At 50.0% G+C, this 124,435-nt stretch overlaps 2 protein-coding genes and 1 pseudogene across 3 annotated transcripts; 2 read left to right on the forward strand and 1 right to left on the reverse strand.

Annotated features, from left to right (window-relative positions):
• The first annotated feature begins 12,619 nt into the window (after window positions 1-12,619).
• On the forward strand, window positions 12,620-13,629 carry NEUROG3 (neurogenin 3). Its single transcript, XM_058542664.1, has 2 exons — window positions 12,620-12,755; window positions 12,917-13,629. The coding sequence occupies exon 2, from the start codon at window positions 12,918-12,920 to the stop codon at window positions 13,542-13,544; it is 627 nt and encodes a 208-aa protein (XP_058398647.1). The 5' UTR covers window positions 12,620-12,755; window position 12,917; the 3' UTR covers window positions 13,545-13,629.
• Window positions 13,630-37,341: 23,712 nt separating this feature from the next.
• On the forward strand, window positions 37,342-38,208 carry LOC131406786 (small ribosomal subunit protein uS2-like; annotated as a pseudogene).
• A 26,664-nt stretch (window positions 38,209-64,872) lies between these two features.
• TSPAN15 (tetraspanin 15) lies at window positions 64,873-117,809 on the reverse strand. 2 transcript variants are annotated; one of them, XM_058543288.1, is made up of 8 exons: window positions 117,629-117,809; window positions 89,770-89,955; window positions 88,421-88,495; window positions 76,512-76,607; window positions 73,803-73,919; window positions 67,843-67,890; window positions 66,304-66,420; window positions 64,873-65,691 (listed from the first exon to the last, which is right to left on the reverse strand). In XM_058543288.1, the coding sequence occupies exons 1-8, from the start codon at window positions 117,722-117,724 to the stop codon at window positions 65,542-65,544; spliced, it is 885 nt and encodes a 294-aa protein (XP_058399271.1). In that variant the 5' UTR covers window positions 117,725-117,809; the 3' UTR covers window positions 64,873-65,541. The 2 variants fall into 2 exon arrangements, with proteins under 2 accessions (XP_058399271.1, XP_058399273.1); XM_058543290.1 differs by lacking the exons at window positions 88,421-88,495; window positions 89,770-89,955.
• Between the last annotated feature and the right edge of the window lie 6,626 nt (window positions 117,810-124,435).

Below are 124,435 nucleotides of genomic sequence, written 5' to 3' on the forward strand. Positions count from 1 at the left end.
TTGTGACTACTGAACTGTGACTGCTGTTGTAACACCCAAATGAATGAGCATGGTTGTTCCAGTAAAACTTTTTTTACAAAAACAGGTGGCAGGTCGTAGTTTGCTGGCCCCTGTGTTAAACCAAGAGTTCAAAGGAGTCATAATAAGTCAAAGCAGGAAGCCAACCCTCCGATAACCTGGGCCAAGCAGAAGGCTGGGAGTGATTAGATCCAGCCCTTAACCTTGGGGAAGTCACAGTCTTGTCTTGAACTTTGGGGTCTTCATTTATAAGATGAGGTGGTTGAGCTATTACTAGATAATCCTTGTGATCCCTTCCAGCTCTAAGATTTTAGTGGTTCTGTTATTATCTCCAAAACACTAAATCTGCACATCAATGTCTCAAGTCAGCTTCCCCAGAAAGCAGACTCTGAGGTGGAGATTACTATGCAGAAAGTTTACTAGAGAGTTCTCTTAGGACCAAACCTGTGGATGGAAAAGGAAAGGAAGGAACCAGGACTGGGAAGATGGGGAAGTTGGGCTGAGATTTGGTCTCAACAAAGGCCTCAGTCTATCCAGAGGGGCTTTGAAGCTGGATGGCCCTTGAGGTTATCCCAAGTTGGGGTGAGGGGGTGGACTTCTATACGCCACTTTGACCAGTCATCAGATGCAGGCTGTTCCAAGAAGGGGACATGACCTTGGGTAAGGCAACTGTATTAAGCTGAGGCAATTTCTGAAACGGCCTGACAGCTGAAGGCGCTCCTAGCACTAGGAGAGTAAGTCCTTCATTGCTGAAGAGCAGTCTGTATGGAGCCTCACAGCATCCGCTACAGTTCCCTACTTGTACTGCTCAGATCTCAGATTCGCTTCTTTGTATAAGTTCTGAGTGCCACTTCTTCAGAATTCTGGGAGGTTTTTATTTCTTGGGGGAAAACTCACAAAAAGAAGGCATCAGCTAGAAGGAAATAATACCTGCTGCTGCAACTAATCTTGGACCACAACTGATACACATAGTCTCCCTCCTTTTCTTTCTATCCGTTCTACATTTCCTTCCCCCATGAGAGCATCTCTGCTGGTCTCAGTGGTTTACCTGATGGCATGACCCCACCCTCATCCCTGAGAGATCTGAGCCCCTATCACCATGCACTACTCAGGCTGTGGCTGCTACACTAGCCCATTTACTGCCAAAGTTCCAAGATGCACCCAAATGGATCATCTGGGTAGCAAATCAATTACTCCCTGCCTCCACTGTGTAAAAACAGTCCTGCATCCTTCTAGGGATTGAGATCAACTGCTTCTGCCAAGATGGTGTCTCATCTTCCTGCTTCAAGGAGCTTCATGTGCCAAGGCTGTTCAATTGCACTCTTGCTCTATCTGCTGGCAAAGCCTTTTCCTTTGGGTTGGTAGGGTCTCCATGCCCAAAGTGGTGGGACAGAAAGCAAAATTCCCCCAGAAGGTCATTGAGAGGGAAAGAAAGTGGGGCTACTCCTGCTTCCGCCCTTGGTTCCTGGACTTATGTGTTCTGAGTCCAGGAATATTGAGTACACAGCACCCTATTGAGTACACAGCACCACATAGAGTGTTAACTTAGAACGTATTCTCTGTTCTGGAGGATGCGGTCCCATCATTGCTGACTCAGCAGTGCCTTCAGCAGGCCATTCCAAGGCTCTGCTAGGCCAGCAGCTTCTCAAAGGTACCACATGTGAAATGACCAGTGGATCCCATGGTCCTGTGTCTACTCCCTCACCTTCTTTGCTATAGCATGAGCCACTCGATTGTACACAGTGCAATGTGGGCATCCTCAGACAGGAGATTCATGTTGGAGTTGGAATGACAGAGACGCATCTGAAGAAATGAAAACAGCTTTTTCCCCTAAGACACAGCTTTGAAAAAAACTGCATATTTAAATATTTCAGGACCATCACCTCCTGCTTTCTCCAAGTCTTTCCCTGCTCCTCTGTTCCAGACTTTCTCTGATGTCCTTGTGGCATCGCCTGGGGTATAAAATTATGGACCAGCAAAGACTGGCTAAAAAAACAGGATCAGGGATGAATTCCATAACATCTCCCTGCCCTGCACTCTGAGTTCTCACTGCCCAACTCAGGTGGGTAGTAATCTGGTCTCATACATTTGCAGAGCCCGCTGCTGTCTGTAGAACACATTCACACACAGCACTACATTTGTAAAGACAATGCTTTCTTGTACCTATATGAAACATTCAACTCTCCCCCAAGCTAGTTCATACACGTGTCCTACTCCAGGCAGAACAATGTATACAACTTCTGGGTTGTGCACTTAAAGGGAAAGATGTGCCTCCCCTCTCCATTTCCATCATCCGCACAGACTTGGCTCTGCCACCTGCATCAGAGTTTACAGCAGCCATTTGATCTGATCAGCCCCTTCCACTCATTCCATGTCCTGCCAACCTCCTGCTGGCTGCCCAAATGCCCACATCTCCCATAACCTTCCCCTGCCCAGGCCCATCAAGCTGATCTCTATTGGAGACCCACCATTTACAACATCCTTGCTAAATTCTCAACATGACACAGCCCCTGTCCTCAAGGAGCTCATCCTCTATTGAGGGAGACACAGAACAAGGGACCTCCACATACCAGGCAGAGAATGACAGGTACCAAATGAGAGCAACACAGAGCAAGGGCTCTGGCACTTGATCATGGAATAGTGGAAAGAGACTTGGCTGCTGTGTGACCTTGGACAAGACACATTCATTCCCTTTCTGAGCCTCAGTTCCCAATCATTTGTCAACTTAGTGTTGGGGACCACATGCTAGCGAAGGTCTTCCTCAGTCCCAACCCTCCGGTTCTTGGTATTTCTCACGACACCCAGCACATCGTGGGTTTGTGCTGTTGTGCTGTGATTCTTCAGGAGACGGGTATTAATGCCAATTTACTCAGGTTAAGAACTGTAATAATGAATTCTACCCATGATCTGAAGAGCTCCTGTGACAGGTGACTCTCCAAGAGTGTTTTATACAACTGAATAGTCATCCTAACCATTCATGGTGATAAAGTCACAGGAAGGGACGAGGTATCCTGGGGTCATCCAGTCCATCCCCCTGCCTCTAAGCAGGCTGCATGATCATTCCGGGCCAGAGAATGGGAAGTCTTTACACCTTATCTGAAGAGGACTCTTACCATGTACATCCGTTAGGAGACACATGGTCATAAACAGTCTAAATCCCTGCTTTTCCAATTCCAACCACTTTCCCTGGGTCTACTCTCTGAGACTGTGGAGAATGGCTGGCCACTACCCTCCCATAATGACCCTTCATAAACATTTATGGGACAGAGGTAAGGTGTGCCCAATTGACCTAGGCCACATTGGGGTCTGGGCAAATGCATTGGCAGGAATTTGATTTGTAGTTTCCTGTGCAGACTTGAAGCTCTGCATAAAAGTACTCCCTTCTTCAGGGGGCCGGCCCTGTAGCTTAGCGGTTAAGTGCACACGCTCCACTACTGGCGGCCCGGGTTCGGATCCCGGGGGCGCACCAATGCACCACTTGTCCAGCCCTGCTGAGGCCGCATCCCACATATAGCAACTAGAAGGATGTGCAACTATGACAAACTATCTACTGGGGCTTTGGGGAGAAAAAAGGGGGAAAAAAAAGGAGGAGGATTGGCAACAGATGTTAGCTCAGAGCCAGTCTTCCTCACAAAAAAAAAAAAAAGTACTCCCTTGTACACTTGCATCTGCAAAGTGTACCTCACCCACAAAATAAGGTCACACGCCAGGAGCCTCCAAGCCCGCTATCGTTTCTGGTGGACAAGAGTGAAGGAGCCATATGCACACACCACCAGCTGGCCTCACTGACTAGCCTGCACCCGCTTCTTTGGTACTTGTGCAGCAAGAGCCTAACTGGCTTGGTTTTACAACCAGCTTACAAGTGGGACCCACAGTGTAACAGGGAGCCAGGGTGGATGAGGCACAGACTCGGGGTCAGAAGACCTAGATTCTTATTCCCATTCCATGATACAAATTGGGTGCCCCTGGATGAGTCACATCACCTCTCTGAAGCCTCAGTTTCTTCATATGTAAAATGGGATGCTGACTGCTGACCACGCTGCCTCACTGGTCTGATGAGAAATCATAATGGCTGAGAAAGTGCTGCTCAGTTAGAAACCTGTGTCCTAACTGTTGATGATCTGTTATAGTGGTGGTTTAAGACAGCGGTCTTCAAAGTGGGTTGCATGGAGGGAGGAGGACAAGAAGAGTCACACATTAGAACTTCTAGTTATATTTATTTTTATTTCCTGGTTGCAAATTTCTTTGGAGGTATGTTTTATAATGTATGTATCATATTGCATTCATAAATAATGAAGCATCTATTACATACTGATGCTGATCACTTTACACGAGTTAGAGCATTTAAGCCCCAGGACGTAGGTACTCAATTATTATCCCCATTTTATAGGTGAGAACATGGAGGTGCCTCAGACAGGTTGAGTCAATAGGCCAAGGTTATGCAGCTGCTAGATGTGGAAGTCCGAATTGGAACCCAGACTGACTGGCTGGCTCAAAACCTCCTTGCCTAGAGAAACAATAGAAAAAATAAACAAATGGGACTACATCAAACTAAAAAGCTTCTGCACAGCAAAGGAAACCATCAACAAAACGAAAAGACAACCTAACAATTGGGAGAAGATATTTGCAAACCATACATCTGATAAGGGCTTAATCTCCAAAATATATAAAGAACTCATGCATCTCAACAACAAAAAAACTACCAACCCAATTAAAAAATGGGCAAAAGACCTGAACAGACATTTCTCCAAAGAAGATATACAGATGACCAACAGACACATGAAAAGATGTTCAAAATCACTAACTAACAGGGAAATGCAAATCAAAACTACAATGAGATATCACCTCACGCCCATCAGAATGGCTATAATTAACAAGACAGGAAACAACATGTGTTGGAGAGGATGGGGAGAGAAGGGAACTCTCATACACTGCTAGTGGGAGTGCAAACTGGTGCAGCCACTATGGAAAATAGTATGGAGATTCCTCAAAAAATCAAGGATAGAACTACCATATGATCCAGCTATTCCACTGTTGGGTATTTATCCAAAGAACTTGAAAACACCAATTTGTAAAGGTACATGCTCCCCTGTGTTCATTGCAGCGTTATTTACAATAGCCAAGACTTGGAAGCAACCTAAGTGCCCATCGAGGGACGAATGGATAAAGAAGATGTGGTATATATGCACAATGGAATACTACTCAGCCATAAGAAACGATGAAATCCAGCCATTTGTGACAACGTGGATGGACATTGAGGGTATAATGCAAAGTGAAATAAGTCAGAGGGAGAAGGTCAAATACCGTATGATTTCCTTCATTAAGTAGTAGATAATAACAACAATAAACAAACATAGGGACAGAGATTGGATTGGTGGTCACCAGAGGGGAAGGGGGGAGGGGGGAGGGTGAAAGGGATAATTCAGTGCAGGTGTGTGGTGATGGGTTGTAATTAGTATTTTGGTGGTGAACATGATGTAATCTATGCATAAATAGAAGTATAATGATGTACACCTGAAATTTTTACAATGTTATAAACCAATGTTACTGCAATAAACAAAAAATTAAAAAAAAAAAAAACCTCCTTGCCTTTTCCACTACTTGTGCTGCTTGGTACAGAAATACATCTATGATTCATAATGAGTCATTTTTTGCATATGGTTTATATTCTACAAAATATGTGAAGAATAATGAATAGCTAACATATTTTGAAAGGTGTGCCTAAAATAGTTTTCTGATAGTACCACATAATCCAAAAAAATGGGACCACCTGCTTTATGGTCTAAGTAAGGGGAAATATGAAGCTTATTGCCCCCACAGCAGGGCTGGGGCTGGGGTCAGGCAGGTGAGTGCCTTGGACACAAAATTTAAGGAGACACTCACTCCCAAGGTCATGCGACCTGGCCCTGCCTCGGGATGACAGAGAAGAGCACGAGAAGGGAAAAGTCTCGATTATTTATTGCTCCAAAATCCTTCCATTCCTGTGCCCCCAAAGCACCAGCTGAGCCCTGCTCACCTCCAAAGGTGGTTCAGAGGGTGGCAGGATGAAGATCCTGGAGTGCGGACAGTGGGTAGGGGGCTGGGAAGATGACAGAATGAAGATTCCTTGCCCGCTGGCTGGAGTGAACACAAGGGAAGTGGAGCTCCAGTCTAGACTCTGTGACCTTGAGCCTCAGACTGCTCACGTGGAAAACGGGGATAAGAAAAATCACTTGCCAGCCCCACAGGTCGTGTGAGAGAGTGGTCTGCTGCCTTCCACGCTCTGTGTGGACGTTAGTGTCACCAAGTCCTGCGTGGAAACCCGCATTGCATTCCACTATTGCTTCTCCACTGAGTTCATCTAGAATTAGTTCTTGACTCACCTGACTTCCACCCCTGTCTCCTTCCCACTTTCCCAGTCTGATAGCTGGAGGGGGGGTGAGTACCTCATCCACCGTGACCCAAGGAGGTGAGGTGATCAGATTCCTCCTGCCCTCACTCCCAACTCAGAACAGTCCCAACACCCTTTGGTTCTTACTGCTGTTGCCTAGACAGAATCCCCATGGGGCTGGGGGTTGGTGGGAGGGGGCGTCAGGGCTGGGGAACAGAGGGGCCACCGAGCAGAGGGCTCACCTGGCAGCGCAAGCCCTGACTTCTGCAGAGGAGACTTCTCCCAAAGGAGAACGCCCCCTGTCCTGGGCCAGCTGATCTCAGAAACGTCAGAACCACATTCAGTCAATACCCCTCAGAAAATAAGGACAATCTGCGTAAGGCTGAGGGAGGATGCCCCCTTCTTTTGGAATAAGGAGAGTTCATCTGAGCTCTCAGTGAGGGTGGGAGGGGCACCTTTGTCTCCAGAAACAGCCCAGGAGAGAGGAAGGGGCTCAAGAGACGCATGCCCACCACCCAGTGTCCCAACTCCATCTCAGGACTGAAAGCCTGGTGTCAACAGGTATGCCTGACCTGTCACTGAGTGTCACAGTGGCCCAAAGGTTGCCTATGCCTCAAGAGTTGAAAGATGGAGGGGACAGAGGTGACTTCCTAAACCCCTCAGTGCCTGCCTTTCCCCACTATCATCACTCCCCCCCAGCCCCTCCACTGTTGGTGAAAGACCCACTGGCCAGAAACTCAGATCTGGGAATAGAGTGGGTGTATGTCGTGGGAAGGAGTTTCACTCTTTCTGGGTTTCCTCCACTCACAGCCTAAGGCCCTTTGATATCCTAGACTTCCAAATGTTGCAAAACTTGAAAAGAAAATTACAAAGTATTTCCTCCACAGCTTTTTCCTTTAATATATGGGAAACAGGCCCAGGTGAAATAATTTGCTCAGGGTGGCACAGGGATAGCTGCAGAGCCAGGCTGGTGTCCCCCATGCCCCATCCAGCGCTCTTCTCCGACACATTATGTTAGCAAAGCCCCGCTCCAGGAACTTGCATCCGACCCGCCTAGGAGATATGCGGGCAGAAGTGTGCCAAACGGACCTCTCCGGGTGTACCGGCCGGCCCCTAGTGCGCCCCAGGGGGATATCCACTCCTGGGAATCCCGGGATGGCCAGGGCGTCTTCACCATTCAGGAGTTTAGAAGCCCTGAGGTCAAGCGGGGGCCAGAAGTCAGGCAGCACTCAACCGTCACCTCCAGAACTTCCGACCGTCTCTGCTCCTCCCAGTGGCCCGTTTCCCGCCGCCCTTCAATCCGCGCTCTGAGTCCACAGCGGTGCGCTCTCCTGGCTCCCAGCGCCGCACCGCGCAGTGCGCCATCTCGCCAAAGGGCAAGCGCGAGGCTGGAGGCGACAGGAGGTGGCCTCCCCGTCTCGACAGTTTCCATTTATTCCTTTCTGGGGAGGGAAAATCACATAGCCCTGTTTGTTTCCCCAGCCGGGGCGGGCGCAAAGCCGGGCATATGGACGTCTCCCGCTCCGCATCTGTGTCATTGGTCGCGTTTTCTGTGGATGCCTGCGCGTGTGTAGTATGTATGTGTGTTTGAGACCGGGCGCTGGGAACAAACGTGCATCTGTTAAATTTGACAATAAAGTCCTGCAGCGAAGCTGCCAAGATTGGGGCCGCGGGTGGGGGTAAGGCAGAGGGGGTGGGAGAGAGCTGGAGTCTCAAAAGGCGAAGCCAAAGCGCCTGGCCCAGGTATTATGTAGGGAGAAGGTGAGGAGAGCAGCTGCTCCTTCTCGCGGGGTGTGTATGGGAGCGAGGGTGCGTGTGTCCCTGTGAAGAGTACACACCGATCTGCTCAACATATGTCGCCACAAATCACAGTATCTCTCCCCCTCCCACCCCCTACTCCCTCCTGACCGAAGGCAGAGCGGAGACAGGCGCTGAGAAGAGGCGCCTCTTCAACAGGTGTCTTGGTGCGCAATGCACCTTTTCACGCATTCACTGTCCCTGTCGGCGGCGGGGATAATGTGGACACTTTGTTTCCAGGCGCTGTGCGCAAGCTACGGACGCCCGGGGGGGGAGGCGGCCCTGGGCAGGGAGGAGGATCTGGAAATAAAGACTTCGGGCGCTCCCGAGGTCCCGAGCCCACTCCTCCCTTTGTTCGAGGACTCCCTGGGCCGGAGCTCCCTTGTGCGCCCAGGGGGGTGGCATATGGCGCCCTCTCACCTACCCAAGAAAAAGAACCAGACACCCATTCAAGAGCGCACAAGGTCCCTGAGCCCGGGGAGGGGGAGTCTCTGAGGGAATGGCCTCTCTCAAAAGCGAATGAGGAACCCGCCTTATCTCTCCCGACCCCACCTCCGCCATCCCCCTCAGCTGGCGCAGCAGCCGTTGGGTGGGGAGCAGCGCGCCGGGCAGCACCAGCCTGCGGAAGCGCCCCAGCTCCCGGCAGATGAAATATGGGGCTGGTGAGCCCCTGGAGACCATATGCTTTCAATAAAAGAAGACAAATAGGACCGAGATAGGCCTTGCAGCCAACCTGTTATAAATGGGTGGCAATTGGGCCAATGTACACGGCCCCCGGGGGGAGGCCTGCTCGGTGCCAAATCCATGTGTCAGCTTCTGGGACAGGTGTGCCCAGGGGCCAGGGGCCAGGTCTCCCCCCTCTGGGTTTATCACGGCAAAGGTAATATTGTGCTAACTATGAGTAAACAGTCATTGTGAAAACGAGGGAGAGTTTATCAGAGGCGAACTAGTTGGGGGGTGGCCTGACAATAAAGTTGCCTGCCTTGGGAGCAGGTGCCGGATGGCTGTGGGACTCCCGCAGTAGATGTTTTCCAAAGCACTCCACTTTACAATCTCTTGTAATTATTTATTAAACGAAATCTATTTATTATTATTTTAGCAAACACTGGAGACAGGTGGGGCTTTCTTTTCGTCGTCTCCTTTTGTTTGAAGGGCTGTTTGAAGTGGCCAGTCTCAGCCCCGGCAGCTCGCTAGCCAGATTTTTGTCTTCCCCTCTTTCAGAGCTGAGGCGAAGGCGAGAGAAAGAAGACCCCTCATCTGGCAAGCCATTAGCTATTCAGCCTCCTATGGCCCCCCTCCCTCCCGCTCCTGTCTCAAAGAGCCCCCCGGCACTGCTAAGATTCCCCCCGCCGACAGGAAGGCATCAAGGCAGACCGCTGCCTTCCTTCTTTTCCAATCCGCCCGCGTTTTCCAGGCGTCAGGCTGGCCTCTCCCCTGGGCCCCCTCAGTCTCCAGACAAGCCTAGGTCTCAGAGAGTCGAGGGGTGCAGGGGTCCCGGAGGCCTTAGAGGCGTTGGCTGGCCCGGAGCCTCAGGAACAGACTCTGCTCCCCGCCGGGAGAGCCGTTTCACAAATGCGGCCAGCGCGCACTGAGTTGTCACAGCCTGCGCCTCCGTCGGCAAAAGCACAGAAATTACTTTGGAGAGGGGTCTGTGCGTCCCCTACAGCAGAGAGAGAGGACATGGATCCTCGATCGCTACTCCCCCTGGAATCCTCGACCTCCGGCCCACATTCCTGGCCAGAAGTAGGGCTGCGGAGAATTCTTGCGTGCCGCAAGGAGACCGCTGCCCCCGCTGCTGCGCGCTCTTCGCCCTGTTTTTTGCGCAAAGCAGGAGTGGTGGTGGCCAGCCAGCGCTGGAGAGCTCTGAGCCGGAAGGGCTCTGGGGAAGCTGGATAAGAATTCCAAGCGGGTCTCAGAATTCTCTCTCAGTCAAGAAGGTTCACAAGAATCCCCAGAATCTTCCCTGGTGCAGGAAGCTCGCCCTGCGCCCCTCTCCAGCTCCCATTAGCTGCTGGAGGCAAGCCTGAGCCAAGGCGAGTCCTGTCCTCACTTGTCATCTGAGGGCCTCTGCCCGATGACAGTCCTGGTTGTGGGTTGCTCTTCAGGCTTCCCGGGGCCCATAGGGGTGCTTTGATCCCCTATGGCCAGGTTCTCTCCACAGAGCCAGGCTGGGTCCCAGAGCCTTAGGGAAACATATTTCCGATCTCCTCTCTCAGTCCCTAATTTGCAGGATAGAAATGAAGCAAGGCTGGGCTATGGGCAGGAAAGTAGAGAGATGGACCAGGAGTGGAGACTGGCTCCCCTTGGCACTGGGAGATGGGGCCGCTCCCTCTTTTCTACTCTGACCCTGTCATTCCTCACAGAACCAGGATTTCTCCTATTTTCTACATTTTGGGGTGTCTGTTTTTGCCTTGAAAAAATATTTTCTCCCAATCAAGGAGAAGCAGCTGGTGCAACAGAGACTCTAGGACTAGGAGTCTTCGGACCTGAGTTTTATGTGGTTCTGATAGAACTTGCTGTGTGACCTTGGGTGAGTCACTTCCCCTTTCTGAGACTGGAATTTTCCATCTGTAAAACGGGCCTCAGGTTCTCATTCTTATGACCAGAAGACGAGTTTGGAGCAAGTCATGGCCTAAGGGAAGAGCAGCAGCAAAATGTGGAACCCAAGAGCCTCGGCGGGGTCCCTTTGCTGGTCCTGTGCCTGACCCCAACTTCAATTTCCAGGAGGCAAGGGAAGGAGCCTCTGCTAACGGCCCACCAGCTGAAATCAGGAGGACAGCGCCCCAGTCCCACACAGTCCTAGAGCCCCCTCTCCCTGGCTCCCCAGCATATCCATCCTCTCCCTCTGCTTTTGAGGTAATTTCACCCTCCAAGCAGCCTGGGCGGTGTTGAGAGACCGTCATTAGGGCAGATATGCAGACTTACCTCGTCCCCTCACCCCATCCCCTCAGTTTCCTGGTCAGATCCTGCCCCCCTCCACAGCTTCTGGGAGGCTCAGGGTATCTGGATCTGCCAAAAAATGAAGCCTTTGCTGCCTGCAGAGGCTTAACCCGGGCCCCAGTCTTCCCCACCTCAGCTTCCTCCCCCAGGCATGTTGCAGTCAAGAGAGCAGAGCGGAAGCGAGACCCCTCACTCTGAGTGACCGGAAGCAGAAGACCACGGGGTGTCCGAGGCGGGGACAAAAGGGAGGGGCAGAGAAGAAAAGACAGATAGTGTGTTCAGACTAACTTTGGAAAGATTTCCAGACAGTGCTAACAAGGGCCTCGGAGAGTCCCTGCCCTGTTCTCACTACCTGATCTCTGCCTAATACCAGGTCCAGGAGGCTGGACCAGGTAACGCTGGCCGCTCCTGCCCGCCTGTAATTGGACAGGAGGACTAAAGAGAGAAAGAGTTGATCTTCCTCTCGTAGCACCAGCACACCACGGGCATTTAAAAGACACAAGGGCTCACCGTGAACTCCTGGCCCTCTCCTGACCCCTTCTCACCTGAGCTCTTCCCCCACAGGCCCTGACTTGAATGCTACGGTACTGTCCACGACTGGTAGGGGTGGAATGTCCCCTGGGAGTCCCACTACAGCCACCCTCCCTCTCTGGGGTTCGATGGACATGTCCTGGGTTTCAGATGGGGGGATTCAGGGAGAGGTTCTAAGCGCTTCCATCTGAGGAGTGTGGGGCGTCCTCTCAGGACACGGTGGGGGGCTCCTTACCCCCAGGCGAAGATCTCTAAGTGGCAAGGACACAGTAGGATCCTTCTCTGTGGTCGCCCCGTCTCCCTCCCAGAATGGAGAGCGTCAGTGAAACATCACCGTATGTGTGTTTCCTAACCTGACCCATAGTGCAGGAGAGCAGGTTGGCATCAAAAATTAGTCACTCCTGCAAGCTGGTGGTCAGGACACCTGGCTCCTTGTGCAGTCTCTTGCCTGTGATTTGGGACAAGCCGCCTCCCTCTCTGAGCCTGAATTTCCCCACTTGTAACACACGGAAATTAACCTACTCTACAGACTTTCCAAAGCCCCCTTCAGGGTACCAAGAGAGGGTCTGGACAGATGCCAAGGAAAGATAGACCATGAGCAAAGAGGTCTGGGGCGCCAGACGCGAGCCAGACGAGGCTCTTCTCACTGGGCGAGGCTCTTTGAAGAACCGAGAGTTGCTGGGACAGAGCCCGCGAGGAGAAAGCAAACAGAGCGACGCTCCCCTCCCCCGACCCCGGCCCTTTGTCCGGAATCCAGCTGTGCCCCGCGGGGGAGGAGCGGGCTCGCGTGGCGCGGGCCCCCGGCCCCGGCGCTGATTGGCCAGTGGCGCGGGCCGCTGCGGGGCAGGCACGCTCCTGGCCCGGGGCGAGCAGATAAAGCGTGCCAAGGGGCACACGACTTGCGGTTCAGGAAATCCGCGCCAGGGGAGAGCAACACAGGCCCGGGCTCCGCTTTGCGCTTCTCTTCTTCTTTGGAGCTGGGGCAACTCCCAGGCAGCGGCGCCTGCGTCTCAGCTCAACTTGCAGACGAAAAGGCCAGCTCAGCTCACCGCTGCTCTTGCTGCCCGCCGCTCTCTACCCTTTTGCGCCCGAGAACAAGGTAACACCTGGAGGCCGCAGAGTGGCGGGCGGAGGGGAAAAGGCGTCCTCTGATCCAGCGCGGGGTGGCTTTTTCTCGGTTTTTTCCTACCTGGCCCCGGGATCGGGAACTGAGCCTAGGTGACCGACCTATGCTTACCCGTACCTCTTACCCCGCCGCAGGATGGCGCCTCATCCCTCGGGAGCGCGAGCTGTCCAAGTGACCCACGAGACAGAACAGCCCTTCCCAGGCGCCTCGGACGACGAAGTGACCTGCGTCGCGTCCGCTCCGCCCAGCCCTACTCGCGTGCGGGGGTACTGCGCCGAGGCGGAAGGAGGCAACTGCCGAGGGGCCGCGAGGAAGCTCCGGGCTCGGCGCGGCGGGCGCAGCCGGCCCAAGAGCGAGTTGGCTCTCAGCAAGCAGCGACGGAGCCGGCGCAAGAAGGCCAACGACCGCGAGCGCAATCGGATGCACAACCTCAACTCGGCGCTGGACGCGCTGCGCGGCGTCCTGCCCACCTTCCCCGACGACGCGAAGCTCACCAAGATCGAGACGCTGCGCTTCGCCCACAACTACATCTGGGCGCTGACGCAGACGCTGCGCATAGCCGACCACAGTCTCTACGGGCTGGAGCCGCCCGCGCCGGCCTGCGAGGAGCTGGGCAGCCCGGACGGCTCGCTCTACTCCCCGGTCTCCCAGGCGGGCAGCCTGAGCCCCGCCACCTCCCTGGAGGAGTGCCCCGGGCTGCTGGCGCCTGCCTCCCCTGCCTGCCTGCGCCCTGGCGCCCTGGCTTTTTCAGACTTTCTGTGAAGGAGCCAGTCGGCCGCTAGGCGGTGGGTGCTGGGAGAGAGGGAAGGGATGGAGGCCGTCCCGGGTGCGCGGCGGCGGCCCTCACGCGAACTTGCTTCTCCTGCCTTTGGCTCGCTGACCCTCGGCGGGCCCAGGCGCCTGCAAAGGTGGCAGGCGGGTTCAATCCCCTGATTCTCTGCGCCGCGCCAACTGTAACCCTCTGCCGCGGCCGGCGCAAATGGGCATTGCAGGCTACGCGCCTTTTAGGCCCCCTCCCTGCGGCCACCCCAATATCTCGTGCAAAGAAGACGAGAATGATAGCACTACACAGCCAGAAATGCCCACCGTCTCCCACCACCCCACCCTCGCTCAAGTCTGTCTGTTGTTCTGTCCGTCTGTCTCTTACCTCTCCTCCCCCAATGAGATTTAATCCAATGTTTGGTCTCTCAGCGTTTGCTCCCCTCGCCCAGGGTCTCTTCTCCAGAAACGCCGCTGACCTTCTCCTCTGGTCCCTATCAAGTCCCGGGTTTCAGGCCGCTCCACTCTGCCTTAATCCACGAAGGCGATCCTCTGCCTTCTCCTCATGCACTTTCCTTCGGAGCCATTGCCCTCCTGGGGGCGGGAGACCAGGCTGTAAACTGAGAAAGCGCCAACCGGCTCCAGGTGCGCCTCCCCCGCCCCCCTGAGTCCCGGACAGCCCTTGTCTTAAAAAAAAAAAAAAATCACTTTGTAAATTATATGATATCTTTCAAAATGAATTTTGGTATGGTAAATTATATGATCCCCTTCCCTGTATTACACAGTCGTATTTATTGATGAGGTTTCACAGAGGGAAAAGTCTATATTTTGTACATAGATTATTTAGCGACTGGTGAATGAGATTTTGAGCGAATAAAAAAGGACCCTCAAGAAGACTGAGCAGGGTAACTCGATTGTGTGGAGAGGAGGAACAGCCTCTGAGGCAGCGGGGGTGGGGTGGGGAGGGTGGGTTATGTTGGGGGGGGAGTAGGGGGTGCTCTGTCCAAGTAGAGGGATGAGACTCTTTGTGCGGGTGTGGGGACCCTCCTTGGGCCTGGACTAAGAGACTGTAGCGCTAGGCTGGAGGCCGGGAAGATTGCGTTCCAAGGGCAAGTCAGCTATACACTCTTGGAAAGTAACAGCCGGAAGGCTCTTAAGAAATCGTTGATTCAGCCTCCCTTTTTTATTTATGGGGCAGCGACTTGTCTTATTCCAAACAGTGGTTTAGAAGAAAGATAAGTCTCCAAGTAGGACCGCTCACTGGCACTGCTGGCCCTAGCCTCTATGCCAATAGCCTGGATTTGGTTGCATTTGAGTAAGGAAAGGAGTAACATCCCGGCTGCAGGGTCAGGGCCCTCCGAAATACCACCGGCGGGCTGGGCATCCCAGGAATTTTCCCAAAGTGCTTAGAGACCTAATACATCTTCTGAGCGCACTTTAGGCACCGGCGCTGGGACCGCGGCGTCATGATTTGTGGGGCTGAGCAGCAGGGAGCAGAGAAGGTGGGGGGTCGGGCTGGAATCTGTGGCATCCCCAGACACCCGGCAGCCTTGATTGAAAGCTTATAAAGATACTGTTCAAGGTTTCCAGCCACGCGTTCTCTATTTCTCCCAAGGTAGAATAGGACTGGTGTGCGGCGGGGACTGAAACTTGTCCCAGGGATGCTGCTGGAGCGCCCTTCCACGGCTTCCGGGACCCCCAGGACCTCCGGGAAGCAGGTCCAAGCTGTAAGAATCCGCAGAGTCTGCCTGGCGCTGGGGAACAGGAAAACGGAGAGTGGGCCTACTCTGTGAATTGAATCCCAGAGGCCTCCTTGGTTAGCCCGGGGCACCAGGGGAAGAATGGAGCCAGCCCTAGTGGGGCAAGGCACGGTCAGGGGCCAGGACCCCCTTTCCAGCTCCTTAGAGCGCAAAGGCGGGGGCTTTGCAGGCATTAACGCCTCTGTGACTGTCTCTTATGCCCTCCCCTCTTCAGACTGAACTTTTCCTCTTTCCTCTACTCCCAGGTTCCTAAAAGTAGCTTGGAGGAGCTATATCTCAGTTATCAGGGGCTGGGTTTGGGGGCGGGAGGGGGCCTGCGGTAAACAAACGAATGAAGGAAGGTGTTGTTTCATTTCACTGCTTTAATCTGGGAGGAGGAGATTAATGCGTTATTGGTAACCTCTGCGGCAGCCAACTTTCCACCTGGGGCACCACCTGGGGGCAAGTGTCAGCAGCTAAGTGTTGCACAGACCAAGCCAGCGCCTGCTACTTGGTGGACATTGGGGGGAGGGGTGTGGACAGACAGAAAAAGTAGGAAAGTCCATCTCTGTTCTCCTGGTACAGTAGCAAGTATATAGACAAAATCTTTCAAGGTGAAAAAATTTGGTGCTGGGTGGAGGTACGAGCCACAGGATAGATGGTGGGACTGTTACCTGGGGCTGGATTGGGAAGCTTGTGGCAATTGGGCCAGGATTAAAGGTTTGGAGGGGAATTCCTTAAGCAGAAAGATCATTCTTCCTGTGAAAGGCTGTGGGAAGTACTGTTCAAATAGGCAAGGGGCTCCCTTGGTGCAAATGACCCCCTGAAGCTGGAAGAGTGTCTGTTGGCACTGCCTTGCAGGTGGAGGCACCCACTGCCCAGTCTGTCTCCTGCTTTCAAGGGTGTTTATTAAGGAGCCATTAGTCATCCAACACACACAGACTGGTCCTCCGCCCAACGAGTTAAAAAAAAAAAGTTTAACCAACTCAACTGCTGGGCTGCCACCTTGTGTTGGGGGGGATTTAACTCTGGAGCTTCTGTCAACTCTACTCTCCAAGTTAGGAGGAGGCAGAGGAAAACTTAGGGTTTGGTTCAATCATTGCAAAATTTAGGGTTCCTGTGCCCAGATGAGCTCCAGCAATGTGTGGAATCGCATTGAGGAGGGAAACCTCTTCCTTGCCTCTTTCCAAAGAGCCTCTCACCAGGAATGGCTGGGAAACATTTCTGTGAGTGGCGCACACAACTAGCCTAGCATCACCACCACCATGCCCCGCACCCCACATGGGCATTTTGCGTTCAGCGGCTTCTAAAATCAGCCAGCCTGCTGGCAATCTCCGCTGGAAGTCTGCCCCTGCCCACTGCACCCGGCCTTGTATGGCTACGGAGCCGCCTGCTGTCTGAGGTCGTTGCCTGCGCCCCAGCTCCCTGAAACTGAGACAGGGTCCCAAGTGGGAGCAGGAAAGACGCTCCAGTTGAACGTCTTTCTTCCCCCTCTTCTGCCTTTGTCTGAGCCCAAGCCTGGCTTCCAGAAAAACAGCACATGAATCTTGCGCCACCCCCTCACACCCCCATCCACACACACAAGCAGGTAGATTTATGGTGCCCTGCCCCCATCCCATTCCACCCCCAAGCCAGCCACAGTCGGAGGACAAAGCGTCCCAGGGCCATTGGAATGCTAATGTCTGGGAGCCAGGCCTCTGGGCTGGCACAAAGGAAGGCTGGGCCGTGGACGCACGCGACCCCACAGCCGCACTCTGCCCCTCCTCTCTTCCACGGGCCATTCTACCCGGCTGTGTGACCTTGGACAAGTCTGAGCCTCAGCTAATTCACATAAGAAGTTGGAGGGAGTCCCTACACCCTTTCATTGGATTTCTGAGCACCCAAGAGAAGGTCATGCTTACAGTGTTTGGAGTTACAGCCCCCCACGACCAGAAGCGGTGGAAAAGATCCTTCAGGCCCTGGCACTAGGGACAGTGTGGGGAGTGTGTGTGTGTGTGGGGGGGGTGCTGATTTTGCTGAGAATGTGGAGAAGAACAAATGCTGGGTAGATTATAATTACATTTTTACCATCATGTAATTAATATTCTCTCTTGTGTTCCTTTCCCCCTCCCCCCTTTTTAAAATACCTGCAGACGGCGCTCAAGAAAAGTAGTGAGAGGCCGCTAGCTAACCTTACCCACCTGCTGTGCCTTCAAAGGCAGAGAGCATAGACGGTGGGAACCTTGAGGCAGGACACTTCTTTTCTCAGGTACCCTCCTGTAGCTATTGAGGTGGGCAAGGCAGGATGGTCACACTCAGGGAAACAGAGACCCAGAGTCTTGGAAGTAGGTGACTTGCCCAAGGCCCTCAACCTTCGGTGAGTTATTGGAGCAAGCTCTGACTGTGACCCTGGCTCAATTTAGAGCTCTTTCCTCTGTGCCGGGGCAGTCGTTAGTTGTTTGCGCTTTGGTTCGAGCCGGGTCCTCCGGGTCTTGTAAGGCCAAGAGGCTCCCTTGCGCTTTGGCCGCTATCTGGACCCCTAGGTGAGGTTCCAAGCTCCTGTCTGTGCTCTCTGCTTCCAGGATGCCAGGGCCGATGTGGACGGAGATGCCGCCTGCCTGGCTAACCCGGTCGGGTCCTGAAAGGCTTTGGCGCGCCCCTGACCATGGTGCTGAAATGACCGCATTGGTTCAGAGAGCGAGGCTCCTGGGAACGTGGCGTTCTGAGTACAGAAAGCCACCCATCAACCTCGTCTGCCCACCTAGGGAGCCCGCTGTCAACATGTAGACCCAGAAGGCTGTCAGGTTTTCTTGATGTGGTGGGGAAAGCATGGACTCTGTTGCTACTCACTGTGTGACCCTAGCAAGGCCCTTTTGTCTCTAGGCGGTAAAACACCCCCTTGTTTTTGGAGCTAGAATTGAATGCCCAGGTTAGGAATTTCTGACAGCACCTGAGAGGTCTGAAGTGGAACAACATTGGAAGTTTAAGCTGCAGCAGCTCTAACTGGGAAAACTGGTTTGGAACTTTGCCCTCAGCAGGGGTCTCGTTCTTTGGGTTACAATGAAGTTTTAGTTATTCAAAGAACAAAGGCAAAAGGAAGTCCTCCGAATGCAGACACAGGATGGCAAGAGTGGCTAAGAACACCTATTTTAGAATCACACAGACATGGATTCAAAACCTGGTACAACCACTAACTGATGATTTTCAGTTAAACTCCTTTGCCTCTCTGACACTCATTTTTCTCACCAGTGAAGTTGGGACAATAAGTAGTAGCCACTTAATTGGGCTGACTAAATGTGCTTGCTTTTCTAGTGAAGGCTAAGCCACCATAAATGGTAATTATTATTATTAGCATCTTCATTTGTCTCAAATTCTCCCGGGTTTTTTTTTGGGGGGGGAGGGTGCTTTTGTATGAATTTGAGTTTCCTCGGCACCTCTGTGCAGTGCAAACTGGTACAAAGGCCCAGGGCCACCCACTGCTTCCTGGCAACCCTCCCCAGCTTAGATCTACCCTTCCTGAGCTCCAGGATTATCCCTCGGGCACCCCAAACAAGACATGTCCAAAATGGAATTCCTCTACCCTAACCCCAAACTAATGCTGCCTCCTGTTCCTGATCTCACTAAGTAGCATCACCCAGTTATCCATACTAAAAATCTAGGGTTCTTCTTCACTCTTCTCTCTCACTACCCAAATCCAATTAACCCTTAAGTCCTGCTGATTTGTCCTTCTCACTGTTTCTTGAATCTGGCCTCTCCTTTACCTCTTTATGACTGTTGCCCTAGTTCAGGCTTTCATCCCTCAAATGGAGAGACTGCCTAACTGATCTCCATACCTCTAATTTCAAAACTTTTCACTGTGCCTTCCATGCTGCAGCCAGAGTTCCCCTCTAACATGCAAGTATAACATTGTCATTGTCACTCTCCTGTTTAAAATCTTCAAGTGGTTTCCAATTATCCTTGGGATAAAGCCCATGTTCCAACAGGGAAGGATGGTGTAATGGGAGCTATAAAGTGATATGAATCTAGATTCAATCCTCAGCTGGTTCATTAACTGTCGGTATGACCATGAACAAGTTCCTTAACCTTTCTCTCAATTTCTTCATCTGTAAAGTTGGAATAATAATATTACCTTTTAGGGTTTAAGTTAGAGTAAAGCCAGGCTGCTATAATGAGCTCACCAATAATTCAATCTGAGGTGAGCATTCCAAGTGGCTGGGTAGCTCTGCTTCATGACATCATTCAGAGACCTAGGTTCTTCCATCTTCTTCCTCCACCAGCTCCTAGGTCCTTGTCGTTGCCATCCACGTGGTTGAGGCTGCATTGTCATGCGTCCCAGCTAGTGGGAAGGGGAAATAAGGCATGGAGGAGCCTTACCCACAGTCTTAAAGCTTAGACTCAGCAGCAGCACATTTCACTTCTGCTCACATTTCACACAGAGAACATGATCACATGGCCTCACCTAACTAGACAAGGGGCTGTGTGCATAGGAAGAAGTGAAGAATGGATTCTGGTGGGTAATGAGCAGTCTCCACCACAGGATTGTTGTCAGGATTAAACTACATTATACATGCTATTATTTTTTGTTTTTATCATCATCAATCACTTATGCCTATACCCAGAGTCCTGCTGCACCAGCCTCTTTTCCACAATGCCTTGCTTGTCTTGACATTAACCCTCTTGAAATACTGACTGCTTGAAGTCTTCCTCTCACACACACTCAGGTACCCCTCGCGTGCTTTTTTCCTACACTGCTCTCTCTGCCCAAACTCTCTTTCCCTCTTACCCTCCCCAAATTTCCAACACAGACATCTTCCCAGAAGCTTTCTCTGAACTGTTCCTCTCTCCTTACTCCTGCTCCCATAATATATTGAGCATATGAATATCTTTGCACTTTCCAGTAGCATTGTAATTATCTGTTTGTTCATCTGCACCCTCCACTGGTCTCTGAGATCTTCTCAAGGTCAGGAGCTGTGTCCATCTTCATGTCTCCAATGAGCACTCATTTTCAACCATATGCCACATGTTTTTGGAATGAACTGAGTAAGTGAATTGACTAAACGAATGAAAGAAAATTCAATTATTTGTTTAGAAATTTCTATCCTTCCCCAGACTGGCTACCACATAAAGGCCAATGAATATTTATAGAATAAATGAATAATTTACATAGAGACTCATTACCCTTCCTGCCTCATACCCTCTTCTGCACCAAAATAACCTTTCCTTGTCTCCTATGATCTGTTTAGAAGATGCCCCATCTGACTAGGCGAGACTGGGTTATCACAACAGTATCATTGTTTCTGAGAGCACTAGTAACAATGCCAATAGTCAGGTGTGGGTGATCCCCCCATGCGATGGTCCATTAGAGCATGGAGCTTGGCATCTACCTCAACTCCAGCACTTCCTAATTCTATCACCTTGTGAAAGTTACTTAGCCTCTCCAAGCCTCAGTGTGCCCACCTATAAAAATGGAGAAAACCACACCTACCTCATAGGGTTTTACGAGGATTCAAATGAGGTGACAGATATGTCCATACACTTCATGTGCTTGCCAGCAATTTGAAGCAGAACTCATTATTGTAGCCACCGCACCTCCATCTTATGCCTACAGATGGCTAGTGAAGGAGGCATGGGCCGAGACTGACTCACCCACATCAACCAGGGAAGGGTGATGTGACTTGCCCAAGCACCCAGCCTGTTAACTATGGAAATAAACTGAGGCTCCTGCTACCCTAACATCATCACCAGCTAAACTACCTCTGCTGTACTACTTATCTATTGCTGCTTAACAAATTACAAAAAAACTTAACTACTTAAAACTAGAAATATTTATTGTGTGGGTCTTCTGTGGGTCAGGAATCCAAGTATGGCTTAGCTGGGTGCCTCTGGCTCTACGTGTCTCATGGCTGCAGTCAGAGTGTCACTGGGGAATGTGGTCTCATCTGGTGGCTTGACTGGGGGAGGATCCACTCCCAAGCTTACTCACCTGACTGTTGGCAGGATTCAATTCCTTGAGCGCCATTGGACTGAGGGCCTCAGTTCCTCAGTGGCTTTGGGCCAGAAGCCTTCCTCAGTTCCTTGCCATGTGGGCCTCTCCATAGGGCAGCTCACAACATAGCAACTGGCTTCCTTCAATGCAAGCAAACAAGAAATAGAGGGACACCCAAGACAGAAGCCACGGTCTTTTTGTAATCTAATCTCGAAAGTGACATTCCATCACCTCTGCCACATTCTATACTCCAGAAAGAAGTTACTAAATCTATCCCACAGCAAAGGGGAGGGGATTACACAAGGGCACGTATACCAGGAGGCAGGGATCATTGGGGCCATCTTAGAGGCTGCCCATCACATTGGCAGTAGCAGAATCTTTGCTGCCTGCTTTCCACACTCCAGAGACAGAGAGATAGACATACCAGGGTTCAAAAGGAAAAAGCCCAGGTGATTTGACTCCTGGGGCTAAAGCAGATGTACCCCAGTACTGGGTTGCCTTCCAAGAAGGGCCCAGGAGGGGGGAACCACTCAGTGAGCATTTAAGCCACCTCCGCTGATCTCTGACATCCATTTACTGCTTTCACAGGCCTCCCCACCCCCACTCTCAGAGGCAGAGATTTAGGATGTCTGGGGCCTGGACACCGCACCCACTGAAGGGAAATTTACTGCCTCTAGAGAACCAGGGCTTGACTTGGGGTCTTGAATGCATCTTTTTCCCCTTTGCCTCTGCTTTATTAGGTTAATCATTGCTTGAATCGGTTGCCATGGTTTGGGCAAACCCATGGCGACTCTATAATGAAGCCTGAAAGACTCGGACCCCATTTATCATCCTCAGTGTTTGGGAGGCCCAGAGCCTCATTTGCCTCCCCCAGTGTCTGGGCACCACCCTTCTGCCTGGGGCCCCAAGGCCCCTTTTGAACCAGGAATGAACAGGTGGTGACTTGAAAGAGAAGAGGAGACCCACACAGGTGGAGTGAGCAGTGCAATGCACATTCCCTACCACACACACACACATACACACACACTTATATTTTCCACTCCAGGAGTCCAGACACAGACCAAACACACAGGCAGCTCTGCCAGACTCTTTCTGGAAAGTGGGAAGCAAAGAGTGATCTTCAGTTAGAAGGGGTCCATGGCTGCCCTTAGAAATAGGAGACTTATGTCTTGGCAGATCCAAATGTGACAACCTTTATTCCCTGGACATAGATTGAGCAGCATTGCAATCCTGCAATGAGTTGGAACTGATGGGGCAAGGCCTAGTAGGGAAATGAAGGCATACAGAGGGTCAGCAACATGTTCAAGGTCACCCAGTGATGGTATAGCCAGGGTAGGACCCAGAGCCAGTAAAATTTATTATGTAAAATTTCAAAAATAAAGAGAAGAGCATAATGAATTCTCATGTATCCATCACCCAGATTCAACAATTATCAACTCAGAGCCAATTATATTTCACCCACACAACTTCCCACTTCGCCCTGCACTACCTCCATGGATTATTGTGAAGCAAATCCTAGACATCATCCAATTTCAACCATAAATCCTTCCCCAGTATCCTTTTTTGCTCAGCATAAACTGCATAATAGAGTGTAGCAGCTGACAGCATTGACTCTGAAGATTGACACTCTGGGTTCAAACCTGAGCTCTGCCCTTCCCAGCTGTGTGACCTTCAACTAGTGACCTAGAGTCTCTGAGCCTCAGTTTCCTCAACTATAGAAGGGTGCAATGTTACCTCTCTCATAGGGTAATTGTCAGGATTAAATGAAATAACACAAGACAGGTGCTCAGCACCTGTGCCAGGCACAGAGTAAATAGTGGCTTTTATTGTTTCCATCCTTGTTGCCGCTGCACCACCAATAGTGGCCGTGGTCTGGCAGGACTCTTGGTCTCTTGGTCTCCAACATCCAGGTCTCTTGGTACAGTCCCCTGGCATGGAGGCAAGTGCCTCATCACTTCTCTCTCCCAGGAGAGAGAAAACAGACCTCAGCAGTGGACCTGGCCCCAGGTGCTGATGGCCCCCGGCCTCTGCTGCTCACAGCCCTGCTCAGCTCTGCACCATGAAGCCCTGGACCAGCAAGACCAGGCCCCCTTGTCCTCTTCTCCTTGTGTCTTTAGGCCTTCTGACCTCTTTGCTGCTGATCCCATTCCTGAGCAGGTGCCAACATACCTGCCTGAAAGTTGCATGTGTGTGTGCACATGCCTCTGTGTGTGTGCGTGCATGTGTGCCTGAGTGTGTGTGCTGTCCCTACATGCAAACTAGCATATTCTCATGCTTTCTTGTGCTTAGCCTGTGAGGGAGACCCCAGAAGGAGACGAAGGCCTGCCCTCTTGCAATTCATGGTTGACTGACACAGCCCAGAGGAAAACTGGTCAGACGAAGGCGTGAAGACACAAGCACAGCACTGAGACCTCCTGGAGGAGGTGGGGAGAACACCAAGCTCTGCCAAACACAGAAGGTTGAGAGAAGAGAGGGGCAGGCAGGGTGCTCCAGGGAGGCCAAGGGCATGGGAAGGGAGGCGGTCCATCTGGGTTCGTTGTTTAGGTTAGGCCTAGCCCCAGTAGCTAACCTCTCCAGGAAAGACTTATTCCAGGAAATCACCCACACCCCCAGGATCAAAGCTCTGCAGGGTTCCCTGGGCTGAAAGGGCATCCTCCCCTCCCCCACTAAATCTCCCTTTTCTGACAGCAACTGACTTTTACTGAGGGTTTGCTATGTCTAAGCACAGTCCTGGTGCTTTCTGTTAATCAGTCTATGAGATCAGAATTATTATTCCCATTTTAGAAATGATGAAACTGAGGCTGAGAGCAAAGAAGGAACACGTTAAAGTTACCCATTAAAAGGTGCAGTGGATTGAACCCAGGCCCCCTTGACCTAGAGCTGCTTCTCTTAACCCCTGCTACATGGCACCACTGACTTTTCCTTTCACAAGTTTTGATTTGGGACATTTTCTTTTTTTTTTTTTTTTTTATAATTTTATTTATTTATTTATTTTTCCCCCAAAGCCCCAGTAGATAGTTGTATGTCATAGCTGCACATCCTTCTAGTTGCTGTATGTGGGACGCGGCCTCAGCATGGCCGGAGAAGCGGTGCGTCGGTGCACGCCCAGGATCCGAACCTGGGCCGCCAGCAGCAGAGCGCGCGCACTTAACTGCTAAGCCACGGGGCCGGCCCTTGGACATTTTCAAACATGCACAAAGTAGGGAGAATAGAATGACGTGTCCTCATGCACCGTCACTCAGCTTCCGCAGCCATCAATTCATGGCCAACCTTGTTTCATCTATTTGCCCCAACCCCCATCCTGCACACACACTTTTATTTTGGTGTGTGGAATATTTTAAAACACATTCCAGATATCTATAATCCCACTTGTAAATACTTCAGTGTTCATTTCTAAATGATGGGACGTTTTAAAAAAAAATGACCACCAAGCCATTTTTTATACCTAATGCAATTAACAATTCTGTAGCATAATCTAATATCCAGTCATATTCAAATACTTCCAGTCATCTTTTACAAAAATGTACAAACAAACAGAAAACCTCCCATCTTGGAATCTTCTCTCTCCCAGATCTGCTGGAGGCCAGGGCCAAGGCCAAGACCAAGGCCAGGCCAGCCTTGACTCCACGGCTTGGTGGGACTGGCCTTGGGCAAGTCAATCTCCTCCCTTCCCTCCCCACCAGCCCTGCCCTAAAGTCTGGTGACCAACCATCCTGGTTTGTCCAAGACTTTCCCAGCTTTCTCTCTGAGAGTCCTCTGTCCCCGGCAAAGCCAGATGGTTGGTCACCCTACAAGGAGCTAGAAACCTGGTCCCACCCCAGCCCTCCCTCCTCCTCCTAGCTCCAGTGTGGTGTCACCCACTGAGAGCAGGGAGAGCCCGCCACTGAATTTCAAGGGCCTTGAAATAACAAATAATTTACGGAAACCTTGGAGGAGAGGGCCCGAAGCCCCCCAGCCGAAGCCCCCCAGCCGCCAGCAGAGAATCAGGAGCTTTTCACACCCAGGGGACCAAATTCAGCAGTCTCCTCCCTCCGTCTTTTTCCCCTCCCCAGATCTAATGATAATCCAAAGAGTTCCTGATAGGGTTTTAAAATATGCTCTTCATTCACCATCCACCAAGCATGAAAATCCAGCTTGTTTGTCTCCATTCTTCCCCCTAAAGGCCTGGCCGGCCTCGGGCCTGCAGCCGCAGACCTGTCACTCACTTCTCACTTCCTTTTGTTGGATTGCCTTTATTTCATTCTTCTGTCTCCTCCGTGCACCCTCCGCTCTCCTCCTCATCCATCCCTGTCCTTCCCCTCCGCCCTCCCCCAGCACTCCCCAGTTCCTCCGTCCACACAAAAAAAGCAACAGACCAGTCTGGGAATTTCTTTACAGTCCCTGACCCTCGCCCCCAGCCAGCATCTTCTCACTCATTGCTTTTAAAAAGTGGGAGCAAAAAGACAGCAGCAGCTAAAAAGGACTTGGGATGGAAGAACAGAATTGCCTCATGCCCTGGCTGGAAATGGCCTCAGGGACCCCTGAGTCTTGTCCTTTGGCTTCACAGCCATGGAAACTGAAGCCCAGAGAGGGGAAGAGATTGGCCCAAGGTCACACAGAGTTAGTGGCGGAGCAGGGTCCAGAGCCGAGTGTCCCAGCTTCTCAGGCTAGACCCCCCACGCAGGGTTGATGGCTACTCCTCTGTCCCCGTGGCACTGAATTTATTCCCCTTTTATGACTCTTAACTGTCTGGGCCGAGGGTCATAGCCTGAAGGCAAGGCCATGTCCAGTTCACCGCTGTGACGCTCGAATGCTTAACTCATCGTAGGCATTCAGTGGTGGTGGTGATGTTTTTAATGAAATTGAACTGCAGAAATGTGGGCTCAAGGCTGCCCCCTACTCTTTGGACCTCTTTTCAGCTACCTTCTGGGCCATGGCTTTGTTGCCAGGCGCAGGGTATTACCAGGGGACATCCGGGGGAGGGTAGGTAAGAAAGGAGTGTGTGTTTAGCAGTCAGACCCCTTAACAGCAATTTCCCCTTGTAAGACAATCAATGCTGGGGGGAAAGGAGAGACATTTCCCCCCCTCCCCACCATCCTCCAGGGGCAGGGCAAATAGAGCAGGGAGGGAGCTGGCAATGGGCATCTCATCTGGCACAACATGGGAGTTAGAGGAGCAGGAGGGTTTACAGGGGATCTTGTGGTGGTCTAGTGGTTAAGATTCAGTGCTCTCACCACCGTGGCCAGGGTTCATTTCCCAATCAGGGAACCACGCTACCCATCTGTCGGTTGTCCTACCGTGGCTTGTCATACTGTAGTGGTTGTGTGTTGCTGTGATGCTGAAAGCTATGCCACTGGCATTTCAAATACCAGCAGGGTCACCGTGGGAGACAGGTTTCAGCAGAGTGTACTGCTAGGAGTCAGAATCAACTCCACGGCACTAACAACAACTGGTTCCTTCAGTCCTCAGTGAGTGTCGCCTATGTCCCAGGCCCTGAGTAAGTGACAGGAAAAAAGGGGTAGGCTCTGGTCATGGAGCTACATGGGCCTGAGAAGGGGGGGCGGGTCAGATTCACAAGCACACCCTCAGTCCTCTGTGACCTGGCCCAGGCCACCAACTTGAGGCTCCACTGCTATGAATGGCACCACTAGCCACTAGCCACCCACCTGCCTAAGCTAGAAACCTGGGTGCCAGCCTCACTTCGGCCCTGTGGATTCTGCGGATTCTACTCTGCGATGTCTGTGGAACCCATTCAGCCTCTCCCACCCTGCTGTCTCCTTCACTCTTGACTGCACTGGTGCCCCAGCCACACAGAGGTCCCTGCCTGGAGCCTCCCTGTCACCTCTCCCTCTGGTCCAGCCCACACACCATAGCCTAATCTCACTGCAGCTCATGTCTCTCCTCCAAGCTTTCCATGGAGAGGAGAGAGCCGCCTACCTCTTTAGTAGGTCGTAGCAGTCACGTGGTCAAGAGCACAGCTTTGGGGTCAGGCTCCCCGGGTTTAGATTACCGATCTGCCACCTACCAGCTTGGTGACCTTAGGCAACCTCTCTAAGCCTCAACGTCATTTGTGAAATAGGGATAATTATAGCACTTCTCTCATAGGATAGTTATGAAGATTAAATATAGGATCTACAGTGTAATACAGTATACAGTAAGTATAACCACATACAATATAATAACATATAAAAGCAGGAGACTGCATGAGACCATCAGTGAATGCCAGCTGTTGTCACTGTTGTCACGATTGTTGTCTTTCTCTACTTTAAAATTCTTTCTCATGTCCAGATATTACTGTAACTATTTTTCAAATTGACCCATCCTTTCTTGTCAGCGGTATTATCAAATGTCTTAAAATAGTCAAACTTGTTGGCCCAGAAATTCCTCCCAAGGAAATTATCAGAAATTGCCTAAGAATGTTTCGACAAAGATATCCATAACATCATTGTTATAATGGTAAAAAATTAGACACAAAGGAAATGTTCAACCACAGAGGACAGATCAGATTATTTATATATTCACTCAATGGGCTACTATGCCCCACTGAAAATTGTGTTGTAAAATAATGCTTGTTAACATGGGGAAATGTTCACAATATATAGCTAAGCAGATAAAAACCCTGGATTTTCAGCAAGATGGTGGACAGGGAAACTTGCAGATCATTCCACCACAAAATATCTATAAAACCTGGATAATAAGATGACAAACATTTTTTAGAGGTACAGTATGAAACTATTTGCACAAAAAATATATGTATGTTTATGCTCTGGAAAAAATCTGGGACGATATCCACCAATTTATTGACTAGATAATGCGATTGCAGAATTTTCTTTCATTTCTAAATCTTGTTACATTTTGCACTGAGCTTGTACTAGTTTCTAACTACAGGGAAATGTTATCATTTGAAAGTTTTAATTAATGAATACAGTGGTATTTCAATTTTAAAATATGCCTTTGAAAGGATGGCAGGAGTGGCTTCCTTCACAGGGAACATCTGAGCAGAGAGCGTGGCCAGGCCAGCTTGGATCAGAAGGGCGTGGTACAGGCAGTGTCAGGCTGAGATGTCAGGGAGCAAGGAGCAGGGGGGTCTTGAACTCCCACCTCTCAACTCAAAGGCTGATGACCTGTCCTCTTCCCTTTCCAGTTTCCCACTGTACCACTCAGGGTTTGGGGAAGGGATATAAAGGAAGTGGAACCAGTCCATCGCACTCGGCTTGGTCGGGCTCCTCCCATGTGCCCTGAGCTCTGTGGTGGCTTCTCTGGGAATTCAAGGTAGATCCAGGCCTTAAGCACCTGACCTGCTCAAGAAATAAGCTTTTCTGTATAAAAACATTTACCAGAAACTGGGGTTTATTTGGTTAAACATTAAGGTGGTACTTTTAAAAAATTTGTAAATATTTTAGATAAGAATCTCTCCATAGTAAGTTGAACAATGACCCCATCCCCCCAAAAAAAGATATGCCCGCCAGGAACCTGTAAATGTGACCTAATTTGGAAGAAGGGCCTTTGCAGATGTAATTAAGTTATGAGTCTGAAGATGAGATCATCCAGAATTAGGTGGACTCTAAATTCAGTGACAAGTCCTTATAAGAGACAAGAAGAAGAAACAGACACTGAGACACAGAGAAGCCCACGTGAAGACAGAGGCAGAGACTGGAGTTATGTAACCCCGAGCCGAGGAATGCCAGGAGCCACCAGAAGCTGGGAGAGGCAAGGAAGGATTCTCCTCTAGAGCCTTAGGAGAGAGCAGGGCCCTGCCAACACCTGGATTTCAGACTTCTTGCCTCCAGAATTGTGAGAGAATAAATTTGTGTTTTAAGCCACCCAGTTTGTGATAATTTGTTATGACAACTCCAGGAAATTAATATACTTTGTAAAAAATATTGCATCTTCTGCGCCTCCTTACACAGAGCACGTGCCGTCCGTCAAGCGTGTGGCAGACGTCAAAGCTCAGCAAATGTCAGCTCCCACGCCCACCTGTCCTGAGGATCAGGGAGCCATGACAAATGTCATTTGTGGCCCAGTTCCATGCACTCCCGGAGCCCCAGAGATGTTCTCACCTCTCCGTCACATGACTCTGGACTGCTGCGGGGACTGAGCTCTTCTCTCTGCTGTCCTGGTCCTTAGCTACTCTAGATTGCCTGGCTCTGGCAGCTGACCATCCACTTTCTAGTTTGCTGCCCCCATCATGTATGGCCTGGGGAGCCAGTTGTCCAAGCTCAGTGGGATTGCATGCAAAAGAAGAATAAACGGAATTTAAGCGAGGAGCTGTGGGCCTTTCTTTTGAATGGCATGTGCGAGCTTTGAGTCTTCCACTTGGCGCCATCAGGATGATGCCAGAGGACGGGAAGGAGGGAGGCCTTATCTAGTAGGGTGGCAGATGAGGCGAGACCTCTTGGTACCAGCTGGGGGACTCTCAGAATACAGATATCAGGGTGGATGCAAACGCGCTGCAGGGGGCATGGCACCCAGCCTCGAGGCTTGTCAGAGGAGAGAGTTTCTAGAAGGATGGAGGTGGCCCAAGCCAGGTTGGGGGAGGATTCCCAGGAGGCCACCTGGAGGAGGTGGAGCTTTGAAGGAGGGAAGAACCTCAGGACAAAGAGGCAATGACAGGCAGTGAAATGAGCATGGGATTTGAGCCCAACGATCTGGTTCAATCCCAGCCCTGTCACTGTTAACAATTGGTGACTATCCTTTCAGACTTTTATATATGAAGAAAAAGTTATACTCTACTTTTGTCATACTACGCTTATTTCACTTAATATATTACAAACGCTTTTCAATCTTAATGAAATATAGATCTACCTTGTCATTTGAATTGCTAATTGTTTCCATTTTCTCATCTATAAAAACGTTAGTATCTGATTTGCCATGTTCCTGGGCTTAGGGAAGGTTTGAATGAGGAAACGTGTAGTCTGTGTGTGGCTCGTGGACATGTGCAGATTGGATTTTATTAGCCGTCCTGCCTAGGGGACTATAGCTCAAAGGAGCAGTGTGGACCAGGGGAGGTGGGGCGATGGTGGCAGGACAGAGAGCAGCCTTCCTGCAGCTCATCCATCAGCTCTGACAAACCTGGCCCCCTGCGAGGGATCTGGACCCAGCTGCTGAGCAACGGCAGGTATGGAGCAGGAGCCCCTCCCTGGGCCCTTGGCACCCTCCTCTTAGGTCAACAGACAGAGTGGGCTCTGTTGGCCAGGTCAGGACAGGGAAGATTAATGGAGCAGGTGCAGGCTGGGGTGGGACCATCACCTGGCCCGACAAGGTCCCTCCTGGAGATTGAGTGCCCGACTCAGGCCAAGGACCAAACCCGATGTCATTCAGCCTGGCTCGGACCAGACTGGAGGTGAGCTGGAGCCAGTTTCTCTGCCCCTGCTGCCCCCCCTTCCCCAGTCTCACTCGGCCTCACCTGGCCTCATTCAGTCTCCCCAACGGGGGTGGCCCATAGAGAGGCCCCAGGAGCCCAACCTGTGGAGCTCAGCTTTAAAATAAATGTTTTTCTTGTTTCTTCAATCTCCCACGTAACTCACTGCAAAAAAGCACAGATTAGCAAAATATTATAAATCACCTATTAACCTCACCACCCAGAGATAACACTGTTAACATTTGATAGATATTATATCTCTATCTATCACTCTCTATCTATCCACACACACACACACACACACACACACACACACACACACGTATGTGAAGAGAGAGAGAGAGAAATCACTCTATACATTTTGTCTTATAATCTCCTTGTTACACTTAATATGTTATGAACATCTTTTGGTGCCAATAAAATCTAGACCTACTTCATCATTTTAATTGCTACGTATATTCTGAGTATTCAGGCACAACATCATATTATATTTAACCAAAAATCCCCTTTTCGATATTTGAGTTGTGTCCAATTTTTGCCCTTTGTAAATAACACTGGGATGAACATTTTTATATGTATATCTTTTTATTATTTCTTTAGGAAAATGTCCTAGAAGTGGAACTGTTAGGTCAGAGGTATGTGCTTGTTAAGGCTTTTGATACATATTGCTAAAGGGTTACACCCGTGTTTATTGGAGCCTGTAGATTGTCCATCCTGCTCTGGGGTGAGGGGGAGAGGGTGGCCTGAGGACAGAGGTTGGAATTGAGGCCAATTTAGCATGGATGGCACTATCCAGGGGTTTGTCATCCAGCCTTCTGCCCAGGAAGAGAAGTTACTGAACAGGCAGGTAAGGAACCCACGAGCTCGGGAGGTGAGTCCCTGGGAGTGGCATGGAAATCAGGGCGGAGGAGGAGAAAACTTCTGGGGAGATAAGTCAGAGAAGACTTCCCAGAGGAGGTGAAATTTCTGTTGGCCTTGAAAGGTGAGAGGGACGTGGCTATTCAGCATGAGTATTCCAGGTGGAGCAAAGGGCTGGGTAACAAGTGCCCCACATTTTTGGGGGGATGAGAGATGGAGGCAGCCAGAGCCTGCCCTCAGCCATGGCAACCCTCCCCCACTACGTTAGTTGAGTTTTCAGGAGAGTACAGCCTTGCCCCATGACCAAACCTAAGCTGACAACAGAGACCACCTCCCACACAGCTTTGTGACCTTGAGCAACTCACTGAACCACTCTGCCCTTCAGTTTTCCCAACTGTAAATGGGGATGATAGTTATATCACTCTCACACGATTACTGTGGGGACTGAGAGAGGTGCACAAGGTCAGCCTTTGTAAATTGTGTTTAGTCTAAGAAATTAATCATTATAAAGTAGAAGCTCCTTTCTAGTTTTCTGTCCTAAAAGCTAAAGTGTATCGTATCTAGACAATTGTGTCCGCCTATAGGACACTGAGACTTAGCCGCTTAGTGGAGAACTCCCAAGACCAACTGCCTGGGGCCCAGGGGAGGGAGAGAAAATGGACAATTATCAAGAGCCTACCAAGTGTTGCCATTCCACGCTCCTTCTGTCATTGCATCCTTGCAGCATCCCTCAGAGGTAGGGGTTATTATTTGCCCCAACTGACAGGTGAAGAAACTGAGGCTCAGAGCATCAGTAATTTACCTTGGTGGACATAGCTGGTGGGCAGCCAGGATTCAAGTCCAGATCAGTCTGACCCCATAGCCCTTGAGCCTTCCCTGGGCCTGGGTGTTAGCAGGGCTGAGATTAAGGATTTCGGATTCTCAGCATCCCTTGGAGCCTTTTGGAGTATAACAGGGGTTCCCAGGGCTGGAGAGTGCAGGACCTGGGGCTGTGGTGATGGAAGGCGGGGACCCCCACCAGCTCCCCCACCCCAACACCACCACTGGCCTCCTCTGCGTGGGGCAGCCAGCTGGTGACCTGACCTTGTGCCTCTGACAATGATTGAACCACACTGTTGGGGGGAAGGGGAAGATCTGTAAATCTGTCAGTGGGGGAGGGACTTTAACTCCAGCCTCTTGGCTCAGCCACTAGTGGGGGCAGGAGGAAGAGGACCCAGGAAGAGGCCAGGGGACCTCCTGATTCTGCTTGTGTTTCCTGCACTGGGGTCCACAGTGGAACACAAGGGACCCACTGAGCCCATGAAGTTCTGCGTCTCTCCCCCCTCACTGTCTAAGTCCAACTTCCCTTAATGTAACTCAGGCAGCTCTGAAATATTGTCACTCCCCTCTCTTGTCCCATCTGGGCAGAGCCTGACTGGCCACAGAGTATAGCAGAAATCATACTGGCCTGGGAGTCCAGAGACCTGGGTTCACACAGCAGCTTCCCTACTGTCTGTGCGGAGGCCCCAGAGCAAGTGCTGCAGGGGCCAGCAGGCAACATGCATGCCTGGTAGTGGCTGAGGGTGGACTGTGGTCACCTGGAGAGGCCACATACACCTAAAGGGGCCAGCCACCACTTAAGTCCAGATATTCTTTCTACGGAGCAATGAAGACTTCGAATTTTTCAAGAGAAGCTAGAAATTCAGATTTGTATGTGAAATCTTCCCAATGTTAGCAACTAAGTGGAAAATAAAATTCAAATACAGTGTAGGCAAAACAAAATAAGCCTGACTGTAGCCTTAGGCTGGAGTCTCTGGTCTAGACACAGAAACCATAGAGGCCAGAAGAGCCACGACTAGATATTGTCTAGCATAACCCTTTGGTTTTAGACGGGGAAACTAAGGCCAGACGGGGGTGAGAAGCATAAATTGGTTAAGGTCACTAGTGAGTTAGTGGCCCAGCTGGGCAAGAACTCCAGGCCTCCTGCCCCCAGCCTGTGCCTTTGCCATAACTTGCCTGGCTGAGGGGCCCTGGGAGCCATTGGAGATTCTGAGCAAGGGAGAGGGGAGGAGAGCCGAGGCCCTCCCTCTCTGCCAGGCTCACCTGAGGCACCTTCAGTCCTTTGTGAGCCCAGGGTTCCAGTCCCCACGCTGTCTTCTCCTTGTCCACCAGTGCTTCCTCTCTGTTCCAAGAGTCTGTGTTCAAGCTCCTGTGGTCAACTGCACAAGGCAGGTAGGGGAGGGGTCTAGCGTCCTTGCTCTGCCAGGGAGATGACTGGCAAGCCACCACTGTGGTATGTGGTAGGGGGAGTATCTCAATAAATACCGATTTCTAAACCAATTAAGAAATTAGACAAAGAAGCAAGGCAGACAGAGACCAAATACCACAATTACCGTGGATGAAGTGGATTTTGAAGAACACAGCTCATGGCTGTGGGCAAGTGAGCTCCCTAACATGGAAACCTAGAAGGAGTCAGACTTATCGACAAAGTCACAGGCAACACTGCACCATCACCAGCCTCCCCTACTCACAAGGGCACAGCAGAGATGCGTGCTCTCTGCAGGTAGCTTGCACCCAGAGAAAAAGGCTGGGCTACCTGAGCCTGATTCACCAGTCAGGGAAGGCACTCACTATTCCCTGGAGCAGAATGAGGGAGAGAGAGCAGAGAGGCCAGGTGCGTTAGGCTGCTGGGGATCCCCACACACAGAAGGAAACATCAAGATTCCATTGTACCTCTGCTATTGGCTTAGTAACCATATTTGTTATTCTCTTAGTGATTGCTCTAGGATTTACAATATGCTTGCTTCTATCACATATCACAGTCTGCCGTCAAATAATATTACACCATTTCGTGTATAATATAAGAAACTTACAACAGTGTACTTCCATTCTGACCTTCCATCCTTCGTACCATTGTTGTCACACATTTTCTACACGTATTATAAATCTCTAAATATAGCATTCTTTGGCTTTATACAATTATCTTTTAAAAATATTTTCTATTTACCCATATATTTATCAATTCTTGATCTCTTCATTCCTTTGGGCAGATCCTAGTTTCTACTTGATATCATTTTCCTTATCCTGAGGAATTTCCTATGACATTTCTTATAGAGCAGATCTGCTGGCAACAAATTCTATCGTCTTTAATTTGCATGAAAAAAAAATCTTCATTTCACCTTCTTTTTTGAAAGATATTTTCCCTGGGAAGAGAATTCTAGTTTAACAGTTGTTGTTTTTTTCAGTACTTTGAAGAAGTAGTTCCATTGTCTTCCGGCTTGAACAGTTTCTGATGAGAAGTCTGTGTGATCGTTATCTTTGTTCCTGGGTGCATATGTCTTTACGTCTCTGACTGCTTTCAAGATTTTTTCTTTATCGCTGGTTTTCAGCAATTTGATTGTAATGTTCCTTGGTGTGATCTTACTTGTGTTTATCTTGCTTGGGGTTCATTGAGCTACTTGGGCTGTGGGTTTATAGTTTTCATGAAATTTGGAAAGTTTTTGCCCATTATTTCTTCAAATATTTTATTCTATCTCCACTCTCTCCTTCTGGGACTACAGTTTCATGTATGTCAGAGTACCAGATATTGGCCCACAGGTCACTGAGACTCTGTTGACTTTTTTCACAATCTTTTTTCTCTCTTAGCTTCACTTCGGCATATGAAGACATATGGCTATGTCTTCAAGTTCACTGATCTTTTCTTCTGAAGTGTCTAATTAGCTGTTCATCCTATCCAGTGACATTTTCATTTCAAATATTGTATTTTTCATCTCTAGGAGTTCCATTTGGGTCTTTTTATCATCCATTTCTTTCCTTATCATGTTCATCTTTTCCTCTAAATCATTGAACATAATAAGTACATTTGTAAGTTTAGTGTACATTTTAGTATACTTGATTACTAATTCTATCATCTCTGTCATTTCTGAATATATTTCCATTGATTTATTTTTCTCCTAGTTATGGGTAACATTTTTCTGCTTCTTTGCATTTCTATTCATTCTTGATTGAATGCTGCACAATGTATATTTATGCTGCTGAGTAATGGATTTTGTTGTAGTCCTTTAAAGAGGGTTGGACTTGGCTCCAGCATGCCATTAAAAGAGCGGGATGATATTTTAGAGGCTTATTTTTAAGCTTTTTAAATGTAGGACTAGAGTAGCCTTTATTCTAGAGATAGTTTAGTCCTACTAAGAAATATGACCCTTCTGGTATCTCTCATCAAATATACAGATGTCTCATATATTCAACAATGTCTTTCCACCCTGACTAGTAGGGACTCAAATGATTCACCATCCTGTGTGAGCTCTGAGAACTTTTTGTCTTACAATTTCCCATAATTGTCTTTTCCCTGCACATTGTTTTTCGATTAGTCTTGAGGAGTTTCACTCACCACATGCACAAATTTGTATTCAGCCCAAGACTCAAGTGAATACTATGCAGATTTCTGAGATGCTCTCTGCAAAGATTTCTTCTCTTCATTACTCTGCCCTGCAAATCCTAGCCACCTCAACTTCCTGAACTCTGTTCTATGTCTCCTCAACTCCACAAGATCATCAGGCTCTGTTTGGGTTCCCCATCCCTGCACCACAGATCAGAAATCACCTCCGGGCAGAAAGCCAGGATGCTTTTGGACTCACCTCATTTGTCTTTCTTCTCTCCAGGATCACAATCCTGTGCTGCCTGTTGTCTATCGTCTAAAAACTGTTATATCATACGTTTTGTCCAGTTTTCTAGGTAAGTCTTCCCCTGTTACTCCCTTATGACTGGAAGAAGTCTAGAGAGAAATATCAGGAGTGAGGAAATGTTCTACCATTAACAATTCTTGTACAAGGATGAGCAAGAACGAGGAGAACTATTTTAGGATCATACCTGTGCTCTGAGGGATGTTCTGTTTGACCATCTAGCTACAAGGCTGTGTGGTGCAATGGAAAGGACCTGGATCAGGAATCTAGTTCTGTCCCCTCACTCTCTGTCATGGCATTTTTAATTTTTGTCTGCCCTACATCCTTTTCCTCCTTCTCCTGGTCACAGCACTGCGTTTCCTTTGGAGAACTGTTCCTCCCCAATTCCATGTGGTTCTGCCTGGGCTGCCAATCACAGTGCTCTGCCCTCTAGTTCACAGGGATGAGTGTGTGATCCATGCCCAGCCAGTCATAGCTCTTTATCCCTCTGCCTCTGTTATTGGTTCAGGGATGAGTACATGATCCAAGTTGGGCCAATCATAACACTTCCCTAATATTTTTACATGGATGCTAGAACATAAAAGCTTTTTTCCTGGGGTATCACTAGTCTGGATAGAGGTAAGCCTACTGATTTCTGCAGCCACATCCTACTCCTCTTCCCGTCTCTGCAGTAAAAGAGATCAGGACAGAAGGCTTGAGCAGAAGAGCAGAGGGAGTTCTGGCAACACGAATGATGTCCCTTCAGTCCCAGAGGCCAGCTCCGCCTCTGCACTTCCTGGTTATATGAGCCAATAAATTCCCTTTTTTTCTGGTTTGAGTTGATTTTCTGTCACTTTCAACAACAACCAAAAAATCTGACTATTTAACTCCTGTTCCTGGGTCTTGATCCAGGTGTCTTCAAAGTGCACTGTGTGTACTCCAAGGGCTGCACAAGATGATCCACTGGTGTGTGGGAAGAAAACATAAGATCTCCTATTTATGAGTAGGTATTTTCCAGATGGAAAAGGATATATCTGCATGGCAGAATTGCATATGCGACAGCATGAAGACTAGACTCCATCTTCCCTGGAGGCAGTGCCAGGCTCTGTCTCATTTTTATCTCCCCCAGCACTGAGCACATGGCCTGACTCATAGCTGACATCAAATAAATATTTTTTGGCCTTTCTGCACTACTCATAGAAGGGTCCATACAGCATTGTTCTGGGTTCCCACCATAACTTAAAGGGAAAGTTTCACAATGTCTGGAGCCCTTGATGTCCTGCAAATGAAGAAGGAGGATGTCCTCATATTCTTTTCAGGAGGAGCCCGCTTAGTTGGCACCAGCCTTGACTTCCAAATAGAACAGTACATCTACAAAAGGAAAAGTGATGGCATCTACGTTATAAATCTGAAGAGGACCTGAGAGAAGCTTCTGCTGGCAGCTCATGCATTGTTGCCATTGAAATGGCACGTCAGTGTCCTATCATCCAGGAATATGGACCAGCAGGCTGTGCTGCAGTTTGCTGCTGTCACTGGAGCCACCCCTATTGCTGGCTGCTTCACTCCTGGAACCTTCACTCTCCAGATCCAGGCAGCCTTCCAGGAGCCATGTCTTCTGGAGGTTACTTATCCCAGGGCTGGCCACCAGCCTCTCACAGAGGCATCTTATGTTAACCTGCCTGCATTGCTCTGTGTAACACAGACTCTCCTCTGCACTATGTGGACATTGCCATCCTGTGCAATAACAGAGGAGCTCACTCAGCAGGTCTGATATGGTGGATACTGGCCTGGGAACTTCTGCACATGCATGGCACCATCTCCCGTGAACACCCATGGGAGGTCTGCCTGATCTCTACTTCTACAGAGATCACACAGAGATTGAAAGGGAGAGCAGGCCGCTGCTGAAAAGGCTGTGACCAAGGAGGAGTTTCAGGGTGAATGGACTGTTCCAGCTCCTGAACTTACTGCTACTCAACCTGAGAGTCTGAGGCATACAGGGGCCCTCTGTGCCCATCCAGCAGGTCCCTACTGAATACTGGACCCTCAGCCCGCCACTGAGGACTGGCCTGCAGATCCCACTGCTCAAGCCACTGAATGGGTAGGCACTACCGCTGAGTGGTCTTAAGCTGTTCTTCCACAATCTCCTAAACAGAAAATAGAAATAACTTTGATGGAAAATAAATAGTTTCCAAAATAAATGAATATTTGTTGGATAAATGAATGAATAAATATAAAAAGAAGAGGAGTGTTTAGATAAGTTAGATAATGTGGAAGGTGAAGAGCAAGTAATATGAGTTTTGGTGAGGGAATGGCACAGAAATCTTTAAGCAAGGAGACTGCTATGTGAAGATTTGGGTTTAGAGGGCTCTCTGACAGCAGGAGAAAGACTGAGCAGTGACACTTGTTAGGAGTCAACTTCAATAGTCAAGTATGAGATGATGGGACTTAGGGAATGAGGGAGGATGCTGACCCAAGAGAGGTTTAAGAGCAGAACCACCTTGGTGACTGGATGTTGAGGTGGTATGACAATGCAGTGTGGTGGAGGTTTGGTCAGAAAGGAGGATGAGAGGTGTCAGGACAGAGGTGGATCAATGAGGACCCGGGAGTTTCCACTTTGGGAGCCTGGGTCAGAAAATTTTGTGGTGAGAAGAAAGTTTGGAGGAAACATGAGTTCAGTTGATGGTCTCTTGTGTTTCTGAGTTGAGATATTCAGGCGGATGTGTCTTATAGGCCATGGGATTTGTCAGGGATGGAAATAAATTTGGGAGTCATCAGGGACATTTTAATTTTAAAATAATGAGACTGGTTATAGATGAGCAGGCTAAGGAATGAACCCTAGGCACATTCAATGGATGAGACCAATACTGCCAAATTACACTGCTCCAGAGGGCACCTGTAGTCTAGAGACTTTGTGGAATATATATATGTGTGTGTATACACACACACACACACACACACACACACATGCAACCCTGGCACCAGAGACCTGGCTGGGCCCATAGGAAGAAGCACACAGAATCTCAGAGAAGTAGGCAGAGGCCAGGGAGAAAGTGATGTCCTAGAAACCGAGAAAGACGGAGTACAAAAAGGTGGGGCTTTCGACAGGGTCGAATAACATAAGGAGTGAAGAATGGGGACTGGCAACGGGTGGATGGCAAGGAAATACAGGGTGAGCTCCGCCAGCTGACTAGCTGGTGTTCTTAAGCCAGTCACCCAGCTGCAGCTACCTCCCAGAGTAGTAGAGAAGGTTAAAGGAGACCACCCCTGTGAAGTGCCCGGCACCGCTCAGAGTAAATGCTTAGGAAATGCTGGCTTCTACTTCATTGGTGATGATTATTCTCTTCTTGCCTTCTTGAAGCTTCGTTGTCTGCTTCCACCTGTGCAGACCATGCCCACTTTGGGCTTCCCCCTCTGCCTCCCTCCCCAAGCATCTGACTGACTGGAGACATCCCCACCCCCAAGACTTGGGGTGCCCCTGGGTCTCTGGATCAACCTTGTATTTGTCTAGTCTCTTCTCCACCTTTCTGAGAGCAGGATGGCCTGGGGGAGGAGAGGAGAGCAAGAAGTCCCCAAAGCCCAGAGCGGTCTGGGATTGTCCCGTGGTCAGTGGGTGGGGCTTAATCTGAGCCACACCCCCTAGCAAGTACCGCCCATCACTCAGCTTTCCAAGTTTGCCTGAATTTCCCCAGAGTTGGGGGTGGAGGCCAGTGTTGTCCTATCCTTGGGCCTAAACTCCCCTGGGGCCAAAACTCCTCAAAGAGCCTCCAAGAGACCGAAGAAGCAGGTAAGGTGCCCAGTTTGGAGAGGGCATTGGCAGGGCATCTTTAAAATCCTGAATCCCTGCAACGCCCCCAGGTCCCTGTGCCTCGGGAGACTCCCATTCATGCGTTCTGGGCAGGAGAGTTCAATTAGCTGGGGCAGGGGGAGAGGGGACAAGGAGGGAGCCACAAAGGGGCACGCTGAGTGGCCTTGAGGCAGGCCAGCTTTTGAAGGCTGATTTGCTCTGGCTGGGCTGGAGGAAGCAAATGCTAATTTCCTCCCAAGGGGGTCTGCGGCCCTTCCTCCCGAGTCGGAAGGGGAGGAGGAGTGAGAGAGGGAGACTGGACTTTCTTGTCGCCCTGGGACACCATCACCCTCTACCTCCCACGGGCTCCTCCCACCTTCGGGGCTCCCCAGGACCACCCCACAAAGCACAGAAGCGGGGCCGGCCAGTAATGCACTTTGCCACTTTGCCCCTATTTCCTGCTAAGCAGTGGGCAGTCAAGGGTAAGAACAGCCAGGCTGAAGCTGTGCACTAGCCCAGGGCCAGGCCCAGGACGGCCTAGAGGCACAGCCTTGCTGGTGCATCTGTTAGAACCACTGGGGGAGAGACGTGTTCCTTTGTAATCCTCTTATTCTTCCCGGATTAGGCCCAGGAGAAGTCTGGGTTTGTTGCAAACACTTGCTAACACCACCCCCCCTCCCTTACCACTCCCACCCCACCCATCCCTAGAGAGCCCGGGGCTCCCAGCTCCAACCGCCCTGGCCGCCCCAATACCTAGCTGAGGTTTAACAAAATTGGGTTATTTGAATTATATTTCTTTTTAGAATTAGCTTCTACTTTTTCTATTTGCAATTAGGATATAAACTTTCCTTTTTAAATGCTAAACTTAAATAATACACTTTAAATAAATTTAAAGAAAAAGGATTACCCGTTTAGCTGGATGTGACGAAAGGAAACAAGTGTGCACTGAGTGCCTGATGATTCCAGTCTGGCAGCCCTGGCCTGACAGGCTGAGAGCGGGGCTCAGAGGGACGGGGCCTGCCCAGGGGGCTGGGGCCTCTCTTGTACCACCCACGCTGCTCCAAGGAAGGAGGCCTGGCTCTGGAAGAGTGGAGTGAATTAAAAACCCCCCATAAGCGCTCCCCCCCCCCCAACCCATTCCACCTCTCCTGCCTCCTGGCCTGTCCTAGGGCAGAGGGCTTTGCTCCTCCTGGCTGGGCGGAGCCTCCCTACACACACACACACACACACACACACACACACTCTCTCTCTCTCTCCCTTCCCTCTCCCCCTCTTCCCTTCCCCTCCCCTTCTCTCTCTAGGCTATGAGGCCCCTTCGTGAGCCCCTTTGTAAGGTAACTGGATTTCTCCCCTTGTTAGTTTGCAATGAAAATGTCATCTATTCCGGGCCACTGCCAGGGAGGGGCCAAGCCCCCATTCAGCAAGCCGGCCCAGAGCTGTGAAGCTATTCAGGGCTCCCAGCCTCCAGCCGGGCAGCTGCGGTTCCCTGACAATGTCCCCTTCGCCTCTGCCCCTACCAGCGTGCCCAGCCCAGGAGCGGCCCTGACAGGGCTGGGACTTGGGACTGGATTCTGAGGCTCTGAGGTCGCCACCACCCACCCCCAGCAAGTAAGCACTAGAGGAACTTTATTTTAAGAGTATTCCTCGCCCCAAAGTGTGGGCACGTGGGAGGGGGCAGGAGAGTGGGAAGGGGGCAGGCTTCCCCCATGTGGGGAATTTCTCTAAGTTCTAAGACTTTAGGGCACTTGTAAAGCAGACTCAGAGAGACTGCAAAGGGCAGATGCTGGGACAGAAGGACGGATACCTTGACCTCCCCTAGGAGATCACCGTAGGTGCTGGAGCCGACCACACAGATGCCTAATTGGAGCTACCCAACCTCAGCTGGAACCACGGACAAGCGCTTGCTCCTGGCTCTCAGGGCCCCTAGTTGGAAAGATCACAGTGGGGGTTGGGGGACGACGACATGGCTCACAATGTATTCGGACGTCTGCCAGAGTCCTTCCCCGGGACCTTGTGGGCAAAGTGAAAAAATGGGGGGAAACGAAATGGAAAGACAGTCATATGAATCTGTAACCTCAAAAGGCGCCCCCCAAAGGGAGAAAGATAAACTCCCTCCCCTTATGCTCACTATTCAAGTGTGAAAACAGTGCTCAAAATTGCACAGCTGACAAGTGGCCAAGAGAGGTTTCAAACCCTCCTCTGCCTCATCCCAAAACCTGTGTTTCTTAATTGCTCAGCTTACCGCTTAAAAAGCAAACGCTTTTCATGGCATTAACATTCAAACAAGGACCAGGATAGTCCCACTCCAAGTGTTCTGGTCACAGCCCAGCTGAAGTGCAAGGACACAGATCCGTGCGTCTGCAGAACTGAGGGTGCAACCACGGGCCCTCCAGGACCAGTCAACTGACCCCATCTTGTCAAGAGAGTAATTAACAGGGGTTTTTCAGGGACTGAGAAACTACTCCTTGTCCAGTTCAGGCTGGTTAAGACCACTGACTCATCAACTGGGCCTGCCCGGATGACCGACAGCTGACCCTTTGATGTCAAGAAGCTAAAAACTCCACCTCAGATCATGGTGACACCGCCATTTTGTGAACATGTGTCCTATGAAGAGCCACGAAGCTCGACTACGCTTGTGCAGATCATCAATGACCTCACTTCTCCCACCTCCAGTCATCCATCTCCACACTTCAGGCTGCCCTGCCCTTCATCCCATGAATTATGCCCCAAGCCCTGGATCGGGGAGACAGATCTGAATGCATATGCCCCCGTCTCCTTGCAGATCGATCTTGCAATAAAGCTGTATTCTTTTCTCAAAGGCTGATGCCATAATAATTGGCTCTTTATGTGCATCGGGCAAGAGAACCCCCATTTTGTGCAGTAACAAAGCTCTAGGGGACTCCCTCTCCATCCAGGGATGGTGAGGGGCCACTCTGGGCAGCTGGTGCCCTGTCCCCCGGGACCTTGAGGAATAGAACAGGAAATTACCAGGAGACAGGTGAAGATTCAGCACAAGGAAGAACTTTCTGAGAAAAGATGGAGTGGGTTGTTTTAGTGGGGAGCAGGGGCTGTGAGTGGAGACTGGATTACTACTGGCTGAGGTTCAAAACCACCTTTGGAACTCTGGAGCCAGCTAATCCCACCTCCTGGTCCTCTCATCACCAGACGGCAGCTGCAAGCTTCTCCATCCACTTGGCCTCTCCCTTGATCTCCCCCCACAATTTACCCTCCCACCCCCCAAAGCCTTCCTGGATATCCTCTCCATCACGCACTGCCCCCACTGAAGAGTCTGCTGGGGACAGGGGGAGCATTGGCTCCTCTGACACCCCCAGAGCTTCCCAACCATCATCACTGTTCCGCCTCTGTATGAAATCTTCTCTTCCTTTGAGGTGCACAGACATCGGTCACGGTCATCACAGAACATTCTGTGACCCCGTACTACGAGGATGTCTGCACCTGGATCACACTGGCTCCTCCCACTCAAGGTCTGTCATTATTCTGGGGAACTTCAGCACCCCTTGGAAAATTCACCTGCACCTCTGTGCCTCAGCCCAGGACGGTCACTTCTGTTTCACTTGGGACACCCACACCCTGGAGCCTGGCATCATGCAGAGCCATCTCACTCTAACGTTGTAAAATCCAGAGTCCTCCTCGTCAGCTGTAGGCTCCCAGCCTCCTAGTGCTCCCCTTGAACTCAGGACACATCCTGCAGGTAAGTGTGGCCATGTACAAGTTCTGGCCAATGGGATGTAAGTGCAAGTGATCAGTGTGTTTCTGGGTCTCTTCCTTGGGGGTTTGAACACTGATCCCTTTCTCTTGCTAGCTGGAATGTGGACATGATGGCTGGAACAGGAGCAGCCATATTGGTCATGAGGTAAACTCATGCTGTAGATAGAAAGAATCTGGGTACCTGACTTCATTGAATCAGCCCAAGATTGATTCCTCCAGACTTATTCAGCATAACAGAGAAATTGTCTTGTTGAGCCCTGTTCCTTTGAATTTTCGATCACTTGATCCTGCAGCAGAGGCTGTGCCCTTCCTCTTCTTCACAGCTGTGTGCTCTGGGCCTTTTCGTCCTCAAGGGTCCTGTTCTGCTGCTCATTTCTTCTCCCTCCTGTATCTAAATGCAGCTCCTTCCTGAGAATAGATGCTGTCATCTCACGCATCTCACGGAGGCCTCAAGCCCTCCAGCCCATGCCTGACTCCACCACCTGCCTCTCTTCCATCCACAGTGATGAGACTTTCCTGCTCACAACTCCTCCAGGGGACTATCCTCACCAAGGTCACTAAGAACCTCTATTGGCTAAATTCAGGGGACACTTTTCAGTCCTCATTTTCCTCCAAGTCTCTTCAGCATCAGATGCCGTTACCCACTCCCTTCACTTGGAATCTCTCCCCCTTCGTTTTTCTGCTTTCTCGGACCAGTCGTCCCTCAGGCTTCTCACCGAGTTCGCTCCTCTTTTCCTCACACTGCACGCTCCTCCTCGGTGAGTTAGTCTACTTCAACCCTCAGGCTGACCGTTCTCTCCAGAACCAGAATTTCCTTCATCCCAGCTGCCTGTGGAGCCTGTCTGGTTGTATGATCATAGTGATGATGATGATTGACGTGACTGAGGGCTTACTACGGCCAGGCTCTCCATCGTCCACCCTACACGGATCATCACCCTCACACTCCTGTGACTGAGGGAGTCACTTCCCCCAAGGCACAGAGAAGTTAAGGGGCCCACCCAAGGTCACACAGCTGGTGAGTAAGGGAGTCCGGATTCACACCCAGGCAGTCTGGCTCCAGAGCCTGTGCCCAAAACCACTCGACAGCTTTGAAACGAACCTCCCGCTCCTCTGTCAGCCCTTTGCCCATCAAAGGGGCCACCACTCACCCCTCAGAAAAGCCAGGGTCCTGGGAGCATCCTCACCTCCCACCTCCTCCTCCTGCCCACATCCAGCCATCACCAAGCCTGTACGGCCCCTCTGTCAGTGTCTTTCATATCCTTTCTTATTATGCACTGAAGGTTTGTGTCCCTCCCAAACTCATATAGTGACACCCTAACCCCCCGTGTGATGGTATTAGGAGGTGGGGGCTTTGGAGGCAATTAGGTTTAGATGGGGTCAGGAGGGTGGAGCCCCCACGATGGGATTAGTGCCCTCTTAAGGAGAGGAAGAGACACCAGAGCTTCCTCTTTCAGCCATGTGAGGACACAGCAAAAGGCAGCCATCTGCAAGCCAGGAGGAGGGCTCTCACCAGAACCTGACAGTGTGACACCCTGACCTCAGACTTCCAGCCTCCAGCACTGTGAGCAATCAGTGTCTATTGTTTAAAGGTGTGATACCTTTTATGGCAGCCCAGGCTGAGACAGTCCCCTCCCAGGATCCACACACCACTTTCTTAGTCTAGGCCCTCATCCGATCATGCCAGGACTATTGCCCGAGTTGCCTGTTACGGGTTGAATTGTGACCTCCCGCCCCAAATTCGTATGCTGAAGTCCTAACCCCTCGGTATGTGGCCTTATTTGGAAATAGGGTCGTTGCAGATACAATTAGTTAAGATGAGGTCATACTGGGGCATGTTGGGCCCCTAATCCAGTATGAGTGGTGTCCTCAGAAAAAGGGCAAGCACGTAGGGAGAACGCCATGGGAGGGCTAGAGTCATGCTGCCACCAGCCGGAAACTGCCAGAAGCCAGGAGAGAGGACTGGAACAGACCATTCCCTAACACCGCCAGAGGGAGCACGGCCCTGCCGACACCTGGATCTCAGATTTCTAGTCTCCAGAACTGTGAAACAGTAAAATTCTGTTAGGTAAGCCACCGTGTTTGGTACTTTGTCACAGCAGCCCTGGCAAATAACATGCTTCCTATCTGGTTCCCCTGCGTCCCCCTGTTCCCTTCACTCCATCTGCTCACAGCCGCCAGAGGGATGAGCAACAGCACAGTCCTGACCATGTCGCCCTCCTGCTTCAAAACTCTTCGGTGGTTCCCTCACCCTCAGGTCCAAATCCCGCAGCATGATGTAGCCCTGCTCACCGCTCCAGCCCCGCCGCCGCTGGCCCCTTCCTTCCATCCCATGCCTCAGCCCCAGCAAAGTCCCGCGTGTGCCATGGTGTTTTTCATATGTCAGTGTCTACAGTGCTGGACTGCTGCCCCCCAGCCACCACCCCACTTCTTCTCCTGAAAGATGTCTGCCCATTGGTCTAGTGTCCCTCCTTAGTGAAACTTTCCAAGACTTCCCTCTCTGGGCCCCACTACAGTATGTCTGTGCCTTTATTCAATTTATTCTTTCTCTATGTCTCAGTTTTCTCATCTGTAAAGTGGGGGTAGTAATAGCAATTGCCTTGAAGGGACTGTTGGAGGATCTAACGGGTTTGGTAGTAGCTGGTCTCCAAAGACAGCCACCAATGATCCACAGCTCTGGACGGTCCCCTCCGACGCTGACCCTGGCCTGGCCTGGGGCCAGTAGAATGTGGAAGGAGAGTTGCTGCGCCAGCTGCGAGCCTAGTCTTTAAGGGGACTAGCAGCTTCTGCTTCCCCCTCTTGGAAGGCATGACCCTGAGCTCCATGGGAGAAGTTCAGTTGTCCTGCTGGGGGAGGGGCCACCTGCACAGGTCGCTCCAGGAGAGGCCCTGACGCTATGTGGAGAGGGAGCGAGGACCAGCCATCATGGTATCTGAGCATCCCAGTTCAGCCTCCAAATGACCCCAGGTCCACCTGTTAGTTGACTGCAGCTGCACAAGAGGCTCCAAGGAAGACCAGCAGCAGAGCTGCCCAGCTGGACCCAGTCATCTCGTGGAAACGTGAGGGATAATTAAGCCGCTAGGTCTTGGGATGGTTTGTTACACAGCAAAGACTAACTAAAGCAGAGTTAACCGAGCAATCTGCTTAGAACTGTATCTGGCTCCCAGTAAACAGCGAATGTGTTGGTTCATTGCCACTTGTGCTAGAATCCTTCTGGCTGTAATATACACCCAGCTCTATAGGGTAGGGGCAGGAGGCCAGAAGAGGAGAACTGTGCAATCAGGACAGGTTCCCTGGTGGAGGCAGTTCTTGACTGGAGGGTTGATGCCTCAGTACGACATACCATGCAGCTGGGGTTTACCCTCTTCTGAAGTGGGATGGAGGTTGGTTTCCAGGTCTCTCCCATCCTCATTGGCCACCATGATGTCCTGAGCGCCGTCCCCTGACTGACCCCAGCCCACCATACCCACCAGGCTCTAGGCTTTCTCTCCTGGGGACCATGTTCTGGGTGTCTCCACATCTGTGGATCCTGTGGGGCATGTGCCAGCCTCACTTAAATGCTCTGGTGCCTTGTACTCTGGGCTGGTTTCTGAGGGAAGCATTTTAGACACCAAGCAGCCTGATGGGAAAAATGTTTTGTGGAGGAGGAAGTGGGTGGAAGCCCTCAAATTACACCAGATATTCCTTTTATCAGCTGCAATAATTTTATAAAGCAAGAGTTCCTCTCGTTTATTATTTGGTTACTCCATGGTACTATTCATATAAGAAAAGCAGCATAAATGCTTGTTTATTTCCCTTTATCTATCAGGTCTTAAGACAATGAATTGTTCCTCTGTCATCCTCCAAAAGATACAAATTGGTTTTCTGGGTTTTTTTTTTTTTTTTTTTTTTTAGCATTATGAACTCATGAGTTAAACATATGATAGATTTTAATCCATTATCGATATTATCCTCAATGAAACACAAATTGTCCTGTTTTGACCAGTGGGAGCCTCTGCAAGTTGGCTCCTGGGTCCTTTTGACACAAGCTTAGTAGCTGGATAACTTCTCTATCTAGTATGACAAAGTGTTCCAATCCCATCTTATATGTTTCCTGTCCCAACTAGGCATCTTCTATTCCTCCAAAACCCTGGTTTCTTTTCATGGGAAATGGTATTGGAACAGTGTAATCTGGGTCCTAGGAATACTTACTGCTGGGCTGGCCGTTGTTCCTAGGTCTTGTCAGAGGACAAAGCTAGAAAATATACATAAAACATATATGAATATTTTAAGATGAAATGCCTCAATAGTTCACACTGGGTCTTCCAGTCCAAATGCAGTAGTACAGAGCCTCTATTTAACTTCTGTGTTGTGTCCATATCTCCTTTCTTTCATGTCAAGATTCCCGGTCACCAATACACAGGGGATGCAAGGATCAGAACAGCCCATAAATGCTCATTTGCTTTACCCCACTCTGCACACAAACAGCATCAGAATAGCAATACTAATACCACCACCACTGATATGATTATTGAAAATGGTTTAAAATATTTTTTCCTATGCTCTCCCATTCTCCTCTTGCCCCCATTATTTTTGGAGACTGCACTATAATTACACAGTCAGATCATACAGCCAGTGCATTCCACAAATAACTGTACACTCAACGTTCACCATCTGCCCTTACACTGACGTTGCTGGTCACTCTGCTTGTCTGAAGCTCATTCTCCAGTAGATTCCTTAGGAAGGGGTCATGGGGACAATATCCTCCGAGTTCTTGCATGTTGATAACAGTTTGCCTCTGATTTTGTACTGTAAAGTCAGTTTTGCTGGATATAAAATCCTTGGCTCAGATTTTCTTTCCTTGAGTATCTTAAATATGTTACTCTATTTTCTTCCGTCATAAAGTGTTGCTGTCTAAAAGTCTGATGATAATCTAATTTTCTTTCCCTTCTAACTCGACTTTTTTGCCTAGACGACGAGAGAATTCTTCTGTCTCCAAAGTCCAGTAACTTTCTTGGAGTATGTCTTTGGTGGGGTTCATTCTGGGTTGATATTCTCAGATATGTGATGTGATCTTTCCAATACATAGCTTCTAATCTTTTTTATTTCAAGAAAGTTTTCTTGAATAATAGTTTTCAGTATTTGTTCTGTTCCCTTAGTTTAGTTTTCTGCTCTAGAGATACGTTGGAACTTCCTTGCCATCTTCGGTGTTTGTCACCTTCTGTTTCTCTTAACGCAGTATCTGTTGTTTATTCACTGTTATGTGCCTTCAGTTTTAGTCTTAATTTATGAAGTGGTGTTTTTCCTTTTATTTCTAATTCTTTCTTGGAGTTCTGTCACCACATTCAGGATTTTCTCATTCTAATTTAAGTTACTCTTGCATGTTTTGTATCAATTTCTTAACGAATTTTTACCACTTTGAGATAATAGGTTACAGTAGTATACTTTTTGCTGTAGATTTGTCTCTCTGGGATGCTCTCACTGCCTATAACAATATTGTCCCACCCATTATTCTCCTTTTTTAAATAATAAATTGGAGTAAGATTTGAGCTCAGTGTTTCTTGATTGTTTATTTTTATGCAAAGTTAGTTTTCCTGAACTTTTAGAAGGAGGCATCATTCAAGATACTTTTTATTACTACATAGCTCTCTCTCTCCTGTTGTTTCTGTATAGTGTCAAAAATATGGCATCTTGCTTACTCAGATTTCCTAGCTCTGTTTCCCTTGCCTTATTTTTATCTGGAGCAGGGCTTTACTTCATCTCTATTGTTGCTGTCCTGAACAATTTTTATCCCACTCCAAGCCTTTCTCATGTCTAGTAATTGTCTTTGCATTCCTGTGTTAGGCTTAGAGTTGTTATTAAGGATAACTGTGGGGCCGGCCCCGTGGCTTAGTGGTTAAGTGTGCGTGCTCTGCTACTGGCAGCCTGGGTTCGGCACCCCGGGTGCGCACCGACGCACCACTTGTCCAGCCATGCTGAGGCCGCGTCCCAGGTACAGCAACTAGAATGATGTGCAACTATGACATATAACTATCTACTGGGGCTTTGGGGAAAAAAAACAAGGAGGAGGATTGGCAATAGATGTTAGCTCAGAGCCGGTCTTCCTCAACAAAAAGAGGAGGATTAGCATGGATGTTAGCTCAAGGCTGATCTTCCTTATAAAAAAAAAAGGATAACTATGGAATTTATCAGTAGTATTTTTAGCAATTATTGATAGAATTATGTGATCCTGGTCTTTTAAACTACTCTTTACTTATATTGACAGATTTTCTAATTTTAAGTTTTGTATACTCAGAATTTTTGCATCTATACTCTTAAGTGAAATTGGTCTATAGTTTTTTGGTACCATATTCATGAAGTTTTGTTATTAAGGTCATGCTTGCTTATAAAGTGGATTGGAGTGGTTTTCAATCTTTTTCAATAATCTGGAATAGTTTGAAAAACAAGAAGTTTCAGTTCTTTAAAATTTGGTTAGAACTCAACATTTCTTCTTCCTCCTGGGCCCACACTAGACTACATTTCTCAGGCTCACTTGTTGTTAGGGTACCATGTGACTAAGTTCTGGCTAAGAGAATGGGGCAAAAGCAGACCCTTCTAGTCCTGGCCATAAAAACCTCCAATTTTCCATCCTCCTTGCATTTTCTTCTTTTGCAATGACCTTGAAAGCTATCTGTTGAAGATGGTGGAGACACAAGATGGAAGGAACATGGATTCTTGAATTATTACTGGGAATCAGCCACCCATCAATGAGGAACACATGTTTTGATCTCTATGTGAGTAAAAAATAAACTTCCACTGTGTTAAGCCCCCGAGATAAGGAGGGAAGTTACAGCAGCTAGTACTGCCTTATTAATATGGTAATCAACCATAAAATTATCTACTCATGATGCATTTCTAAATCATGGATTTTTTTTTTTTTTTTTTTGTGAGGAGGACCAGCCCTGAGCTAACATCCAATGCCAATCCTCCTCTTTTTTGCTGAGGAAGACTGGCCCTGGGCTAACATCCATGCCCATCTTCCTCTACTTTATATGGGACGCCACCACAGCATGGCCTAACAAGCAGTGCGTTGGCGCACACCCGGGATCTGTACCGGCGAACCCCAGGCCGCCGCAGCGGAGTGCGCACACTTAACTGCTTGCGCCACCGGGCCGGCCCCATAAATCATGGATTTTTTAACAGCCTTATTGAGATGTAATTAACATACCATAGAAGTCACCCATTTAAAGTGCACAATTCAATAGTTTTTGGTATATTCACAAGTATGTGCAACCATCATCACAATCAATTTAAAATATTTTTGTCACCTCAGAAAGAAACCCCATACCCTTTAGCTATCACCCTCCTAACTCCCGTACCCCCAACCCTAATCTGAAGCAACCACTAATTGACTTTCTGTCTCTATAGATTTTCCTATTTTGGACGTTCCATATTAATCAAATCACATAATTATGTGGTCTTCTGGGACTGGCTTCTTTCATTTAACATAATGTTTCAAAAGTTTATCCATGTTATAGCATGTGTCAGAACTTCATTACTTTTTATGGCTGAATAACATCCATTTTATGGATGTAACGCATTTTGTTTATCCGTTCTTCCACTGGTGGACATTTGGGTTGTTTCCACCTATTGGCTATTATGAACAATGCTGCCATAAACATTCATGTACAAATTTTTGTGTGGACATATGTCTGCACTTCTCTTGGATATATACCTAGGAGTAGAATTGCTGAGTCACATGGTAATTCTACGTTTAATCATTTGAAGAACTGCAAAACTGTTTTCCTAAGTGGCTGCACCATTTTACATTCTCAGCAGCAGTTATGAGGGTTCCAATTTCTCCATATCCTCACCAACACATGTTATTATCTGACTTTTTGATTCTAGCCATCCTAGTGGGTGTGAAGTGGCGTCTCATTGTGGTTTTGATTTGCATTTTCCTCATGACTAATGACATTGAACATATTTTCACATGCTTATTGGCCATTTGTACATCTTCCTTGGGGAATGTCTATTCAGATTCTTTGCCCATTTTTTAATTGTGCTATTTGTCTTTTTATTATTAGTTGTACTAAGTCATAGATTTTTAATCACATTTTAAACTTGCATATGATTACGGGTCTACTCAAGTTTTCTTTTTGGATTAGTTTTGGTAATTTATACTCTTCTAGAAAATCATTCATTTCATTAGTTCTTCAAGTTTATTGCCATAGAGTTGCACATTATATTTATTTATGAATCTTTTCATCTCTTTCACATCCGTGGTTATACCATATTTCTTGTTCCTAATCTTGTATGTTTTAGCTGCTTCTCCCCTACACTCTCAATCTTATTCAGGCTGGTCAGGGGCTAACTCCTTTATCTTTTATCAAAGCTAAAGTTTGGTTTTATTAATCCTTTTTTTTTAACTATAGTTTTGTTTTCTACTTATTTATTTCAACTTTTATCTTTTCAGAAATTCCTGATACTTTCTTCTTTATTTTATTTCTTTTATTGTTCTTTATCTGAGGTTGAATACTTATTTAATTTAGTTTAAGTCTTTTATTCTGAATAATAAAAATCTTTAAGTCTATATATTTTCTCTGATGAAGAGTTTTAAATATATCTTGCAACTTGTATATAATTATTCCTCTTTTGTTAATAATTTTAAATTTTGGTTTTTGTTTCCTCTTTGACACAGTGGTTATTTAAAAAGTGGTTTTTTTTTTTTTTCCTGGGGCCGGCCCCATGGCTTAGCGGTTAAGTGTGCGCCCTCCGCTACTGGCGGCCCGGGTTCAGATCCCGGGCGCCTACCAACACACTGCTTCTCCGGCCATGCTGAGGCGGCGTCCCACATACAGCAACTAGAAGGATGTGAAACTATGACATACAACTATCTACTGGGGCTTTGGGGAGCAAAAGGGGGAAAAAAACGGAGGAGGATTGGCAGTAGTTGTTAGCTCAGGCCCAGTCTTCCTCAGCAAAAAGAGGAGGATTGGCATGAATGTTAGCTCAGGACTGATCTTCCTCACAAAAAAAAAAAAAAAGTGTTTTTTTTTCAATTAGTTATAATCTTTTTAAAATAATCTTTTCATTATTGAACTATCATTCCAATGAATTAAGTGAATATAGCCCATAAAATCTCTACTTTTTGAAATTTATTAAGGTTAGTTTTGTGACCAGTAAACAACAAATTTTTGTTAGTGCTTCATATATTTTTGTATGAGACAAAGTGTGAGATGCATATATACGTACATATAAAATACATTTATATATATTATATACATCTACTTATGATCTAGTTATTTTAATTATTCAAATCTTCCACTTCCTTGCCTATTTTTGTCTACTGAATTGTCAAATTCTGAAAGCTTTGTATTTAGATCACCCGCTGTGATTGTGCAGTTTTTTAGTTCTTTTTCTTAAAGTTCTGTTTGTATTTTTAGAAGTTTTTACTGTGCTTATTTAACTGCTGTGTAGTTTGGTACATAAAGACTTACAACTATTTTATGTTGTTCATGAGGATGGAGTTCTTCTTCTAGAAAGGGGTATTGAATTTGATCTGTTGACATAATCTTACTAAATCTCCTAATACTGAACCATCAAGTGGGGCCTAATTTTGTTAATTGCAGCTAACTTTTATTTTCTGTTTATATTCTTATAGCATTCTTTGTCTCTGGCACTTAAAACATCCACCAGGATGTGGATTTCCTTCTTAAAATTTTGCCTAGTATAGAGTGAATCCTGAATCTACCCATCAGCCCCATTCCCTTTCTTTTGACAAGGTAAAAAGTACAGAAAAGGGACCCCCAAATGGCCAATACAATCTTGAAAAAGAAGAACAAAGTTGGAGGACTCACACTTCTTGATTTCAAAACTTACTACAAAGCTACAGTAATCAAAACAGTGTGGTACTAGCACTAGACATATACATATAGACCAAGGGAATAGAGTAGAGAACCCAGAAATAAACGCTTTCATACACGGTCAATAGATTTTCCACAAGGATGCCGAGACCATCCAATGGGGAAAGGACAGTCTTTTCAACAAATGATGTTGGTAAAACTAGATATTCACATGCAAAAGAATGAACTTGAACCCTTACCTTATACCCTATACAAAAATTAAGTCAAAAATGCATCAAAGACCTAAATGTAAGAGCTAAAACTATAAAATTCTTAGAAGAAATATGGAGGAAAGTCTTCATGACGTTGGATTTGGCAATGGTTTCTTGGATATGACACCAAAAGCATAGGCAAGAAAAGAAAAAATAGATAAAATGGACTTCATCAAAATTAAAAAACTTTTGTTATCAAAGGACACTATCAAGAGAATGAAAAGACAACTCACAGAATGGGAGAAAATATTTGCAAATCATATATCTGATAAGGGATTAATAACCAGAATATAAAGAACTATGATTCAACAACAAATAAATGAACAACCTGATTCAAAAATGAGTGAAGGATTTGAATCAACATTTCTTCAAAGAATATATACAAATGGTCAATAAGTACATGAAAAGATACTCAACATCACCAGTCATTAGGGAAATACAAATCAAAGCTACAATGAGATGCCACTTCACACCCACTAGGATGGCTATTATCCAAAAAATAGAAAATAGCAAGGGCTGTCAAAGATGTGGAGAAATTGGAACTCTTGTGTATTGCTGGTGGGAATGGAAAATGATACAGCCACTGTGGAAATCAGTTTGGCAATTCTTCAAAAAGCTAAACATAGAATTACCAGACAACCCAGTAATTTTACTCTTAAGTATATACCCAAAAGAATCAAAATCAGAGACTCAAACAGATACTTGTACATCAATGTTCATAGCAGCAATACTCATAGTAGCCAAGAGGTGGAAACAACTCAACTGCCCATCAATGGATGAATGGATAAACTATACATACAATGGAATATTATTCAGCCATAAAAAGTAATAAAATTCTGATACATGCTACAACATGGGTGAACCTTGAAAACATTATGCTAAGTAAAATAAACCAGACACAAAAGGACAAATATTGTACAACTCCATTTATATGAGATACCTAGAATAGGCAAATTCACAGAGAGAGAAAGCAGAAACAGAGGTTAACAGGGTGAGGAGAAAGGATGAATTATTACTGTTTAATGGGTACAGAGTTTCTGTTTAACATGATGAAAAAGCTCTGGAAATGGATAGTGGAGATGGTTGCACAACATTGTGAATGTACTTAATGCCACTGGATCATACAATTAAAAAGGGTAAAATGGTAAATGCTATGCGTATTCTACCATAATAAAAAGTGACACCAAAAAACAACCAACCAAAAAGAGAAGTACAGAAAGCTATGGAGAATAACATAATTCTCATCCATGGGTATCGCAAAGGGACAAATATTCACATTTGAACATTTTTTGTTTCCAATTTTTAAACAATATAAATGAGCTGTAGAGATATGGTCAAATTCCACTCAGTTCCCAGGCCCATTTCCCTTTTCCCCTTACAGAGTCTCATGAATTTGATATATCTCCTCCATTCCTTCTTTTTATACTTCACTTCTTAAACAGCTGTCCATAAGCAACATATTTTTAAGTTGATGTGATGACGTGGTATTCTACGTATCGTTACGCAGCTAGCTCTTTCACTCAACACTGTGCCCCTGAGCTCTGGTCCATGGAGCTTCGGTTCCTCATTTAAGTGCTGTATAATATTCCGCTGCAGGACATACCACCGTTTATCTACCCTCACTCCTTTTCGGTAACACTTAGGAGGTTTCCCATTTTTCACTATTATAAACAGTGCGCCAATGGACATTCTTGGAAGGGCTCCTAGGGTGCCTGTGTGAGTGTCTCTAGGGCTCAGCCGTGGGCAGTGGGTGGGCCAAGGCGGCTGAGATTCTCGTCCCCCAAGTCCAGGGCCTGAGTGCTTGCTCCCTTTACCCAGGGAACTCATATGTATTACCACTTTCTCACTATGTAACTTTCCTGACGAAAGTTAGGAAGAACCGCCATAAGACTTCCACATTTTTAACTTTACTGCATCTTATTCTTTTTTCAATCAAGAGTTTACTTCTTTTATGACTTTATTGCCTCTGTTTCCTTTATTCTGTGCCTGTGTGTGTGCAGGTGTGTGTGTGTGTCTGGCGAAGCTTCCGTCCTTGTGTGTCCTCAGTAATGCCCTGGCCTTATGCTTTTCCTTAGCATCCTGGCAATGTTTCTCCCTCTGGTCCTTTGTACCTTTCATTTGATTTTCACATGGTCAGGTCTACTATTTATCACATCCAATGCAAATTGTAATACAGTGACTGTATTTTTGCTTTACCACTGTCTCTTACCATGAATTGCCCTTACTTAGTAGAAGCAGTATTCTCTTGTACCTTAAACAGAGCTTGAAGTGCAAGTATTCTAACTTTGCAGTAACATCTGTTGCTGAGGCAGGTTATACTCGAGTTAACGTATTCATTCAACTAGTATTTATTGAGCACCTACTCTGCGACCTGTGAGGTGCCTGAGCTACCATGATCATAAGACTGCAGCCCTCGCCCTCTCGTCCTCCTTCCCCATTGGCTGCATATTTTCCCACAGGCCCATCGTTTTCTGCTGGTGACTCCTCTTCTAATGAAAGGTTCTATCTATGGGGCTTTGTTGGATGCAAGGATGGCCCCGGCTCCCACATAGGACCCTCAGACCCTGGTGGGATCTTCCTCACAGACCTAAGGTGGGAGCTGTTGGGTATGTGGGACCCAGCCAAGCCCTGGCCAATATTCTCCACACGCTGGTTCCCCTTCTGGGTGTGAGAGCCTGTTCTAGTCCTCCAGGCAACAAGGGAGACCTTGGGTGGCTCTTCTCACTGGAGTTGCTTTCTGAGACCCACTTTTGCTGCCAGCAGGGTCCAAAGGGTCCCGAAAGGCCCTCCGCTGCCTGTTCCAGAGGCTCCACAGCATCTCCCGAGTCAGCATCAGGAGGACAGCTAAGGCCAGTCATAAAAACCCACCCGGAGGCGGAGCCCCGCCTTGCCCCCTGCTAACGGTGCCCTCATCCGGGTCCTTGCTGGAAGCTGCTCAAGCACAGGCTGAGTTTCTGAAGTTGATGCAGATATTTGTCTATTTGCAGCAATTTCACTGGGTTTTTCATTGGATATTGGAAGGGGGAGGGATGGCCATGACATGTTTACTTAGGCAGAGAGAGGACAGCAGCAGGGAGCGGGAGGGGGCAGCCCAGCCATGGGCAGGGTGACAGGTGGCATTAAAGGGCATCCTTACATCTGGCATGGCCACCCCCTGAGCCATCACACCTGGAAACCTTTAGAAGCTCCCTCTGGAGAGGAGGAGAGAGAGGCCCAGAGAGCACAAAGATTCGCCCAGGCTAACAGCCTGTACGGCAGTGCAACACACTGAGCTGGCCCTCGGAGTGCGCACGTGGGACACAAGGGGCCCACCGAGTCCCAGGGGCCCGGCCCAGTGCAGGTGCCCCATGCTCCGGGCCACTTCCATTCCCTCTGTCAGCACCTGCTTACGGAGCACCACTGTGCACCAGGCACCACGATCTAAGCACGGGGGAGACAGCAGCGCACGAAGCAGAGCAACATCCTCCTGTCAGTGGGGGAGACGGATAATACGCAAAACAAATCAGTAAAATAGATAATACATTCCATGAGCACTATGTTCCGGTTGTTGCTGGTTAGTAATTAGTAGGCCTGCTCAGTGCGAGGGGCGAGGGCTTGGGGCAGGGCTGGGTGCTGAGCCCTCACAGAGCAACAACATGACACGTATGGTCTCATGTCACCCCACAGTAACCGCCCAGGTAGGGGTGACTATCCTCCTTTCACAGACGAAGTCACTGCCCCCAGAGCTCAGGTGCCCGTGCTGTCTCATTCTGGCACTTCAGTCCCTGCCACCCTCCTCAGCCTCATTCTAGGCCCTTCTGTGGCTGTCTAAAGGCCAGGGCCTCCCTCTGGTGGTCGCATGAAGCCCGGGGCTGAGGCTGTGCCAGCTGAGCAGGGTAGGGGGACTTCACCTGGGATCCGGTTTGGGGTGGGGGAAGAGGAGGCACTGAACCAACAGGTGACCCTGACAGATGTGGGTGGAGGGCTTCAAATCTGCCTCTTCCCTCTATTCCAGTAACCGACCTCTCTAAGCCAGTGTCCTCATCTGCAAAATGGGATAATAAAGCGCCTGCCTCATCATGGTTATGACTAAATAGGATGAAGAATAAAATGTGCTAAGCAGGGTCTACACCCCCTCGACAGGGGAACCTAACAATAGCCAATAATAGTAACCTATTACTGTTATTAGTATCTGGCCTCAGTTTCCTGGTCTGTACAATAGGGATGGAAAAGTCTCATCTATGCCAACTTCTTAGAATGGTTCTTCATTTAGCGATTATTTATTGAGCGCCTACTATATACAGGTACCTGGTATGTTAGGCTCCCTCACCTTGTGGCCCGCTCCTTTGGGGGAAGGGGTGGGGGCCACACTCCAGCTGCCACCCCGGAGCGGCCCCGGCTAGTGGGGGTGTGGCGGGAGAGGGTGGGGTTTGAGTGCTGGGCTCCAAGCAGCGGGCCAGCAGCGCCACCTAGTGGCGACATGCAGCCATGACAAGCCTTGTGCCTCCTACCCTCCTGGGCTCTCGGGACTGCGAATCAGTCTCCCTCCAAGAGCTCACAGACTGTGGGGAGCCAGGATCCCATGCCAGAGCCAGCAGCCCCATAATACTTCTGGGTGGTTCCCAGGCCCCAGGAGGGTGGTAGGCAGGGCAGGGACTTGGAAGGAGCCTGGCTCTGGGGTTGCTGGCAGAGCCTCTCGTCATACAACGTACTAGTCTGGCCTCAGTTTTTGTCATCTGCGCAATGATCTTAAAATAAGTCCATTCACACACAGAACTGAAGTGAGACTCTGAGGAGATGGTGAGGGAGGCATGCGGAAGAGTTGAGAGCTGGATCTTTCTGGTGAGATGATGGTAGAACTGTGTGAGCTAAGAATGAGCTGGGTAAGTCCAGGGACCTGCTGACTGGGGCAAGGGTCCAGGATGAGGCCGGAATGGTAAATAGGACCTCAAAGGCCTGGCTAGCACAATGCAGGGGAGCAAGGGCCTTGTAGTCAGACGTGTTCAAATCCTGGCTGTACCGCTTACTAGATGGGGGCCCCTAGGCATGTTTCTTGACCATCTTGATCCCAGTTTCTTTTCTATAATAGTTATTACGGACCATTATGGGTGAAAAGAGATGAGCACAGAGCCAGTGCACAACGAGCGTGAAAAAGAGGGCAGTTGTTACTTGATCGACTCTATGGGACAGTGAAAAGAGATCATCCAAAGAAGTGGTTGTCCTCTCAGGGATCGGGAGGCCAGAGTTCAGGTCCATCCCAGGGTCCCAGCATGGCCCCAGAACCTCCTAGTGTCTGGGCTGTGGGCAGTGGCCCCTCCACCAATCCCCTGGGTCATCTGGGACAAAGGCTGGCCAGGTGCTAGGGGCTGCTTTGGGTTTATTTCCCCGTGGATGGTATCTCCCTAGCTCACCCTCATTCATTCTTTTCCCTCATTCAACAACTCTGATCTGTTACTGTGTGTCAGACACTGGGCTAGGTGCTGGGGATACACTAAGGACCAGACACCTCTATGCTTCATTCCAAATCCTCTTGGCCTCATGGCTTATTCCACCCAGGGCTGCAGGATCTAGTTCTCTGAGCAGATGGGACGGGGCAGTGTCTTCGGTCCAGCCTGCCCTGGGGCTCCTCTGAGGCCAGGGTTGGACGTGCCTGCTCGGTACGCATGCGTGTGCAACCTCAAGAGCAGGGCAGTTCACGCCTGTGGGGCCACTCTTGATTAATGGGAGCTGACGGAGAAACGTTTCCCCTCTTTCGTCCCCATTTCCCAAGCCTTTTCATGGGGTCCCAGGAGAGTCAGCAACCCCATCGCGGAGGCTGATGCAATAATGCTTTCTTATATTAGCTCTCTCTCCTTTCTTGTTTCGGTTCCCCTCATTCCTCACTCCTGCTCCCTGGGATCACTTCCCAGATAAATTACCTGTATGAAGCATTTGCCTCAGGATCCGCTTTCAGGGGAACCCAAGCTAAGACAAGTGGTGAGCAAAATACACAGAAATTCCCACCTTCGTGGAGCTTCCTCTCCAACAGTGGAGACAGAAAATAAAGCAGATAAGTAAAGTGCATAGCAGTTACATAGTGATAGGTGCTAAGAGGAAAACAAAGCCAGGAAGGGGGACAGGGAATTAAGGAAGGAGACAGAGTTTTATTGAGGGTGGCCAAGGATGGTCTCACCAAGGAGGTGACATTTGACCAGATGAAACTGAGTGCCAGCCACGCGGACACCTGAGAGCAGAGCACTTTAGGCAGAGGAAACAACAGATGCAAAAGCCCGGCGCGTTCAAGGAACAGGCAAGTCTGACTCCAGGGTCTTCGGCCTAAGCAACTGGAAGGATGGAGTGGTCGCTTCCCGAGATGCGGGAGACAGCTACAGGTGCACGTTTGGGAGCAGTATCAGGAAATGATATTGGAAATTTTAGGTGTGAGATGTCTGCTTCTCTTAGCCATCCAGGTGGAGATGTCGAGTAGGCAGTTGGACGTGTGAGTCTAAGGGAGAAAGGTCATTTGGGGGGTTTTTAAAGCCATGAGGCTGGAGGAGGTCACCAAGGGAGTGAGTGCCGACAGAAAAGCCGGATGAGCCCTGAAATGCTGAGAGACTGGGGAAGAGGAACTGACAACTGAGACTGAGAAGGGGGTGGCCACAGAAGTCAGAGAGAAACCAGGCAAGGCTGGTGTCTTGGAAGACACACAAGAAAGCCTCCCACAGAAGAGAGGTGATCAGCTGGCCGAGTGCTGCAGACAAGTCAAGGAGATAAAGACCGACTTGAGAACGCTGGACTCAGCCACGAGGGGGTCATTGGCGATCTTGATGAGAGCAATTTGGGTGGCAGGATGGGGACAAGAGTCTAATTAGGGAGGTTCAAGAGTGAATGAGGGGAGAGAAATCAGAGACAGAGTATGGTTACTCTTTCAAAGTGGTTGCTGTGAAGGGATGGAGAGAAATGGGGCGGTGGCTAGAGGGGGCAGTTAGATCAAGAGAGGTGTGCTTATCTGTTTGTTTTCAGACGGGAATGGTAATAGCTCGTTTATAGACTCGTGAGAATGATCCAGCTGGTTCTTTGAGAAGATCAATAAAATTGATAAACCCCTGCCCAGACTTATTAGGGAAAAGAGAGAAAAGTCAAATTACCAATATCAAGAATAAGAAGGATGTAATCACTACAGATTACAGATGTTAAAAGGATATTGAGGGAATGTTATGAACAACTTTATGCCAATAAATCGACATCTTAGATGAAATGGACAAATTCCTTGAAGGGCTAAACTAGAAGGCTCTCAAGAAGAAACAAATAACCTAATTAGCCTTATATCCATTTAACAAAGTAGATTTATAGTTAAAAATCTTCCTACAAAGAAAACTCCAGGCCCAGGTAGCTTCACTGGTAAATCCTACCAGACTTTTAAGGAAGAAATAATACCAACTCTACACAAACTCTTTCAGAAAATCGAAAAGGAAGGAACACTTCACAACTCATTCCATGAACCCAGCATTACTCTGATACCAAAACCAGACAAAGACACTATAAGAAAACTACAGCCCAGTATCTCTCCTGAACAGAGGTACAAAAATTCTAAACAAAATTTTAGCAAATCAAACCGAACAATATATTAAGAGGTGATACATCATGAGTGAATAGGGCGTATTCCAGGGATGCAAGGTTGATTTAACATTTAAAAATTAATCAGCATGATTCACCATATTAACAAACTTTAAAAGATGCAGAAAAAGGATCTGATAAAACCCAACATCCATTCATGACAAAAATTCTCAGTAAACTAAAAATATAAGAGAACTTCCTCTACCTGATAAAGGGCATCAATGAAAAACCCACATCTAACATACCTAATGATGAAAGACTGAATGCTTTCCCCCTAAGATCAGGGACAAGACAAGGATGTCTACTCTCACACTTTCTATTCAACATTGAAGAAAACAAAATACAGAATCCAGAAATAAAGTCACACGTATATGGACAATTGATTTTCAATAAAGGTGCAAAGGCAATTCAGTGGAGAAAGGATGTCTTTCAACAAACGGTGCTGGTGCATTTGGATATTCATATACAAAGTAAATGACTTTCAATCCATACCTTGCACCATATACGAAAATTAACTCAAAATGGATCATTGATCTAAATGGAATAGTTTTACATAACTGTGAGACTTCTAAAAGAAACTTCAGGAGAAAACCTTTGTGACCTTAGGTTTGGCAAAGATTTCTCAGACGTGATACCAACAGCACAATGCACAAAAGAAAAAAATTGATAAATTGGACTTCATCAAGGCAAAAACTTCTGCTTTTTGAAAAACACTATTAAGAGACTGAAAAGGCAAGCCACAGACAGGGAGAAAATATTTGTAAATTGTATATTTAGTAAAGGACTTGTATCTAGAATATATAAAGATTTTCAAAACTCGGTGATAAGAAAAGAAACAAACAATTTTTTAAAAAGATTTGAACAGACGCTTTACCAAAGAAATTGTGTGGATGGTGAGTAAGCCCACGAAAAGATGCTTAACATGATTAATTATTAAGGAAATGCACAATAAAACCACAATGAGATATCACCACACACCCATTAGAATAACTAAGATTAAAAAGACTGACCATGTCAAATACTGGCAGGATGTGGAGGAACTGGTATTCTACATGGCTGCGGGGGATACAAAATCATGCAACCACTCTGGAAAATACTGTGGCAGTTTCTTAAAAAGTTAGACATACACTTACCACACAATCCAGCCATTCTACTCCTAGATATTTACCCCCAAAAAATGAAAGTATATGTCTATATAAAGACATGTACACAATGTTCACAGCAACTTTATTTGTAACAACAACAAACAATACACATGTCCATCAATAGGTGAATGGGTAAATAAACCATGGTACATCCATACAATGGAATACTACTCAGAAATAAAAAGGAATGGACTATTGATGTATGCTACGAAATGAATGGCTCTCAAAATACTCATGTTGAGTGAAAGAAGCCACAAAAATAAGACTGCAAACTGTATGACCCACTTATGTAAAATTTTAGAAAATACAAAATAATTTATTGAGACAGAAAGCAGATCCATGGTAGCCTAGGGATGGGGCAGGGGCAGTGGGGTAGGCTGTAGAGAAGGGATTACCAAGGGGCAAGAGGAAATTTTTTAGGGTGATGGATGTGTTCATTATCGTGATTGTGGTGAGGGTTTCATTAATGATATATTTGTCACTTCAAATACGTGCAGTTTATGTCTAGTATACCTCAATAAACTGTTAAAAAATGAGTTTTGGGAATATTGTATTTGGAATTTTTATACAAAGCCAGTCTTTCTTAACACGTTTTGTTTTTCTTATAATTCAATAACAACAAAAAGTCAAAATCAAAGCCCACAAATCTCCTCTAGTTTCACAAATATTGTGGGCTGCACCAATACCGTCATTTTCTGTGTGCCATGCTCTGGGAAAAGGACTGGTTTTGAGGGTCATTCTTCCATCCTTGGGAGTGAAGGGGTCAAGGTGATGTTGTTGATGATGATGTCGTTGGCTTTTAAGCACGAAAGGATGCAATAGCAGGGGTGTCCCCAACCACAGGACTGAAAGTCCTCTCCACGTGTTCCGTTTTGCTTTTTGGAGAGGTGAGTGGCCGAGGCTTAGAAACAAAGAAAAGTGTCGGCTGGAGTGCAGCATCTGTGGGCACCAACCCAGGAGCCCCGGTCCACCCAAGCAGCAGGGAGAGGGAGAGGGGTGTCTGTGAGTGGTCGTGGAAAGAGGGAGGACGAGGTGACCTGAGGTTTCCAGGTTCCAGGGTGATGTGACTTTGGATAAGTAGACTCAGTGCACCCCCAACCCCTCAGTGCCTCTGCATCTTGCTGCCCCAGAGGCGGCTGCCTCCCCCCTGGGCACAGAGAGAATCCAGGGAACAGCCTGAGCCAGAGAGCCACGAGGCCACCAGCCAGACACAGAATTTGACCTGGCCGTGTGTCCAGAGGTCAAAATGGGGAGCAGGCAGAGGCTCCAGCAGTGGCTGCAATGGCCACTTCACCCCAGGAGGGGGCTGCAGCTGTCCCTGGTTTGGCATGCCTAGTACCATGTGTCCGTACGCGGCAACAGGGGCAGCAGAGCAGAGGGCTGAGTGCCCAGTGAGCATCCACCTGGGTTCACGTCACGGCTTTGCCAGTTACCAGCCGTGTGCCTTAGGCAAGTTCCTTAACAGGTCTGTGCCTCAGTTTCTCCATCAATAAAATGGCGATAACAAAAATTACCACATACAGTTGTGAGGATTAAAGGAGTTAATATCTATAAGATGTTTAGACAATTCCTGACACAAAGTGTGCTCGCTGATGTCTTTGCCATTGTTGCATTATTCCATCCTTTTGGAATCTCTTTCCTGCCCTCTCCCACACAGACAACTCAGGCTTGCCCACACGGCAGACCAAGCATCCCCCTACTTCACTCCTGGGTGTGATGGGCAGCTCCCTGACACCCTTAGATGGAGTTCCTCAGCTTTGGGGCTCGTGCTGTCATATTTCTATTGCCCTGGCTACTAAGAACCTCACAGAAAATCTAGAACATGGGTCTTGGAGAGGAAGGCTTGAGGAGGGTGGGCGGGGAGTGACCCATGCAGGTCCTGCTGTCTCCAGCAGGGGGCGATCAGCACCAAGCTTTGCTTGGATGGAGTGGCGTGCTGCCCAGTCCCAGTTCCTGGAACAGTAAGCTGCTTACTGTAGGAGGGAGAGTCGCTCTGGTTCTAAAGCCGCGAGTGGATTTGTGGGCACTGCTCCCTCTTGGACCCCTGACTTTCCTAGTTCCCAGCTGCCCCACTTTTCAGAGGAGGAGCCTCATGCCATAGGTGGCTGGGCCTCAGTTTCCCCGTCTGTAAAATAGGCATTATCACCTCTGCCTTCTCCCCCGAGGCTTCCCACAAGCGAATTCCTAGCAGCAGGGCAGGCCCAGGAGGCTCCAGGCCCAGCCCACAAGAACAGCTGGGAAAAGCCATTTCCTTAAGTAGCAACACCAAAGAATGGGAGAGGCCATTCCAAACCGGGAGCAGGCAGCCTCGGGCCAGCTGCTGATCTCCCAGGCCTCAGTGTCCCAAATTATCCCAAATTTGGCCCCAGGGTGGCCCCCTTCAGTCCTTGCACCAACAAAGGGCTGCCGCGCTCAAGTTGAGGTCTTCCTCACCCCCTCCCCACCCAAACAACACAAATGAAAGCCAAAAAAAAAAAAAAAAAAATCATGTCTTTATTGTTTGATTAATAAACTGGCTGGGAGGCGCAAGAGCGGTGAAAGTGGCAAACACCAGCTCTGATTAGTCAGAAACTCCTGTTAACGTGTACAAAATGAATGTTACAAAAATCACATAAAAACAGGGTCAGCAAAGCAGCAGCCCTTGGGGAGGGCTCAAGGCACCTGGAGCCTGAGAAATGGGCCCAACCTGGCCCCTGGGGCGTGGCCCAGAGACTGGGGGGCCCCGGGGGCTGCACCCGCCCCTCCCCTCCGTCACCACAGGGCACGCGCGCTCTCCTCCCTCCCTGCTTAGAAATCTCTACAGAACTGCCCTCAGAGGGGCATAACCACCACAGGCCAAGGCCAGGAATGAAACGGGCCCCGAGCTGGGCGCTGAGCTCCCCGGTCTCCGGCGGCCCGGGCCTGGGGAAGGGACGCCCTTGTCCCCACGCCCAGCAGCGTGGGCAGGGACGGAGTCTGGAGCCGGGGAGGCCTCAGGCTCCTCCGCCCCCCAGAGAGGCAGCGGCCACGGAAGGCCTGAGCTGGCCCCCAGAGCGAACGGGCTGGGCTCCGGTCCGTGCCGAGTGGGAGAGGGCCACGGGCCGTCCAGCCTTTCACCGCGGCCCGAGCGCTGCTCTCCTGGCGTGGTCCTGCTGGGGCCGCCGCCCGGCGGCCCTAATTGGGGTAGCACATGCAGCAGCCCGAGCCGGCTGCCTCCACGCTGGGCTTGGCGCCGGGCCCCAGGAGCCCATCGGTGACCGAGTGCTCCATGATGATGTCCTCCACCCGGGTGATGTACAGGAATGTCAGCAGCACCCCCAGGAACTGAGGAGGAGGGGCAGGCGGGTGAGAGCCTGCTGGGGATCTGGGCGGCCTCTCGGGTGGTCCCAGCTCCCAGACACCCAGCAGTCAGTCACTGCACTCATGGCACCAGTGACCCAGGAAAGCCCAGAGCACAGGCTTCCCCTCAGCACCCCCAAGACCCAAGCAGCCCCCTCTGGGCCCTGCTCTGCCCCTCCCAGGAAATCCCAGAGACCCTCCCTGTGTCCTGTCAACAGAGGCCCCTCCATTCTGGGATTCCTGTCTTCACCCAAGCTATGCACTCATGATGTGGGGGACCTTGGGCAAGTCACTTAACCTTGCCCATCCTCAGTTTCCTCCTCTGTAAGATGGGCATGATAATAGTACCCACCTCACAGAACTGAAGGAGACAGTGCCTGTGAAGTGCTTGGAAAAGCTTTATAAGCCATGCTATTGCCATTGGCCCTCCAGCCCTCCCAGGGTGAGCCCAGGCTGCTGGTCTAAGAGCCTTCCTCACCCCACACTTTGTACCTTCTCCGCACTCTGTAATCACCAAGCCACACTTTATCTGAACCCAGTCTGCCCACCACCCACACTTTCAGCTCCCCTCCCCCGGTGGAGGGGGGACCAGCCCACCTGGGGGAGCAGGATGCCCAGCAGGAGGCCGGCCATGATGGCGTAGTTGTCCATGAACCAGATGAGCACAGCGTTGGTGCAGCCCCGCACGTAGATGACGTCCTGCACGCTGAGGCGCTGCCCGGGAAGGAGGCTGGCTGAGCACCTCGCCTGGTCCCCACTTAGGGTCCAAGCAAGGCCCTCAACCTCTCTGGGCCTCAGTGTCTCACATGCAATGTGGGAAGGTGGCTCTAGACCACTGGGTCTCAACAGGCACTACTGCTCCCAGAGAGCACTGGGGACGTGGTAGTGGCACTTTCGGTTGTCATAGCGATTCGATTGGAGGCTGAGGGACTTCAGAGCTAAGGATAATCCTGCTCCACGAATAATTGCCCTGCCTGCGTCTCAGATGTCCCCAGGCATTCGTGTGGGTGAAAACCAGTCCATGATTATCTTGGCCAAAAGCCTGACTCCGGGGACATAAAAAACCAAAGTGTTTTCTGTGTGTTTTTACTATACATTGAATTTTGCAAAAATACGGCTATGTAAATTAAGGAATGATAATACTTTATTTTGTTCATAACTTTATCAAGAACTGTTCACCATTTAAAAAAAAAAACATGTCAATGGCAAAAATAACGCCCACAGCATACAAGTTGCCAACGTTACACCCCCAGGTATCAGCCGGCCCTGTCAGAGCAAACCCCCACCTGCCCTACTGTGTCCTCTGTATCCAGTGCCTGAGGATTTACAGTTGACTTATGTCATATGGTTGTAAACTGTTTTATTTCTCCTTTTATCTCAGATCATTATGTTACTTGTTTTGAAATTAGGTATGTTGGTAGGTTATATTATCTGTGAATTTCATTTTGGGATAATAAATAGGACATTACTAAATGTTTATTATAAAAACTGGCCATTGGGTCTATGGGTTGAGAACCACTGCTGGTCTGTGGCTTTCCAACTTAAATGAGTCAGAATCACCTGCTCCGCCCCACCTCAAGAATGTGCACATCTTCCAGGTCCCTGGGGGGTGCTGTTGCTGCTGATCTGGAGACCTCAGAGAACCACTACTCAGTGGCATCTCATGTCATCATTATTTTTAGCCCCCTTCTCAGCACCCCCCAGCTTCTCTCCTAGTCCTGGGGAGCTGTCCAGGAAGCTGACCCGGTGCAATCCCCCAGAGGGCTCTCCGCCTCCAGGGACTCCGGGGTCCCAGGCTAAGGGAGCCAGGGTGAGCCATCTGCAAACTGGCAGCTCCAAGGGCAAAGGCAGGCTAGTGCTGAGCACGGCTGGGCACCTGGGCATGCCTCACACACCCAAGCCCACAGTAGGTGCTCAGCAAACCCCGGCAGGCGGCCTCTCCCAGTCCCAGGGGATTTTTGGTTCCCCGACTGGGTAGGGGTGGAAAACCCCAGCAGTCCCTGGCTCCTATTCACAGCCAGGAATGTTGGGAAATCTCAGCATCCAGGAACCCCACTCCCAGGAACCCCTCCAATCCCCTGGGGATGGGACAAGAAGAGCAACCTTTCTGGAGGAAAGAGATTTCAAAGACCTTACCTCCTTGTCAATAGTTTTGTAGCCACACATGGTGTTCACAACTTCTGTCTGAAATAGAAGTGTATATTAGCGAACACTTCACGGTGCTTATTGTAAAAGACACGATTATTCTCCCCATTGTATGGATGAAAACAACTGGGACACAGGGAGTTGAACTGTCCAGTTTGGATGGAGCTGAGATTCCCAACCCGGGCAGGCTGGCTTGAGTCTGCACCCTAAACTCCCCCTCCAAGAAATGCCCAGGAAGGAAAGGTGGGAGGACCAGTTCCATGGCACTTGGGTGGGGGACCAGTCCTCCACCAGCGGCAGCCTAGGAATCCGGAGAAAAGCTGCCCCAGGTTCCCTGCTGCGGCCTCGCCAGGGGCACGGCTCTGCTGACGGGGTTATGCACTGTCTCAGAGGGCAGAGCTGGGCTGTTTCTGCTCACCGGCTCTTATGAAGGAAAACCTCAGACCACAGCCAGGATGCAGGCCAGCTGTGGTTTACCTGAGGGCAAGGCCGGGGCATCTGAGCACACTGCTGCCCCGGCAGCCTGCCACCCATCAGTGGAGGTGCTGCTGAAGGTCCCTCCTGGGAAGAGAGTTGCTCTCAGGGACTCCCAGCTGCAGATGAACCTTGGCGCAGGGAAAGCTGCAGTCGGCCCTAGACCCCATCAATCCCTTCCCAGCAGGTGTAAGTCTCAGGGCTGGCAGGGCACTTCCATCACTAGCTGTGCCCCTGTGCATCTCCTCCTTCTATAAAGAGGGAGAAAGCTAGATGGCCTGGTCCCACCCCTCCACATCTAAGTGAAGCTGCTGTGGGGTAGGGTGCCACAGGTGTCAGCAGAGTGCCGGTGTGGACTCTGGCATCACATTGCCTGGTCCAGATCCTGCTCTGCCACTTACGAGCTCTGTGACTCGCCTTAGGTGTGCTGCCAAGGGACCGGCACCTGGAGGCACGCAGTAAGTACTTGTTGAATGAATGAATGGATTCCCTGGTCTCTTCCATAGAGCAATGGTGACCAGAGAACCCACCCCACGGGGCTGTTTTGAACATAAACTGAGATATACATGTAAAGTGCTGATGCCAGGGCCAGGCACAGGAGAGCACAGGAACGCTGCCTGCAGAGACTGTGTGCACGATCCTGCCTCCGGAAAGGCAAGGAAGGGCGTCTACTCTCCTTCCAGGAGAGCAGTTGGACCTTGGACATCATCCAGATCAGCCTAAATGTCAGGGCTGCTGTGTGCGCAAATCAACCCCCCTCACTCTAGACTGTCCCCAGGTGCCCTCAGACCAAGCGTCACCCGGCATCCACTGAGCATCAGCCAGTGTCTGTGGCCCGTCCAGGCCATGAACATGACCCTCATGGAGAGGGTCAGGCCTGGGAGCAGGTGCATGAGGGCATGATGGGAACGGGGCTTTCTACCTCGTCTGTTCCTTCATTCGATCATTCACTGAACAAGTATTAACTGAGCACCAATTATGTGCCAATCCCTGTTCTAGATATTTGTTATATAGAAGAACAAGACAAATTCCTTGCCTTCATGGAACTTACATTCTAGAAAGGAAGACAGACAATGAACTTAAATAAGTACACTATATGGTGTGTAAGGTGACAAGAGTAACTTCACTGTTCACTGTGGTTCTAGCCCTGGAGGCAGAACCACGGCCCCTGCCCTCAGGGGGCAGACACACAGCTGGCAAAGGCCTCCCTTACACCTAGAGCCCAGAGCCCTTCTCTAGGCCCCAGGGAGACTCGCCTCCCCCTGCCAGGAGAGCCCCCCTCCCAGGAGGGGCATAAGATGCATCCATGGGCTTTCCCAAGGTAAGTCCTGCCTGGATTTGACCACAGCAGCAATATTCTCCAGAGGCTCTGCTGAAGGTTCAGAGGCCCCGAGACCAGCTGTGCAGTGGCGTCTCCCATCTGGCACAGGGCCACAAGGCAGGAGGTCAGAAAGGGGACTCCCGAGCAGCCAAAGATGGATACAGCAAAGTTCACAGGGTTATTCATATGTGCTTCCTCTCGCCCTGACACAGGACAGAGGAGCGGGTTATCTGGGGTCTGAGCAGCTGATGGGAAGGGGGAGAAACGCCTTCAGGGACAGGCCCCCAAGGAGTAGCCAGCAATAAGGGAGTGCATATTCATAAAAACGACAAAACAGTGCAACAGGCCCAGCAGTCTGAGGCCCTTTAATGCAGAAGCAGGCTGCCCTCTACACCAATAGGCTCGGGGGCATCACTCTAGGTGATGGTGCTCCAAATCCGCTCTAGACCACCAGGAGAGCTGATGGTACAGTTCCCGTCTGAAGGCCAGCAGGCTTGAGACCCAGAAAGAGCTGATGTTTCAGGTCAAGTCTAAAGGCAATCGAGCAGGAAGAATTCTCTAACTCCCATCCAAATCCCCTATAGGAAGCCAGATATAAGACATCTCAGGAAAAAAAACGCGACTTTCCCTGAAGAACTGGTATGTTTCCTTCTGTTGAACAGTAGCAGTGTAACAAATCATATCTCCCTTTTTCCTTTGGCTGCCAGGAAGCTTTAAACCACCAAAGATGAGGCTCATTTCCAGTGATTCCATAAGCCCTTTAGGCCTACATATCAGTATTTTATATTTTTCTCCATCATCTGGCCCTCTTATTTTACAATATATTTTCCATGACCTCATTTTTTTTTAATTTTAGTTTTTTACTCTGTGTATTTCCTGTGCGCTCATTCAGATCCTGGTGGAATGAGACAGTGTAAAATAGATTCACACACAAATGGAACAGATTCTACCCAGGAAGGAAACACTGTCTTTCACATTTAGAGAACGTCATCCAGGTGTGGGCGGCACAGGAGGACCCAGCAGTTTGTAACACAGGACCAGAGATAACCCAGCCAGCAGAAGGTCACCTCCTCACCCTGATGTTCCACCCAGATGCCGGCTTTAGATTCCATTTCTCTGCAGACAGCATCCGTGTCTATACTCCCAGCCTGGTCCTCTCCCCCATACTCCAGACTCCTCTATGTAACTGCCTCTTTGACATCCCCGGATGCTAGAATGCCACACAGGCTCTCAAACACCCTATGTCCACGCTGAGCTCCCAATCCCCCAGACCTGCCTCCCTGCAGTCCTCCCCTCTCAAGCAGTGGTAGCTCTGCCTTTCTTGTGGCTCAGGCCAAACTCTGGGAGTCCTCCTCGATTTCTCTCTTTCACCCACCTCCCACATCTGATCTGTCAGCAAATCCTCTTGGCTTACTTGCAAAACACAGCCAGAATCTGACCATGTTTTACCACCTCCACTGCCACCACCCAACTCTAAGCTTCTGTCTTCTCCCACCTGGTGTGGTGGACGCTGTGAGGAGTTGCCCAGAACCCCTGCAGCTGCTGGGAGCACTGCAGGCAGGAGCTCTTAGCTGTCAGTCCCCTGTGGTGATTGTCACACATGGTTAATTGTCACACGTGGTTAATTTTATGTGTCAACTTGACCGGGCCTCGTGGTTCCCAGATATTTAGCCAAACATTATTCTGGGTGTTTCTGTGAGGTCATTTTTCAGCGAGATTAACGTTTAAATCAGTAGACCGAGTAAAACAGATTGCCCTCCCTAATGTAGGTGGGCCTCATCCAATCAGTTGAAGGCCTGAATAGAACAAAAACCTGAGTAAAAGAGAATTCTTCCTGCCTGACTGCCCTCGGACCTGAACTGAAACCTTGGCTCTTCCTGGATCTCGAGCCTGCCAGCTTTCGGACAAGAGCTACACCATCAGCTCTCCTGGTTCTCAGGCCTTCAGACTCAGACTGGAGCTACACCATTGGCTCTCCTGGGTCTCCAGCTTGTGGACACATCCTGCAGATGTTGGGACTTGCCTGCCTCCATAATTCCAAGAGCCAATTCCTCATAATAAATCTCTTTACATACACACACACACACACACACACACACACACACACACACGCATACACACACAAACACCCTATTGGTTCTGTTTCTCTGCTGAATGTCAAGTCCCCTCCCAGGTGGGACACTGTCCTCACGCAACGCCTGGGCAGTGTGGGGTGTGAAGGCCTGGCACCCTGCCCCAGGACGGGACAACTCTGAGGGATCACCCCAGATTTAGTGGAGATTCCCACTGAGACCGCATCATTGCTTGACTCCACCTCTGCCCAGCCCTGCTCCTGTCACCTCCATTACAGGTGTTGATCCTGACAGTGCCTCCTGCTAAGCCTCGCTCACTAACCAGCATCTCAGAGCCTGCTTCCCAGACACCCTGGCCTGTGACACCTGGACCACTGCACCAGCCCCTAACCAGACTCCCCGCGCCCACCTCTGCCCCACAGCAGCCAAGGTGATCCCAGTAAAGCCCAAGTCATATCTGCCACTCAGCCACTGAAGCCCTGTCACTTGACTCCCTACAGTCAAGGGAACACCAGAATCCTGACTGTGGCCTTCAGGGCAACTGTGACCTCCCTGACCTCATCTGCTACTGTCCACCCCCCCAAACTCTGCTCCAGCCACACTGGTCTCTGTGCTGTTTCTCCAACACACCAGGGCAATTCCCACCCCAGGGCCTTTGCACTTGCTATTCTCGCTGTCAGGAGTGCCCCTCCCCCAGATACGCATGGCTTACCCCTTCACTTCCTGCAGGGTTTGACTGAGAACCTCCCTTCTCAGTATGTGCAACCCTCCATGCCCCATTTTATTTTTATCCTTAGCATTTATCACCTTCTAACATACTATCTCTTTTACTTATTTATTTTGTTTGTCAGTCTTCCCCACCAGGATGTCAGCTCTGTGTGGGCAGAGAGTTCTCTGTGTGTTTGCTGGACCCCCAGAACTTAGAACCGCATCTGGCACATAGCAGGTCCTCAGTCAATATTTGTTGAATGAATGAATAAATACAAGTGGGGCTTGGACATTCAGGTGCCACTGCCCAGGGTGACAAAGTTCAGGATGACCGCACAGGCCTCTCTCAAAACCCTGGGCTCCTCCCCAGCACTCCCCCTGCCCAGAGAGCTACCCTAAAATGGCAGCTAAAATTTCCAAACCACCCCCCATCCTGGCCCGGCCTTTTTTAGGGCTAGTGCACTTGGCACTGGCTCCCTGACTCATGGGCGAGGCCTCAGCCCCCACCGGCAGCTGCTTGGTTTACAGAATCCGGCAGTGGGCACAGAATGGTGGAGACGTCAGAAGAGAAATTTTCCATGACTACTCGGGGCATGAGTAATAGCAAAGCTCCCTGCCTCGTTCCAATCCAGAAACCAGGCAGTTTTCAGACGCAGTAGTCAAACACACAGAACTGACGAGGCCTCTCATTCATAAGCGGTGACTGCACAGGACAGCCTCCCAAGGGGCTAAGGAGGTGCCAGGGCTGAGAGGGTCCTGCTGGGGAGAGGTGCAGACTGGCTTTATGTCACCAGACCCCCTTTCAAGTGCCCTGTTGCTGACCGTCACCAGGACCTCAAGCCCCAAGTCTACCAGAGATGCCCGAAGTGCAGGCCCTGCTCTGCCCTCCAGCTAAGGCTGCAGAGCCGGCCGCCCCTGCTTAGCACCCCTGGCCTGGAAGCCTCTCCCACTCCTCGCCTGGCCTGTCCAGCAGTCCAGAGCACGGCTCTGATGACGGCTGCCTGTATTTCATCCCAGCCCTATCAACGTTAAGCAAGGCACCTACCCTCTTGATGCCTCAATTTCCTCCTCTGTACAGGGGTAAAATAATAGTACCCAGCCCACAGGGCTGTGGAAAGGACTAAAGGAGTTAATACTACAGAACCTGGAGCAGGCCAGCACCCAGTAAGTGCTCAGTAGATGTTAACTAGTGCTCCTGGTAAAGAGAAGACCTCCCCCCCCCCCCCCCGCCCCAGCTTTGCCCCTTTCTGTAGCCCTTGAGGCTCAGGAAGCCTCTGAACGACCACCACCTCCTGCCTGCCCCACCTGCCCACCAGCCCTGCCCTGAGAGACAGAGAGGTGCCTGCCCAGCCGGGCGGCCCAGGAGCAATGGGTACCGTGTTTCTGACGCAGCAGGTGTAGGGCACCCCGCAGGCCAAGGGTCCAGGGGCGCTGCAGTCGTGGTACTGGTTTGTGCTCCAGTCTCGGTAGTCTTCCGCGCCGCAGCACTTAAACTGAGAGAGGAAGCAAGCAGGGAGGGAGCTGTGTCACTGCCGAGGCCGCGGGCAGACGCACGCAGGGGCCCTGCCAGGACACGCTGCGATTTGCGATGTGGGTCACCCCGACAGGGGGCTACAGGGAGCTCATGAGGCTGCACATCGTCAGGTCAGAGCTCTCGAAAAGTGGCGTGGCTGCCCAGGAGGGAGGGAGCACCCCGTCACCAGAGAGGCGTGAAAGCAAGGCTGGGCAGCCTCTTGGTGGGAGATTGGGTGGTGACTCAACACCAGAGGGCAAGTCCTGCCTTGACTACCGGACTCTATCTTCACATCCCCAGTGCAGGTGCTCGAGCTGAGAAGGTCCTTTCAGGTCCCAGAGACTAGGATTCTACAACCCCCACAACCCAGGGGCCCCCACACCACACTGACCTTCTCCTTCTCAGCCCCAGCTCTGCCTGTCCTGCCCTTGGCAAAGGAGCTCACGCACCCCACGTCCTGCCCTGGGTTCAGACCGAAGTGATGGTGAGGCCAACGTCATTGCCCCCTTAGCTGAGCTCCTCCCTGCATCTCTCCCGTACCGGTGCCAACACCTGGGGAAGCAGCTACCCTACTGAGGTGCTGGTGTGTGCCAGGCATTGTTCTGGGCACTGGAGAGTTGAGGGGAACAAAGCAACACAGTCCCTGCCCACGTGGGACGGGTTCTGGTAGCGGGAGACCAGAGTAACCACTACGTGAAAGGTCAGTGAGGCAGTGCCGCGAACCAGGGACACAGAAAGATTGGGGAAAGGAGTGGGGAGGGGCGGCTTTAGGTTAGGAGCTCAGGAAGGCTGCTGAGGAGATGACGTTTAATGTGAAACACGAACAGGAAAAAGCCAGTCAACACGTGCAAAGGCCCCGTGCAGAAACATGCAAGCTGTATTTCAGCAGCAGGTGCAGAGGCCAGCGTGTCTGGAGCAGAGCGAGTGAGAGTGGAGGGGAAGAGGCTGAGCGGGGCACAGGCCGGACCACGCAAAGTCTCGTCTGCCAGAGCAAGCAGGAGCTGGGACTGTATTCTGAGTGATGGGGAGTCACTGGAGGGTTTAACCAGGGAAGTGATACGGTTGGAGGTCCTAGTAGAACCACAAAACAGACACCCTTCCAGAGTCGCCAGAGAGCCCTTTAGGCTATCAGTTTTTGGGACCTGGAAGTGCCTCTCTAGGGTGCAGTGCAAAGGGCATTTGCTTTGCAATCAGGCAGACCAGAGTTCAAATCCTCACACCACCTCTCCTAGCTGTGTGACTTCGGGCAGGTCGATCAGCCTCTCTGGGCCTCAGAGCCTCATCTGTAAAGCAGGAAGAGCAAAGCCAGCTTTGCACAGCTGAGCTGAGGGTTACAAAGAGAGGCCGTGCATGAAGCGCTCAGCACAGGGCCTGGCACCAAGCAAGTGCCCAATGAGCATGAGTCACCCCCATCCCACGCCAGGAGAAACAAAGTCCCCACACCTGCTGATGGCTGGTTCTAATAAAAACATCTCGCTCCACCCAACGGCCTGAGCTGGCAGGCACATTTCTGGCAGGGAAGGGCCTCCCAGAGGCTGCACCTGTTGTGACTACAGCGAAGGCCTGAGCCAAGGGAGCGGCCACAGCGGGTGGTCCTGGGTGCAATGAGATGCTGGTCCCCACTGAGGGCTAGCACGGGCGGACCAGGCCAGCTGAGGCCCCCAAGGTCATGTCCCAGGAAGCACTGCCAGGGCTGAGGGGGCCCGCGGCCCTCCAACTCTGCTAGTCCTCACCGAGAGAACAGGACGATGAGGGTCCCTCCAGCTGATGCTCACGGTCTTACCACGTGCCTGGCACTGCTCTAAGCCCTTCTGAATAAGCCAAGGCGTTCTCACCACGACCCCAAGAGGAAGGGACCCTTAGTATCCCCCCGATGCAGATGAGGAACCTGAGGCCCAGGACTAAATGAGACTGATAAATAGAGGCCACAGAGGACAGAGGCTGGCCCTGCAACTACTACTATTATTGCACCAACAGGCTTGGGTAGACCTTGGGGAGAGGGACGGCATCCCAAATGACAATCCTCACATTCAAAGAGGTATCACGGAGCACAATGAGTAGTCTTGTTCTGTTCCCCAATGCAGGGGGAAATGGAATCAGGGAACAGCTCTCTCCACATCCGGCTGCCCTTGACTTGGCAGGGAGTGAGCTCCCCGTCACCGAAGGGATTTGACATAGGGGACTTTGAACTGGGTGAACTGGATCCACCTCAAGGAAGGAGGATCTTTGCCCATTGGAGAGGGGCACGATGGGACCCTGAAGGGTGGCTTGTAGCTACACCTGACCTTGTTCTTTTTTTTGAGAGGGGAGGGCCCACATAACCAGAGAGGGACAGGTAGGGCAGGATATTCTGGGCAGGCATATAGGCAGAGGACTGGTTGAGAAGGTCAGGACCCGGTGTTCCCATTCTTGGTGGCCATCTACGGCCCACCTTGCCTCCCAACTTGGCCAGCCACCTGCTTTAGGAATGAATCAGCCATGTGACCCCTCACCCTCCCCCTCTTGAGCAGTGTCCCAAGTGGGGGGCAAAGGGCGTGGGAGGCACATCCCTGACCTGAAGCACCTGGCTCACCTCCTTCTGAACAAAGTCCATGATGTTTTTGAAGTCCAGATCATCATAGTAGTTCTCAATGCCTCTTCGAATGTTGTCATTCAGAAAGTCAATGGTCTATGTAGACAGAGAAATAGTAAAAGAGAAATAGTAAAAGAAAGATGACCACACATCCCCAGAGTCCAACCCAAGATTTCCCAGAAGTCTGGATTGGAACAGAGTGCCTACATGCCCCAGTAGCCCCCACCCCCGCCTGCATGGAGCCCCTCCTCCACTCCCCACCCTCAGCACCCACAACCTCCCTGCCCACATGCCCTCTCCGTGCCCCCAGTGCCCATCAGATGCCTGAGTCCTTCTGCCATGTCCCAGCAGGAGTGATCCACCCCATTTCCTTTACAAATCAGACAGCCCAGGCCCGGAGAGGGTGCGGCCCCACCCGGGGGGACACGGCTCTGAAGCAGCCAGGCCGGGCAGGGACTCAGCTGCCCCAGTTCCTGGCCTGGTGCTCCTTTTCCCACCCAAAGACACGCCAGAGCTGAATCTTCCCTTTGCCCTCCAGACCTCTTCTCCACTCTTCTCTACTATCCCACCTCTTGTGTGATAGATAAGGAAACTGAGGCCCAGAGAGGGGGCCTGACTCTCCCCAGGTCACAGAGCAGGCTGGTTAGGGGCCCAGCCAGGCCTGGAGATCAGGTCTCCTGACCTCCCGCACAGGCCTCTCTCCACTGCAGCGCTCGGCCGCACAAAAGGGCCCATCTCCCAGCTCAGGCGGGACAATCCCCACCGGGAAGAGCGCTGGCGCACCGCCCTCTCCCAGTCACACTGGGCTTTCTGGATCAACAGCCCGGCTGTTGTGCTGAAACCTGGGAGTACAAAAGGCCCCACAGCAGGAAGGGGCGGGGGCGGGAGGGTGGGCAGCCCAGCTCCACGCAAACGGCGACAATCGGGCCTTTCAGAGTACGGAGGCCCATGTATCATCAGAGATTGTGCTGGCACAAAGGGGGCATTCTCGGCTCTGGAGCCAGACGATCCCCGGGGGAGGCGTCTGCGGGTACACTGGGACCACAGGGCCCTGAATTTCACGCCCAGTCCTGCCACTGCAGGCCCCGTCACGGCTACTTCCCCTCTCTGGGCCTCAGTTTCCCATTTGTGACCCAACCCCGCAGGCCTATCTTTAAGACACCCTCCAGCTCCCAGGATCAAAGACTGGGCTGAGAGGGGCCGTCAAGCCTCCTGGTCAAGGACAGGCCCTGCAGCCAGCCGGGCCTCGGGCACTTCACTGAACCTCCAGCCTCCATCTCCTTACCCGCAACGTGGGGAGGACCATCCTCTGCCTCATAGGGATGTGGTGAGATTTAAACAAGCCAAAGCTACAAAAGCACTTAGCAGGACACTGGGCACATAGCAGGTCCTGGTATTCTTATCAGAGATCTTTCTTTTCCTAGGAGACACATACCCTACGGGACCACTTCATACCCATCAAGTCATCGGTGGAAAATGGCTAATCCCAAGGGAAACTGAGGCCCCAACTCTTGTCCAAAAGACCTACTGCAATGGAGACAACCGCGAGGGCAAGCGCTGGCCCCTGGCCTGGGACCCTCACAAACACCCTGCAGCCCAGAGAGGTGATGTGACTTGTCCGTGGTCACCCCAGTGGTCACTGGCAAAGAGATGCTGGAACCAAGGTGCCAAACTGCCAGCCTGATACACGTTAAGAAGCCAAGATAAGAACCCGAGGTTCAGTTGGGTACCATCTCTCCAAACCGTCTCCCGTATCAGGGAGAGAGGAACAAAGCCTGCCACAGCTGCCTCCTTCCCAACGCTCATACTGCTCAAAGCCACGGTCATGAAGGAGACTGGCTCAGGGAAACTTGTCTCTGTGACCAGAAGGAAAACCCTCTGCTGATGATAAACAGCCATTCTGGAGCAGACCTGGCAGCTGAGGAAGGCTGGACGTCAACCTCGGGAGGAAAGAGAAGACGCAGGCGCTGGGCCAGCCCCTCTCCCCTCTGAAAGGCTCTGCACTCACCAGCCCTTGGTCCTGCACGGGTCTGGCGCTGGATCCCAGGGCAGGGGCTGGGTGAAATGGCTGCTGGCCACATGGCCTGGGCAGAGCAGGGACCCGCCTGGCCTCAGGCCCACCCTTCCCAGAGGTCCCCACGTCATGAAGCCTTTCTAACCTTGGGTGTCTGCTCCTCTGGGTGATGAAGGGACAGGCCAGCAAGTTCTGGGGCACGGATGGGGTGTCTAAGAAACAGGACGTCAGGGTGGGGTCAGTCTGCCACCCAGGGTAGGGCAAAGAAATGAGCTCATGGCATTGAATGGGATGCTGCAGGGGGGCCTTGGCCGAGCTGAGGTGCAGGGGATGATGCCAGGGATGGGGACATGTCTAAGGCCACATGCATGGGGGGCTTCCTTCCACTCTCAAGGCACTGCAGACACAGTCTTGGACCACCATGTCCCTCTGCACCTACCCCAGCCCACGGCCACCTCCCAGCCCCTCCACCAGGTCACCTTCCAGCCCTCCTACTGGGTCACAAGCTCTTTGGACTCCCTCAGAGCTGGAGATGGGGGGCGGGGTGGGATGGGGGGGATGAGGGCAGGAGGCCCAGGGCAGGGTCAGCAGAGGGGATGCCCAGTGCCCAATGGGAAAGGCTCTCCCTCCCTCTTTGGTGAGGAGCCCTGACCTCTCTCCCCAAACTACCTCAGTCTCTGAGCAGTTCCAAAGGCCCTGACTCCAAGAGGCCTCTTTGTGAAAATCAAGCCTTCCATCTGGTAAGCCGAGTGGGCCCCTGCGGGGAAGGGAGGCCCCACTGGAGGCCTCTTGGAATGGACAGGAAGAACAGATGGTCTCAGCTCCACGGGCTGCAGCTGCCCCCGCTTCCCATCAGGGACCTCTCTGGGTCATGGTGGCTCTTGCGAGTGTGCACTGCCTTTGGCACTGTGTGTGTGAGAGAAAGAGTGTGAGGGTGTGTGACAGAGAGTGTGTGTGTGTGAGAGAAAGAGTGAGTGTGTGTGAGAGAGAGTGTGTGTGAGTGTACTGGAGAGACGTGTAGGACATTTAGGTGGTTCCTGGGCTGTGATGCAGGGATGGGTGAGAACTCTGATGAGGCGGGTTGTTGGGCAGTTCATTAATTAACTGTCAGTGCCACGCTGTGTTCAGCTACGTTCTGAGGGACTGGGGGAGCCACTCAGAGGCCGTGCCCTGTGGGAGCACAGCAGAGAAGAGAGAATTCTGGCTTCCTCTGCTGCGGCCAGAGGCCAAACACACCAGTTTGCCTCTGCCTACACCCGCCCTGCCTACACCAGGTCACGCCAGCAGGGGCAGCTGCCACGAGAACTAGGAAACCACCTTTCATGAGCGGCTGGCGTGGCCTCGGAGGCCGCGTGGCCCAGCTAAATTAAGCAGAGGGTAAGTGAACGTCAAAGGCCACAGGATTTTCAGAACATGTTCTTTAAGCCACCAGACTCAAGCTACAAAGAACTATCCTTTCTAGTTTTTTTCTTTTAAATCTAGTTTTAAAGATACGCGAAGCCTCAGCGTCACTCCTCTCTGTAGAGGTGCTTGGAGTGTTTTTAAATGAATGAGGAATCAAAGGGCGTGGGGGCATGTGGCAGCAGCCCCCCAGGATGGGGGGCTGGAGGAGCAGGGAGAGGAGGAGGAGCGCAGGGGCGGCAGCTGGAGCTCCCACCAGGACCCCGGGGATGGCGCTGTCCTTCCTGGTTTCCTGCTGGCAGCTTCCATACCAGCTCCTGAGACCCGAGGCCAGGGAGGCCGGGCTGCTGAGCGGGAACCAACGCCAGCCTGGTTCTCATAACGTGGAGCGGATGCTCAGCCTAGGACTTCCCTCCTTCCTTTGTGCCTGGGCTGAGCCAGCATCTGGCGGCTCCTCTCAGTCCCCCTAGAAGGTAGGGACTCGTCCTCACCGCCCAGGGATCCCAGGCCCTGGGATGGGCCCAGCCTGACAACAAGGGTCAAGGAGACCCCAGGGAGGGGGCAGGGAGGAGGATGGAACCTGCAGGGTTCTTTAGAATATTTTCCAGACCCTCCTCAGACCCAGAAGTCACAGGTTTAATCCCCGTGGTGGGGGAGGGCCACGCTTCAGCTGCCCAGGTATTGTGGGCTCCTGCTTTCACTCCCAATGGCTGTCCACAGTGCGGCGTACCAGCTGTGGGAGTCGGGCGAGATCTGTGCAGAACTTCCTCTACTTTGCTCTGGTGGGAAGGACATGTATATTCAGGTGCTCAGCCAAGCAGGCCATGGTGCCATCTCCTCTCTCCCTGCCCCTGACCTCAGGGTCATGCCCAGAGCCAGCTGGTGCCAGTGCCATGATGAAATCAACAGGCTGGGTGCTGCCCATGGCCCCTGGACCTGGTGTTGAGTGCGACCACAGCACCTCTGATCAAGGGCAGGAAAGAGGCCGCTCCTCCCCTGCCCTGGTGGTAGAGGGAAGGAGGCCTGGGATGTGGTACAGATGTACAAGTTACAGCCCAGTGCTCTCTGGGCGTCCTTTCTCAGCTCTGCCTGGCTGGGAACACATGGCCAGAGCTGCCCACCTCCACCACCCCTGACACCCTCAAGAGAGGCCCCGGAACAAGCTGGGGTGATAGCAGATCAAGCGGGGTGAGACCCAGACAGCTGTGGAGGTCCCTAGAGTTCTCCTCCCACTGGCTGGGGCCAGGATGCTGCACTTCTCCTGCTCCTAATGCCCAGGCCCTTGGGGCCCCTGCTCTGTGCTCTGCTCCCCAGTACACGACCACTTGACCCTATATAAGCAGAGAACCTGCTTCAGTCTGACCACCAGGCCACTCTTGTCAGCAGAAACCTCACCCGGGGTCGGGGTTGATGGAGAGTTTCTTCCTTCACTTGGAACTCTGTTTATATTTCACTGCCTGGCTGTGGTCATGGTCTATGCACCTTCCTGAGAATCTAGCATAAAGTCATTAGCCTGATGATTTGTCCTCATTTGTCACCACAAGTGGATTCTTAGAGTTAACAGGTAGCTTCTGGGGCTGGAGACTGAACTTGTTATAGTGTGGCTCAGAGAAATCCATTTTCTCCTCTTAGTGAGGAAAAAATGGAATTGGGAACTCACCTCCTCCCAGAGGCTGACCTTGATTGCTCCTCACCTTTTTCTCCACCTTATACTGTCCCTTCCTGCCACCATCAATAGCTAGCGTGCTCCTTCTCTATCCTCACCATTGATCCATCTCTTGTTTTACAAAATTGCACTGTATTAGAGTTGGAAGTGACATTATTTTTCTTTACAAGGTATTTTTCCCTTGATTATAAAAAAATAAAAAGAAAATTTGGGAGCTAGGGAAAAAATATAAAAGAGAAAATAAAAATCACCCTAGTCCCATCCCTTAGAGGAAGTAAGAGTTAATCTGTTAATATTTCTATTTCCTTCCAGAGTTTTCCAGGCCCATTTTTTTCACTGTGGAGATCTTACTGCACTTATAGTTTTCTATCTCATTTTTAAATTATTTTTAATTATGTATCACAGGCATCTGATAGCACAGCCCACCATGAGCCTCCAAACAGCTGAGACCCCTGATGGTGAGGGTTCTTCCTGAGCTACACAGAGACCCTCCCCTGACAGGGCCCCGTGAGGGGACACCCCATCCAAGGTGAAGGAACACGCTTCACCCTGTGGTGCCCTCTCACCCCTAGACGCAGGCCCACAGCGTCCTCAGCTGTGAGGACTAAAGAGCCCCTGGAGGTGTCATCTTAGCTCAGCTCCCTCACTGGAAAGAGAGTGGTGTCATGGTCCCCATTGACCTACAGAGCACTAGAAAATGATAGATCAGCCCAGCCTGCCTTTGTGAAAGCATGCTGGAAACCAGAAACCAGAACTGCTGTTCATTTAGGGGACTGTTTATTAAAAACCATTGATGCTGCTGACCATGAACTGGACCTGGGTTCCAGCCAGGAAAGCACTAACCCATAACTTCTGGGAAGCCATGGGCCGGCCAGGAGCCCTGCTGCCTGCACAGAAAAGAATCCCCCTGGGCAAATGGAATAACCGTCTCTCTCCCCTCAGTGCTGCTGAAAAATAAACCAATACCGTGGAGCTGCCAGCTCAGCGCAGATGGTTTGAAAAGCAGAAAAGAGGAAAAGGCAAAAGTAGGTAGCAAGACCAGATTGGAAAAACAAGCAATGGGACAAAGAAGAAATCAAAAGAGAAATCAGAAAAGATCTTGAGACAAACAAAAACAGAAATACAACATAGCAAAACTTATGGGATGCAGGAAAAACAGTTCTAAGAGGGAAGTTTATAGTGATAAAGTTTATAGTGATTCTTTCTATATTAAGAAAAAAAAAAGATCACCAATAAACAATCTAACTTTATACCTCAAGGAATTAGAAAAAGAAGAACAAACTAAGCCCAAAGTTAGTAGAAGGCAGGAAATATCAAAGATCAGAGTGGAAACAAATGAAATAGAGACTACAAAGACAACAGAAAAGATCAACAAAACTAAGAGTAGGTTTTTGGAAAAAGATGAACAAAATTGACAAACCTTTAGCTAGAATAACTGAAAGAAAAAAAAGAGAGAGAAGATTCAAATAAATAAAATCAGAAATGAAAGAGAAGATGTCACTACCGATACCACGGAAATACGAAGGATCATAAGAGACTACTATGAATAATTATACACCAACAAAATGGATAACCTAGAACAAATGGATAAATTCCTAAAAACGTATAACTTACCAAGACTGAATCATGAAGAAATAGAAAATCTGAACAGACCAATAATGAGTAAGGAGATTGAATCAGTAATCAAAATTCTACCAATAAAGAAAAATCCAGGGCCAGATGGCTTCACTGGTGAATTCTACCAAACACTTAAAGAAGAATTAGGGCCGGCCCTGTGGCTTAGCGGTTAAGTGTGCGCACTCCGCTGCTGGCAGCCCGGGTTTGGATCCCGGCCGCACACTGACGCACCGCTTCTCCGGCCATGCTGAGGCCGCATCCCACATACAGCAACTAGAAGGATGTGCAACTATGACATACAACTTTCTCCTGGGGCTTTGGGGGGAAAAAATAAATAAAAATTATTAAAAAAAAAAAAAAAGAAATGGCTTTAAAAAAAATTTTTTAAATAAATAAAGAAAGAAGAATTAATACCAATCTTCAAATTCTTCCAAAAAATTGAAGAGGGAACACTTCCAAACTCATTTACAAGGCAGCTTTACTCTGATACCAAAACCAACAAGGACACTACAAGAAAAGAAAACTACAGGCTAATATTCCTGATGAACATAGATACAAAAACCCTCAACAAATTATTAGCAAACTGAATTCAACAGCATATTAAAAGGATCATACACCATGATCAAGTGGGATTTATCCCTGGGACACAAGGATGGTTCAATGTATACAAATCAATAAATGTGATATACCACATTAACAAAATGAAAGATAAAAATCACATGATCATCTCAACAGATGCAGAAAAAGCATTTGACAAAATTCAACAGCCTTTCCTGATAAAAACTCTCAACAAATTAGGTATAAAAGGAATGTACTTCAACATAAAAAGGCTATACATGACAAGCCCACAGCTAAAGTGTCCACTCTCACCACTTCTATTCAACATAGTCCTGGAAGTCCTAGCCAGAGCAAGAAAATTCGGCAAGAAAAAGAAATAAATGGCATCCAAATCAGAAAGGAAGAGTAAAATTGTCTGTTTGCAGATGACACGATCTTACATATAGAAAACCCTAAAGACTCCAGCAAGAAACTGTTAGAACTAATAAATGAATTCAGTAAAGTTGCAGGATACAAAAACAACACACAAAAAATCAGTTGTTTCTATACACTAACAGTGAACCACCCAAAAGAGAAATTAAGGAAATAATCGTATTTACAATAGCATCAAAAAGAATAAAATACTTAGAGATAAATTTAACCAAGGAAGGGAAAGAGCTATGCACTGAAAGCTATAAAACATTGATGAAAGAAATTGAAGAGGACACAAGTAAATGGCAACATATCCCTTGTTCACAGATTGGAAGAATTAACACTATTAAAATGTCCATGTTACTCAAAGCAATCTACAGATTCAATGTAATACCTCTCAAAATTCTAATGGCATTTTTCACAGAAAGAGAAAAAAAATCCTAAAATTCATATGGAACCACAGCAGACTCCAAATAGCTAAAGCAATCTTGAACAAGAAGAGCAAAGCTGGAGGCATCACACTTCCCGATTTCAAACTGTATTACAAAGCTATAGCTATCAAAACGGTATGGTATTGGCACAATAACAGACACACAGACCAAGGAAACAGGTTAAAGAACCTAGAATTTAACCAACACATATATGGTCAACTAACTTTCGACAAAAGCACCAAGAATACACAATGAGAAATAGTCTCTTCAAAAAATGGTGCTAGGCCGATGTTAGCCCAGGGCCGTCTTCCTCAGCAAAAAAAGAGGAGGATTGGCGGATGTTAGCTCAGGGCTGATCTCCTCACAAAAAAAAAAAAAAAAAAAAAAAAAAATGGTGCTAGGGAAATCCAAATATCCACACACACAAGAATGAAATTGGACCCTTATCTTTACACCATACACAAAAATCAACTCAAAATGGATAAAAGACTTAAATGTAAGACCTGAAATCGTAAAACTCCTAGCAGAAAACATAGGGGAAAAGCTCCTCGACATTGGTCTTGGCAATGATTTTTTGAATCTGACACCAAAAGCAAAGGCAACAAAAGCAAAAATAAACAAGTGAGACTACATCACACTCAAAAGTTTGTGCACAGCAAAGGATACAATCAAAAAAATGAAAAGGCAACCTACAGAATGGGAGAAAATATTTGCAAATCATATATCTGATAAGGGGTTAATATCTAAAATATATAAAGAACTCATACAACTCAATAGCAAAAAAACAAATCATCTAATTTAAAAATGGGCAGAGGACCTGAATAGATATTTTTCCAAAGAAGACATACAAATGGCCAACAGGTACATGAAAAGATGCTCAACATCATTAATCATCAAGGAAATGCAAATCAAAACCACAATGGTATATCACCTCACATGTATAAAAATGTCTCTTATCAAAAAGACAAGAGGTAACAAATGTTGGTGAGGAGAAAATGGAATCTTTTTGTGTACTGTTGGTAGGAATGTAAACTGGTACAACCATTACGGAAAACAGTATGAAGTTTCCTCAAAAAATTAAAAATAGAACTACCATATGGTCCAACAATCCCACTTCTGGGTATATATCCAAAGGAAATGAAATGACTATTAAAAGAGCTATCTGCCATCAAGAGACCTCCCATGTTCATTGCAGCATTATTCACAACAGCCAAGATGTGTAAACAACAGATGAATGGATAAAGAAAATGTGAGAGAGATATATATATTTATATTTATTGTGTGTGTATATATATATATATATATATATATATAGCCATTGCATATACACACACACATACATACACGCACACATGGAATATTATTCAGCCATAAAAAAAAAAGAAATCCTGCCATTTGTGATAACACGGGTGAACATGGAGGACATTATGCTGAGTGAAATAAGCTAGGCAGAGAAAGACAAATATGAATGGTATCACTTATATGCGGAATCTAAAAAAAAAAGTTGATACTCTGTATGATACCGTAATGGATACATGTCATTATACATTTGCCCAAACCCATAGAATGTACAACACCAAGAATGAACTCTAATGTAAACTGTGGACTTTAGGTCATTATGATGTGTCAATGTAGGTTCATCAATTGTAACAAATGTACCTACCACTCTGGTGCAAGATGTTGATAATGGGGGAGGCTATGCGTGTGTGTGGGCAGGGGTATATGGGAAATATCTACCTTCTGCTCAGTTGTGCTATGAATATAAAACTGTTCTAAAAAATAAAATCTATTTTTAAAAATCAGAAAAAAAAAAAAAAAGTCAAATCCATAGAACCAGAGAGTAGAAAAGTGGTTGCCAGGGGCTGAGGGGTAGGGAAAAAGGGAGATGTGGGTCAAAGGGTACAAACTTTCAGTTATAAGATGAATAAGTTCGGAGGATCTAATGTACAGCATGGTGATAATAGTTAATAATACCATATTGTATACTTGAAATTTGCTAATAGGAAAACTATGTGAGGTGATGGATGTGTTAATTAACTAGATTGTGGTAATCATTTCACAGTGTATACACATATCAAATCATCACATTGTACACTTTAAATATATTACAATTTTATTTGTCAATTATACCTCAATAAAGGTGGGGGGTGGGGTGGAAAAAAGACTGAGCTGCCTCTGTCTTGCTCTGTGCTCTTGGGAGGGCTTCCTGACCTCTCTGTGCCTCAATGACTCCATTGATATGATGGGAATCTCCCCTCCCCTCTCTTGGGGCTCATAAAACAGGAAGAAGACCATTGGATTCCAAGGGTGTAGACAGGCCTGTGGTTAAGGCCCACCCACAGGAGGCCCGGGCAGAACAGGTGGTCCTCGCTCCCACCTGAGCCAGCATACCAGCTATACCCGTGAAGAGCTTGGCAGGAGTCAGACGCTGGGATGTTTGAGGGTTCTGCACAACCCAGTGTCTGGGGTAGCGCCTGCTGCCTTGGGCTCAACTTCTGACAAGAAAGACAACTTGGCCACAGCCCTGAGGCACCCACCCAACAGCGACGCCCAGGAGCACCAAGAACCAAGCTGTCTGGGTGGGCAGGGCTGGAGGCAGGGGCGTGGACAGAGAGAACTGAGCTTCTGCAAACATGCCCTCCTCCTCAGCCCCATCTCCAACACCAAAGCCAGGAGGAAGACACAGGAATAAGACTATGGGAGGAGTGACGGAGCCCTGGGTTGGAAGTCAGCCCGTTCAGCCCCTAGCTTCTTGTGGGACCTTGGGCAAGTCTTTTCTCATCTCCAGGCTTCAGAGTGGAGGAGGTAATGTGTAATGAGGGTCCACTAGGGACCAGAACCAATCCAGGTTCTTCACATGCATTCTTTCATCAAATCCTAACCCCAAACTCCATGAGCTAGGAATCGTGATCCCCTGAGGAACCTGAGCGTCCGAGAGGCTAAGTGACTTGCCCAAGGTCACACAGCTAGTATGAGGCACTCACAGCCTATGACAGGAGGAGTTGGAGACCAGGAGCCCTGAGAACCACTCTGGCTCACAGGGGCCCTGATTCTGCACACCCTTCCAGGACCAAGACGCCAGGCATCACCCTCTCAGCCTCTCTCTTGCCCTCACCGCTATCTACATCCAGCACAACAGAGTCCTACTGGCACTGCCTCCAAAACATACACCAAATCCAGCCATTCCTGCCCAGGCCCACTGCCTCTACCTCGGTCCAAGCCACCATCTCCTCTTCCCTTGTTGACCACCACAGCCTCCCCGCCGGTCTCCCCACATCCTCCCTACTGTCCATTCTTCACTCAGTAGCGAGTAAAATGTAAATCAGATCATACCACTTCCCTGCATAAAACTCTCCAAAGGCTTCCTACTGCCTTTAGCAACAATTCTGAGCTCCTAAATCATGGCCTATGGGTCCTACGTGATCTACTCTGGCTGGCCCTTCCAACTTCACCTTCCAGCCCCTCCCCATCCCTCACCGGCTTCAGCCAAGCGGCCTCTACACTGGTCCACAAACCTGCCAAGCTCCTTTCTGCCTCAGTGGTTCCCTCTGCCTGGACCTCTCTTCCCTCCGAGCCTCACCTGGTAGGCTCCTTTTCATTATTTCATGACTGTCCTCCCCACCCCCACCCAGGCACTCCCTACCACGCTGTTTTGTTTTCTTGTTCTCTGGTTTACTTGTTCTGTGCCCGTCTCCCCAGCAGGATGGACAGGGTGAATTATCTACCCTGCTTTCTGCGCACACCCAGTTTACAGCCCAGGGCAAGTGGGCGCTCAGCATACACGTGGCTCATAAAGGCGTCACAGGCCCACCTGGTTCCGGAAGATCAAGGCCACCACGCCACCAATGAGCTCAATGATGAGGCAAATCCCAAGGACGTACATAAACTGAAAAACAAAACCAGAGATTCAGCCAGAGGGGCAGGGAAGCACCAACTGCTCCGAGGTCAAGCGCTGTAAGTAGAATCATCTCTGTAGGAGCCCTTATCGGCTCCCAGCCCTTCGCCCCTTCCTCCCGTGAGGACACAGGACGCAGACAGGCATTCCCCGGGAAAGCCCGTTTCTGGAGCCAGTGGTCAGGAAACGTGACTCAGCCGTCCCAGCCAGACTGTTATCGAGGTTTGTCCCAGGGGTCCTCAGTGGGCTCTAGGCAGAAAAATACACCCCTGCCCCCCACCACCACGAGGAGGGCTGTCCTCGCTCCGGCTGACCCAGAGGGGATGGGCCTGACTTGATGGGCAGGTTGGGGCAGCATTTCCAGCTCTGCCCGCAGAGCCCCTCAGAAGTGGCTTCCCGGAGCCCCAGAGTGGATGGGGGGATGTCTGAGGCTTAGAAGATAGGCACCCACCCAACCCCTCCTTTATGGCAGAATAGGCATTGTCCAAACTAATGGCAGCAACTTCCAGCCTCAGGCAGCACCAACGCCCTACTGAGCGGGGCTTTCAGGGACTTCCCATGTCGGGGGACAACGAGGTCAAACATACTCATGGGTGCAGAGTGAATGGATCCCCCTCCCCGGTACCCCCAGTTTTGAGGAGCCATCCTTCATCCCACAGTAAGGGGGGCAGATGTGGCCAACCCCACGCCCTGACCCCAGGGCAGGCATTTGGCCCAAGCAGGCCCATCAGAGTCCTGGGACTCTGGCCAGAGCTGCCAGGACAGATGCCCCGGGATCAAGAGCTATAAGGACTCTGTTGGCCTGAGGCTCCTGACAACTGTCTCAAAGAGAGCCTGAGGACAATGCCAGGCATCCAGCTGGGAGGTGGCAAGAGGGAGAGCGAGAGCCCAAGAGCGCCATCTAAACCCCAGGACCCAGTGTGGGTTTGCGGGTTACATGAGCTAATGACTCACCAATAACCACTTTTTTTGGTTTTGCTTGCTCTCATTTGAGTGTGGGTTTCTCCCACTTCCAACTGAGGGTCCAGACCCACACAGGGTTCAAGGAAGAAGAAGAGTATTCAAATCAGCCTTCGTACGCAGAAGTGGAGGTGGCCTGGGCACTCTTGGGCCAACATGGACAGACAGGCTGATCCAGCAAACCCTCTACAAGGCTGGTTTGCGGCAAGAACTGGAAACACTGGGCTGCCCGAGGGCCCAGGGCCTCTCCTAGGGACTCCAAGGACGCCCCACCCACTGGCTGAGGGGTGCGTGGGGCCACTCACCGCTTGGAGAAGGCACAGGTTGTCACGGAGGGAAGCCAGCACGCCAATGAAAGAGACGATGAACATGATGACCCCCAGGAGGATGAGGATGATGGCCGGGGCCAGAAAGGCACTTTCGAGGGTTTTGTATTTCTGCCGCTCAACCTCTGCGTAGATCCCCACCGACAGGACCAGGGCCCCAATCAGCTACAGCAAGAAAGCAGGCAGTGAGAGAGGAGAAGGACTGGCAGTCACTTGATTTTCCTACAAAGAGTTTGTTTGGGGGCTATGCTGCCTGCCACTGGCAGTCTCACCTCAGATGACCCCATATGAGGGAAACTGTTATGGACTGAATTGTATTCCACAAAATTCATATGCTGAAGTCCTAATCCCTAGTACTTCAGAATGTGACTATATTTGGAGATAGAGCCTTTAAAGAGGTCATTAAGTTAAAATGAGGTCATATGGGTGGGCCTTAACCCAACATGACTGTTGTCCTTATAAGAAGAGATTAGGACACAGACAAACACAGAGGGAAGACCGTGTGAAGACACAGGGAGAAACCACACACCCTACAAACCAAAGAGAGAGGCCTCAGAAGAAACCAACTCTGCCAACACCTTGATCTTGAACTTCCAGCCTCCAGAACTATGAGACAATAAATGTCTGTTGTTTAAGCCACCCAGTCTGTGGTATCTCGTTATGGCAGCCCAAGCAAACTAATACAGACCCTACTTGGAAATGCTGCTTTAGAGGAACATACCGGTGAGTCAGGAGAAATGCCACTGGTTAGAGGGTCAGAGAACCTGAGTTCGGGTCCCAGCTCTGCCACTTGCTAACCCTGGGCCTTGGACAGGCATCTGACCACACGAGTCTGTGTTCTCATCTGAAAAATGGGTATGAACATACTCGTTTCTGCCCTGCTCGCCCCACAGGTTTTTGCCAGGCTTTGGTGAGATAAGCAAAGTGGAAACATTATAAACCTGCAAAGCACAGGCCACTGGGACGCGTGTTACACAGGCAGGTCCCCAAAGGACACTTCAGTACTGCTCAGAGGGACAGGCATTTCACACAGCACCATAAACACAGAATTTATTTTCAGGATGACCATCGGGAAGGCCAAAGGTTGGAACAGGAAGAATTTTGAGGGGATCTATAAGTCGAATTCCTCATTATCAACTTTCCTAACTGTGGAAAGATGACCACTATCACACCCATTAGAAAAAACAGGCAACAAAGCCCTTGGAGAACCCCTTTCTTCTCTCAGCCTGAAAACTTTCATATTAAATCTTCAGGGAGCTTTATCAGCTGACACCACCCCCAACCCTCAGACGAGTCTAGGGCTACACTGCCACATCACCCTTGGATTCCGCAATAGTGTACAAACTGGCTCCCTTCAGCCCATTCTCCACACCAGAGTAACCAGGTAAAACCTAATCAGAGCAGGCTGGTTCTCTGTGCACCAAGAGTGAAAGCCACAACCCTAATCACAGCCAAAGGCCCACGTGACCCATCTGACCTCACCTCTCACATCCCCCTCTCCTTCGCTCTGCTTTAGCTGCACAGGGCTCCTCACTACTGGTCAAACACACTAAGTGTGCCACCCCAGGGCCTTTGCACAGGCTGTTCCCACTGCCTGGAATGCTCTTCCTCCTGACATCCAGATGGCTCACTCCCTCGCCTCCTTCTTGTCTTTGCTCAACTATCACCTGCTCAGCAAGGGGCCATCTTACTTAAAAGTAGGAAGTTCCTGGGCCAGCCCCGGTGGCCTAGTGGTTAACTTCAGCACACTCTGCTTCCTCAGCCATGGTTTGGTTCCCAGGCACAGACCTACATCACTCATCTGTCAATGGCCATGCTGTGGTGGAGGCTCACACGAAAAAAAAGAGGAAGATTGGCAGCAGATGTTAGCTCAGGGCAAATCTTCCTCAGCAAAAAGGGAAAAAAATAAAAATAAAAATAAATAAAAGTAGAAAGTTCCTTCCCCTGAAACTCCCAATTCCATTTTCCTGTTTTATTTTTCTCCTTTGCACTTACCAGTATAACAAATTACCTTTTTTTCTTTTATTTTTTAATGGTTTGTCTTCCCCATAAGAATATAAGCTCTATGCCAGGAGGGATTTTCCAACTATTTCAGGCATCCCCAGCACCCAGAATAGTCCTGATGTTTAGGAAGTCCAATCGGCATTTACAGTCAATGTCTGCTGAATGGACACGAGCTGAGCTTCTCAACAGACCCCCTTGGGTTTGAGCCAACACCTCCATGATTCTGACCTTCCGGGCCACACGTTCCCGAGGGCAGCAACAAATCTTTAGAAACACTGGACTTTTCCACTGCGCAGAAGGCAGTGTGGGAGAGCAACCAGAACCTGGTGCTGTCAGCTAAGGTCCGAGTAAAGGAAGTAAGGGATGATACAGACAAGATGTTGGCAAGATAGGCCAGGAGCATAGCTACTCTTGAGCCAACATCCGGAACACCGAGGGGGCCGCCACTCCCGTTACTCACTGGCCCTTAGACTGGTCCTTAAACTGGCTATAATGTGCCTTCAAAGTACGTTGCCTTGACTTCCTTCTAAAGAGCCCCGAGACTGTCCTGGGCAAAGGGGGGATGCCTGCTCCCCCTAAGCTCTGACAAGTGGTGGGGATGCCAAAAGTCAGACAGACCAAGCAGACTTAGAAACACCAGATGACAGAGGATTACCAGGGAGCCATCTCCCTCGGGCCCAGCGCTCGGCTGTATTTCACGGCTAAGCGCCATGCCCTTGGTCTGAAAAGATAATCTGGGATTACTGAGACCCACCTCCCCACCCCCAGTCTAAAAGGAACACATTTCCAGTCAGTACACACTGGCCAGGACGTGCTAGAGGCACTGACAAACTCTGCCATGAGCCACTTACTGACAAGTTGGCCATATCGGGAAAACCATGAGTGAAATGATGTCATCAAAATTACCCACTTGGGTAAATTTTAAAATTTATAAGGCAGGACACACACACACACACACACACACACACACACTCACACTCATACACACAGCTGTCTACAGTGACCACAGGAAATAAAATCTACCTTTGATAGAGAAAGATTAACCAGAGGCTACCAGGTCAGTTCACGCTCCAAAACCCAGAACTTGGTGAGATCATTGTTCAAGGCGGCCTAAGCCCCATGGGTCCTCTGAGAACTAGGGCTAGCAGCTTTAAAAGCCAAATCCTCCCCCGGCCAGCTCCTTCTGAGTTATTGCACTTATAAGGAATTGCTCACTCAACCCTAACCATGAACCCAACACAGAGCACAGAGACCCCTCCACCCCAGGCCTGAGGATGATGAGAACAGAGCCGTCTCACAGAGAAGTGAAGTCTTCAGAGCCCGGGAGGGAGGTGAACTAAATACGCAAGGACGCCGTGCACTTGAGGGCAACACAGGGGATTTTATCTTCTATCTTGATGAAAAATGTGCTTCTCATGCTGTCACTGAGCCAACAAGATAACACCTTAATATTTTCAGAATTGCTTCCATATACTTTTGAGAGTTCTATGCTTCCTGTTTAAAAAAAAACAAAAAACCTTCTCAGGCAGGATGGACACGGGCCCTGACGTCTTCCCATAGCCCTAGCCTCCCCCTTCATCATCCCCGCCCAAGGCCATGCTTCTGGATTAAGGTACCCTGCTTTGGAAACCATCTCCAAAACACCAGAGCTGTCCTTGGCCCCAATTCCGAGCAGCACTGACCCCAGTCCTCCCCACAAAGGCAGTCAGTGGCTTCTTCTATTTTTACAAGCTCCCCCGAGCCCCAGGGACCCACTCCAGAACAGCCTTGCTGGCAGGAAACAAAACTTCCTTTGGTCTGATCTCCCTTCCATTGCAAAGCATTGCATTTTCCTTGCTAGTCAGCCTTGCAACATTTCCAAACCACTAAAGCCATAGGGAAAGCTACCGTGGCAAATACCAAGGCAAGCCTCCCGACTCCCCCACCACTGTGTACCGAGCCGTCACAGGCCCGTTTCTCCTGGTCCAACCAGATGTGCTGCCAGCCCAGGCTCTGAGCAGCCTGGCAAGCAACCCTTGAGGCGGCTCCCCACACAGCACATGCTGATCTGGGCTCCTCGTTCAAGTGCTCGCGGGGCAGTGGGCATGGGGAAAGGCCGGCATAACCCTTCCCAGGAACTTCAAGATTTCCAAATGATATTTACATCTCTGATGACATCAGTTTATGTTTCCATCTGAGTACAAAATTAACTGTCGATGCCAGCATGCAATCCCATCTGCTCTTCTCTGCTAATTATAGCCTTTTACCAGGCGGCCGGCCACTCCAGTGCAGGAAGCAAATGGCCCATTTGTCAAGCGGGACAGCTTCAGCTAAACAGTACTGGGGGCGGGGGGCACACAGCCATGCCCATTTGGGGCCAAAGAGAGAAAGAATATGCTGCTGGCAGCCCACGGACCAGGCCCAAAGCTCCAAGCTTTGCAAGCCATGTAGCATCTTCAACAGGCTGCACAGGAGCCCTGTTGCCCAGATGAAAGGGGCCTGAACATCCCCCTGAGCCCTGCAGCCTGGGACCCAGCTTCCTCCTCTGCAGGGAGAGGCCTAGCTCCACGCAGCTGCTGGGAAGCAGGAGGCCTGTGAGGCATTCCAGCACCTGTGTCTCCTCCTTCAGGAAGCATCTGGTCACTGGTCCCCACCAGCTCACCCCCGGCTGGGGCAAGTCTGCACTTTGAGGGGACCTGCAAGGCCCATTTTCACTCCAAAAAGCACACACCAGGTATCTATTGTGTTCAAGGCCCTGGGGTCACAAGACTAGATACAGGGGAAGACTGGGGGAGGGAGATTAAGAGAGGCTAGAAATGACTCCCACAGTCCTACAGATAGAATTCAGGGGGTCTTTGAACTGGGGTTGGAGAAAAAAGTCACATCTTCTGTTAACCTCTAACTGAAATGTTTCTGGCACAAAAAAGGCGAAGAACCCCTGGCTATGGGAAGCAAGCTGTAATTCCCATCATGGAGAGGTACAGAGGGCTCTGGGAATTCGAACAAAAGTAAGGGGGAGAGAGGGAATGTCAGAAAATCAGGATGGGCTTCCTGGAGGAGCTGGCATTTCCTTGAGGGCCCCACAAACTGCTCCATTCTGAAACTATCTCATGGGGCACTTGAGGCTCCAGGACTCTCTGTTGGGCTCAAACAAAACACTTTTCTGAGTTTCTAGCTTGAAAGGATGTGGGGAGTAGCTCAACTCCAAGGCCTGAGAGAGATTTTAAATAAGACTGGGGACAGGGCCCCTGCTTCCGGCTGAGAACCCCTGGACTTTGCATCCATCAGCCATTCTGCCCCAGGCCAACCCCGCCTGGCCCTGGGCCGAGCCCGCCCCACAGACAGCCACCTCCTCCTCAGCACGCTCTGTACCAGCTTCTCCCCTGTGTAGACCAGGCTGCTGGAAGGGGCAGTAGAGGCAGGACAAGAGACGCGAGTTGGCATTCTGGGCCTCCGTCTATTAGCTCGGTGCCCTTGGCCATGTCACTTCTCTTTGGGCCTCATTTTTCACCTGTAAAATAGTCAAACCTGCTGCCATTTATAGAGGATCCTGCCGCACCAGCATCCTGCAAAGGGCTACACCTGCATCATCTCCCTTACCCCTCACATCCCCTCACATCCCACAAACGACCAGCCTCACCTTACAGAGCAGGCTGAACGAGACTGAGTGACACAGAACACATGAGAGGCAGAGTCAGGATTCATGACCAAAACCTGTCTGTCTGGCCTGCCAGTTAAGTCTTCCAGACAGGGTTTTCACAAAGACCTGGGAGACAAGTGGTCTGAAATGTTTTTGCAAAATACAAAAGTGCCAATAGCAGAGCAGCACTGCCCACAGAACTTCTGTGATGACGCTAACGTCCGGTACCGTAGCCACGAGACATGTGTGGCTGGCAAGCTCTTGAAATGTGGCTTGTGTGCCTGAGGAACTGAATTTTGAACTTGATTTCATTTCAAATTTAAATTTAAACTTGACCGCGTGCAGCTAGTGGCCACCGTATTGGACAGCACAGCTCTAGAGCATCTCTCATTGGATGCTGGCCCTGTCTACTCTCGCGTGGCTCCTTTCAGAAGGTAGAGACCACCCTTATTAAAAAATCATGTGCCCAAAGATCTGAACAGACATTTCTCCAAAGAAGATATACAGATGGCCAACAGACACATGAAAAGATGTTCAAAATCACTAACTATCAGGGAAATGCAAATCAAAACTACAATGAGATATCACCTCACGCCGGTCAGAATGGCTATAATTAACAAGACAGGAAACAACATGTGTTGGAGAGGATGTGGAGAGAAGGGAACTCTCATACACTGCTGGTGGGAGTGCAAACTGGTCCAGCCACTATGGAAAACAGTATGGAGAGTCCTCAAAAAATCAAGGATAGAACTACCATATGATCCAGCTATTCCACTGTTGGGTATTTATCCAAAGAACTTGAAAACACCAATTTGCAAAGGTACATGCACCCCTGTGTTCATTGCAGCGTTATTCACAATAGCCAAGACTTGGAAGCAACCTAAGTGCCCATCAAGGGACGAATGGATAAAGAAGATGTGGTATATATGCACAATGGAATACTACTCAGCCATAAGAAACGATGAAATCCAGCCATTTGTGACAACATGGATGGACAATTGAGGGTATAATGCAAAGTGAAATAAGTCAGAGGGAGAAGGTCAAATACCGTATGGTTTCCTTCATTAAGTAGTAGATAATAACAACAATAAACAAACACATAGGGACAGAGATTGGATTGGTGGTTACCAGAGGGGAAGGGGGGAGGGAGGAGGGTGAAAGGGATAATTCGGTACATGTGTGTGATGATGGGTTGTAATTAGTATTTTGGTGGTGAACATGATGTAATCTATGCAGAAATAGAAGTACAATGATGTACACCTGAAATTTATACAATGTTATAAACCAATGTTACTGCAATAAACAAAAAATTAAAAAACAAAAGAAACAAAACAAAACAAAACAAAAAAAATCATGTGCCCTAATCATCCGCCCCACTAGCTAGAGAAGGTCAATTAATATTCACCGACTTCATTCAGAAAACAATCTCTTCTACCCATGTGCCCCAAGAAAGCCCAGTTCCTGTTGTCTCAGTCCTCTTGCCTCTAAGAAAAGCAGGGCAGACCACATCCAGAAGGCCCTGGCGGTGCCCCCAACCCAAACTGATAGCAGGCCCATTCTGTCTCCCCCGGAGAGCACCAGACCCACCTCCAGGACCACTGGGCAATAGTCTAAGCTCTGGGGCCCCGGATGTTGGTGCCCCTGACCTGGCCCCAGCCCTAACTCCAGGCAGCCAGTGCTTGAGGAATGGGGCTCCTCTCAACCCCAAATCAAAGCCAGCCCTTGGGAAAGCAGCAGAAGCTGCCTCCTACAGCCAGCAAAGGAGCCAGTCCCCGGTCTTTGTCACTGGTACTTTGCAGTCACCTCTACCTTGACCCTGGACTTCTTTCTAAAAAACTGGACAGCAAGTACAGAGATCTTGGTTAATTGCAATCCTTGGCACAGGACATTCTCTGACACAGGCTGCTTTTGTTTGTAACATAATATACACCATTTATTAACCAGTCTTTCTGTCCCCACTGATCTGCTGTGACCTCACTGTCATACACTCAGATTCCACATATGCCTAGGTCTGTTTCTGACTCCCTGTCTCTTCCATCGGTCAATTTGTCTATCCCTAAATAAGCCTCCCTCTCACAGTGACTGTAGCTTTATAACACATCTTGGCACCTGGCAGGTGAAGCCCCTCCCTCCTGTCTCCTTCAGAAGTATCCTGGATATTCTCAGACCTTGACTCTTCCACATACATTTTAGAATCATCTTATCAGGTTCCAGAAGCAAACCTGTTGAGGTCTGACCAGAACCGCATCCCTTTGGGGAGAATTGACATCTTTAGTGGGTCTTCCTGCCCATAAGCCTGGTTTATCCCTTCTTCATCTATATCTTCTTTAATATGACTTTTCTAATAATAGTGCTCCCTACCTCCCTCAACCTTTTCCATGGCTGTCGGGGCAGAGCTGAGGAAAGATTTCTGGAAGTATTTCCCAGGCCTGCCTGACCAGACTCTCCAGCTAGGTCCAGGGGTGGAAAACAAACCTCTCTAGGAAGCAAAGTGGGCACACCAGTCTGTTTTGCTACCCGTCCTGTCACCAGTGGTTATGGAAACCTGATTTAAAAGACTCTCATACGCACACAGCACATTCCAGGCTGTGAAAGAGCTAAGCTGGGAGGTTTGCAAGCCTCAGCTGTTTAACCTAGCCAGGGCAGAGTGGAATTTCTAATCAAGAACCACCACAAACATATAAAGCACTGGGAGTAAGAGCCGACCCAGCCTGGACTCCCCTTAGCAAGAGTTCGGGGGCAGACAGGCAGGAAGTGGCACAACAAATAACTGATCAGGATATTCTGAGATAAGAGGCAGAGCAATTACTCCTCCTGGGAAATCAGAGAAGGCCCATTAGAGCTGAGCCTTGAAGGATGCACAGGACTTTGACTGCATACCACTGGACCCTCCATGAGCACAGGGAGTGGCCCCATATATCTGTTGGAGGAATGAATCTGAGAAACGATATTGCTTCAGAAGCCTATGAGCCCAGAAAAGAAACTCTGGTGACCCCATTCTAGAACAGAGCCTTCCAAAGCTTAAGGATAAGAGTGACTCGTGGTTAATCTGAAAACCATGGAAACAGCCAAGGGAAGAAGAGCGAAGAGCCAAGAGTAAATCATCTCCACCCAACACACTACTCTCCTGGTTTTCTTTTCCCCTCCCTCTCTGGACCTCTTCCTCTCTCTCCATCCATTCCATTCCGCACACCCCGCCCCCGCCCCCTTCCATGTGTCTGAACCGAGAGAGTCAGAACCAGCCTCCCTGGGCTGTGTTCTCACGCATCTGGGTGATTATCTTCCCAGACCTCAGCCCTAGGTAGGCTCCAGGCCAGCCCCCAGGCCAGGCTGACTCATTAGCCAGAGGCCATTCAGAACAAAAGCCAGTGTTCTCAGGAATGCTCCCTGGACTTGGTGGCCCTGGCAGTGGCGACAGGAAGTCCTCCAGCTCAGGCCACTGCTGGCCATGCCCTAGGCCTAGGGTTGGAGCTCTAGCTGAGAGGCTAGGAATGGGGAATGGACCCTGGGATTCTGGGATATGGGCTTGGGGACCCTAGGGGTGAAGAGCTATGCAGGGTGGGTGTGGGGGGTGCTTCCCACTGGGGTAACCACTCAGGAGTGCACCCTCTGCCTCCTTCCTCTGGCCCACGAGTGCCTTCCCCTGCAGCCCGCAGCACCCAGTCGGCTAAGGCTCCACCACTCATAGCTGCAGGCCACCAGCAGCAGTGGACGGCCCAGGTCTCTCTCTCTCTCCTCTCAGACCCGTTAAAAGGAGACACCGACTCACAGAAGTGACAAGTTGGCTTTGTCCTAGACAATGGCCTCCAGTTCAAATCCCAGCCTTTCAGAGCACACATGTATCCCCAGGAGCTAGGCCATGCATCTCTCCTTCTTCCACCGGCCTGGGGCCTTTCCCAGGGACAGCATGGGAGTTATTCCCACGGGGCCCAAATGAGGGCAAGAGGAGGTTCAGGGATGGGGTGCGGGGAGGAGGGCGCGCCCTGTGCTCTCTCCTCTCCCTGACCCTCTGGGCTGCTGAGAGGAGAATCTGCACTACAGAAGGGAGCCGCCTGAAGGGAGCTGGCAATGGGGGAGCGGGCAGTGGGGGGACGGGGGGGGGGGAGCGGGCAGTGGGGGGACAGGGCGGTGGGCGGGAGGCAGTAGGGGGAGCGGGCAATGGGGGGACAGGGCGGTGGGCGGGAGGCAGCGGGGGGAGCGGGCAGTGGGGGGACAGGGTGGTGGGCGGGGGGCAGTGGGGGGAGCGGGCAGTGGGGGGACAGGGTAGTTGGCGGGAGGCAGTGGGGGGAGCGGGCAGTGGGCCAGGGGGGAGGCAGGAAGAAATGAAGGACATTTCAGCAGCAGGTGCAGAGAGCAGTCAGGACGAGCATTTCCTAGGGGACACCTGGCTGAGTTGGGCATCTATAAAGGGCTGTTTCTACACGACTGTGGCAACGATAGGGCTCACTAAGTGTTTCATGTTTCTTGCTTTTTAAGTTAGATGTAGTTTTATATCTAAGAAAAAATGAATCAGATTGCTTTTTATATAGATGTGGTCCTTGGTTCATTCTTTCCCTCTTAGCACAAAATCCCACATCTGAACTGAGCCCCTTGCCCTAAACTAGGGTTGGAAGGTAGAGAAGCAATCAGACCACAAGTGTCAGCGCCTGGCATGTGGAGGGCCTTACAGAATATAAAGTGCCCCCTCCAAGGGCTCATGACTCCACAGGGGCAAAGGGCAAAGGAGGCAGCACCCTATGTTGGAATCAGCACTACGGGGGCGTGGGAGCCCTGGACTGTAATCCCAGCTCTGTCACTAGCTCCCATGCGACTTTGGGCAAGCCTCTTCCCCAAAAGGGAGGGGGTTGGCCAAGACAACGCCTAGGATCCCTTCACTACTCCCGGAGTCCCTGGAAACTTATGCCCAGACAGTCCCTCCTAGAACCCTGGCCATCAGCAGACCGTGGGCAGCCGCGAGTCTTCTCTCCTCAGTCCCCCTCCGTAGCTCTGCCTCTGCTTTCCTACCTAATCCAGGATGTCACACTTCTGCATGAGAAAGGCCATACAGGGGACAGAGATGCCCTTCCCAGCCCAGCCTCAATCAAGGCACACACCCCCAGCCCTGGCTCCCACAGCAGCCCTGGGAAGGAGACCAACTGTTTTTTGGAAATAATGAAAGCAAAAAGGGCTAATATCCACGCTCCAAAGCTCAGCTCAAAGTCCTCCTCCCCTGGGAAGCCTTCCTGGATCACCCCGGCTATAGGGATCTCTCTCCACTTCTGATCACCTATGAAATCAACAACGGAGAGCCCACAATGGTACTGATATTTATAGTATTAACTACACTCCTTGAACAGATAATTCCAGGTATTTATTACCTATCGTACGCAGGGCATGGTGGCAGGACCCAACACCACACATAACCCCTCCGACCTCAACAACTTCACAGTCTGCACATAGTATGCAAATACGTTGGTCCCAGAAATTCACAGAAGTTTGGTGGCTTAGCTCCCAGACCACACTGTCCCCAGAAAAGCCACACGGAAAGTGGTCAGGGCCCAAGCCCGTTCACAGTGGCCTAACGAACCACAGTGCCCCTGAAACAAGACACCACGCGGAAGTTCCCGGCCCCCAGCAGGTGCTCAGTAAACGTGACTTCTCCCTCCCCAGGAAAGGTGGTGCTGTTGTAACGCTGACATTTCAAGACTCATATCAGATGCCAGAAACCATTTCCCCTTTAGGGGCACTTTGGTCCAAGGATAATTCAGGCGAAGGGGAGTCCCTATTCTCTATTCCCAAGCAGCACTCACTGATTCAACATACAAGTATTAAGTGCCTAATATGTACCAGGCACTGGGAATAGAAAGATAGACCTCATTTCTGCCCTCAAGGGGCTCAGTCTGCTAAGCTGCACACCAACAAATGCAGCAGAGTTGGGGAAACATTGGGGTAGACGTAACTGAGGGTACAGAGGGGCCAGACAGGAGGAGACACTAAATCATGGGCAAGACTGGTGAGATCAAGGCAGGCTTCCCAGAGGAGGTGATGTTTGAACTAAGGTCATTTAATGAATGTAATGGACAAGCAAGAATTCTTGAAGGGGACAGGAAGTTTTAGATGCCCATGAAGGTGCCATGGGAACAGCCAGTCAGCATAGCTGGAGCCAAGGACAGGCAGATGTGGGTGGGCAGGAGGCCAGGGAAGCTGGCAGAAGCTGGACCACCAAGGCCAGGTCCCTCAGATTAAACCAAAAAGTTTATTCATTCATTCAACATCTCTTTACTGAGAGGTTGTTTAACCCAACGGTTCTCACAGTTTTTGGTCTCAGGACTCCTTTTCACTCTTAAAAACTTCTTTCTTTTTTTTTTTTTTTGAGGAAGATTGGCCCTGCACCTACATCTGTTGCCAATCTTCCTCTTTTTCTTTTTTCTCCCCAAAGCCCCAGTACATATTTGTGTATCATAGTTGTAGAGTTGTGGCTCTTCTATGTGCGACACCACCTCAGCGTGGCAGGTAGTACTTAACAGTACCACAGCAGTGAGTAGGTCCACGCCTGGGATCCGAACCAGTGAACCCCGGGCCGTCAAAGTGGAACGCGTGCACTTAACCTCTATGCCACCGGGCTGGCCCCCTCCTAGAAAATTTTGAGGACCCTAGAGCTTTTGCTTTATGGATGATAGCATATCTATCAATTATTTACTATATAAGAAATTAAAACAGACATTTTAAATATTTAACTCCTTTAGAAATAACAATAATAGATTTACATATTAACATAAATAGTATATTTTTTATTAAAAATTTTCCAAAAAAAAAAAACCAAATTGAGAAGAGTAGCTTTCCATTCTTGCAAACGTTAATATGTGGCTGACGGGAAGACAGCTGGATTCCCATAGCCGTTCCTCCATCAGTCTGCAGCCCCGTGACCATCACATGCCCTCAAACACCCCACTGTGCACTCCTGAGAGATGAGAATGGGAAAGACAAATAACATCTCAGTATTATGATGAAAATGGCTTTTTGACTTCTGGACGCTTGAAAGGGTCCCCCCAAGGAGCCCTGGAGCACACTTTGAGAGCAGCTGTTTTAGGAAGGGGGGGAGGGGGAGGGAGCACAGCTGTAGCAGCAAACCAAACATCAACATCCCAGCTCTGGTGGAGCTAGTTAGGGAGAAACAAACAAGAAAAACACATAGTCTGTCATGGTCATAAGTGCTATGGAGGAAAAAACAGGAAAGGAGGCCAGGGAGGCTGGGGGAGGAGGCTGTCATTTCAAGTAGCCTAGCCAGGAAAGTGACATTTGAGCCAAGACTTGAAAGAGGGAATGACTCTCTACCATCCACGTGGTAGACAATATGGACGAATGTCCAAGCAGCTACCAAGACCCTGGAATGTGCCCGTGTGTTCAAGGAATCGCTACTACAGCGAGACAGAGGGGGAGTGTAGGACATGAGGTGACAGGGCAGGGGCAGGGCGCGGCAGACCAGGCGGAGACTTTCAAGCTGTGGAGAGGACTCTGACTTTGGCTATGACTGGGTGGGAGGCACTACAAGTTTGTAGAGTGATCTGATCTTTGATTTTTAAATGTCACTCCGCCTGCTGTGCTGAGAGCAGACCGGGGGATGGAGGCGGGAGGGAGAGCAGTCAGGAATCTACCACAAGGTGACGTGGTGGCCCGGACCCGGGCGGGCAAGTGAAGGGGGCGAGAAGCGGGCAGACTCAATGCATTCTGAGGTTGGAATAGGGAAATCACTGAAATAATTTAAGCAGGGGAGTCACATGCTCAGATTTGCTTTCCAAACAGAATATTCACACAGCCCAAAGTGTCACCTCACAGCTTAGGCATTTGTTATCATGAAGAAATGTATGTTTACAATGAAGGGAGCTGGTGGTCAAGCTTGGCAGGTCCAGCAGTGGGGTGGCCGGACATCATGTGCCTCCTAACATGGTATCCTGGCCCTCCCACCACATCCCCCGTGCAGCACTCATGCAGGAAACGTGTGGCCCGAACCCAATGACGAGGAAACCATGAAGCAGATCCAGAACACTGATGTTCTGCGGGTCAACAGGTCTGGAGGATTCAAAGGAACCAAAAGCAGTGAGGAGAGTCAAGATTGGGGGAGATTCAGGAGACACGTCACAGCCAGAACAACGTGTGAGCTCTGAGTGTGTTCTGGATTGGGTAAAATATCCACCACAAAGGACATTGGGGAATGACTGGGGAAATCTGGACATGGACTACATAGACGATGCTTTATTTAATGGTGACTTTTTTTTCAGATGGACAATGGCAGCAGGTAGGAGAATGCCCTTTTTGGAAAGCTGAATGCTGGGGTATCGAAGGGTGACGTCACAATAGCTGCAGCTTCCTTTCAGCTGAGTTGGCCAAAAAAGAACTGTTGTATTTATTGAGAGAGAGATGAGGGAGAGAGATGTGGAGAGATGTTAGGACAAGCTGTTAACAATCAGTAACTCAAAGGCGTGCAGGTGTTCCTTGAACTCTTTCAACTTTTCTGTTGAAAAGTTGTGGGTTTAAAATTTTTTTTAAAAAAGTCCATTTCCCCTATCGCACCGTGATTAGCACCTCCTGATTTAGGGCTCTCCATCTTGCATGAGAGAAGGGGCCTCTCCCGGCCTCACCCCAAGTACACCCCAAGCATCGGAGCCCAGGAACAAAGAGGCTCTGCCCCACACCTCCCAGAGCACACTGACTTCCGGAAAGCCGGCTCGGCATGCACATACTGGTGGTTTGCAAACAGAGCGTCTATGACCCAGCAACACCAGGGCAGCTCTTTAGAGCATCTCCCCCCAGCGCCTGGCACAGGGCCCATCGTGTGCAGGTGGTGATAATGGGTGGGCTCTCAGGGAGTCCCAGTCTGGCTTCCAGCCACCGACGGGCTCTCCTTCTAATGCCAAGAGGCTTTGAGAGGGGCCCCGCAGCTCCACATCCTCTCCAGGACCAGCAAGTCTTTCCCTACCTGCTGTCTGAATTTCCTCTAAGCAACAAGAGGGTAAAGCCCTAGTAGGTCTTGGTGGATCAGGCAAATGCAGGCAAGTAACACACGACCGTCTTCCCCAGGATTCCAGAACATTCAGGGCCACAGAGGTCACCCCTCATATTTTTGCTAAAATGAGATCCAATGCAATGCATGAACTGCGAGGCTGGATCCTGATTTTTTTTTAAACGCAGTGAGAAACATCTTAGGGACAACTGGAGAAGTTTTAATATGGACTTGGTATTTTCTCAGGCATGATAAGGGTGTTGTGGTTATAACCAAGAATGTTCTTGTTTTTAGGAGATGCATCCTGGAATATTTGGGGTGCACTGTCATGATGTCTGAAACTTACTCTGGCATGGCCAAATGTTACAATTATTGGTTCTGGTTGGTGGGCATAGGAGTATTCATGGTATCATTCTTTCACCTTTTCTATGGTTTAATTTTTTTTTACAATAAAAAAATTGAGAAAGCAAGCAAGATCCAAGTTCCATTTCTTCCAAGAGGAGGTCTGTTTACAGGTCCGAGGCTGCCTTTGGCCTGGGAAGTCGCAGTGGCCATAGCCAGGAGCCGACTCACCAGAGGCTCGGGGTGGGCAGCCTCCTCTGGCCTGGAATTAAAGCCCTAACCAGATGTTTCGCTAACTGTGAAGTGGGGCTAAACATAGGCTGTGATGGGAACCTACCTATTATACATCCAAGAAAGCCTACGAGAAAACAGGACCCCAAGGGCTCCCTGCGCATCAGGGAGAGACCTGGAGGAAGGGAGTCACTCATCACCTTCAGTCCCCTCCTCCTCTGCTTTAAGAAAATTAGGACAAGAGAAGACACACACATCACACCAACATCATGATGAAACCCCGGTGCTGGAAGTGCCAGCTGAGAGAGGAGGTAAAGGCCGCGGTGACCCACCGCTCCCTGAGGCTGGGCTGGTGTGACCCAGTAGAGAGCACAGGCCAGCTGAGGCACTCCGCTTCTTAGGAGCTGTGCAACCTTGGACAGACCACTTCCCTCTCTGAGTGTCGGTTGCCTCTGCTGTTCAACAGGAATGGTAACACCTGCCCAGTGGCCACCTAGAGGACCCCGTGAGATGGGAAAACTCCTCTGTGAGCTCTAGGGCGCTGTAACACGAGAATTGCCATTCTTTCTTTAAAAGTTAGCAGATACCAAGACTGTGTTAAGTGCCCACACCTGACCGGGAGGTGCCACTATTTTTCTTTAAATCGATAGATTTTTCTTACTAAAATAAATATGGCCCTGACCTAATCTAATCAATGTCTATGAAATTATAGATTTGGGTACCAATTATTTTCTTTAACACACATTACACTTAGTGCATACATATTAGATTTTAAAATGTTCCCCAGGACCTCCTAAAATCATCTTGTGGACCTAAGGACTAAGCAGATGGACGCTGTTCTGGCCCGACCCCCTTATTTTGCAGATGGGAATCTGAGGCCCAGACAGGGGCTGTCACTCCCACAAGGTCACATCAGTCTTCGGTCAGCAGCTGTGCCCGGGTCTCCAGACTCCCAGGCCAGTGCTCTCCCCCTGCAATCTGCCTGCCCTCATCAGGACCAAGAGTTCTCACATGCTGGCATAGCCTCTGTTTTGGAAGGACAGCGATGCTGGCTCCATTTCTGCCTTCCTGCAGCTCTTGAGAGCCCAGTGGGGACCTGGCCATGGTTCCTTGTGCCACTTTGGGTCTGCTCCCTCCTTTCCCACAGAGGGTGTCAGTCAGCCCACCTGCCTGGGGGAGCCTAGGGCCCCTGTCCCGGGAAGCTGGTCCCCACTCCAGGGCCCTGGCTCCACTAGCAGAGCCTTGGGGAGAATCAGCAAGCCCCCATATGCCCAGGAAATGTTAGATGTGTGACTAAATGATGGAACCAATGAACAATCAAGCCATCCCCAAACAGCCCACCTCTCTAAAAGACGTCTTTCTCCCAGGGATGAGCACCTGGGACAGGAAGGCACTGCGAAGTTGACCAGAAGAGATAGTGAGGCATTGCATTCACTTGCCTGTTCTCTGACCTCTCTGGGCCTCCCTCCACCTTGGTGTAGAATGGGGCAATCACAGAGCTGCCTCTTAGGGTTGCTGGAGGATTCAATGAGAGAACATCTAGAAAACAACTCAGCTCAGAGCCCAGCACACAGGAAAGGCCATTAATTGTTAGCTTTAAGAAGACAAAAGAGGAAGAAGCAGAAGACACAAGCAGACTAAACAGAGGCAGCAGGGGGCGGTTTCTAACTGCAATGGGGAAAGTTGTATTCCAAGCGAGGCGAGCACCGGGGGAGACCGCAGCGGAGAAGGAAGAGAGGCAAAGAGGTCCCACTCCTGTCTCAGGGACTGTGGGTCCCTGAACAACTCCTGTCCTCCCCTTGTTTCTGCTCAGATCACGAGTCCACTCTCCCTGAGGATGGGAAGAGGCAAGTGGCCACCGCCGCCTCATGGGAGCCCAGAGCCCCACTCTCCACTGCTGACTAAGTGTCCCCGCCTGGGCCTCCCGGGAGCCACTGGCCTGCCCCACCCTGCACCATCACAAACGACTGCAGCTGTCCTGAGCACACAGCTAGGACTCAGTGAGTGCCAGCTTCTCAAAGGACAGAGACGGGGCAGGCCTCTCTGTCCCTCAGGCCCAGCACAGGGCCAGGCGAACAGCAGTCCCAAGTTGGGGCTGAGCACAACTAAGCTAGAGGCGTGAACCGGGGTTCCCGCTGCCTGAGTTCTTTCCAGCCCTGCAGTACAGGCCAGTCTGTGATAAGTCACATGTCAGGCCTCTGCCCCCAGGACCATTTACAGTGGGGACATCCACGTCCCAGCTGGAGAGGATGACACTGGGGTGAAATCACTGAGTAGTGCCCATGGTCCCCTCCCCTCTGAATGATGGATCTTGTCCCACTGGCCTCAGAGTTTTAGAACCTGAGGCTCTTGCTGTGTGGTCTGGTCTCAGTTTCCTCCCTCTGAAAGGAAGGGGTTGCACCAGATGCCCTTCATGGCCCTTCGAAGTTCGGCCCAACTGGAATTCCAAGCCACATCCTAACTGCCCCAGTGATGGGTGACACTCCTGTTCTGAAAGGTTCTAAGGGAGTCCCAGATGTTTTACAGCCCCACGTGACAAGCAGTTTCAATTTAACTAGTTTCAGAACCCGGAAGTCCTTCCTGAGAGCTAACTCACATTCCCTTCTGTTTTAACCTCTTTCCATCAGGCTTTCCTTGCAGAGAGGAAGCCCCTAAGAAACCAGTTGTAGAGCACAGCCTTTGACCTGCGTGAGCAGACAGGGGACGAGCGGGGGCGGGGCCACGGGAGGAGCGGGGCCACTGGCCTCAGCTCTGCCAGCCTCCCTGTCTCCACCTCATCTCCTCCTCAGTCTTCAGCATAGCCCACAGGAGGGAGAGGGACTGTCAGGCTCCTGCTCAATGGGCCCCTCCCTAGTGAGGCAAGCTGGTGAAGCAGAAAGGGCTTGCATTAGTTTCCTGGAGCTGCCCTAACAAATTATCAAAACTGGGTGACTTAAAACAACAGAAATGTATTCGCTCACAGTTCTGGAGGCCAGAAGTCCGAAACCAAGGTGTGGCAAGGCCATGCTCCCTCCAGAGGCTCTAGGGGAAAATCGGCCCTTGCCTCGCCAAGCTCAGGTGGCTCCCGGCGTTCCTTGGCTAGTCTGCCTCTGCATTCACATGGCCTTCCCCTCTGTGTGTCCATCTTCTCTTCTGTCTGTCTCAAAGCTCCCTCTGCCTTTCTCTTATAACGACACTTTCCATTCAATTTAAAACACTCAGGTGATCCAGGATGATTTCATCTCAAGATTCTGAACTTCATTTTTCCAAGATTCTGACCCTTTTTCCAAATAAGGTCATATTCCTAGGTTCTAGGACATGAACGTATCTTTTGGGGGTGGGCACCATTCAACCCACCACAGAGCTCACCTGTCAGAGTCAGAAGTCAAGTCCCCATCCCTCCACTAACTGGCCACGAGCTCATCACCACGACCCCAAGCAAGTTCATCTCACCTATCTGGAACTGTCTCCCCACCACCTGCGGCACCTCTCCTACGGGGTCAGAGCTGCAGGTCGCTGATACTTGAGAGATCACAAACCAGCTTTCCAACATGATGCCTACACACCGGTAGTTCTCAAACTGGAGACATAATTAAAGGGGGAAACGTTATCACAGCTCACCCCCAAGTGTGTGAATCCCTCACTCAAGAAACTTAAGTCTGGTTCTGTAGAAACTTCTTCAAGTGACAAAGTTAACTACAGAGAGGTGTTGCCTTTAGAGCAGATAAAAGGATGTTGTAAAGATAGCCAATGGACAACAAAATTCTAGAACCGTGGACCCCACTCCCTCCTCTGACATATATCCCAGTCCCGGCCCAGCCTCTCACATGGTCTCCCACATCCCCAGGCTGGTGGTCTCCACACACCTCCCCCAGCCCTTCCAGACTGGGCCCGCCAACCACCCCCACAATGCCCGCCCCCCTGGCTAGCTGGCTCTCTCCCTGGGAGGTGAGCCCCTCCCAGACGTGCACACTGACTGCCCCAGCCCACGGAGACTGTCCAGATTGTTGGTGAGGCGGGGAAAAGATTCAGCACATCACTCAGGATTCAGCTGGAGAGAAAGTCGGCTTGGAAACCGGGCCAGTCCCGTCAGAATTTCTTCATGGGTACCGCCATGAGCTGAAGTTTCCACTCCAGCTGCACGTTAGAATCATCAGGGGAAGTTTAAAAATTATAGGCGCCTGGGCCCCACCCCAAACCCACCGCATCAGCTCTGAGGATGGGGCTTGGACGTGTATCTTTGTAAAATCCTGCAGGGTGGGAGACCTCAAGCCATAGTCCAGGCCCGCTAGCCTAGAGCCCTGTCATTTGACCTCAGCAAGTGAGCCAGCCTCAGAATTCGGTGCCAGCCTCAGAGGCCAGCCCCCGACTCCACTCCGCTTCAGCCAGGAGACTTCACCCCAATCTGTACGAGGTGGGCCGGGGTCCAGCACACTGCTCCATCTCTGGGCCCCCAGCGCCCGGCACACTGTTCGGCACGTGATGGGTGCACAGGACTGCCTGATCCCAAGCCCCTCCGCAGTCCCCCACGCTGCACCCAGCATAGCCGTCCTCTGGTAGGGGACAGGAAGGGCTTGGGGAGGCTGTGTGACTTGTCCCAGGCCACATGCCACACCCAGGGACGGGCTCCCCAGGAGGAAGGGGGAGGGCCCTGCACCCCGACCAGGCCGAGGCTGTTTTCCTTCTACCCTCTGGGCAAATATTTACTTCCCTGCCAGCCAAGATGCAAATGCCTCCGTTCATGAGAAAATCTCATTTGAAATTAAAACACGGCAGGTACCACTTCCGCCTTCACACTGAAAGACCTCTTGTCTGGGGGGTGGATGCAAATGGTGGGTTGTGCTAGTTATGTGCCCTTCTAAGGCCTCAGTCTCCTCAGCTGTAAAATGGGACGCGTGCCCCTGTGCGCCTGCTCACAGGGTTGTTCTGAGGATCCGAAGAGGGGAAGCAAAGCACGGCGAGGCAGGTGCAAGATGGCGTCTCCTCCCGCGCCCCCCAGGGAGCTGCCGGGTCCTGCCCGGTGCTGCCACCCCTCCAGGCATCTGTGCTAATGCTTATCACACCAGATGCTCCGCTAAGAGCCCTGGAGGCATTGCCCCATGCAAGCCTGGCCCTTGTGGGAGGTACAACCCCCTTTCCACAGACAAGGAAACCGAGGCACAGAGTCAGCTGTGACTTGCCCATGGTCACACAGCCAATCAGACCTGCTCCTCACCCATCAACCAAGAAGCGCTCGGTCTCCTAACCAGTTGCCTGATAAAGCTGGGCCTCCTCAGCTTCTCCAGGTGCTGGGACCAGCCCTCAGAGCCTTGCAGGATACTTCTAGGACAGCCTGCCTGGGCCTGTGTGCCCATCACATGACACTCAGACTCTGCTGGTGCCCCACTAAAGCCCAGGAACTAAGAAGTGGGAAAGACCCAACCCCTGGAAAATGCCACGTGCACCCCCAAGGTGTCAGACTTCTCGGTCCAAGGGCATGGCCACAGCCAGCTGCCCCAGGCAGGCAGAGCATCCCCAGCAGAAAGTAGCCTCCTCTGACAAGATGAATTCCAGAAGTTCTCATCACATCTTATGTCCCAGCTCCCCCTGAGCTCTGCAAGGCTCCCCAGGTAAGTCTCCATCCTCCTGTGGACACCAGGCCCTACAGTGTGCTGGGTACTTTCATGTCTCTTATCTTGCAGGAGCCTCCCCACAGCTCTCTAGGGTATCCACAGATGAGAAGTCTAGGAGGCTCAGAGAGTTGGTCCTTTACCCAGGGGCACAGCAGAACCAGCACTTGACCTATGTCTCCAGATGACACTGCCATCAATCAGGTCCTGACAATTAAACTTCCCCTCTTGTTCACTTAGACCCCAAACCCCTCATATGATCAGGCCCCTGCCACCCTCTCCACCTACAACATAGCTCTTCTTAGGCTTCCTCATCTGCTCCAGCCGTACTTGCCTACCTCAGGGCCTTTGCACTTACTGTTCCCTGTCTGCGATGCTCTCTACAGGCCTTTTTTATGGCTGGCTCCTTCTCACCCTTTGAGCCTCAGCTGAAATGTCAATTCCTCATGAAGGCCTTCCTTGACCACACCATCTAAAGTAGGAACTCCCATCTCTTCCCATTGGCTCCCTAATTTCCTCTTTAGCACCTATCACAAGTCATGTTTATTTCCTGGTCTGTCTTCCAAGGCCTGCACTAAGCCTGTCTTGTTCATAGTTGTTTCCTAGTAACTCTCACAGTGCCAGGCATACATAGCAGGCATCAAATAACTATTTGTTGACTGAATAAGCAAATGAACCATCCCCACCCTGGAACGAATGGCAGGTCAAGACGACTCTCCCACCTTCCACTAAGATGTCGATTCAAACCCACTCACATCCAAAGGTTCTCTCTGGGAAAGGTGTATCTTTCCAATCTCTTGTGTCCCGGCTTGCCCAGAAGACAGCTCTCCCCTGTATGTGGAGCCAGCAGGTACAAAAATTTCATTATCAGTCCCTTATCTGATTTACTCTGAGCCCCACCCCAGGTTGGCATTGTGAGTCACCCCGAGAGAAGGGGCACTGGGCAGGGGAAGGAAGGAAGGCAGGTCGTTACTCCTGCTTCTCAGGAATAAACAAGCGAAGGGAGCGAGGTCCCAATCCAGGCCTCAACTTAAAACAGTCCCTCTCGGACAGGAAGAAAGGGGATCACGCACAGAAGCCCAGACTAAGAGCAAAGACACTTTCTCAGCGTCTTAGTTTGCTCATCCTGAAAACGAGTGTGTCAGAGGTTCTCCAAACCCCTTCCAGAGCTGCCTTCCTGATTGTCTGGATGTTAGAGGCCCCGTGGCCAGGCTGGGGAAGGGGAGGACGTCTATGTGCCCGAGACCCCAGCCCAGTCCCCCTGCTTCCAGATCATCTCCGACAGCCTGTTAGCCATGGTGACCGCTGCTCCAGTATGAAGGCAGCCTCACTTGCTGCTTGAGTTTCAACTATTTTCTCTGTGAAATGCTTGCCTAGAACAAGAGGAAAACGGACCCGCCTGATGCATCAGGCACAATAAAAAATTAAAGAAATAAAATATGTACATATATGCACACGGAGATGTCCAAATGGGTGTTTACCGACATGTAACAGTGGTTCTCTCCTGGTAGAATCGAAGGAGACTTTTACTGTCTTCACTGCACTTAACCTGAATTGCTTGAAATTCCTGTTTACTATATGCACATATTATTTTCACAAAAACAATACGGCTCTCTTCAACAGTTAGAAATTCCTGCAGGAAACCAAATCTACCTTCTTCTCCATCTGGCTTCATCTAGTACTTAACTGAGAGGCCAGGTATCTGGCTCCTTCCAGATGAGCTGTCCTCCACCCACACCCTGAGCCCTGACACCAGGGAGGGACCACAGCGGGGGGGGGGGGGGGACAGAGGGATGGGGAGCAGAGAGGGGAGAAGGGGGGGAGGCTGGTAAAACTGACGGTGACCCAGTGAAGAAACTGGACTCAGGCAACCTGGGTCCTGGTCTCGGTCTGTCACTAACTTGCTGTGGAGTCTCAAGTGACTCCTTTCCTCTCTCCAGGCCTCTGTTTTCTCCTCGGTAAAATGAAAAGGTCACACTAGAGGCGCCTTTAAGAGCCCTTCTAATTCTCAGTCTACGGCTCTTAAGCACCTAGAAGAACAGAGAGGAAGGTAGGAAAAGACTGGCTAACCCTTCAGTAGCTGACGTGGTGTTTATCACATGCTAGGCATTGCTCTACACTCTTCCTATATATTAATCCATTTAATGGTCTCAGCAACTATCAGGCGAGTTCTAATATCACCCATTTTACAGATAAGGCAACTGAGACACATGGAAGTTAGTGCCTAAGTCACTCAACCTATAAGTGCCTGAGTTGGGATTTAAACCCGGGCAGCCTGGCCCAGAGTCCATACTCTTAACCATTAAACTATAGGAAAATATAAAGAATCACAGGCCCAACTATGATAAGGGGGTTCAGCCTTGGAGAAGGCGAGGAAGAGTTAACATTGCCTCTGACCCTTATTACCTCCCCCACCTACCCGTGCCCACTTCCTTCCACTTACCCCCCTAAGTCCTTTTCTTCCTGATTAGTCAACACCCCCAAGCCCTGACACTCTTACCCAACTGGAAATCCTACCTCATCGTCAAGGCAACAGGCTTGATGCTTTCTAGGGAGCCAGTGTTGCCACGATCAGCCCAGCCCACTTTGTAAATTCAAGGCCCCAGCAAACCTGACCACTGCTGGCTACACACCCAGCTCAGCCTCTGATCCAGGTGCCCCATCTCAGATCCCTGCTTACAAGACACAGGGTGGGACTTGACTACCCCAGTGCCTTCCCTGAGCACCTACTGTGTGCCCAGCCCCAGACCAGCATTTGGAAGAAGATATGAATGCACTGCAGCCCTGACCTCCAGGAGCCCACAGTCCAGCAAGGAAAAACCGTCGTGTAAACAGATCTCTAGGATACCCTGTGGTCAGTGCTAAAATTAGAGGTGTGTCCCCAGTGGACTGAGGGCACAGGTGTCAGAATGATTCACCCTGAGTGGCGGGAAGAGAAGGCTCCGGTGCCTCTGGGTGAGCTCATTTCTCTTGGAGACATCCTCAGCGACCTACTGGAAGGAGCAGTGAACTGGAAATGAGGGTACCTGGAGACTTGTGCCAGCTCTGCTGAGTGACCCTGACACACATCCTCTCTGGGCCCCAAGGTCCCCCTCTGAAAACAAGAGGGCTCCCAAGTGTGGGAGAGGAGATGGTTGTAAACGGTTCAAGGTCCAATTCACACTGACTCACAGACTGAGAAAAGTTTCATTGCTCAACTCCCTTCTGATCCTTCCGATCACATCAAGGAGCAAATCTCAGTTTTGGTGCCAGTTTGTCTTTAAGCCTCTCAAACACTTGCCAACCTGCCTTTTGGTCAAAGAGGGCAGGCCTCAGGTTCACAGCCTACAGCACCACAATACTGAGCTAGGATTTAATAACATCATTCTGTTTTCCCTGCACTGTATTTACTATAACCATTACCTGCTATTTTTGATGAGGGAATATTGGTTTCCCATTGGCAGTAGTCATATAAAGCCTCCTTTTAAAAATAAATTTAAGTATAAAGTGAGTCAGTTTAGAGAAATATAGTAAATAATATTACAATTGGTATAACTTCTTTTTTTTTTTAATTTTATTCATTTATTTTTTTCCCCCCAAAGCCCCAGTAGATAGGTGTATGTCATAGTTGTTCTTCTAGTTGCTGTATGTGGGACGCAGCCTCAGCATAGCCGGAGAAGCGGTGCATCGGTGCGTGCCCAGGATCCGAACCCGGGCCGCCAGCAGCAGAGCGCGCGCTTAACCGCCAAGCCACAGGGCCAGCCCTGGTATAACTTCTATGTAGGGCAATTTAACAACATCTATCAAAATTTTAAATGCACATTCAAAAACGGCCAAAGCTGTTCCATGCTATTAGACGTTCCATAGCGATTGCCGCTGGAGGGAAGGGGTGGTGACTGAAGTGGGCACAAGGGGAGCTTCTGGCTTCTGCTGTCCATTCTGTTGGTTGACCTGGGGGCTGATTATACAGGTGTATTCACTTTGTAAACATTTGTCAAGCTGTATACACTGATGATGGGTGCATCGTTGTATGTGTATTATACATTCACTTACCCTTTAACCCAGTAATTCAACTTCTAGAAAATACCCTGCAGACATAAACACATATGGGCAAAATGACACCCTCAAAGATGCTCATTGCAGCACTGTTTGCAGTAACTAAAGGTTGGAAACAACCTGAGTTCCCCAGCTGGGGACTGATTCAATAAACTCTGGCACAGTCTACAGTGAATTCTATGCAGCCATCAAGCAGAATGAGGCTGCCCCTAGCAGAGCTCCAAAATTTACATGGATTTAAATTTAAGTGAAAAGGTAAGGGCAGAACTGTGTATAGTGTGCCTCTTTATGTGGGAAAAAGAAAGAATATATATAATACACGTACATGTTTGTACCTAGGGCATCCTTTGCCTAGGATATTATCTCAGAAAAGAATCACAGAAACTGGTAAGAGAGATCTCCTCTAGACAGGGCAGGCCAGGGAGAGGGGTAGGAGGGAGGCTTGTCACTGATGACTACTCTTTTGTACTTTTAAATTGTGTACAATGTCCTTGCATTTCCTATTGATAATAAGTTTTAAAGCAAAAAGTCTTACAGAAAGTGCACGGCTATGGTAAAACTTACGGCGCCTTCCAGACCTAAAGACGGAGATGAAAGTGTTAGCGGTTGGGGTTCATAAAGCAAGTGACCCTTGACCCCACTCCCCCGCCCAGGGATGGCACCAGAGATAATGCTGTAATGGCTTCAATTAGCAGCACACCTGGTCTAGGACAAATTACTTATTCACACTGGGCCTCTGCCCTACAGTCAAACTCTGGCACCTCAGAGCTGCCCTGGCTGAGTCGGCAGGTGGCTGAGTTCTTGGCATGGGTGGGGAGATTTTTAAGCAGAAATACCTCCAGGGATGGGAAGCGAAGGATTTGGTAAGGCAATCTCAGGTGGCTGGAGAGGAAGGATTCTGAGTTCTGAGTTCTGAGTCCCGCCCTGCCCTGCAAGAAGGAAAGCAAGGGCCAGAGGGTGGTCTTCCCTCGGGGCTGCAGGGGACAGTGACAGAACAAGGCCTTGAAAATTTGAGTTCAGTCTTAACTGCATAACTTTCTTTTGCATAGCACTTGGCTTGCCCACATGTCACGATCTCCCCCATCACCAATCCTAAAAACAATCCAGTGAGCTGTGGGGCAGGGTATCAGATGGGAAAATGGAGGTGCAAGGAGGTTAAGAGATCAGTCAGTGATTACGTACCAAGAGAAGGGGTGAAGCCAGAAACGTAACCCCCACCTTCCGACTCCTGGTCTTCCCGTATTTTTCCACCTCCCCACCCATCAACCTTAGCCTTCCCTCTTTCAACTCGGACCCACAGAGAGAACAGCTCCTGAGGCCAGACAAGCAAGGGGCAGGCAAAAAAAATTCCAGAATCAGAATCAAGGCGCCTATGAGACCACCTAGCCCAGCAGTTTTCAACCCTGACTACACACTAGCATTACCTGGAGAGCTTGAATAAGTTTACCTAAATACTTATGCCACGGCCCAGGCATCTGTAGTGTTTTCAAGACTCTCCAGTTGCTTCTGATGCTACTATGGGAGAGAATCACTGAATGACGGCTCACATCACCCCATCCCAACTCCACATGCAACCTTCTGCCTCCCTGGAGCTTCCACCAACAGGTCTGTGCTCCATCCTCTGGCTCCCACACACCCTGCTCATCTCTCTGCCACCTTACCTAAAGTCACAACTGGACTAGGATCTGGGCAAGTCAGTTAACAGCTCTGAAGCCCCAAACAGGGAAGTGACTTGCCTAAGATCTCCCAGTGAGTCGGTAACAGAACAAGACCAGAATCTGGATCTCTTGACCACCAGGCACGGTCACACCACAGAGGGGTCACAAGGAAAGCCAAGCCCGATGGCAGATCTAGCAGTTCCTGCTAGCAGAACAGACCCAATGAGAGGCTGAGGAGGAGACAAGGAGTGTCGTGTGTTTTGAGGAGGATGAGTGTCGGTGACCTCCCCCTCAGGCCCCTGGGCAAGCCTGCCCTGTGGCATACTGGGGCAGAGGACTATTCTAGAGTGGCAGGGCTAGCACTGGCCTATAGAAAGATGTCCTCATTTCTAGGAGCGGGCCCAGCCTGGTCTGAAATCTCCATAAAGAAATCCAGTCTCTTGGGTCAGCTTACCATTAGGCCCAGATTCCCTGCCCACAATAATAAGGGCTCACACTTTTCTTGAGCTCTTGGCTGGTCCCTGTGCTAAGTACTGTAGTTGGCCTATTTCATTTAATCTCCACAGCCATCCTAAAAGTTGAGTATAATGACTATCTCCATTTGCAGATAAGGAAACTACAGCCTAGAGAGTTGAAGTAACTTCCCCAAGATCACTCAGCTAGAAAGTGGCTGCAGCAGGATTCGAAGCCTGGTTCATGTCCAACCACCTCCTCCTGCCCCCCAACAAGACAGAGGAAGTAAAGCCCAGTGGCCCGGAGATAGTTACTGAGCACCTAGGAGCTGCCGGAGACGTTCCCAGATGTTGTCTGGTGGAATCCTCCTGGCCACACTAGGGACAAAGCATGCACATCCTCCTTCCACCCCAGAGGAAACCAAGGCACAGTGGGGAAGCATCTTGCTCAGGGGCATCAGCAAGTAAACAGTGGGGACAGGACCGGGAGTCCAGGTCTCCCAACCCAGACCACAGAGCCTGACCACTCCTTCTCCACAGGCCGTTGGGAAGGCAAACTCAGCAATGCCCGGCAAGTGGGGGGTGGGGGGCGCTGCCAACGCGGTAATCACGGCCTACCGCACCAGCGGATGCACAGGGGACTCGAGGACCAAACCTGCTGGTCAGGTGCACACAGGTGAGCCACGTAGCGCTCCTTCGTCGCGGCCAACCAGCTCTAATGCTCCCAGCCGGGTAGCTGAAATTCAGGCTGAGCTTGGGCCGCCAGAATTTCCCGGTTCCAAGAGAGAGTGGGGCGAGGAGCCAGGCGTGCGCTCCCAGCGCCCTCCCTGGAGCAGCCAAGTCTGGACCAAACCCCGGGCTCGGCATGGGGGCAGTCAAGGGAGTATAGGCACCGGCTCCCATCCCGGGGCCCTACTGGCGTCACTCACCCAAAACACTGTGGAGTAGACGATGAGCGAGAACTTGAGCCACAGATAGGACAGGCGCGCGCAGTAGCGCACCTGCTCTGAGTCCCCGCGGGGCATCGTCGGCACTCCCGGCGGGGCTCCAGGGCTCTGGGGCTAGGTACCCAGTCGTGAGCAGCCCCACCTGCAGCTGCCTGCCGGCTGCCCGGCTACCCGCCCCGCCACCGGTGCTCGCTCGGGGACTGACATCGACGAGCCGCAATCACAGCGCCGGCCCGGGACCAGCCAGCCCCAGCGGCCAATGGGCGTGAGGCAACAGCCCAGCCTTTGGGAGGGGGCGGGCCGGGGGCGGGGCTTCGACCCAGGACCCACTGGAGGCGAAGGGAGCGGAGGGGGCGAGGGCTTTGCAAACGAGGTCGCGAGCAACTCTAGAAACGCTTGTGCTAATGGCGAGGAGAAGGGCATTGGAGAGTGTGTAGTGAGGAGCGCTAGGGAGAGAGCGAGTGTGCCTGATCCGTAGAAGTACGCGCTTTCCACTGTTGTCAAGTGGAAAGACTCGGGGAAAAGGGCAGGAATTAACCACTAAGGTGTTAAAAATGTACAAAAGAGTGGGCAAGACGTGAATGGAATAAGGAAGCGGACTTGCTCGGCCTGAGGGGGGCGGAGGGCCGCATCTCGGAAGGTGCAGCGGACCACGGTGGGGCTAAGGGGCCCTTATGGAGCTGCGGCCCAGAGTTTCCTTTTGTAACACATCGCCTGTTGTCTGTCTTTCCCCAAGCAGTCTCCGGGAATCCCCTTCCCTGTTGCCTGGTGAGATCCCAACCCTGCCCCGAGGCTTCCTCCTCTAAGAAGCCCTCTGCCACACCCCCAGGTCAGGGGCCCCTCCCTTGCACACACCTAGCTCAGGTCTAACCCAGCCTGGCCTTTTTCCTCCTGGCCTTTTCTCTGCCTGGGGTCAGAGCTGCCCGCATGGCTGTGAGTCTGTCCCCACACTAGATGGCCTCAGCTTGACTCACTGCTCTTTCCATGCCTCCCAGGACTAGCTCAGCCTGGAGCTTCGGAGCCAGGCAATCAGTATTTGTGGCACTTGGTAATTAAATGTGTGGGCCAGGGGTCATGAGCTCAAGGCAGTGCTGAGTGGGGTCCCTGGTGGTGACTGCAGGAATGGCACCCTTGTCCAAGTCCCCTGCCCTGGACCCCCAAGCCTCCTGTATACACACTCCAGGAGAGAGACAGACACACTATGACAGGGACCAGGCCGGCTGCAGCCCCCAGGGCTCTGCCCTAGATGGAGTAAAGTAAGGTTGGGGGTGAGAAGGGAAGCAATGCCTGGCCCAGAGTGGTCAAAGGAAGCCAGTTTCCTGGGACAAGAGGAGCCAGCCCCGCAAGGGTGTTTGTGCTGGGTAGAGCCGTGGAACCAGGGACTGCAGCAGGTTACCCTCAATGAATAACCGTGGGCTAAGAAGACATCTTACCAGTCTTAACAGTTGTCCTTTCTGTCCTTTGAGGAGGAAGAAACTAACTCTTTACCCCTCTTTGGGGGACTAGCTTCCCTCACCGAGCCCTGCAGAGCTAGCCTTACGCCCACTCTTTGAGGTGCTGGTCTCCATCCCCTGGAGGGCTTGCCCTCTGAGGGGCTGTCAGTCTCCCCTTCCCTGAGGGTCAGCCTCCTACCCTCCTTCCCCTCTCAGGCTTTATTTCCAGTTGCCCCTGGCCCAGTTCTGGCCTCTCTAGTGAGCTGCACCTTCTCTCCTCTTTCAGATCTTCCCTAGGGACACACAGGCATCTAAGGGCCCCTCTCAGCTCCCGCTGAGCCCCTGTGAGATGCCCTGAGGGATGAGGCTGACACGCCTGCAGGGGAGCCTGGCGCTCTTTGGGGCCAGCACAGCCTTTCCTGGGCTCCTGAGCTCCTTTGCTGTCCCTCCCCACCCCAACCTGACCCCAAGCACTGTGAGCTGCCCCTCAGCCACATTTGCAAACACTGAGACCTCAGAAGAAGTGACAACCTATTTTCAACTTGCCCCTCCTTCTGCCAGCAGCTCTGGGCTGGGGGTCAGCAGGCCTGGTGCTGATCCTGATTTGCCATTAACTTTTGTGAGACCGTTAGCATATGTGGCACAGATAGTGTGACATACAGGTGTAAGTGTGGCCCTGGCTGCAGTTTAAACCACCTAGTGAGCTTTAAATGTATCCTAATACCAAAGCCCTACCCCAGTCGAGTCAGAATCTCCACCAACAAGAGACCTGGGAATCAATATTATTTAAAGGTCCCAGGTAATTTCTAAAGCGCAGCCGGGATTGAGCACCACCGGTCTAGAAGCAGTCATGAGGGTGAGGTGGTCAGCCAGCACTTTATCAGAAAGGCTACACTCGGAGGTGACTCAGCTACAGTGGTGTGCTGGTAAATGTTTAATAACTAGCTCTCTGGTGGTGGGGGATGGGGGGACCTTGTTACCTACTTCCGTAGTGTAAATATTTCCGCCATCTCTGATTTCAAGTTACCAACCTGAAGTCAATGAACCTGGGAGCTAGGAAGAGATATGCACAGTCACATGCAACCAGCTTAGCACACCTCTGCAGCTCCCCATGTCTCAATCCACCCCTGAAGCTTTACTGAGTAGCATAGAGAGTGCCGTAATGAATGCATCAGTGAAATTCCTGGCTTATTAGTTAGCATAACAGGTATTAGAAATGAGCTCTCCTTTGGTGAAATTAGTAGTATTCAAAATATGTAGATGGGCTGAAATGGTTGAGGGACACCACCCATTCCTTGTTGAGAGTGAAAGGCTCTCACTTAGGGATGATGCACTGGGCTAAATCCTTGAGGGGTCCCGTGTCCCCTGGTGTTCTGGTTGCCTGATCTGACCATCAGTCTAACTGAGTCCTGCCTCTAGAACATTGTATCTTCCTCGCAAGGTGGTAGAGCCCCTAGAAGGACAGACAGCTGGGCCTTCACTGCCTTTACAGAACAGAGTGTATGAACTGGTTTTGTGGCTACTTGCTAATGTTTGTTTTATCGGTATTTGTATGGGCAGCAGAATTTGTTCTGAGATCTGTTTTCATGATACCTGGCAGGGAGATTGTAGAGGGAAGTAACTAACCCTCACCTTTAGAGGCTGCAAGTGTTTATGAAAAAGAAGCTCAGAACTGGGTATGACCCACTTGGCTTGCATAAGTTTGCATTCATGCCACTGAGCAAGCGACCCTGTCTGTGCCTCTCTTTCCCCATCTGTGAAACCATGAGGTTGGGCTGTTTCTCCTCTAGCTCCAACAGTCTTAGCTATAGTCCTCAAAGGCAAATCAGTCAGCACATGTACACTGAGCTTCTCCTGAGTCGGGTCCTGCCCCAGGCTCTGGGGATATGACTGTAAACCAGATAGACAAGAGCTTCTAGTCTCTTCTATTGGGGAGCAGTAGGGGGTTGTGGGGACACGCAACGCATATGAGAACAAACACATGAAAAGGGTAATTTCAGGTCCTGATATGTGCTAAAGATGTGGGAGAAGAGCTTCCAAGTGGAAGAAGCAGTAAGTGCAAACACCAAGAGAGAGGAAAAGCTTAGCGAGTCTGTGTGGCTCATGCAAGGGATGGCGGGAGGTAGAAGAAGGCAAGGTCAGAGACATAGGAAGAAGCCTCCTAGCTTTGGTAAATGGTTTAGATTTATGTCCAGTTTCAGTGAGGGCCACTGGTAGTTTCAAGCAGGGACGTGATACAGAGTCTGATTTCTGCTTTAGAAGGCTGCTGCACAGAAGATGGACAGGTGGGGGCCGGGGCTGGTGGGGAGGAAGGCTGGTTAGGAAGCCATAGCAGCAGTCTCAGAGCAAGAGGGTTGTGGCTTGGACTAGGGGTACAGCCCTGGAAATGGTGACAGGTGGTTGCATTGGGGATATATCTTGGAGACAGAGCCAACAGGACTTATGGACAGATTGGATGTGGAATGTGAGGAAAAGAGAAATCAAGGATGATCCCAAATGTTTTTGCTTTGAGCAACGGGTAGATGTTCCTGTCATTTGCGGAGGTGAGGAAGATCAGGAAGAGAGGGGGCTGAGGGAGAGTGGGTCCACAATCAATTACTTTGTTTGGCCATTTAATTTTTTGAAATATCTTTTCAAAATCTAGGTGGAGTTGTCCAGGGAACTCAGAAGTGAGGTTTGGGTTGAATGATATAAATTTGAGTCATCAGATCAATTTAAACCCTGGACCTATGTGAGATCGTCTAGGGAGAAAATGTAGCAAGAGAAGAGAAGAGAGACAAAGACAGACCCTGGGGCCTCCAACATTGAGAGGAAGAGAGGCAGCAAAGAAAACAGGCAGTATAGCAATGAAGGAGAAGGAAAACAAGGGCAGTGAGGTGACAGGGATGTGTGGAGAAGACAGGGCTTCCAGAAGTTAGAAGAGATGTGGAACAGGATTTAGTGTCCCGGAAACACTCCTTAACACTCTGAGGCTTCGACTATGTCCTGAGAGGTCAAGTGGGGGCAGAACAGAGAACTGACCATTGGCTTTGCAAGATGCGGGTCATTGGTGACTTTGATGAGATCTCTGTCAATGGGGCAATGGGGATGAAAGCCTGATTGGAGTGGATGGAGGAGAGAAAGGAAGGGGAAGAAATGGAGGAGGCAAGTACAGACAATGCAGGGAAGTGTACACTCCCAGGCAGCTGTAGGAAACCGCTCACATGGGTGTGCACAGGTGGAAATCTTCCCAACCCACCAAACAGCCTCCCAGGCCAAACACACAAGAGTTAGCCTCCATGTGGGAGAATTTAAATGGCCAGGAATTCTTTGTAGCTTCTCCAACAAGAGGTAGAATCTGTTTCTCCACCTCTTGAATCCATGCTGGCCTTCTGACTTGCTTTTACCAATAGAATGTGACAGAAGTGAGGTTGTTTGAGTTCCAAGCCTAGGAATCCAGGGGCCTTGCAGCCCCTGCTTTGGCCCCTCTTGGAATGCTGCTACATGAGAACAAGTCTGAGCTAGTCTGCTGGAGAGACCACCGGAGGCAGAACCAAGGTTCCTGGCTGACAGCCACCAACTACCAACATGTGAGTGAAACCATCTTAGACCATTAGCCCATCACCCCAACAGCTGACTCTGTCTACATGAATGAGTCCGGGCATGACTACCTTAGCCCAGCCCAAATGTACCAACCTAGAGAATCATGAACTGATACATGACTGTTATTTCAAGGTGCTAAATTCTGGGATGGCTTGTTATATGGCAAAAGCTAACCAGTACATTCTTAGAGCTGAAAATTTTTAAAAACATGAATTAAAATACCCATGCCCTTCTTTTTTCCTCTTCCTCTAATTCTTTCCCCAAAGTACTGCACTTTGAGTCTATATATTTATTCCTAAGAAGAGACTTCAGTTGTCCTTCAGGCTTTCCTTGACTCCTTTCGGTGCCATCTCCCTGCTCACATTTAGGCCACTTCTCCTCCTTCCCAGCCCGTCTACCTCTCAAGGATCTCCATTTATTCTCTCCCGGTTATTTATTTAGCATCAGGCACTGAGCTATGGGCTTTCACATAATTCCTTCTTAATTCCTCACAACCCATGGAATTTGATGTGATGAATCCCACTTTGCAAAGGAGGAAACTGAAGTTCAGAGAAGGAAACTGACTTTTCTCCACTGGGAAGTTCAGGTGCTCTGTGACCCAGCAAACAATGTGCCTTCTACTCTAATGCAGTCGTGGCCCCAGCTGCACTAGAATGAAATGATTTAACTTTGTGGCTTAAAAAGCAACTAGGAACAGTACACTCAGCCCAATTAAGAGTTTAGTACCAGTTAGAGTTGAAACTTTACATAGAGTTATTGTAGGTTACTGCAAGGTAGTAGTTCCTTGAGATTTTAAGTGTTTTGTCAAAAAGGATCTACCAAATGAGTCTGGAAGTGCTGCAGGACTTCTTCAGAGCCTTTGAGGTGAGAATGCAGATAGTGTATCTCCAGGAGGAAAGAGGGCATGCAGCCTTTCTCAACTATATGTGACTGCACAACTCTATTTTCCCCGGACACCAGCTATCAACATCTCAAAGAACTAGTATCCCTCGGAATGTGCTTTGAGAAACGCTGCCCCGTGGGACTGGTTCCCAATTCTTTTGAAGAAGTTGAAAGTGACCTCCTCTGTACTTAAGAGGAAAATCAAAAACAACAGAGATGATTTCTGTTCTGTGCTTGACTTTGCAAAATTACACAACTTCCTCTGCTATGATTTTCAGACCACCAGATCCCTCTTCGGTCACACCTCTTAGGGCCCTGCACCAGGTGAGGGACACAAATTGGTGACTTTGGGGCCCAAGAGGGTTCTGGACAGAAGCCTCTAAGGAAAGCCACGTGCTCGCTGCTCAGAGCTGCCCGGGTCATTCCGGCAGTTTCCCATTTTGTAAATCCCCTGAAGAGCTGCCTCTAAAAGGCTTGCTCCTTCTGGCCCCCTCTCCTGACTCCCCATTGCTGCCCCCACAGAAGGCTGACTGCCCCAGAACCCCATCCTTGCATTGCACAGCCTCCTTCCTACCCGTGGCTGCTGGACACCACTCCTTGCAGCCTTTACCCCCAGGACTGAGGCCTTCAAAGCCTCAGGGTCCTTCCTGGGCAGGTGGGACCAAATCACCTGTCCTAGAGGCCCACTGTGCTCTGGCCCTCCCATCTCCTCCTTCTTGACACATGATCCTGGACCAGTTGCACATGTTTCCTCCCACAGAGGTCAGCCCAGGCCCTCCTTCCCACTGTCCCCTGCTGCAAGGGTGCTGATCAGCCAGGTAGAGCAGATATGCTAGGAACAGCCATGGATGTGGGGGGAGATATGTTAATAACCTAACTCACCAGTCACAGA

The sequence above is a fragment of the Diceros bicornis genome, chromosome 6, assembly GCF_020826845.1.
Source record: "Diceros bicornis minor isolate mBicDic1 chromosome 6, mDicBic1.mat.cur, whole genome shotgun sequence".
In the NCBI taxonomy this organism is placed as follows: domain Eukaryota; kingdom Metazoa; phylum Chordata; class Mammalia; order Perissodactyla; family Rhinocerotidae; genus Diceros; species Diceros bicornis.

Excerpts from the sequence above, each read along its gene's own strand:
- NEUROG3 (XM_058542664.1), top strand. The coding sequence starts at position 12,918 with ATGGCGCCTCATCCCTCGGGAGCGCGAGCTGTCCAAGTGACCCACGAG.
- TSPAN15 (XM_058543288.1), bottom strand. The coding sequence starts at position 117,724 with ATGCCCCGCGGGGACTCAGAGCAGGTGCGCTACTGCGCGCGCCTGTCC. Across the intron at positions 76,608-88,420 it reads CCTTGATCTTCCGGAACCAG|ACCATTGACTTTCTGAATGA; the intron begins GTGGGCCTGTGA and ends CTGTCTACATAG. Across the intron at positions 67,891-73,802 it reads CCTGCTGCGTCAGAAACACG|ACAGAAGTTGTGAACACCAT; the intron begins GTACCCATTGCT and ends CTTCTATTTCAG.